The sequence below is a fragment of the Betta splendens genome, chromosome 12 (genome assembly GCF_900634795.4).
Source record: "Betta splendens chromosome 12, fBetSpl5.4, whole genome shotgun sequence".
NCBI classification, from domain to species: Eukaryota; Metazoa; Chordata; class Actinopteri; order Anabantiformes; family Osphronemidae; genus Betta; species Betta splendens.
Genome location: NC_040892.2, coordinates 8,483,559 through 8,586,676, shown reverse-complemented (window position 1 = coordinate 8,586,676; position 103,118 = coordinate 8,483,559). Strand labels below are relative to the sequence as shown.

The 103,118-nt window shown below is 46.0% G+C and overlaps 6 protein-coding genes and 2 long non-coding RNA genes across 37 annotated transcripts; 6 read left to right on the top strand and 2 right to left on the bottom strand.

Moving 5' to 3' along the window:
- Nucleotides 1-16,918: 16,918 nt before the first annotated feature.
- On the bottom strand, nt 16,919-55,947 carry LOC114866594 (formin-binding protein 1). Of its 30 annotated transcripts, XM_055513263.1 has the most exons (20): nt 48,262-48,626; nt 43,103-43,218; nt 40,021-40,077; nt 39,550-39,697; nt 34,610-34,672; nt 33,906-34,010; nt 32,059-32,073; nt 30,451-30,579; nt 29,995-30,141; nt 28,325-28,516; nt 26,882-27,070; nt 24,909-25,001; nt 23,226-23,240; nt 22,927-22,962; nt 21,745-21,854; nt 21,518-21,650; nt 21,122-21,242; nt 20,837-21,031; nt 20,602-20,760; nt 16,919-19,304 (listed from the first exon to the last, which is right to left on the bottom strand). In XM_055513263.1, exons 1-20 carry the CDS (start codon nt 48,412-48,414, stop codon nt 19,297-19,299), a joined length of 2,184 nt encoding a protein of 727 aa, XP_055369238.1. In that variant the 5' UTR covers nt 48,415-48,626; the 3' UTR covers nt 16,919-19,296. The 30 variants fall into 30 exon arrangements, with proteins under 30 accessions (XP_055369238.1, XP_055369251.1, XP_055369249.1 ...); XM_055513276.1 differs by lacking the exon at nt 48,262-48,626 and adding an exon at nt 55,653-55,947 and having other exon boundaries at nt 16,919-20,760; XM_055513274.1 differs by lacking the exon at nt 48,262-48,626 and adding an exon at nt 52,370-52,500 and having other exon boundaries at nt 16,919-20,760.
- On the top strand, nt 42,532-46,600 carry LOC129604913 (uncharacterized). The gene is made up of 3 exons (XR_008696248.1): nt 42,532-42,975; nt 45,437-45,528; nt 45,671-46,600. It is a non-coding gene; the product is annotated as an uncharacterized LOC129604913 (long non-coding RNA).
- Nucleotides 55,948-58,604: 2,657 nt separating the features above from the next.
- On the top strand, nt 58,605-69,200 carry agpat2 (1-acylglycerol-3-phosphate O-acyltransferase 2 (lysophosphatidic acid acyltransferase, beta)). Its single transcript, XM_029168856.3, has 6 exons — nt 58,605-59,374; nt 63,825-63,958; nt 64,869-65,044; nt 65,155-65,250; nt 66,279-66,351; nt 66,445-69,200. The coding sequence occupies exons 1-6, from the start codon at nt 58,995-58,997 to the stop codon at nt 66,600-66,602; spliced, it is 1,017 nt and encodes a 338-aa protein (XP_029024689.1). The 5' UTR covers nt 58,605-58,994; the 3' UTR covers nt 66,603-69,200.
- A 142-nt stretch (nt 69,201-69,342) lies between these two features.
- egfl7 (EGF-like-domain, multiple 7) lies at nt 69,343-75,996 on the bottom strand. The gene is made up of 9 exons (XM_029168857.3): nt 75,809-75,996; nt 73,549-73,783; nt 73,028-73,150; nt 72,467-72,579; nt 72,294-72,389; nt 72,009-72,194; nt 70,500-70,576; nt 70,099-70,261; nt 69,343-69,760 (listed from the first exon to the last, which is right to left on the bottom strand). The coding sequence occupies exons 2-9, from the start codon at nt 73,626-73,628 to the stop codon at nt 69,741-69,743; spliced, it is 858 nt and encodes a 285-aa protein (XP_029024690.1). The 5' UTR covers nt 73,629-73,783; nt 75,809-75,996; the 3' UTR covers nt 69,343-69,740.
- A 203-nt stretch (nt 75,997-76,199) lies between these two features.
- LOC129604952 (uncharacterized) lies at nt 76,200-78,768 on the top strand. The gene is made up of 3 exons (XR_008696342.1): nt 76,200-76,453; nt 76,612-76,743; nt 77,968-78,768. It is a non-coding gene; the product is annotated as an uncharacterized LOC129604952 (long non-coding RNA).
- A 5,442-nt stretch (nt 78,769-84,210) lies between these two features.
- mrps2 (mitochondrial ribosomal protein S2) lies at nt 84,211-85,881 on the top strand. Its single transcript, XM_029168858.3, has 4 exons — nt 84,211-84,367; nt 84,597-84,713; nt 84,796-84,916; nt 85,229-85,881. Exons 1-4 carry the CDS (start codon nt 84,343-84,345, stop codon nt 85,773-85,775), a joined length of 810 nt encoding a protein of 269 aa, XP_029024691.1. The 5' UTR covers nt 84,211-84,342; the 3' UTR covers nt 85,776-85,881.
- Nucleotides 85,882-87,994: 2,113 nt separating this feature from the next.
- dipk1b (divergent protein kinase domain 1B) lies at nt 87,995-91,995 on the top strand. Its single transcript, XM_029168853.3, has 5 exons — nt 87,995-88,754; nt 89,158-89,292; nt 90,159-90,266; nt 90,349-90,525; nt 90,638-91,995. The coding sequence occupies exons 1-5, from the start codon at nt 88,686-88,688 to the stop codon at nt 91,448-91,450; spliced, it is 1,302 nt and encodes a 433-aa protein (XP_029024686.1). The 5' UTR covers nt 87,995-88,685; the 3' UTR covers nt 91,451-91,995.
- Nucleotides 91,996-92,565: 570 nt separating this feature from the next.
- Nucleotides 92,566-102,881, top strand: ttll11 (tubulin tyrosine ligase-like family, member 11). The gene is made up of 10 exons (XM_029168852.3): nt 92,566-93,636; nt 95,569-95,668; nt 95,778-95,911; nt 96,242-96,532; nt 96,623-96,907; nt 96,985-97,080; nt 97,156-97,268; nt 100,312-100,557; nt 100,748-100,854; nt 101,358-102,881. The coding sequence occupies exons 1-10, from the start codon at nt 93,124-93,126 to the stop codon at nt 101,669-101,671; spliced, it is 2,199 nt and encodes a 732-aa protein (XP_029024685.1). The 5' UTR covers nt 92,566-93,123; the 3' UTR covers nt 101,672-102,881.
- The last annotated feature ends 237 nt before the right edge of the window (nt 102,882-103,118 follow it).

Here is a 103,118-nt window from a genome sequence, read left to right as displayed (position 1 = left end):
ACAGACTCTCACCTGCATCACATAAGCATTTATGAGCCTGGAACTTAGAGCTCTGGAGAAATGGGCCAACTCAAATGTAAAGACGGCAGTGATTCTGTGGAGCTCAGCTTGAACTTGGTGAACTGCATTTCTCCACTGTATTGTCTAACCACAGGCCCGTCACTAATAAAAGACACAGAATGGAAATGTGCTCGTGCGACCATGAGTCGCCGCGAGGCCCAGGAGCCTGCAGCATCTGGACGTCGGGTTCCTTCACAGGATGCAGCATCGTTGGCCATTTTATTAAGAGGAGCACAGACCTCTGGGTCCGGTAATACTTCAGCACTCCTGATCCGATAACACGGCTTCTTATGCTCTGCAGCCAAGGCAGACGGGAGCAGCAGGAAAGTCAATACAGGCATCAAGACAGTGTCTGCAAAGGCAGCAAGGAATTACAAAGCGAGGAATTACAAAGCAATGGCCAACTGGCCTAGTCCTCGCTTCACTATTTTACATAGAGAACCATCCATCAGCATTCTTTGCTTCGTCCCCTCACCCACCCTCTGAAACCAGATCATAGAAACATGTTTGACTGACAAAGCCTCTGGATTCACCTCGACGTGACCTTGAAGCCGTAACATCCCTGGAAGCTGTGTGTTCACTGTGATTGGTGAGCGTCACCTGTGCTCCTCCACCGAGGGACCGAACGGGACAGAGCGACCGACGAGTCAGCGCAGATGTATTTAAGGTTGCTCTGAATATATACACACACAAAGCTCTGGCTAAATTTAAAGGCTGTTGACATGGGACACACACAGAGCGCCCGCTCTGCCTTCACGGCCCGACTGTCACTTTATCTTCCTGCTGCCACACACACACACACACACACACACACACACACACACACAGTATGTGTGGTGTGTAGTAAATAGGCACAATGCCGCTTTTATTGTAGGCATATAAATTCACCAGAACTGGAATCATTTCTTTTTCACCACTCGTGTGTCTTTCATATAAATTAAGTCCCACACACAGTTTAACTGAATGTTTGTTTAACTGAGCCTCTAGGTGGACGGGTGGGATCCAGATGTGATGAGCGACAGCGGAGTCAGAGCTGCTGGAGTCCGACGTAGCAGAGAGGAGCGAATGCTGCGCTGGGTGGGGGCGGGGCTTACTACGAGGGGGCGGGGTTGACAGCCTCGCCCCGCCCACCGGTCCCGCCGCCCCCTCCCAGCGCACACACAGATACGGCTCTCCTATATTTCCCCCACAGCCTATCATGCAATAGTAGAAACATATGCGCACTGGCGCTGACATGTGCGCAGGCTCTGGGTCCGCAGGGAGGGCGAGGGATACACGGTGCACTCGAAAATATACTATTAACCCTTAACTCCTCCTCTGCCTTCTGCGCTTTGTGCGTAACGTCACTGACGGGACTTTCAGCTCGTCGCACGTGAGACCGAATTCATCAATCGGCCCCGTGCGCCTCTGTTCGCGTCGGCCCCGCTCTTTTTTTTTTCCGTGCCTGGTGGACGTTTCCTCCACTGTTTGAACAAGTCGCACAAAGAGCGAGTATGTTTTAAAGAGAACAAAAGTCCTTGACAGCTGCACATTTGCCTTGGCTCCTACTTTTGAGCAAATTCCATCCCGCCCTTTTGCATGACTCGCCTGCCTCGCGTTCCCACAGCTCCCAAGTATTCTCGCTCCGTCGCGTCTTTCGCCTCCCTCCGACCCCTCCCCTCCTTTCTCCTTCCCCCCTCGTTTCTGTCCCTCTGCTTCGTGACCCCCCCCCCCCCTCCTCCCAGATCCCTCCTTTCCCAGTTCTCACACCTCGCTTTTGCAGTGCCTCTGCTCTTTTTTTATCCTCCATTCCCACCACGCCGCATCCCGAGGGCTGGTTTTCGCTTCCATCTCGGTCCGGGATGGGACAAAAGTCATTTAAAGTGACCACGATCCAATATCGTACCGTCAGCGTGGTTTCAGCCAATCGGGGCCGAGTGTGGCAGGACTGCAAACCCCAGGAAAGCGAAATCAAGCACCAAAGCCGAGCGGCAGACAAACAAAACGAGATCTTCAGTCAATTAGTGTCTGTCACGTCTGACACAGTTCACTGGTGACTCATTTTCTTTGAGGTTTTGTCTCGTGAGTGTATACTTTGGCTGGGTGGGTGTGTGCGATGAAGAGGGAGGATGTCTCTGCTACACGGGATGAGAAACAGACATGTCCTCAACTTAGGGAATGTAAACAGCAACGTTTTACAAGACGATGGCAGAAGCTAAGGCTAAATGTTCAATTCTCGCTATTACTGTATATGAGCAACAGCGGTGGTCTGAGGAATAAGTGGAATAAGTGTGAAATGAATGAAACTGCAGTTTCTTCTTGGTGATTTAACGGTTGGGTCAAAGGTGAATCAGCCACTGATGATTCGATTCGAATGCATTTATCAGCCTCGATCAAACGGCCGCGTGGAAAATGGAGGATTCCACAGTGAAACCAAAAACCATCGTCGAGCGTATAAATTTTGCCCATCTGGTTTCAGATTTTGTGTTTGTCAAAGACCAGATGGAGAGCGTTCACAGATCAGTCGCGCTGGATCTTCTTATATTAACTTCTTTCTGTGGGGTCCAGTGTTTATTTCAAGTCATTGCGTCTCTGCTCTTTCATTAGCTAAAAACGTGATGCGATGCACAACTGGTAAAACTGTCTTTTGTCTTTTGCACCTTCAACTGAAGTTCTTCCAGTCCACTCATCAAAAGGTTATAAATACACCTCTTTCTGGGTCTAAATTAAAAAAAAACACCCTCACTTTATTTAGGAGGTATTTAAATTTAGCAAATAACAGGGGAACAGCGCAACCGTGTGAGGTCGAAGCTTCATTACTCCAACTACTTTTAGCTCCTGCGCTGTAAATCAGGCTCTTTGTGGATGCTCGGCCTTAACACTGCTGCGACGCTGTGGTCGCCGTGGATGGATGTGGCCGGGACGCTGCCTGTTTTGTTTCGAGCCACAGCTTTTGGTAGGTGACGCTCAATTTAGGTGTCAGGTGATATCCAATTAAAATTGACTTATGGAAGCGCTTGGCCCGCCGGCAGCATTTCTTTGTAGGTGGGTCTAACCACAGCTTTAAAAGAAAAAAAAAATCATGTGAAAGTCCTTTCACCCGTGAGAGAATAGATATCATTACAATGTGTCAAAGGACTCTCCCTTTTCTTTACTTTGACGGAGCTGTTTGGATTCCTGAGCTTGTCCCTGCTCTATCTGGTCTTGTTCCAGCTATGCCTCAAGTCAAGGCAGGGCACTGCAGGTCTTAAGTTATAGCCTCCCTGCACAGTCCTCTCTGCAGACCTGTATCATAACGCCTTATCTCCTTATTGTGCATTACAATAAAGCCAATGAGTCCATACAAAGCTAGTGCTGCACCAAAAACTGATCAGATCCTGTCAAAGTCAGAACCTGAGGTGCAGCTTTGTTCCAGACTCTGACGTAAGGCGATAAGCATCTTGCGGCTACATGGCTGCACTGTGTGATGTGTGTTGTTGCAGGCATGTTCTGCCCTGACTCTGAAGTTCACCCAAGCTCCAGGACATGGTATTTAGCACCACTTAATGAGCCCTGACTTTAGCTGCCTTTTACAGCTCGCCGTCAAGCCAAACAATACAGCATCGTTAGTGTGTTTTCTCATGAACCACAACACCCCCGACTCAGTTCAGCGCGTAACGAGAGGAGCGACGTCTCCCTGTCTGTGTGACGCGCTGAGGAGACTCCATCCATCCATGCATCCAATAATCCATCCATCCATCCATCCATTTGTCCTGTCTGATGGATTCAAATTGAGGGTCAGTGCTGCTTCTTATCAAAAGTAAGGGTTTGATTCCTGAGGTCGCCCAAGTTCCACGGTTCTTCTTCTTCTTGTGTTTGCATTGGTTCTCAAAAAAGTGTTAATGGTTGAGGTCCAGGTCCAGTTGGGACCACTCCAAACCAAATTCGAACGGCCATAGCAACAGTGGGTCCAATAGGAGTATGGGAACCTGGTAGCAGGGTTCTGTGTGGGTCAGGTCAGGGCTGAGGGGCCCTGGGTACAGAAGCCCCGGTCTGGTAAAGGCATCAGGCCCTCTATGTGACAGCCGCTGACTGAAGTATCAGTCACCATCATCATGTATTTGCAAATCAGACCACTCTGCCTGGACTCCAGGGAAGAGCCAGTGGGGTTAGTGCTGACGTGGATGTTTTGCCTGGACAGACATGTTTGGCAGTTGAGTCATTCCAGGCAGAAGCAGCCATATCCTGGGCAGGCTTAGCCCCCCTGACCCCCCCAAGGTGCGCTCCCCTCCGCTTCTTATTCACACCGTGCTTCCAGAGGGACCCGTGGACGAGACACTGAACGCCACCTCTCCTGGGAGGTCGCTCCAAATCCAAAACAGAGAGTTGCCCCTCGAGAGAAGCGGCGCTAGTGATGGAAACAACAGACAAACAAACAGGTGTGGGTCTGTTCTTCATGACATTCCTCTGACCAGGCCGGAGACCCCCAGAGGAGGCCTGACACCTACACATGTGTGAGTGGAGGTGCAGGCGAGGCCGGCTGGGTGGGCCAGCTGTTTGCTCACACAACAGGAAACATCACGACTGTCAGCGTTTCAGGACTTAGAATGTTGCTGTTTCAGTCTTTCTCGAATGTTTCTTCATTCACCTGATGCTTTGCTACAGTTGTATCTGCCTTCACCCAAACCAGCAATATTATCAAGGTTTACATTTGAAATGAGTCAACGACTTCTTCGAATCCTCGGTGCACATTGAAACCGTTGGCAGCCTGATGTTTTTCCATCTCCATTAGCCTTCGGAGTCTCTCCATGTGGAAGGTTCCCCCTCCCCCCACGTTTTCCAGTTTGATTTTGTAATAAACTCAGATTATTTACTCTTGTAAAGGGAGTCTGGAGTCTGTGCACGGACACAATTTGCACAGGCTGCAGGAAAAATCTGCTTTAACCAAGTCCAAGTGCGGTCACCTGGTTGGATTGTTTTGTTGTCCTGGTTCCATTTGCTTGTGTCTCTTCAGTCAGACATTCACCTTTTTGTTTCTCCCCACACCTTCTGCCCCCCCGCTGTGCCCTGGTATTGCCATTGAATACCTTTTCCATTTCTCTGCAGTTTGCGTTCATTCTCCTCCTCCCCACATGCCTTCCTCCTCCTCCTACCCCTCCTCCTCCTCCTCCTCCTCCTCCCTTCTTCTCTCTATGTGTAAATGCCGGATGAGGGGGTTTGGGGACGGTGGGAAAGCTGCTCGTAGGAAGTTTTTTCCCCCTTCAGTGTTAACGTGTTCACCGGCTGGACAGCGCATTCTTTCCACCTCTGTCGGCCTCATGAGTCAAGCAGAACCGTACGTCCTCTCCTCCTCTGCCTCTCCCCTGGTTAATACACTGATGTGAGTCTGCTAGGCTCGAGTGGAAGGCTCACATGTGTTTAGAGGGGGGGCGTGTGTGTGTGTGTGTGTGAGTGTGTGTGTGTGTGTGGGTGTGTGTGTGTGTGTGTGTGTGTGTGTGTGTGTGTGTGTGTGTGTGTGTGTGTGTGTGTGTGCGCGCACAGACGCTTTGAGTTGAATCACACTTTCCAGCGGTTTCCCCCTCCCGTGCATTTCAGGTGCTCTCTCTCTGTGAAAGAGTTAAAAAAGAGGAAAGGGCTTTAAATATAAACATGTGTGGCACACCAAGTAACGTGAGTGTTTCCATTCCAGACGGCTAATTTATGTCTGCCAACTAAAACACAAGACACGGGCTTAAGAAGAGGAGGGAGGGGGTGGAGGAGATAGATGTGGTAAGAATGGAAAGACTGAGGATGGAGGAGAAGATGGAGGATGCTCTTTGAGTTACATTATGTTCAATAGAACGTTCTTCCGTTTGTCACCAAGACCGATGCACAGATAACTCAAGTCCGGTCGCCATGACGATGTGTGGACTGTGTTGACTGACTGTTGTTAACATCTTTAAACATCTAGAGCCCGAGCAGCCCGTCTGTTTACTCCTTAAGACGTAGGATATCTCTGCTCAACTGGAGGAACTGCAGAAGCAGCTTGGGATCGAGACCAGAGGGCAGCGTGACTGAAGTGGGTGAGTGAGTCATACTGGAGTGTTCTTTGGGAGACGTTTCCTTCATTGTGGGTTTAAACACTCCATCACCCACACGATCACCAATACAGACTCGAGCACAGACACTGACTAATCCTGATGAGAGGCTTTCCAGCAGCTGCCGCGCACAAGGAATCAGGAGTAATAAGGGCAGTAAACGATACAGCATGGGGGAAAAAAACAAAACACGTGTTCTATGGTCAGCTCTCAAATTTTTCGGACACGGTTTAGATTAAAGTTTGAGCTGGTTGTGAATCTGTGATGTGGCAACACGATGAATTGATAAAACAACCATTCAGGAACCAATGCATCGGTCTGGAGGATTCTCTCATCGCAGTCAAGTGGAGGTGATGTAGAGTGGCTTCACCAGACTTTGAGGAGCCAGGAGGAAAAGCTGCAGGGGATGGACGTCTAAAAGGTGGTGGGGGTGGGGGGTAGAAAACATGCATCTCTATGTTCCACGAGAGTCAAGAATTCAGCATAACTCAGATCTTGTGGCCGATATGTGAGGAAACCTAGGCCTCTCTTTACACATACATCATAAATCTGAGACAATTAGGGAGGAGGAAAATGGGTGAGCTCATTTGTTTTTGTTCGGGGTCCTGGATGCTGAGGGGTCAGGGGCTCGCGCTGTCAAGTGAACTGTGGATGGCTGCTGTCGAAGGAGGTAAGGGGTAGATAGAAAGCAGTTAGTGGAAACAGTGGGTAGGACCCCCGGACAAAGACTTCCACTGTCGGCTCTTCTCTGTCACCTGTCACCAGAACCTCTGTGCACTAAACCTATGCTGAATGATAAAAACTGTTTAAAGCAAATGAAAAAGATTGCAGGCTGACACGAGAACTCAACTGCTAGTTCTCCTTTAAGAGCAGGTCTATTTGTTTTCAGAATAAATCAAATCCAACAGACAGGCCTCGACAAAAGTGCTATTTGAAAAGGCCCAAAACATTGGCTCGGATGTCTGCGAGCCGAGGGGTCCCGCGGATCTGCAGGGCAAAAGGTATAGAAAAGAAAAACAGAAGCCGCAGAGACACAGGAGAGGGGTCATTTTAGAAAACGGGGGCTGCGCACAGGATTGTGTTCCCTCCACACGTTTGGTGATTGGTAATTGCTGCCATCTGTACCAGTACTGTACACGTTCCTTCAGAAGCATCACCCCCTTTACTACCCCGACACACGCAGACAGGTTTATTAGACATTTCCATTAGGAAACACACATTGGGAATGATATCTACTCACATGCGAGGTTGTTATCACCAAAATACGTTTTAAAAAGGCCGTAACTGTTCTGTGCTTCCTCTCACCAGAATCAGAATCTGATGTGTCGCCTCTATGCTGATGACACCCACGTTTACAAGTCTATGTCTGGGACTAAAGTGTGAACAGGGGACACGTTCTCATCCTTTAGCACTGAACCCACGTCCTTTGGCGTCTCATACCAAAACACTGTCATGTTCGATGGACCCTGAGCTGGATGTCACACCAGACGAACATGAGCCGTCATAGTCGATGCGTTACAGTTGTAACTTTTGTTGCTTTTGTTGTAGCTGACATTGTTTATCTGCAATTATCTGGCACTTGGGGAACAAGCTGCAACCGTCCAGATTCTTCAGCGGCCAAACTGGACAATAAATCCCAATTTCATCACAAAACTCAACCATTGCTGTCGAAACTAGGAAAACCACTGTTTTCCATCCATATGAAAATCCCAAGTCCAAATCAATCCCCGATGCAACGCCTGTAATGAAAACCACGAAGGTTCTGGTCTGAGCTTGAAGTACTGCACCAGGATTTGTGTGGCTTGTGGTCCCTGATACAGATACTGGCTCGAAGAAATTGTCAACAACAATTGCACCAATTTCATTTGTTTTTACAGCGAACTAGACGCGTGTGCTTCCAAAGGACAGCATCTGTTTGAACTAGATGATTAAAGTTTAATGATCCTATAATTTAGGAGGAGGATGAGTCAGTCAACATGACAATAACATCTGTTAAGAACTGACAACAACTTAGCTTAATTGTTGTTATGTCTATTCTCTTAATGAAGACAAAAGCAGCGACTGGACACCATGTTGTGCTTTTAAACGTGTTCTCCTTTGGCTCCAAGCAGCAGTGACAGACCTCAGAGTCGCCTGTGTCGTACCTGATAACATCACCAGGTGAGTCTTAACAGGCCCCCGTCTCCTGAACACGATCCAGGCAGCTTCTGCACACATAACAAAATGCAGTTTTTCACAACTCACAATCACCCCAAATGAACGGAGGAGTGGAAAATAACCGCAAGGGGGGGGGCGTGGATTGTGTTGTTTGATTGAAAACAGCTTGTTGGTCTTCATTACCACAATGTTTTGAGGCTAGATGAAGGCTCAGTGACTTAGTACTGCAGCTGGGAACTATTTACTTTCTCTGTCTTTTCGGATATTCTCAGCAGTGATTTATAAACTCGCAGCTGCGCGGAGCTCACTCGTCATTGGACACGTTTCCTTTTGGACGAACGGAGAACTGTCATGTTCGAGATAGTCGCTTAAAAGACACGACAACTGCAAAACCACGCACACACGCACACGTTTGCTGCTCATAAAGAATGCAAGGTCTAGTTACTATTGTCAGATACCACAAAGAGCTTTGCCGACACAAGTGATGTCAAGCGTTCAGCACAAATTGAATAGTAATAAATCGACTAGAAGAATTAAATATTTATAAAATGAAATCCAACAAGAACAGGAGAAAAAATGCATGTGTAGCATCAGTACATCATTTACTGATGATTTAGTTAAATCAAAGAGTGACATGAAGGTTTCATTCATTTTAAATCCTCAGTTCTTCCAATGTGAAAACTTTGGAAATCCTACAATAACTGTAGGAAAGGCATTTATCGGCCAGTGAGTCAGAGCCTTTTCCACAGTTCTGGGATGAACGCAGGATAAACCCACGGGGGCACAGGCCTTGACTCCTGGATGGGGGGGTGCCTGCTTCACCACATCATTCATTACCGGAGGGGGGGGGCGACTGGAGATGTGGCTGGGCAGCGCCTGTGGCTGAGCCGGGTCGGGGTTCTGGAGCGCCCCGCCCGCGGTCTGCCGTGCTCTGCGGGCCCTGCTGGAGACGAGAGCGGAGTCTGGTGGCTGGAGGAGGGGGCCACACGTCTCAGCGCTGGAGGGGACACTAGTGTGTGTCATCCTGTGAGTTCAGTCCACGTGGGCTCCAGACGCTAAATACGTCCTCTCTCGCTCTCTATCTCTTTCTCTCTCTCTCTCTCTCTCTCTCTCTCTCTCTCTCTGTCGCTCTCCCTCTCCTTCTATTTCATGTTCTTGCGTAATTCAGTTAGACGTCCTCCTCCACTTTACAGCTTCCCCCTTTGTCTCTCTCTCTCTCACATGGACTCAGCCTTTTCTCCTCCTTCTCCTAATCTTCAGTAAATTCTCCCACCTCAGTCATTTCTAAACGCCGCCCTGCACTCGGCTCAGTGTGTCAACACCAGGCGGACATTTTGAAGTTTTGATTTTCTTCAAAGGAGGTTCGGCGTTAATCAGAACATCCCAAATGAGAGGCTGTGCTTCAGTTTGTATGTTGCGGCGTTGGAGGAAACATCTGGCAAACAGCTTTCTCCACATCCCTGCGTCCAATCAGCTCGTCCTCTCGCCTTTGAACATGTCACATTGTAGCTAAGCGCCGCGTGGAAGTGGAAATGGCGTTTGACTGTGTGTCTCTGGGGTCACTCCCTTCTCATTCGCCTCCATCCAACACATGTACTTGCTCCAATAAATGCACTCTCATGTCTGTGCCCAACATAAATCAGGATATCCGACTATGACTCTGTCTCTCTCTCTCTCTCTTTTATAACGGCCATAAAAGCCTCCACTTCTCATGATTTGACAGGCAGTCGCTTCCATGATTTCAGATCCCTGAGTGGAACACAGCCGTGAGCGTGACGTGTCCCCCCTAGTGGTGAGAATGACTGACTGAAGCCTGATGGAGCCAAATTTCCTTCACGTCCCTTTGACTATTGCAGAATTTCCACCAGCAAAACACGTCCACGTACAAAGAGAGAGAGCAACGAAATTAATATAAAAAGTCAAATACATTTTGTAACTTGGGAATAAATTACACAGTTCTGCATCAGTTTGGGAATAAATTAACTTGTGAAGCTGTTGCCATATTTTTTTTACAGTTTTTTTTACAGAACAATGAACCAATGAGCCAAAGTTTAGTTTTTTGCCTAAATGTCACATGTTTACTGGTTCTTCTGTGTTCCCATTCTCTTCTCTCCCACTTTTCTCCATCCTGCTGATGTGTCACCAGCCCCTCTGGTTCCCCCCTCCCTCCCCACACACACACACACACACACACACACACACACACACACACACACACACACACACACACACACACACACACACACACACAGCGTTTCCAGATGTGTGCGGGGATGATGTCATGGCCGACCAGAGGCATTGGCTGCTGATCCCCCTCGTTCGCTCCAGAAAACATTCACTGTAGACGAGGGAGACGAGGCGGAAGAGCGAAGCGGTAATAAGTTCCCATACAACACTGTGACTGTCCAACGCTTGAAACGCCGCTATCTCTCTCTGATTACTGGAGGGCCTCGGTTTTTCTGAGTCACAGCTTGTCACCGAACTCCCACCAGGACCAGCCAACATGTGTTGCTGCCTATCTCACACCCATGCACTACCAGCGGTACCTGCACATCCCAAAACATGAACCGCAGCCAGCAGCAGGAGTGAAGCAGGGAGCACAACAGCCAATGGCACGCGAGTAGTAGGGGAGGAGGAGCCGGCGTGTGTTGTGGTGGTTGCTAGACGACTGCAGCGCAAATAAATTGCAAGACAAAAAAGCAATTACCGTGTAAACTGTGCTCCACAGTGTGAGGCCGGAGCGGAGTCTGGGGGGACTGAAGAGAAGGGGGGATGAGTTGGGAGGCGCAGCGCGTGCTGTCCCCAGCCTTGTTACAGCCCAGCTGAACACCAGCTGTGAGGAACCCACCCTCACACACACACACACACACACACACACACACACACACACACACACACACACACACACACACACGCACACACACACACACACGCACACACACTGAAAAACTGGAGCAATTGTGTCAAAGAAAACAACTTTGGAACCTATTAACACACCGGCTTCACTGTGGCTCCGTCCTCGGACACAAACGTTCCCACGCTGTCCTCGTTCCACCAGGAGCCAATCAGCATCCGTTCAATTAGCCTGCAGCTACAAAGCGTCATCGCCGGGCAAAGCACCTGAACGAGCGGACTCGCACATGCAGCAGATCCATTCATCCTACTGTTCACTGCTCCGCGTTGTGACGCAGTGCACATCACTTGCACTGACGTTCTTTGAAGATGGTTCTGTTGGGTCGATGCACGAGACAGACTCCATTTTATCTCAAACTGTCGGCTACAGATGTTAATAATAGCGGTCATGACATCAGCAGTGCCCCCCCCTCACCCCCACCCCCGTCTCAGGGCCGTGCTAACGAGCCCAGTGACTCATTACTAGGACGCCTAATGGAACAGATGCATCATTAAGGTCATTGCTTCAACCTGTGCTTCAAGTCGACCCAAAGCAGCGAGCGGTGCTGGCGGCGCGTGACTCTCGGGTCGGTCGAACCGGCCCAGTGCGTTTGGAGCGGCCGGGCAGATCCATTCAGCAGCCAATCGGTGACTTTGATCAGGTTTGCTCTATAGGAGCTTTAAAGCCCACCCACATGCAACCTGACCCTGGATCAGCCTCCTCTTTCTGTGCTGTGATTATAAATAAAGCTACGTTTTGGCTTTAATCCACCCGAGTCCAAACCTCCCTCCGTTTCGGTTTGATTACAGAGTTTGGTGTCGGCTGAAGGGAATCTGTGCTGATCTGCGTGACACCTTCAGGCACCTTGTTATTCTGAGCTCCGGCTTAGAATCAAATATTGCTTTCGTATCGCAGCTGGAGTCTCTGAATCCAACTGACACCTGCTTGTTTCAGCCGCCAACGTTTCCGAGATAAAAAAAAAAAAAAAAAAAAGCGGAGGGGGTGGAAATCTCACACCTGGCTTCAGTTTCCTGGGATAGTAGATTCGAGCGCTGGGCCAAAGTCTGCCTTTGAAGTCGAAACCTCGGACGGAGAAATCCCTGTTATAGCAGCGACGCGTCACCGTGAGCTGCAGAACCACAGGGACTTCCTTTAGGCAAACACAATCACAGCAAGCTCCATATAAGTGATAGATTATCGCGAGGCCATCGGAAATCTAATCCAAACAGTCTCAAGTAGCCACGTTAAAAAAACGTTAAAAAAACATGTCACGTGCAGAACTAGAAGCCGGCTGTTTTAAATCCTGGTCCAGCATCAATAGTTCACTTGTTCATTTTTGTCTGGAATAAAAGTGAAAGTTGAACTCTTTTCTACTCTTTTCAACTCTTTTTCTGGACGTTGTGCGTTTCCAGTGCAGTGTGTTCCTGCCAGTGGGTTTATGGCAGTGGTTCCGTGCGATGCATTCAATCCAGCATTCGCCGATGGACCGAAGCGGCGCTGCCAAATATCCACATCAGAGACTTTGCAAAAGTTTAATGGGAACTAAAATTCATTCAACGTGTTCTTTAGACCTCAAGAGCTCCCACAATGCACTTGTGTATGTTTATGTGCAATGGATGCACATAAAAGTAACACAGATCCCTGTAAATTCCTATTATATTATATAACAGAGATGTTTTATATCAGCAGCACTATGTTAAAAAAAGACAGAGCTGATAAAGTCTCGTAGTCCTAAATCGTGATAAATAAATGAGAATTACCATAAATGAAGGGAGAGTTTTGGGGACTTTGCTTCCCTTCGGTACAAATATTATGTAAATATGAGGTCACCTGAAAGCGGTGGAGGTTTAGTGGAGACACGGGAAACAGCGAAACACTGCGGGACCAGATGCAGGAACCGTGTTGGCAGGTGAGCTGTGAAACAGAGGAAAATGAAAACGTGAAGCGGAGACAGCAGAGAAAGTGACCCGTCTTTCCAGCCGCGCCGGGTAAAATCACAGCGGCAGAATCTGACTGGACTCGACGTGGACGCAGGAGACGGCTCAGCGATGCAGCAGCTGATGAACCAGAACGTGAAGCAGCTTTTCTAGGTCACTGACACAGCAGAAGAGTGGCTCCTTTTGTGGTTCTGGGACAAAAACGCTGAAGATTACCTGCGTTATTAGCCACAAAGCCTTCATGCAATCTGGCTGTTTAACCGTAATGTTGTTCAGGGTTTTATTGCCTCACCCGCAGGAGGTTGCAAAGTAGCACGAGCGTCATCGATCCCGCTGCTCAGAGGCCGTGGCCTGTAAGAAGCCAGACAGAGAGCACAGGTGCAACTAATAACACAATGACAGCGTTGTTCCCCGGCTGCTGGGACGGGGAGCGAGCTGCACGCGTGTCCTTCCTGCTGGGACACGTCCAAACGCCTGACATCAACACGAACGGGGCCGATTGTGGGTGTTTCTGAAACCCGTCGTTGACGTGTGACTATTTTACACTAATTTATAGGTGCAACGTCTCCGGAACAGCGCCCCTTGTGGCCACACGTAGCAATTACAGCATACGATCACGTTTTTCCTACATTTACCAAGATACCTGCAGTAAACAGCGCCTTGTGTGATAGCATTTACACAACTGGCCTAATTAGAAGCAGCAGAGAGCTGAAACCCATTCATTTGGCCTCTGACTTCAGAGTTATCTTCCATTTGGTGACAGCAGCAGCAGCAGAAACCACCGCTGTCAAAGTATAGGTAGAGTTAAAGATCCAAAGATCAGATAAATACAGAGAAAGCGACTGCATCCTGCTGTAGCAGTGGACAGTATCTATACTGGTGACATTAAAGCAGCATTAACTCATTTTGTAAATAAAATAAAATATTACCACTCTTGCTGTATAAGTTAACGCCTAGACTCATTCTCGAGACAGAGCGCGATATAAAAGATGCAATCGTTCATTTAAATGCGTGCGCTCAGTCGCTTCCCAACACGTTTTCATTAGCGGAGCCCCGGGAATGCGTCCTGCGACTGGTAATCAGTTCAGGAATGACACGGGCCCACGGTGGGGCCTATCTCATGAATTAAAAGGAGAAGAAATGAGAGCGGCCCCCCCACAGGCACCCTGGGCTTTAACTGGTGACAGGGGCTCTTAATTAAAGCCTGTTTCTGGGGCCGTGAGTCCCTCAGACGGAGGGTTAGAAGATTCACAACGTTTCCCATGGTTCGTATCTGGCTCCGCCGGGAGCGCGGTCGGACCGGCTCTGCCTGGAGTCTGAGGTGGTCCCGAGCTGGACGCCCGCCGCAGCTGCAGTCACAGTGAAACGAAAGTGTCCAAAGATCACACGGAGGCCACAGCCTGTGTTTGTGCTGCGGTGGGGGCTTCCTCGCGCAGCCAAATGTGTCATTTTCCATAGGGTCGGATTTAAAGGGCAGCGCTCCGCATGAGAAATCCCCCGGCGCAGACCGGCCCCGTGGCTCCGAGCCACTGTTGAATCCAAACTACACCTCAGGGTGAAGAGGTCGGCGCAGGAATTTCATTGTTTGCTACTCTTGTTTTTGTGTTTTTTAATTGTGGGGGGGGTTTGTTCAAAGGTGACGACTGAAGCTTCCCATCGCCTCCTTTCACAAACAAATATTAAGAAAACTGCCCAAAGACAGGACTTAAACATGCAGTTAGCTGACACTGGGAAAGTGTAAGCGGTCGAGTCCTCCAGTGGCTCATGACGTCAGAGTCCTGGTTTCTTTCTGATCGTTTCCCCACTTCTTCCCCATCGTTATTTTGCTCACGCCACTGGAGAAAGCAGAAAATGAGCAAAGGATGGAGATGTTGAGATTCGCCGGCAGATTGCGAGGTGTGACCCGCGGCCGCGTCTTTAATTAGCAGTGGGGCCCTAATTAGAGAGATGAGAGACGACGCACCGGGGGAAAGTGGAGACACACACACACGCACACACACACACACACACACACACACACACACATACATAAACATATAGTACACATAAGCAGTGGCTTCAGAGCTCTGAGAAAGTTCTGACTGCCGCAACGTGCTCACGTGAGTCAACTCCAGAGAATGTTCAAACCGACCAGCGGCACGTTTTTCTGCTCCATCTGCGGCAGATTTGTCGCGCTACAGACATTTCTCGATGATGATGTGGATGAGTTGCGGCCAGATGGAGGCGTAACAAGGTCATAATGTTGTTGTTGTTGTTCTGGTGGAGGTTGGACAGTGCTGAGTTGTCATAAACGTGCAAAATACTATAGAAAAGTGAAGCCTGGGTCCAACTATTACCTCAGCTCAGGTCCTCCTGCTGACGCTGAATCTATTCCAGATGGAGGAACCGGCTTCTCTTTGACCCGTTTTTGTACATTTTTCATGTTTTTTCTGGAGACCTCCTCTGTTACACTGTTACAGCGCCTGTGCATGTCTTACAGTACTGTATGCGAGTGTCTCTTGTATTAACAGCATGTGTGTGTTGCTGTAACAAGGAGCCGGACTGACTTTACCAGGCGCCCTTAATGACAGGCCCGATCTCCTGAGGTGAGCTTTCAGGCTGCTCGATATCACACCGGGCGCGGCGGCACCAGGCCTGCAGGAGCAAACAGTGAAACCAGCAGCAGGAAAAGTCCATTCAGTAGAATTCAAACTCATTCACTGAAAACCCAGTATTTTGGGTGCTGCTTCCTTCTTCAGATGGACGCACACCCCGAGCGCTCTGAATGTGACTAAATGGTCAAACTGGCTGGAAAGCCAATGTTTAGTCCAGACTTTGTTACATGTCCGGGACTTGAACAATGATGTTTACACTCAACGGGACAGATTGAACCGAAAAATCCAGTCATTTTAATAAAATGAAGGATTGTCTTGATTATATCTCTGAGTTGACTGTGATTAAAACCACTGTGCTGCAAAAAAGCTCATCTATCAGTGGCTGAATGAACAGATTGTTCTGACTTCTTTGGACCAGATGGGCAATTTGTCTGAGGCCAATTTGAAAATGTATGATTATTTTAAATAATACATATAAGTAGTCATAGATAAACACCCATTTACTTCATGATCTGGGAATGCCTGCCATTGCTGGGAAGCTTGTGCAAATAATGGAAACGGATTCCTCTGCCAAAAAAAACAATTAAGAGCAAAGTGGAAATAACTCTGAATCATGTTGGAACAAAAAGCCTGCTCGCCCCACAGGATCCTCCGAAGCTACTAATTTTCTTTAGCCTTTTCGAGCCACAGTACGGCGCAGCTTTGTGTGTTCCAGGGTGCAAAGGCCAATTAGGCTGTTTGAGAGAGGTGAGCGGAGCATCTGGTACACAGCATGCGCCCGCATATTTGTGTGGGGCAACTGGGACTGGTCCCAGCTGCTGCAGCTGGGCGAGTCAAGCAGCACAGCCCATGTGTGCGTGTGGGTCAGATCAATACATCTGACTGCTGCAGTGCAACACGAAGGGGAAAACGCACACAGAACACCATGAGGGAGGAGTTCAAAAAAATTCAAAACACCTAAATCCTGGGTTGAGGCCAAACTTTTTTAAGTTTGAATCAAGTCACACATTTTCAAATCTATACATAAACTGACTCTGTCACTAACAGTGCAAGAAAAAAGCTCTGACTCATCTGAATCCAAGTGGAGTTCCCATGTTGATGGAACCCTTCTGCCACCTGGTGGCCACGATGGGGTACTGCATCGCAGGCGCTCCTTTTTTAGATACACACATGCTGTTAGAAATTATTAACGCAGAGGGATTGTGGGCTGTTGACTCAAAGAAAAGTCATTACACCGGAATCTTTATTTTCCAGGCATATTTAATTGGCACGGTAAACACAATACAATGTTTTCAGTGCTCCAGAACACAAGCATGGTCTACCACATGGAACACAAACAAAAAAAGTGCAAAACACACCATTTGGTAGACCTTACAAAGGAAAGAAGTCTCACTTAGCAAAGCAGATAAAGTGTAAGACTTTCAATAGTTAAAATAGATGTTTTCCTTTTTAAATTTCAATATTTATATATTCATATATATTCTCTCTGATTCCATCGCGCCATTTCCACTGTACAGGCAGGTTATTCAGGGGCATCGACTAAAAGGTTTGTGGCGGTTGTTGTTGCAGAGCAGCGGCAGGCGCCACCGTCTGTGTCTCATCTGATTCTTCTTATAGCTCAGAAAATGTAACAAGCAAAAAAGGTCTGTTTGATAAGTTGAGTGACGGGTGGAAAATCTCAATACAACAGGGATCTGATCATTGCTTCACTCAACAGTGCACATCATCGTTCAGTCCGTCATGTATCCGTTTCCAAGTGTTTGAATTCTCTCACAATGGTGTCACCCAAAAACATAAACAATGTAATTGTTACTCATAATCGCAGTTAAAGGACGTTTTTAAGTCCTGTCCAGGCAGAAAAGCTACAAGATTTCAGCTTAAAATAAAAACAGAAACACAATGTCGTCAAATAGAAAAGCAAAATGTTAACATGTACATTATGTGCCGCTGAGAGTGAAGCCAGTGCACATCCTTTGTGTTTAACCTCTGGGATCATCGCTTCCTCATCCTTTCGATCAGTTCACAGATACAGCATCACTCGTTCAGTCGAGAATGAGTAACAGGTGGCCCAAAATCTCACTCAAAATTCAGTCAAAATCCACAAAAAACTGTGAATCACAGTATGTTTTCATAAGCATTAGGCAGTAGGAAGACCTTAATAAAGCATCAGGTGACTCCCAACTTCATACTGTAGGTTTCATTTCTGAAACGACTGAGGAAGCACCTCCACACGGTGATTTAACTGTAAACTAACCACAACTTGCATTAGACGCTCTGATCAAAACATACAATACTAACAGTTCCACTGTACTGTGAACTTAGAGCAAAACAAATTCACAAGACATCCATGAGCTACCTACTTTATGCAAAAGACCATTCGGTAAACGACGGTTCCAACCCCCATTTCTGTCAGATTACACTGGGAACAATGAGGTTAAAGAAAGGGAAACATGCTTTTCTGAACTGAACAGAAAATAGAAGTGTATATAAAAAAAACCACAGGCACTGAACCCAAACAGTAGCTGTTAATTCAAACAGTATGACCAGGCAATGAGGGTTAACTGAATAGAAAGGCTGGAGGCTGCAGGCGGCCGCTCCGAGCTGCCAGCACAGGGGCGAGGAGGAAGACAGGGCAAGCATGCAGCCAGCGCACCACAGCGCCCGCCGAGGGGACCCCCGCCCCCCAGGCTGTGGCGACACAGTGAGGAAGCTCAAAGCAGCCGAGGGATATTAGCCCGAGCCGCCCGAGGAGGGAAAGGCCGTGAAGGGGGGAGGGGGGTGGAGGGGGAGGTGTGGTCAGAGAGAGGAACCGACGCGACTGGCAAGGCAAGAAGTGGTGGATGGAAAAATAAAGAGGGGGGGGGGGGGGGGGGGGGGTGACCGGCCCGGCGTCTGGCACCTTCACCCCTTCCAGGTGGTTCTGAAAGTGGGCGTGTAGAAAGCAGAACAATGACACAAACATCTACAGGCATTCACGTCCAACGGTACAGAGGTGCACGATCCAGTCGGTGACACCCGCAAATGCAGCTGATTTCAGACAGACGAGGTCTTCAGGCTCGTTTGTAGATGGATGAGCTCAGAGTGATTCTCTTGAGTCAATACTGGAGTTAGAGTTTAACGACTCACACACACATGCACACACACACACACAATGGACGTTCCTCCCTCCTCCCGCAGCTTTTTGTCCTGTCTCTGACCACACCAGTGCGTGTGTGTGTGTGTGTGTGTGTGTGTGTAGATTGGGGGGGATTCCAGATGCCAGCAGCCACGTTCTGGAGCGCGTGGTGCAAGCAGAGTTAGTTACACTGAGAAGCAAAGCTTTGCAACAAAACAGCAAATTGGATGTGGTTGAGACTCCTGGATGAGTGTTAGAAATGAAAATAGATGCTAAACGCTGTGTCTATAAATGATGAATTTCTCCTATTGTTGCTTGAAATCGCAGGTGTTTGTTGTTTGTTTCTACTAGGGTTTGGAAATTGAGACGCGTTTCCCAATTGTGTCTCTTTTTCAGATTCAGGTGCGGTTTGGCTCTGTCTCGGACGCTGTGTGTGACGTGTGAGGAGCGTGGTGGTTTTCTCCGAGGCTGCTTGCCCTGTCATTCCTCAGCCAGCCTCGCGAGTTTAGGAATCTGCAATTAAAAAAAAAAAAGAAAATACAAACACACAAAACAAATGACAAAAAGCAAAGTTAGATGGGTTTAAAAACTCTGATGAAAGTACAGAAACCCAGTTCTCAATGAGACAGATAAAACGATGAGGTCAGCAGAAAGCTGTCGGCTTTTGTGTGTGTGAAAAGCCTCCATTGTCTACAGCACTGATCTGATTCCACGTAATGTACGTAAAATGCTTTTCTCTTCCGAATGCACAATATGCGCACCTACGAATCCTCGCCGGACGGCAGAGTGTGTTAAGTTAAACGCAGGCTCATGCATGACTGATGTAAGAGCTGCAGGAAGCTGACCAGACTGTGAAGGACACAGACACCATGCTTTTAGTAAATGCACCCCTGGAGGAGGTGCAGCTCAGAGACCCATGCAGGAAACCACAAAGCTAAGTCAAGACCAGCTTCATTTGTCCTACCAGACATCTTTACTGCCTTAGCGCTGGTCTGAGAACAGCCGAAACTTATTAAAAGGTTCAAAAAAACAGCAGGAGATAACAATTAGTCACTAATGCGATTATTGAATAAATTTAACCCAAATCAAGGATCGCTCTTACAACTTGATCTTATGTTTCAACAGCACTATGATCAACTTACAGCATGCAACACTTGAGCGGGTGCAATAATATTTTCTATTGTTTAACCTACAAAAATATCTTTTCATATTTATTCACAATTTACAGCATGTTTAAATTACATTTGCACGATTGCACATGGAGCATGCTTTCCTTTGAGGAGCAGGAGGTGGACCGAATCAACCAGAACCGCGCCGTGATGGTTCTGCCCGACCGCCGTGATCGGCGTGTGATTAAAAGCGCGGTGAGTTGGAGGTGATACTGCAACGCTTACAAGCAAAACACAAATCAAGTACTGTGTGTTTGAAATGTACAGGAGACTGGTGATTTGCCCTGTTATGCTTTGAGAGGAGGTGGCTTCTTTAAACAACCACTAGGTGGCACTGCAGTGAGTGAGCGATGAGGAACTACAAGCTTCTAGCAAACAACATGTGGCCCAGCTGTGTTTTGCACAGAGCTCACAAACAGTGCAAAGTGACAAACGCCCACACAACTGTCACAACTGTCATGAGGCACAATGGACAAATCTGACAGGTCCTTCCCTCCGCAGGAGACATGAGGAGTGTGTGGGAGAATTTATCTTATCTCTATAACCTCCCCGACGTGTTTATGAGTGTTCATGAGTGGAAACGCACGGGCTCACGGTAACAAAACGCACTTGCTTGCTGATTTAGATGTATGTCATAGCACCTTTGGCATTAGTTTCCAAAAAGACCTCGACGTAGGATGTGGGGACGTATCCCTCCTCCTCCTCGTTCCTGCGAACCCGCGTCCAGCCGTCGCCTTTGTCTTCCTCTATCACGTACAGCAGCTCCCCCTCCACCAAGGAGATGGTGCCCTCGTTCTGACCTGCGGAATGGAGAGAAGAAGAGCGTGAGGAGGCCTCCTCCGAAGCGTGGCTGCGTGCGGGTTGCTTTGCTGCTACCTTCGAAGGGGTACAAGGCTTTGCAGGTGCCGATGGTGGGCAGGGTGTCGTCGTCGAACTCGTCGTCGAAGTCCGGCGTGATGGAGTGGGGGGCGGGGGCGGGGGCGGGGGCGGGGTTGGGGGCGGGGTTGACTTTGACCTGAGTCTCTGAGTTCTGCTCCTCCGTGTAGCTGCCGTCCGGGCTGCTCAAGGGCCAACACACACACAGAGTAAATACACCGTGAAAACGTAGTCCACCGTGGGAGGGCGGCTCCTGGGCTGCTGTTCGTCCGAGTGTACCATACCTCTCCCTGTCCTGCGCGCAGTTGTTGCTCACTGTCGTGCTGTTCTGAGTCTCGTAGATTCCACTCCTGCGGTGCGAGTCGCTCTTGGACGGCATCCTCTCCTCCACCTCCGCTAACCAGCCCTGAAAAGCAATGCAGTCGTTACGCACGTGCGGGTCTCGTCGCACTTCAAGCCCCGAGGCTTCTCCGTTTCACAGTAAATCTAGGCCATTGTTGTCCACGCGGCCAGGCCCTGCAGCTGCATCACGTCTTCTCCTAATATGGGCCAGCGTCAGGCTTCTTTGGAGCGACTCCAGCTGGAGCAGTGAGCCCCAACGCCTCATTATTTACTGTCCGAGACAAACCAAACACTGCAGCCTTGGAAAAAATAACGCTGGGCTCTCAAATTCGAGCTAACCTCGAATTTCTGCACTTCAAACTGGAGCTTCTCGATGTTCTGGCCTATTTCTGTTAGCCGGGGGTCCACGCTGGCCGGGTCTCCCATCTGAGGGTTCTTCACGTACACGTCTTTCATCTTAGTCAAAGCATCCCTGCAGGGGATCAAATTATTAGTGTTTTATTAGAAAACGGTGCACGCACAAATACCGCTCCTCGTGAATGGAAGACAGAACCTCATAATAATACCTCTGGTCCATTTCTTTTTGAATGTCTTTGTTTAATTCGTCTATCTTGCCCTGCAGCTTCTTTCTCCTCTGCTCTGGCGGCAGGTGGCTGAAGTCCTCTGGTCCAGAACCCTGACAGTGCAAAAGAGGAGACGAGAGGGCGAAGACGGAAAGAAGCAAAGATGAAAAACAGTAACTTTCACATTGTTTTGTGTGCTGTGTGGCTGTTTTCACGTTTCTCTGGCTATGTGCAGCAGTGTGAACCCTGACTCATGGGTGGATGGATGACAGCCCCACAAATGGAGCTCGTCTTGTGTTTTAAGTACATGATTTAGCTTGAAGGAGCGACTGCAGCCACATTAACGCAGAGCTGGTCTGTGTACAGGCTTGAGGCCTTTCACCTAATAAGCCGCTGGTTATATTAAGACCAGAATGTTTCCAGTGCTTAACTGGGTTAAACTCCATGCAGGCATGTCAGTATCAGCATCTTCGTGCTGTCTTTATTCAGCGCTCACACTCATTTTTATCAACTAAAACTAAATCTTGCACGGACTGAATAGTTCGAAGGTGGCGTCACAGTCACGGACTTGGGGCCAGGATTCGCTGCACATAAGCCACGTCAAACAGCGACAACCCCCACCCACCCCCATGCATCAGCATGCAACACTTACCAGGCATGCAACACAGCGACCTGTCCACCGCTATCCGGCATCATGCTACGATCTCATCACACATGCATCATGTATTAATTCTAGGTTTCCTCTATGGACCCTGAGTTAAATGCTAAAAGTCTACATGATTAACTTTAATCAAACAAACTAAAACTACTTGCAGGCATTGGCTAGAGTGTTCTTTGATGTTTGACCCATAGGTTATATTAGGTAAATATTAATCTCTTTGAAGGGAATCTGGCATAAATCTCCTCAGATAAAAACTAAATACAACTGAAAATATGTACATTTTTTTTCAAATGTCGGTCCATTTCTTCACAGCTTCAAGTGAATTGCTTTGAAAGCTTAATCAACAGCAGATCACAATGCACCCTACTGTACAGATGACATGAAACGCATGCAGTGTAAGGATGTGAGTGAGTGTCTATACCTGGGATTAGATTAGTATGTTACCAGGACATAGAATTTGTCGAGACAACAGGGACTACCAGACTACGAGACGGACGAGTAACACATAGAGTAAATATGATCACCTCAATGAGATTCCGGACTTGGGAATTGAGTGTGATCTGCACCACAGAGACCACAGACACAGTTTGGGAGAGACGCCACGACAACACAACCACAACATAAAACAACAAAACAACATTGAAATGAGACAACGACATGATTGCGGTCCATCGTTGTGCCACAGCAAAAACTGAAATTATTCACTTGGAAAACGGGAGGAGGTGGCGGTTCACAGAACATTAATGACAGCGTGTTACTGGGAGGACGTGACATGCGTGCTATGGGTCATGCCGCTACAGTGCGGTTACGCGGTCATGCTTACCAGCTTCAGAGAAAGCTTCATGGGGAGCGGGAGGAAAAAGAGACACACAGAAGTCAACATCAGTAGAAAATCAGGCATTTGTTTCATCTTCCTTGAATCAAACAAACTGTACATGTGTTCTATGGTTGAAGCTTTCCTTTGCCAAATTTCACCGTTGAGGAAAAGAGCGTACACTGAAGCGTTTTGGCTTTCTGTGCAGGCGGTGTCCAAGAAAAAGCCCCCGCTCTTTCCTAACGTGGTGAAGTTTAGCACGTCAAACATGATGGATTAATGCGAAAATGGGAACGAGGTCGGGAAAAAGTAACCCACACCCCGCACAAGCGTGAAGTAAAGGATGAAAAGAACAAATGGAGAGGAAGAAGTAGAGGGGGAGCGGCTGCAGCAGGGACAGATGTGTCCTTTACTTCTTGACCGCGCTCTGCTGCTGCGACAGCAACTAGAATGTGACAGCAGAGGGCGCCAAAAGCACGTGTGACAAACCAGGTGCTGTACGTTGGACATGGAGGCAGATACTGTGCACACAACGCAAGCTGGCAGGACGCCTTAAAACTTCAGCTATTAAAACCCTTATCCTAGACGAAACACTATGCCTTTAAATTAAAGCAGCAGAAAAAATGTAGCCAAGGGAACAAAAAGGTAGATGGAGTAAAAAGAGCAAAATAAATGCTTGTAACTGTGTTTATTTGGATTATTTGCTCAGCGATTCTTCAAAGGAAGTGGTTAAGTGTTGAATGCAAAGCACAGCGCACAGAGTAGATGACCTATAATCCAGTTAGAGGCTCGCAGGCTGGTGCACAAAGGAGCTCTCCTCATTTTGGCCCACTAATCGAGTCATCCACCTGTAATGGTCCGTTACCGTCTTCGCTAAGACGCCCTGGGAGCCTCAGCGCCGCTAAAGGATGCTTGGATTTCCTACGTGTGAAGCTTCACTTACAAATTGTCTTTCCGTGAGCAAATGAAGATGCTTCATAAGCCACTGGACGCAGTGGAAGCACATAATCTGAAGCAGTCAGTCGTCGGGAAGCTGCATTTGCATGTTGGCTTCAAACCACCCAGACAGACACAGATATACAGGTATAGTGTGATCCTCATAGACAGACAATGCAACGCCAGCACAAGGAAAGCGCTGGAGGGGTTAATTCTGGGTAGTGTGTGCCGAGCCACGGTCCAAAGTGTGACGAGCGGGTCATTGCTGGGTGGGATGAAGGGCCCCCTCCTCCTCCTCCTCACCCTCAGCACCGCACATCCCTCAGTGCTTGTTACACTTTGTGAATTGACCCCTAGTGGATGGCCGGCTCGGCCAGGAAGCCCCCACAGCTGCAGGACACGGCCGCATAACAAAAACGAACAGTGGAAGCAGGTGCCAGACATGCGGCCATTTGTCCCATTTCTACGGGTTTCAGTCACATGATCCACACGGAGCCAGGCGCACACAAAAGCCTCCTCTGTGGGGGAGATTTTGCCTCATCACTTACGACAAGCACTCCCCTCATAGAGGCTGGATGTCACACAGAAAAATGACCATTAAAGCTACTGCCCGTCGCCTACACGACTCGTACTCATCACAGACAAAACGCACATCATCTCCGTTCGCTCACGTCGCCGGACGCCACATCTGCACACGCCCACAGAAGCACACGCACCGGCCGCTGGTACTCACTGGCGCCCGTCACACACACTTACAACATATTGCCTGGCCTCGAAAGCATATGTGGGTCGGCCCAGAGTCCTCTTCATTAGCTCTTTGTGACAAATGAGCGAGCGCGGCGACTGTTGCTGCAGTGGTCGTCAGAGAGGACACAGCGTCGTCAATGAGAGCTCAGAAAAACAGCACTGATGTCTTAAAGCTCTTATAATGCATACGCTCCTTACCGGACTCCTTAAATACATACACCTTCTCTATTTCCTCCCAAGCAACACACATACTGTACACACACGCACACACACAAAGACTGTGGATGGATTACACAGCTGGTTGGCACCACATACTGGTTCTCCTGCAGGGATAGACCTCCCTCAACTGTGCAGGACGACACAGCACCTCACTCTCCTGCGACTAACATCCTAATCCCTAATGACACAAGTTCTCCCTGCAGGTGCTAGGACCAAAAAAATACAGTACAGCTGAATATAAGTAAATCTTATTAATATACTAATAGTGATCATCAGTACCAGCTAAGCCTTTGCTCCTCTGCTTCATGACTAAGACTCTTTTGAGAGAAGATGAGCCTTTTAAAGGCTTCGTAGGTCCTGGTATTAGCTGGAGTACTTTCTGTTGTAGTTTCTGCGTAGAATATATAATGTATTTATATAAACAACGTAATTATACGGTAAAATGTACCACATCTAAAAACATACAAACACATACAGGTGACTGCCATGAGACATGAAAAGGAGTGCGAATTCATTAAACACATTGTGATTCTGTTTGAAAATGAGAACAAGTTTAATTCACCGCTGGGATTTGTGACCTAGTTTCTAACCTCTAAACCTTCATTTAACCCTATATTTGTGTGGCAATGTCAAAATTTAATCTCTTCAATCTTTATAGCGGGCTAAGGGCAAATGCATCTGATTTAACACAGGTTTTCTCTGCTCTGCTTCAGAGCTGTTGCAGCACTTCCGCTTTGAGAAATGTGCACTTCCTGCCTGGAGTTAGAAAAAAAAAACCCTTCACACTTCCCTTTTTACATCTGACCTTCACTCGTTTCCTCTAACATAATCTCACACGCCGCACTGTACCGCGTATTGTTCTTTGGCCTTTTTAGACGTCGTGTTAGCACCAATTCATGCCTGTGTTTTTACTCGGAGCGAGGGCTGCCCTTTCAAAAATACCAGAATCGACTAAGCCTATTTGTGTGCGGCCCGGAAGGAACACGTGAGCTACCGCCCATTCCTGAGGTCAGGGAGGGATGAAGGTTGAAGTGCAGACGGGAAGGCGTGCTTTGACCTGCCCCGGCCTGTTGAGGCCTGACAGTGGCTAGATTTCAGAGCGGCAACTGGTGATGACACCCGCCAGGACTCTGGGCTGGTGCTGATAAGGCTTCTAAAATTACTCCCACCTCCCTCCACTCAGAGGGACTCTGGCCTGAAGCCCCGGGTTCATATTGTGATATAGAATCCTCTTCCTTACGTCTGGTTAATGTACCACATGCAATCTGCCCTCATCAGACTACAGGGGAGTGCAAACGGAGCAATTGCAGTCTCCATGCTGCTGCCGCCAAGAGCGCTGGGGTGCCACGCTAATTTCTGTCAACGGGAGAAGGGAGGGAGGGGTACAGTAGGTGAGAGGGACTCATTATGAGCACAGTTAATATGAAAGATGAAGGGACAGGATGGTGAGTCAGACAGTTACCATGGAGTCATAGTTACGCACTACACAAGCATGCTAGAGAGGCAGAAACCCCGAGCACTGTATGAGTTAATATACTACTTTAGTCATTTAAGCATTATGAGCCAAGATGCAGTTCTCAACATGTGAAAATGAAACTGTTATTTTTTAATCGAGGTGCCATCGTCTGTGCTCATTACTGGTAAATGTGATCAAGTTCTACTTCCTCTACTCATACAGTGCAGGGGGTGCAGAGCTCTGATACAGGTGTACACAAACACACACATGCACAAAGCTGGCTGGACACACACATACACACACTTACCCCTCGCCTCAGGCTCCGGAGGCAGTGCATTTTGGGTTTGGAGGTCATGAAGTCGTTGAGGCGGTGGGAGAGGGGCTCCTTGTGCTGCTTGGGAGACTGGGGGTCGTTGGGAACAGCAGAGGGTGAGGGCGGGGATGAGGCTGGGGGGGCAGGTGGGGGCTGGTGGGGGGACGTTAACAGGGACATAAGCTACCGGTAAGAGAGGGAGCCGTGACGGAGAGGAGGAGAAAAAAACATGGAAGAAGAAGAGAAGGGGGCGAGAAATCCAACGAAAAAACAAGACAAAGGAGGAAAAGGAGGAGGGAACACAAAACGAAATAAATAAGCCTCCAACAAATATTAAAAACAAACAGAACGCAAGAGACAACGGAACCAACATCAAACCTAGCGTATAAGTGGATTAAAAATGTCGAACACATAGAACATAAAAAAGAAGAGGACGACCGGCGTTTGCGGGGAATGTAAGAACGGGTCGAAGCAAGCGGCTGCAACAAACCCAACAGCAAGGAGCTTCAGTCAAAGCGCATGCAAGCGTTGGTTTCCCATCTATTTGTTGCTCCCACCCTCCCCAAACACCCCCCACCCCCCAGGACATCAGCAGCTGAATTTGAGGTCCTCATCAGAGAAATCTGACCCAAGATGTCAGACTGCGCGTTTCACTGACCAGTTCAGGGGTTAGAACAGGATACCACCACAGCACATGCAAATCTTCCATTACACATGAAAGAGAAGCCCATCATAATGTTGTACTTGCCTTGATTATGTATGTGAATGATCACTATAAATAACTCCCTCAAACTTGCTACAGGTAATGTAATCTATTGTTGTGTGTGAGGTGAAACACCAGTTTCCACAGCTACTTATACAGGAGTGGTGCTGGTGCTTCCCATCATCTGCACACACTCACTTCCAGGCTTTGTCTCCCACAGACACACACCCGTCTGCGGTACAGTAGGCTCTCATGCTCTGGTTTCACTTCAACACCAACAGCGCCACCAGCCCGTAAGTCAGCCAGAGAGGTCGGGACAAACCCACTGATTTACCGCTCGAAGGGGGGAAAAACAGCGGAGAGAGACGCGTTATTCCAGAACAAGTTAATATCTGCTACAGTAGGTGAGACCGTCCACGGGGCGAAGGTGGAAACGTGTTTAGTGTGTGTTAAAGTGAGGCTCCGGATCCCAGTGAGTGATTGCCAGGGAGGAGAAATCAGGTGGCAAAGAATAACAACAAAAGTGGCAGGAGTAACACAGAACTAGCAACTCATTCGTTGAACTTAAGAAAAAAAAATACCAAATAAAATTTCAGTGAGCTCTGTAACAAGGCAGAACCAATACAAGGTTATACAACCTGTAATGTGAGTGTGAAGTGACCCCAGTAGAGGGAAACTGTACTGTACTGTATGTTGCGACCATTTGCTACTGTAAGTATGAACGGATGTGTTACCTTGTTCTTGTTCTTAATGAACGGCCACAGTTTGCCCTTGCTCTTGCCAGCAGGCCTCTCCTTGGCCTCTCTGGTGTTGGACAGGCTGGTTTCAGACGCCGTCCTCTTCATGGCCTGGCCGTAGTCCTCGAACTCCACATCCCCCGGGGGCTCGAACCCAGACTTATAGGACTCCACCACCTGCTGTGAATCCTAGCGTGCGACAGTTTTGGCAGCGGTCAGTCACAAGTTCATTCTTCATAGAGTTTCATACACTTGTTTTAAACACAAAGTGGCGACTAAAAGTGGGAGCGGGGGTCTCTCTGTTTGGATTGTCCACCTCACCAGCAGGTCTGGAGATAAGACGCAGCACAATAGTGGCCTGGTGAGTCTGTGTTTACAGTGGGCTCTGTCTGATAAGAGTTCATGAGTGTGTCATGAAAGATGGGGGAGAGCGTCTGTCGTTACTCGCTTTGTGGGCCGCGTTGGAAAAGAGGAAAAGAGCTAAATCTGTCAAACAGGGGTTATGACAAAGCACACAGGTTGGGGACACAGCCGGGCTCGTCAGCCACAGGAAAGCATAGATTAATCATGTAGGCTGCATATCTGCACTGATAAGGCCGGAAGGTCTGGCTGCAGTTAGAATCGGGGGTCAAAGACGCTCACTACATGTATGGGAGAAGAATCAGAGACAAAGAGAAGGAAGAGACATGTGATACGTTATCCCCCCCCACTGTTGTTTACTGGAGCAGACAGTCACAGGCTGGAGTCATCTCCCTGGAGCTGGGCCACGCACACAAACATGCACACACACCCACACATACTACTACTTGGTCCCTAGGGAGAGTCTTGTTTTTGTCACATGTCAGAACGCGATATATCACAGCGAATCTGGCCTGTCGCGTTAGCATCCAAATAATAAATACTACCAAGTAACGCAGCAACTGCGAATCAACTCGGGGGAAGTTGTGTGTGAAAGTGTGTGACTGAAAACAGAGAGGCTCTTAGAAGGTTTGATCAACATGAGGCTGGGGAGAATAAGCATATTAGAGATCCCTGGATTACAGCTGCAGCTCAGAGCAGGACATTCCTTTGGAGCAGGGCCTGCATGGGGGATGAAGCATCACTCTGGCTGGTGTAGCTATGAGCTCACTGACAGGTAATAAAAGGGAGAACACACTCGAGCTGCCTGGATGGCATGTACTCGCTGAATAAGTCATGTGGAAATTAAGGGGGAATCCAGAGATTTAATACCGCTCCAACCCACAACAAGATTGAAAAGAAAATGCGTTTCGATATATGAATTTTTGTCCCTAAAATAGCTTTGCTCTTTTTTCCAGCCTGAATGAGTGTAGTAGTGGGTGAGTCCTGTGAAATGCCCCTTTAGGGGGGGACTGCTGTATTTCATGGGCGAGTGCTTGCGTTCATTCATCTTTCCTAGTATTAAAGGGAGGCCAGCACATAAATTGAATCATTTTGTTCAGACATAGAATCCTTCCTCAGCATTTCACTGTTCTCAGGTGGGCTGTTTTATTTTTAAAAGCCTCCTAAGAGTGCCAGTCAGCCACTATGCTTGTTGCCTAAATGTGAGATTGCGTGGAGCGACCGACACCCCAGATGAGTAACTGACATGGGCGTGTGTGTGTGTGTGTGTGTGCGCTCATACTGTGTCTCTTATCCTGTGTACTCACAGTCTTGGGGTCAATGGATTCAGCGCCTTTCGTCATGCCGTCTAAACATTTCCCCACAATGGGCAGCACTTGGCGATCTACGTCTGCAAAGGTCTTCATGCACACTCCGACCCTCTCGATTCTTCTCTCCTCCATGTCTTGAAGTTTCTGCGTTTAAAAAAACAGGCATTTTTCACACAGCGTCTCATTACAGACATGAGTGGGCAGGGTTCGCTTTGAATGTGACACACTGTTGGAATTTAACAGTCACAGGAGTAAGAAGGGTTTTTTTCCTACTGAATATCAAAGATGTGATACCCATCTGGTGAATCTGTTACATACTTTCCATTTTTCAAATGCTTCAAAGCATTACTGACTGAAGCCTGTTAAAATGTAACACACAAAATAATTCATACACCATGAATGCAAAATGATGACTTATAATGAACGCAAGGTTACGTGTGCTGTTGTATTCACCTGGAATATGCTGGGTATGACTGTGTAGTAATGTTCATTCTGTTCCTGGTTGAACTTCTGCAGGTAGGCGGAGTAGTCGCCCTTGCTGTCAGAAGCCATCTGGTGCCGCACCTGAGCTTGCTGTCGTGCCTGAGAGGAAGGAAACACAAAGATGCACATCACAGACGCGCTCCCTTCAATGAACCTCAGTGTCCCTGATTAACGCAGACATAAGGGTCACGCACACACTTAACCAGGGCATAGTGTGCGCTACATAGGCTGACACATTTGTGCATATGTGTGTGCATGCATGCACATGTACAGTAGAGACATAAACACACAGCTTGTCGACGCATGGTCACAGGTGCGAGTCTAAGTCGAGCAGCAGCAGCAGCAGCTTTCGGTGGTGCACCAGACGTAGGCCAGCACAAACACATAAAAAGGGACAACAATCAATGCACTGGGTGCACAACGAGGGATTTGGATTGCCCGCCCAGTCTGGCCTCTCGCGACTGTCAGTAATGTTGATTATTTTAAGCTAGATCAGTCTCGGGCAGGCAGTCACAAACACAGCAGGAGCAGCCTATTACGGTTCCTCAGCAAACAGATGGACATGAGATTATCTCAGCTATGCAGCATGTGTGTGTATCTATGTAGCTAAGTAGGCGCATGAGTTTCCCGTTTCATTCAGATCTGAGCCCTTTACACACATAGAGCTTTTTCAATAAGCCTTATATATGTTGAATGCAGAACAGAAAAAAGTGGACGTATACAGCAACTGTGTGATGCAGTAGTGAGAACACAACTCTCCTGGGAACATTTAAAGGACTTCATCCAGTTTCCACACACACACACACACACACACACACACACACACACACACACACACACACACACACACACACACACACCAATCAGAAGGTAGAGCTCAGCCTCACACACATAAGCAATAGATGACAAAATGGCAGAAAAGGTGGACTTTGGAGCCGAAAGCCTCGTCAGACGCAGACAGAATATTGCCAGCACGTCAGGGACGACGATACCCACACAGAAAATGAGCTAGAATAAAAAAGCACCTGTGAAAGTCCAGCTATCTAACATCTACATGAAACCTCCGTGAGCATGCATTATGTGTGTGCTGCAGAAATGCAAAGTGTGCTCAAATGTATTGAGTAAACAATGTCGCCATGGCAACCTGGAAACCTCAAAACGAGCTGCTGTGCCTGCAGCCACATCACATCCTGTTGTCATTTTCTGGAAATTACCGGCTTTGCTGCTATTCAAACCGTTGTGTGGTGCGTTTAGTTTACATCTATATGTAGATTTGACTGTCCAGCTGTAAAATATCACATAAATAGGCAGGACAAAGAAAAATGGCAACGAGGAACAGAAAGCTTGTGCCTTGTACTAACATATAACAACGTATTAACACCTTTCATTGAATGTTCCTACATCACAGGAAAAGGTGCTGATACAAGCCACTGATCACGTTCACACAGGACACGGCAGGTTCACAGTGACCTTGCTGAGGCCACGTATCAGACTCTACAGGAGAGTGTGTATCGCAATACAAGTGAAGACAGTGTGTGTTCCCACAGATACAACAGGCTCTCTGTTCCCTGAACCTACCTTGTGGGAACTTCGCTTCAAGGCATGGCATAAAATACACACACACACACAAACAAGAAAAGGTACGTTAGCTGTTTCCAGCTCAACAAAATGCAGATGCACTTCCTGGACCACCAGGTCAGTCCAAAGGAGGAAGTGGGTGTCAGGCTGAACAAGCACTAAACCACTAAAATACCAGTAATGTAAGAGTTGGACATATGATTATTTTTCTCCACAGCGATCGGAGAGTGAGCGTGTGTGAAAGGGGGGCTTTGTGGATATCTGGGCTGTGAATCCAAACCCCAAATTGAGGGATATACTTGCCAGAGGAGGACAGAGAACAGTTAGAGGTTTGCTACAGCTGCACAGAAAACCACAGCACCTCAGCTCAGCAAACAGCGACTCGCTTTGCATTAGAGGGAGACATCATTTCAGAGGCTGCTGCTCCTGCTTAACTTGTCGCAATGCATTTGAGTCAAGTACAGTAACAGTCAGTGACTGCCTGAGCGGTGACAAGTGACATTGTTGACAAAGTTCACGCTTAGTGATGTCGGTTTCAACCACCGCATTTATTAAACACCATATGCAAACACATCAGTGCAGCCATGTCTAAATATATGCTTGTGAGACATCAACTGCAGATAAAGGAAAAAAACTAAATAATAGTTGAAAGAAATAATCAAACACTCTTTTTGAAAAAACAAACTTTTTTTCCGAATCCCATTTTGTTTAGAATTAGGTTCAATACCTCCCTAAATTAAAGCTACTGTACTTCCAAAATCTCGACAAAACAGTAGGTGGGTGCAAAGTTAGATTGATTACGCCAAACCACCAGAATAGTGAAAGTGGCAGCGAACACATCCAGCATACTGACGATCTTCACGCCAGCAGTGATCCTAATTGAATAAGAGATCATCTTGTTCTCCTATTCTATATCTTTAAAAGGAGGATTATTTCACTTCCTCCTGCAGAACTCTGTCTAATGCATGGCTATCTTATGCTTCAATAAATGGAACAACTGTAATCAGACACAACGCGGCTCTTGTTCCAAGACTTTTTTTTCTCAAGCTGCTGTGCAGGGCCCGTCCAGTTGGGCTCCATGTTAACGTGAGCCCATTGTGGCTCCTCGGCTGTACGTCCACGGAGCAGAAAGGCTTTTTATTTCGGCCTTTATTTGCATAATAATTGGCGCTGAACTGTGTCAACTCTGTGAGTCTGAGCTCTGCTCCAACAGCTCATGAAGCAACAGGAGCACGCGCTGCTGACCCATTATGCCTTGCGGGCGTGGGACCCATGTGGGTTAAAGGCTGTGATTTTGAGGGCTCGTTTCATTGGATATGACAACAGGAAATGACATCAGCTGCCGGCCCAGGGGGCTCTGGGCTGCAATTCCTGAGAATCGGATGATGGCTGCATGTGATTGTGATGTCATTCAGGCCGCTTAGTCATACCAAAATTAGATTGATCAATAAAAAAATAAAAACTTGCATTGACTGTTTGTAATTCACTACACATATAAACACAACTAAGCACTGAACCTGTGTAACTGAGGCCCATCAGAACCATAGTGATTGTGGCTGCTGTGCAGCGATAATGAGAACTCCGCTTTGTTCAGCAGCAGCAGCTCACTGTGCTGCTAAGACAATGCCAGCCTTTACACACAGTCCCCGGCATGCTAAACAGTTATCACTCAATCTGTGCTGTCCTTTGAGCTCAGTGAAAAGGGGAGTCAGGTGTGAGAACACATGAGGGAGGAAAAAAAAAGGGAAGTTGTGTAGGGAGCGTGGGGAAAACCAGGCACTCGTGAGGGAAGCTACGCTTTAGAACCCGGTGGCGGCTGCACAGGAGAGGGATGATACTGTACATACCTTTTCCACGTCAGCCTTAGTCACGTTAATGTCAGCATCCATCTTCTCAAAGTATTGCTGTGCTCTGTCGGCCTCTTTGCAGTCCCTCTCAAATTTTCTTTTACACTAAAAACAGACAAAAAATCCAAATTTGACACGATCACAGACATCGAGTCGGTCATTTCCTGCCAAGAGCTGCAGCCAATACTGTATACAAGTTGACCTTTTAATAAGCTTAATAATGGACGTCATGAAATGTATATACGTCACATACATTTAAAGCCCAGCATTGTGTACAACAAGGTCATTTTATGTGACTGAAACAGCGATGGGGGCTGTCAAAGTCTGCAGGCTGCAGATTAAACAAATGTTCATAGTGGTCATTTGTGTTCAGAAAAACAAACCATTCATCCAAAGCTCTTCTGACCCCTCTAACCGAACAATTAGTGTTTGTTAGGCGAGCATGCACTCTGAACTATGCCTATCTGCCTGCCACACAATGGGATCATTGAACACACACAGACGAAGCAGGACAGGGCAGTTATGAATGTCTCTCACGGAAAAAGGAGCTGAGCAAAGCTTAGTGTTTGGTGCAAAATATCTGTCCTCACAGACAAATGAAACAGACACTAGTGAACCTGCTTTTATCTAGTTTATATGTGAAATGTAATCTAAAAATGTAAATTATAACCTTTTTTGGTACTGCATTTTTTTGGAAAACTTACAGATTCCAGCTGTTTCCACGAGCTCTCGATGTGCTGCTGTGCTTTACGGCCATCATGGAAGTGCTGTCAAGAGAAACGCCAAAATAATTAGTAATTATTATCATACTATTAATAAACCTAAAGGATTTTTTAAGAGGGTGAAACCGACCTTGACATAGTAGAACTAGGGAATCAGGCTAGGCTATACCATTAACCAGTACAAAAACTACTGTACACTTGCAAGCAAATACTAATATTACCTCAGAAAGTAGGACATCCCCTAATAGGTTTGATCCCTGCATACAAAATTATGACCATATAACCTAGTGACTCTGGAGCTTTGTACAAGCCTGAGCAGATGTGTACATGTCAACTTGATTAAAGAGCAAACCAGGTGCCCTAGAGTCTAACTGTGGTATAATTTACAACTCTAATAAACCCACGTTCCAGGTTATTGTATATAAACCAGCTTTACACTAAGCAGAGATTCCAATAAAATAAAAAAGGGTCAAACAGATTTCAGATCAAGTAACAGTGGCCACCGGGGGACCAATAACAGCGTGGTAATGCCAAACAGATGCTGTTTTTACGAAGCTGCAAAGTCACATGTTGTGAACAGAGAACACGGCCGAGGGCAAGGTTCTGTTTTTAAAATAGAAAAAAGTCATACAAACATTCAAGCCTTGATGATTTCATACGGTCAGTAGAAATCTGAGGACCTCTTTACAAAGGGAGATCTAAACAGAGATGGTAACACACTGCTTTGCATCAGTAAAATATGAATGGAGATTTTGGTATTCACTGACTTTTATGTTCTTACAATACGACTTACAACTCATTGTGGTTTGAGGAACTGCACGATAAACAACCTGGGAGATCTTTTACTAGAGACTGCAATGACGCTGACATGATAAAATTAGAAGGGCTGATTAGCATGATTAGCATAAACACTGCTCACAATAGTAATGTGGTCAGATAGAAAAATGGAAGGCTGTAAGAAGCCAGTTCTTTGTAATATGGGGGGAAATGGAGGTTGTGACTATGCCAAGTGGCAAATCCAGGGGGCAGCTGCTCATCGAAACTCCCATGGCACATATGCTGTGTTTTTGTGAAAGACTTTTTAACCCAATCTCGCTCCAGGAGACCACGGGACTTCGCCTGGAGGCAGAGCACATCTCACTGTGTGGACCGCAGCCAGAAAGCACAGAGCAACAAGTCTAAACCAGTGTTTTTTTTAACTCCCAATGCCTCAGTTGCAGGTCGACATGTTAATCTGCTAAAGAATCCACAAAGACTCAAATTAAAATGAATATAACGCAGGGACTATGAATGAGGTGTCCCTGGTTACGCAGCCTGCAGAATCCCCACTCCGTATCTGAGCTGAATATTGATGATGCTATTCAACAAACCCGGACCGTTATAAAGAACAGAAAGCTGCCGGTTTCATTCCGCCGGAATTTCTGTGAACACGAGGAAGTTCAGTACTCCGAACTAAGTCAAAGTCCCAAACAAGAGAGATGTGAAATTAAGCTGCAGGACACCTGGAGGTTAAGCACACCTACGTACTGGAGCATCACACACACACAAGCAGTCGGTCAGAACGTAACACAGTTTACCTCAGGTAGTCGCACTTCTCATTTCCCAAAGAGGGAAGCTGCGTAAAACAGGGAAGTGCTCCAGTGTTTTAGAGGAAGTACTTGACCTCTACCAAAGAACGGGAGCCTCTTAAGCCCTGTCCAACCAATCTACAGTGTAATCACGCTTTTGTTGTCACTCTGATGTTCAGATTCCTTTTTAAAAAACTACACTCTACATTTTAACTAAACATTGCTTTACTAAATAATGATGAGATGAACTGAAGGTACCATGAAGCTTTTCTCATTGCCCAGCAACAGCGTGCTGAGATTCTTGCAGCCAAATATTTGGCACCATAACAACATTTCTGAAAAACAGCCAGTATCTGATGCTGCCTGCATCAGCAAACCCTCCATCACTGAGAAGATAAACAAAGTGACACTCCTCCCCAAGCACCGCGATCACATTAAAAAATCCCGTCTGAGGTTGAAGAGCGAAGGCTGTCGGCTGGGATCCAGGTGTACATGCAAAGCTGCGGCCATTTACACAGGTGTTCATCGACCTTCGCAAGCTGTGAACACGTCCTGTCGCTCCTCTTCGCGTCCCGCTCAGTAACAGCATGCGCCCGGTGGGGCACTTCAACAGGTCAGCGACCTGAAGCTGCTGCTCTCGGTTACAGGACCAGGCTGGATCTGACGTGCCAACACATTCTTGACCAAACTTGGTCGAAGCACAACTACTCCGAATAAATAACTGTAATAAAAGTGGAGCTGGAAAAACGCTATATTTTCCATCCAAATGTGTCTGATCACAGAGAGCAGATTTAATATTTACTTAATACCATGAAGCAGGCCTGGTTTATACACTATGACGACATCGTCCAACAAAGGAATTCCTCCTGCTAACATCCTGGTACAGCTCACACCATCTGACTCCCTCCAGCTACCATAATTAGAAAAGCAGAAACGTGGCATTGACGACGTAGTATTGGGAGAAATTAGGTTTCTCATTCTTTAAACGGACAGACGTGCTCTGATGAGGCGATGAGTGTGTGAATCACAAGCTCTTCACTTTTAACACAAAAACACACACAGCCACCAACTGACCTGTTAGTCATCTATTAACCTGACAGTTCCGTGCAGTTGTCAACACACAGATACTCATTATGTACTAGAAATATCCACAGGTCATACAACACCTAGAGCCATTAGAGGAGATTTAACCTCATGAAAATCCCATTTCTCAGGATGTTTAGGACCATTAGGCAGCAATCCAGACAGCGTGACACTGCAGAAGTTGTTCATATAGTCCATGCAGTGGCTATGGAAAGCCCCACTAATCAATTCTCGCTCTCAGCTTCCAACCTGTTTTTTCTACTCAATGTAAGAGGAGACACTTTGCTCTTGTGGTTGCATTTCTCGCCTCGGCCTCCTGGAGATGAACAAGGGGAGGATCCTCTGCCAAATTCACCTTAATGTTATATAGCACATTGTGAATTTCAGCTGACTTTTCAGTAAATGTAATTCTCATATTCCTTAAATTGAAAATGGTTTGTCTAGCTGGTTGAGCACAAGTGTAAGACGAATAGGTCTTCCCCAGTCCCTAAATAATATAATACAGTGTAGGTGCTTCACTGTGGAGAGCAAACACAGGTTTTGGAAGTCTTTCAGAGTGGTACAGGTTCTTCATAAGTCCTCATTAGAGAGAACACCTTAGCATCGGTGGGGATGCCAGTGTGCTGACTCAACACCTTATTGCGATCCCTCAGCACAATCGAAGTCCTGTGAGACTTAGGCTCCTCATCCCATCTTAACCTTGCATACGCCTAATCATTACTTATTATAATATTAGGCCATAAACACACTGGTCAATGAGATTATATCATGATACAGTGTCTATCCATGTCACTTCATTTAATTAACTTGAAAACTGGACTAAAAGACAATGGCCAGGAAGCAGAGCTGGAACTTATACTAAAATACTGTCATCTGCCATGGTTGGAGTGAAAGAGAAGGAAAAAACAGGCAAGAGATCATTACATAATATGTCCTGTTTAGATCTAATAAGCGCTATACTGTGCACGTAGGTTTGCATAAAAAATTATAACAAGATCCACTTATCCTTTAAGACAACATTCTTGGCTTTACCTCGTATGTTCCCCCGAGCAGAGCTTAGCAAGAGGTCCGCTCAGGGAAACAGCACGGAAGGGTGTGGAAAGTTACCAAAGAGCCCCACGTGAGAAACTAATGGGGCGTTTTTATTTTGTTCTCCTACTGCGTTTGTAGTCTGGATTCGGCCTTTTCAAAGAGTGGCCTACGATAAACCCAAGAGCCCCTGACCCCCCTCTAATCCTACTGTCTGGACGGACACAAATCAAACTAGCTGCAGCGCAGAGAAGTGCTGCTTAAAAATTAATGCATGAAACCAGAGCAAAGACGAGTCACAGGGCACGACTTAGGATTTTAAAAACACTATCTGTTAAGGGAAACCATGAAAAACTTTCTGATTAAAAAGCTCAATTTAGATGTTTTTTGCAGCTTCTTTAACAAATGCATGTATGTTGAAAGTGAAACTGTGAAAAATGAGGCTTAATGAGGAGGCTCTTCAACTCCTCGATATGACTGAGAAACAGTTTGTTGAGCGCCTTTAAATGAAACAATCCTCTGTTCATCAAATACATTGTGAGCTATGGAGTCATGCTGTGCTGGGAAACCACCCCCCGCTTCATCAACTATAGAGAAACTGTTGTGAGACTCACATGACAGTTTATTCAAAATACCAGCGGAAAGATATATAATGGAAAAAGTGATAAAACATCACTAGCAAAGTCTGTTAAGAAGACGCTAAAGGAGAGACAACGGTCATCGATGATGTAACCTTCACTATCCCAATACTCTTGTCACCTGTTCTACAAATAGGCATGTCTAAAAGTACTGTGCCTTTGAGCACGGGGCTTTGGGGTTCTTGCACGTTCATGACACAGAGTCCACAGTGCTGCCATTCCAGCTGGGTAGCTGCTCCCCAGACAACTCTACAGATTTAATGGGGACCGCGCTGTTATCTGTGAATCATGTGCTACGGGGTCTAACCGCTCATCCCAATTACACTGTAATGGAGAGACATAAAGTCAGCAGAATCGCACCAATCATTAGTAGGCTTTAAAGAAGACAAATAAGGATGTAATGATACAGAGATGATGACTTCCATAAAAAGGATTCAGTCACATTCTGCGCTTCTGCTGAGCCTTTGGGTGTATCTATATTTACTCAGCAGTGACCTTGTACGCCAGCGTGCATGTTTTCCTTTAAAGAGCCCATATCCTACCATCTATAAAACATACTAAATATATTATTGGATTGACAGAAGAAAATGTAACGTCGCCTCACCGTTTTCCTCTCAGTCTTGAGTTCCTGCAGGAAGCGCGTAAGTTCGGTGATGATTTGAGACGTCAGGTTCTCCGATATCAGCTCGTGTTGACCCGCGTAGTCATTTAGCTCGTTGAGTGTCGTCACGAAGGCTCGACAGACGGTGTACCTGATGGAAAACAGGAAGCGGTGTTGGAGGAGAAATGGTAGAGACAGAGGCATGTGAGGATCAATACAGCTTCAATATCCATCAGTGAAACAGCTTGGCTTGTAACAAAGACTGGAAAATGGATAAAACTGCCTGTAAAATACCTTTAAATGGTGCTAATTACCACATCATCTATTCTGTTCTGCCCAGAGGCAAGAAACATCAAAGCTCATATGTGCACTACAAATAATTTAGAATATGTTAATTTAAGGGTTGTACAGGTGCTTAAATTATATAATTCTAGTTTTGTTCTGAGCTGAGTTAGTTCTGGTTGTTTAACTCACTTGCTTTCCTCATCTTCTCGCGAGTTCTTCTTGGGTTGATATTTCTTTGATAAATTCCTGAAAGGACAAATAGTTGAGCATTGTCAGATATTTCTCAGTCTGCACACACACCATTCCCATTATATTTCCCTGACACTGCCCTTATGGACCTGCCAAAGGATCATCCAGTACAACGTTCAATCCAGCAGAGTGCTTTCTACTCCTTCAGGTCATAAATCACTGCCCCCAGGGGTATGCATGCAGAGCCAGTGACCAGGAACAAGCGTGCTTTTCTTACGCCACCGTTGCCCTTGCTTTGACACTGACCGCACGCTAGTGGCGCCAGATAAGAGCAGCATAAGTGAAAGAAAACGAGGATGTAGGATGAATGAAAATATGCCATTGTGTGAGCTGCCTGGAAATGAAGCCCATTATTATGGTTACAACAGTCTTTCGACACACGTCTTCCTCAACCTAGCAACTGTTATGTTGTTTGCCAGGCCACAGTACATGGTGTCACATTGTGTTTCGTCATGACAACACCCTCACCACCCAACTGGTACTCTGTCAGCAAAACACAATAACATGATGCATGCTGGTTTATGTACACATGAAAAGACTGACCCAAAATAGAGAAAATTAGGTAACACACCAGGGACTGGCAAAATGATTATTATTCTGTTATGTATTAACTGATAACAGTCCGCTCATAATGGCCACTTAGGCCTCTACATGACTTGTGCATGTTGTAATAGGAAATGCTTAATCGCTGTGGAAATGAATATTACGTGTTAAAAATAATCTACACATTTTGTGTCTGTGCTCCATCCAGCTCTCTGCCCACATCCCCCACGCCTCTCCTCATCTCCCTGGTGGCGCTTGCACTGTTGCTAGGCAGATCGACTGTATCCGTCTGTCTGTCTGTCTGTCTGTCTGCGTCTGCTCTGATCCTTCCCAGATGTTGTGTCATTGCATTTGCACTTTAAAAACATGTTTAAGGAACTGACGAAACTAGTTTAGCGACTCATTCTGACAGGGAGGATTATGTAGTGCGTTAACGTGCTGCTACAGTGGTTATGAATATGAAAGATGACTCTGTCTTACTGGAAACTCACTGGGAGATAATACCTCCTCATACTGGTTGATTAAATACCCTCAGACTCTATTTTAGCCTCACCCAATCCCTTTTGTGAGCAGGACTTTACTCCTGCTTGTTATGGATTATGCCAGACGGGAATTTGGGGGAGGAGGGGGAGGACAGAAAGCATTAAAATATTGCCCTGCATTGACTTGACTGGAGCACTGTGCATGTTTACACCAACGCGATAAGGAATAAGATTCTTCATGGATCAGTGCATGGCATGGTTGGTATGGGGCATAGATGGCAGTCAGAGAACCAGAGAACACAATCATGATTTATTGTATAAATTCCACGCCAGTGTTCTTGCAGTGACATGTTAAAATGTCAACTAAACCACTAAATGGCAGGGAGGGAAGAGACAACAGCACATACGAGACGAACGAGGACTAGATCAAGGATTCAATTAGTTTAGGTCATTAGCTCAAACAGCTTTGCGTTTTTTGGGTTGAGCAGACACGTCAGATTAAACTTTCATGAGCTAATTAAAAAAATTAATTCTTAGGTATGTCCAATACGCACCACAAGAAGCACACAGAACAACCTATTACTCATGTACTCCTCCTGTCTGTGTTTTTATTTTTATCTTCATCTGACAAGTGTACTAATATAGACAGACGTGTATGTGTGTGTTTGCTTTACAATATCTAATGCATAACTAGTCCGGTTTGACAGTGGAACTCTCTGTATATGCAGAGTGTCTGCAAACATCCGCACCATCTGTGGAGCCTGAAGTTCATGCAGAGTCTACCCCGGTCCTGTCAAACACACTGGAGACAGATGCTGGCTAATTCTATTATGGGGCATCTACATGTGTTGCAACGCACGTGCAAATCTGAGACTGCTTATGTGTTTTGGACGACAGTATTTGTTTAAAAAAAGGGCAGAAACTGTGCACGTGGACACATGCAAACTGAAGTGCTGCAGTAAATGAGACGGTGCAAGTGAGTGTAAATGCCTGTTCATATTTATGAGTGTGTGTTCAAGAGTGAACGTTCGGGAGTGTAGGGCTACGTGAGTAATGCATGTAAACACAGACAGCTAGTCCTATTATCTCAAGCTGATTTAATTCTCAGAATGAGGCGTGGGATGGTCTGCAGAGGACGTGTTACAGGCTGGTTGCTAGGTGAATCCTGGATTGGCATTGGCTGGTCCCTATGAACTGGGGGGCTGTGGTCAATACTGGGAGCATTAGCCATATTGCCTGGCCTCTTTAAAGACGAGGCTTATGGATTTGTGGGGTATATCCCACTCTGTCGGGAAGCACAAGGCCTTAGGACTTAGGTCATCTCAGTGCAGGGTTGCTCATGCTCCCATCGCTGCCTTTTTAAATCACGGACTACACCAAAACACTGTGTATGCAAGAGTGGGGGGAGGTGGAGGGGGGCGGGGCCAACACTTGTGGTTGGATGGGAGAAAAAAAAAAATCTGGGTCAGACCTGGGGTTGATAAAGCTGAAAACTACTAGTCTCTATGGAAACGCAAGCTCCACCCCCTCCCCCTACGCCCCGGCTTCCTCTCGCCTGAAGCAGAAGCCAGCACCTACAACGGGCAGCATGCACTCAGGAGAGAGTGAGCCGGAGGTAGACAGAGAGACTCTCACATGCAGAAAAAGAAAAGGATGGAGGGTGAAGAGACATCCTCTGTGGTCTGTTTATCTAGATCTGCACGCGCACAAAGCAACTCTGCTTCCCTGCAGACAAACAACAGTGCTGCTATGAAAATATTAGGGCTTTAAAATGTAGTAGTAACATATCAGCCGTAATGTTCAACTTGTCCTATTTCAGCTTTCCCTCTGGAGGGAAGTCAGGGGTCACGGCCGGCTACATAACCAGCTGGTAAGGATTCAGTCTCTTGTTTCAAGGACAATTAGGTAGGTCAAATCCTGCTTCAGAGGAAGCTTTCTTGGATAAAAAACAGTCCAGCAACCCAAACTACAGAGCTCAGACCAGCTCGTGTACTCACCTAATTTGTTTTGCATAGTTGATCTCGATCTCGGATCTCTCTTTTACAAATTTGGTGTACTTCTCCACAAACTCGATCCCCCACTGTGTATGCTTCTCCAAGTTGTCAAACTGATCCTGCAGAATAGAAGAAGGATTACATCAATTATAGCGAGTCAGACACAAGTAAGTCATCATTTTCAATTCGAGACATTAGGCATTTAAATGCATGAACACAAAAACCGTCATCTTAACCCTTGTTAAATGAAATATGATTCTGTACTAATGCGATCGAATGGCTTCCCAGCCTACGAATAGCAGGAACAATTTTAGCATTACCTTAAAGCAACAACCACCACAGAGATGAAGAATCTTTCAAAGTAAAAACAAAAACAGACGCTGCAGCCTGCACTGATAACCAGACGCAGCTGCTCACACTGAACGCATTATTTGTTACATGCTTATGACTTACGAGGAAAAACTGAGCCTCTAGTTGGCTGAGGTCATGTCTTGAAATTTATCAGTCGAGAGAAATATTTCATATTTCGTCCGAGGTATCAGTTAACGCAGACTCATGCCACGCTGTAGCTGACGTGAGCCGAGCGATCTGATGTTACGAGAGGAATGGTATCATTGCTGAGACGAACCAAACAAACAAAGCAACAACCTTGGTGTGGCTCCAGCAGACCCCCATCCTCTCCTCCACCATGTCTGGGGTGCCCCTGAGTCCAGTTATAGCAGCTTCTCTGGCATGTGAAGTGTCAGGATGATATGGTTCCTCTGATTATCAGCAAACTGAGCAAGGTGCTCTATGACCACATTAGCATTTGCGCACTAGAAGCTTTGTCATGAGTACATGCAGGAAGCGGTTGTGGTGAAGACGCAGACCTGCAGGTGAATGTGAGTGAGTTCATGACTAAACCGGTCGAACGTTAATTGTTTTACAGCTTCAGTGCAACTCACTTGCGTAGCTTTAATGACACCAATCTTAAGTTGCCATTCAAAATTTAGACCCTGAAGCACTCAAGCAAACAATAGTGCTCAGAGCCGAGAGGGGCAGTCTGCATTGTTTCTGGGAGTTTCAATCACTCATCAAGCCACTCAAGAGAAGCATGACGAGATAAAACAAACACTTAGAGGTTTTACTGACACAATGAGGAAACTCCTCAGCCTCACCATCACTGTGACCTTGTTTATGCTCCCAGTGGCTCTGCCTTCAGACACTGCCATTGTTATTCTCCTTTTTAGCCATGCATGTTTCGCTCTCAGATGTCAATCACAATAATTAAACCAGAATCTAATTTGAAACCCAAAAACCCAAACAATCTGCACACGTCCCCGCGCGCACACTAAACCCTCCTTTCGCTGACACACTCCTCCACAAACACACACACACACACACACATTACCCTCTTTTGCAGGGGCACCATGTTTCCTAGTGTGTCTCAGCTTGGAATGCGAATTCAAATCCAGAAAGTGTTCATCCAACTGGCTTCCTGTCTCCAAAACACCTCAACAAAAGGCTGGGTTTAGGCTGGAGAAGGCATCCACAGCACCATTTCCCAGGTATCCGAAACAAGAGCTAGTGGGAGTGCGCCTGGGTCGGGAACAATGTCCGCTGACCCCACTCCCCCAAAGAACAACAAAGAAACTGCACAGTTGCAGCAAGTGATTCCCGGTTGTCTGGAGGTAGCAGGAGTCCAGGGAGCGGGCGAGGAGCCGATGCAGCACTTCCTCCCTCCAACACACAAAGTGAATCTGGGGCCACGGCTGCCCACAGCATTCAGGCTTAATGCTCCATCAGGCGTAAGGTGGAATAAGTGGGATGGGAGAGGAGGACAGTGGGAGGGAGAGAGAGAGCAGAAAAACAGAGGGAGGGGTCTTAAAAGGAGCAGAAATGACAGAAGAGGCAGGATTACATGGGAGGGATTACATTTGGGGGGGGGGGGGGGGGGGGGGTATCTGAAGCTGCCCGCTTCATGAAAACAACAGCATAAAAGCTGTGGTAAACAATATGATGAGTCATTCTGAGCTCATGAATCTGCGTTAATATCCCGACAAGATAGAAGAAACAGCTGCTGGAGTAAAATGGAAAATTCCTCAACAAATCTATTTCCCAGAAACCAAAGGAAAATGCAGGAAGCAGAGTGAGACATATAAAAAAACAGCACATTACGTGAAACTGTGTCGGACACAGGGATGCACTTTGGTTGTTTGCTATTGTTTTTGTTTCCGTATAGCGTTTTATTTTGTAGATGCAGCTGCTTCTCTCAATAATTCAATAAACATTCCCAGGAAGTAGGAAAGGATGAGAAGTGTGTGCTATGTGCAAATTATACCATGCTTTCTGTCACAGTCAGCTGAAGACTTAACAAACATGGCTCCTGATATTGACTCCTACCATGTGCGGCCTCTGACATCTGACCTTCCTACAGGAGGGGACGAGAGGTGGGTCTCTTCAAGGTGAACCAGCTCTACTGTGCCTGTTATTGCAGGACACAATCCAAGACGCCGAGATGCACGGTCTATTGTAGGAGCATGTGAAGATAAATAAATCGAACTGTGTGGCTAAATATTTTTTGTTCTGCAGGCAACGGGAAACCAGTTCAAAGGGAGAACAAAGCCGAGCCTCGGTTGTCTGTGTGCAGTAAGAAAACAAAATCACACTTGGATAAGGATCAGCGTCCTGACCTCCAGCTCCTCCCAGGTGGTTGGGGATTAGGGTGCAGTTTAATGTATTAGACTTCCAGTTGAGCTAATGCACGGTACTTAACTACCATTCCAAATCAGAGCTCTTGATCTCGACTATATTGGTTCCTCATTGACCTGCATCGCTGCCTCACGGGGGGCGGGGCAACACAAGGACACGGGGGCCTGGAGCAGGGCAGGCAGATGTAGCCTCATGAATTCAGTGTCGTGGTTGTCTCTTTACATTTAATGACCTGACTTTTCCTCAAATGAAATACGTGTGTGTGATGGACCTGCTCCTCCAGCCTGATGAACAACTGAAACCTGAAGGATTGCAGCTTTGGTTTTGAAATTATTAGCCGGGATTAGTCTGATTAAGGAGTTGGGAAATTGTCCTGCCCTCACAATAGCAACGATGCATTCATTTGTTATTTTACATTCTTATATATTAACTTAACAATGACAGGTTGACGACATAATTTAATTAACTTAATTAATTAATTTCTTTAGCCCTTCAGGCTATTATCAGGACCTCTTTTATCAAAGGAGGAGATGAAGGCAGGATAATAGGATAATAGCTCAAGACCGACCCCTGGTTAAAGGTTGCTGAGAATAAAGACTGAACACAGAGAACAGAACAACTTTGAAACAAGGTTATTAGTGTGTTTTTTTAAACCACTTAACACTCTGAAACACTTCTCACAGCCTGAGCACCTCTGCAGTGGTTGGTTTGTGAAGATCAACACGTCTTTCATTGGTCTACGGGGAATGAACAGACGCATGCAAAAAACTGCCGACTAATATGTTAAAAAGATCTAGATGTGGGTTGTTCTTTGCACCTAAATAAAAACAACAACTAATATATTTATAATGAGTCAATTATTTTCATTTATAAAATAAATATTGGTTTAAATAATAATAATCCTTCGCTCTTAACTCAGTTTCAAGCTTACGCATCACGTTTGCTGAGAATGAAGTGTGGCCTCTGACAGGAAACCTGTTCAGACAAAGAAGCCCAGAGTAGGGGATAATCCACAGAGGCTGAGGAGACAGATGTTCTACTGCAGGAAGAACAAAAGGACAAGAGGTCTATAGCTGCTTTTGTCTTTTTGTTTAGTTTGTTTGACAGATGAGCAAAGACAGTGGGTTTGGGATGGGGATGTGTGGGCTAGAAACTCCTCAGTTCACTTCTATTAGTCGACTGCTTGCAGGCAGCAGTATCTATGATCCCATGTGCTGACCAGACTCACAGCCATGAATTGTTTTAGAGTGAAGAAGTGGCGTGTCATAAGCCCCGGTCTTTGCCTGTTCAGTCACATCTTGTCGCTTCAGTCTGACAGAAGGTGGTTTCAGTGTGGTTTTCACGCTTGTCTAGTACAATGCTTACGGTTAATGACAATGAGTTATTTTAGGCATCTCGTTAGTTAAATGCTGCAGAGAATGAATGGGGCAGAAACGGCATCCAGAACTGTTCATTAGCCTATGAGGGTCCTTCCAATTCAGAGCCTGAACAGAACCCTAATTGTTCAAGCAAAGCCGTGCGTCACTGAATCATATGGTCTAGAGTTGTTCTATAGGTGATTATCCAAAGTCTGAAACACAGCTTCCTACTAAACACGGCAGACATGACTCACAGCGAGGCAGAACCCCTGATGTCTACAGTCATGTGCGGCGCTTCGGTGTGTCTCGCGACAGTGGGCGTCCAGCAGCAAGAACAAATATTTGGCGGAGATGCCAAACCCTCTCCAGGACACACACCAGGCTTTGTCTGAGAAACCGGAGGGGGACAAAGCCGCCACAGCTATGTGTAACCCGTGTGTCAGAGAGTAGCCACAGGAAAAGGGACAGCAGCCTCCTACATACACAAATGAAGGCTAATGATCATGTGCTGCACCACTGAATAGCTGCTCTCAGCTATTTGCATTTGGGAGGTTGAGAAAGGACATCATCTATTTCCATACAGGCCTTTACTATCGCTGTCATGCTTTAGCGGCATGGAAAAGAAACAATCAACACCAGGGCAATACCCACACACATACAGTACATGCTCTCGGTGAAACAGGACCAGCTGTTTGGGCCAGTGGCTGACCTTATGTGTAAAAGCTCTTGTTTGCATGCCGTGTAGATATTTATAGGAGTAACACTACAGCCAGGCTGAAATTCAAGAATGCGTGTTGGTGTACGCACACGCTTCTGTGCTCAGCCCCCCCCCCCCGGGCGCTTTTAAGTCACTCCCTCCGTTAACGTCACACAAGACTCACGGGCATAAGACACGGCCTAGCAGAAACTTTCGGAAGTGTTAAGTGTAAAGCAGCAGGAAGGTGCTTGTCTGTTCTGAGTCACGGTGACTTGACGGGCGGTCAGCTCATTCACAGACGTGAAGAAACGTTTACTGCTTCGGAGGCTATTCTTGTGTTACCACATGCCGCAGATGTTCTATTAGCGACACACAGCTCTGAGAATGTGTCATTTCCCTTCACTGTGCTCACTTACAGCAATGGTCATCTTCATCTGCAGGAGCACCTGTAGATACTCTTCGTACGGGCTCAGCTGACGCTCCTCCTTCTGCTCGTCCTTTTCTGATGTCACGGAGCGAACGCTGTCCAAAAAGACGAAAAACTCGCTCTTCCTGCGCAACATGGTCATGGTTCTCCCGCAACGAGTCGTAGAAATCCAGCTGAAAATGGCGTCAATCCATTTATTTGATAGAAACTACAAAATGTGACGCCTGAGACAGTCGTGGTCAGGTTTGCATCTTAGGACTCAATGCAATGGTTGAATCCAAGCACGTCCTATATCCTCATGAAGCCGAATCCAAGGACATATGAAACACACCACAGCAACGCACAACGGGAGGCAACTGAAATGTTGCAAGCAGTACACAACTTGATTAGAAGCTGTTTGTTGCTATTAATCTGATTACCACGGCGCCCTTCCAGCTAGCTTCGCCACCCAATAGGCTGCTCTGTGGATTAATCCTGCCGGGACAGCAGCCACACATTACCCTTTGTTCCTGTTGAGCTGTTTTTGTTCTCCTTGGAGGATAAAGTTCTTTATTTCTTATATAACACGTTCTCTGGAATTTAGGAAAAGTTTAACCATAAGCCAAATATGAGAAATACGCCGACACGTTACACGACACGTTCACTATGTGTTTGCTGATTAAAAAGCATCAGGTTGGGATATACCACTGGGTCCAAAGGTAACACATGGTTGGATATGAGCTATGGAGCAACACCAACTTCAGGGTTACTGTAATTGACACCTCCACTCAGCTGTCCACTCGTCGTATAGATGCTATACATGGTTCAGGTGAATCTCTTGCTATGTGGAGTCATGTAGATTATTTGCTTCTGACAAACATAGTAAGTACATGTTCCTCTGCATTTTTTTCAAAATAGCACCTCTGTGATTACTATGTTTGCCAATAGGTGTCAGTCTTTAAGTTCAATCATAGATTTTCGGAATGTGAAAAACCAACACACAAACAAACAGCACTAGCTTTTAATTAAGTCTGCTGGTGAACTTGGTGGAAGTAAATGAGAGAGAACATGACACATATTTGTATTTTATATGTTTCTCACTCACACATGATGGTAGTAAATGAAAAACTACATGAAGCTCGGGTGTGTAAGTGTTTTAGCCTTACACCAAACTCTGTGTACAGCTTATTGCTGCAATTCATAAATAGATCCGTCTGATGCTCTTGTACCTCAGCGTTACGTAAAGCTTCCCTTCTTGCTCACTATAGTTACATCCTAAGACGCAGCTCAGCTTCTTAAGCTGTTGGGTTTTGGCGGGGAGGTGTCGTTCACCTCAACAGCCACTGCCAAAATAAATTAGGACTAGCCCTAACACTATCAGGATGATGAGCCTAATCTTGACATCTATGGAGAGGTACGGCCGCTGTTACCGATATCGTTAACCTATCCTCATATTAGATTGTGATGCCATTTCTAAGGTCTAATCAGTGTTGTTTTAACAACTTTATCTTGTTGTCAGTCTACTATTGCCCTCTTTAGCAACGGGTGATCGTTTAAATGGATTAAAAACTCAACCTACTAACGGCCCACAAGGACTTGGAGACGCTCTCTTGCAGGTGTCTTGCTGATTCTAGAATCTACAGATTCATTTTTGGGCAGCTAAACCTCGAAATACAAAATGAACACGAGAACGATTCCTACTCAAAGTTTTTTTGCAGCCAGTTGTTTCTGTTTCTAATTTACAATATGCTGATGAGTAGGACAGATTTAGAGAGACATGCAAGGTTGATACCAGACCTTGGTGGAGAGATTGATAAAGTGAGTATCATTAAATCATATAATCATGGTCCTTCATGGACCTTCTCCGCCTGGCAAGAGAAACATTAATGCATTTCCATACGCCTACAAACTGTAATACGATGATGCACTGGTTTCCCAGGAGCCATCTTCAAGTTTGCACCGTCTCTCTGTGATTACAAAACTATGAGACTAATTTCTAAGTCTAAGCTGAGAAACATTATAAACGACCACTTTCATCGCAAATGCCAACACATGTAATTAAACTATATGCAACAGCATCACTCTGGGAGCCAGAGAACGGGAGCAAACAGTCAGCAAACATGATCAAAACAGAGAGGCGAATGAGAAAACGTGAAGAAATGCATGTGTGGGTTGGCGTAAATGCTGGACCTATCTTTGGCAGTTAAAATATTTCAAGCAGTGGGAGACAAATGTGTGGTAGCTGCAAGGCTGCATGGGCTCGTTTTCATTAGTTTTTAAACTAAGCGGCCATAAAGGAACTGCTTAAAGCGTTCCACATGGTTCTGACAGTATCACATCTGCTATTCTTTTTAGGAAGCAAAATAATAAACCCCTACTGTCACACAAGCAGCCGCCTCACAAAGATGCCCTGACGTCATGACCGTCAACGACCGGCCGAGCCGTAGTTTTGTACAGAAACATAAAATTTACAATCAAGACGTTCGTCTTTAGCACGTCAGCGCATGCACAGCGCGCTAACAGCAAAGAACCGTGCTGCAACATCCAATTGCTCCTTGGGGACACTAAACACAGACTGCAGAAACTCCAGATGACAACCTGTAACGGCAAAGCAAATAAAAATTCCCTTTGCACTCAGCCTGAACACACACATTTGATCATTTCCTTTTGCACACTGGGATGTTTCCTGTACAATCAGTGTGAAGTATAACCAAAGCCAGATACTTGCATGCATATACTGTCTGCTATCAGCACCGGTACAGACATTTTTTGAAAGTCTGCAAACAAAAAAGACCCTGCTGAAGAAATTACTTGGATAGATGACAGATATAGAGCCTTGACCTGACCCATCCCTGACCACGCAGTCCTGTGGTTAGACTTTCACTAAGTTAAGGGATTTTACAGTAAAAGAGGTTGCAGACGCTTCCCATCATTGTCTACCTTCAATATTTACAACAGCGAACAGTGCAGTAACATAATAAACTGTTACCCCATCGCTTTGTCAAAGGAAACCCAATGCTGCCACAGACTGAAGAACAAATGGCGCTTACAGTAAGACAATACAGCTGTAATTAAGGTAACATGGACGGTGGTTAGGGCAACAGCAACAGCAAGTCAGCATGTGTGTGACTATGGCCTAACAGAGATACAAACTCTGCTCTGCTGTTGCAACTGTGATTAGAGGCTGACTTTGCAAATAACAGAAGGAGCAATGACTAAAGATTAGAGGCAGCAACAGTCTGTGCTGGGAAGGATTGAGACACCTTTTCTTGAGGACAGGAAGAAATAGCCTCTCAATATCAAATTGGAAAGAATAAAGTAGAGGTCAGAAAAGTACTACTACTTTGTAAGAATGCTTTTATTCCTCTCCCCCTGAAGTGCAACCAGCAGCCTTCAGATCAGATGTGGATCCATTCATCACTACTTCACCCTCGCAGGAATGCAAAGAAAGTAAGATGAGAAACAGGCGTGGGGTAGTTTCACTGGGTCAACAGGTGGGTGGTGATGAGAATAAGGTTTAATGAGGGGGGTGACGAGATGTCTGCGTTCTCTGCTGAAGGTTTCAGCCCCTGACCCCCCGCTGCCTCCAACCCACAGAAACAAAGCACTCCTGGAAGTTCCCCGAATGTCAAGTGAGCAGCAGGGGATCAGGCTGGACCTTGGGGGGAGTCTGAGTAAAGATGAGACACTGAGGAATCACAGTCTAACACCAGCCCGTTTCAAGCTCCAAACAACACTACCAGAAGGTCAGGCTCGATATAATGAAGGCATGACTGAAATCCACTCAAACAGGACCATGAGGTTTTGATTGCACTTCTTCGCTTGTGCCCCTCAGGCAAAGTCTGGGACACCACTTCACAGCGGGAGAAACAAAGGACGTTTAAAAGCTCTCTTCTCCCTGCTCAATTAGATTTGAGCCCATGGCTAACATGTAGGCATGTTACTCCTAGAAGAAGGACCTTTTGTTCCTAAACTTGAAAACGATGCATATTCACACCTTGACTGACACTGAATAAACACAATTAATGCACCACTTGAATATCTTACAGCTCAGTCACCGACCACCCACAGACCATTTTTTATAAAGGCCAAAAGCCGGTGAATCATGTTCAACTCACCCTTAACTGCTGCTCCTTAAACAGAGTCTCAGCTTTGTCCATGTCGCCTCACAAAACAGGTGATTGGAAAAGAAAATCACACCATCCGAAGAGTGAACTCCTAAATGCAACTGTGAGAGAATCAGCGTACATCCAGTTCCCAGATTCACCATATGGCAGAACTGAAACACTGCAGCTCAGTCATACTGCAAAGGTGTAGTGGTTGCGAAGCAGAAGATTCGTACTGTGTTTCATGCATACATACAATGCTTATATATTAACATCCTTTGTACTCGAGTCACTACCTGTTTGAGGTTCCTTGACAAAACCCTAGCACCCTAGGTTCTTAAAATAAATGCTCAGAGGCCTCGCTTCAGCATTTACGTATATGGTAGTTTCACCTTTAAAATGCTTATTAGGGGCTTCTTTATAAGTTGTTGTGAGTTTTCTCTTGCAATGAAAAGCAAGAATATTAACCAAATCTTCACTTCCTGCTTTCAAGGGTTAGTTCTTACACTATTGTGCGCGCATGTGATGCTGAGCCAATAACTTCACATTTTCTGCTAGCACAAACAGGCATTTTACAGATCTGACCAACACCTTGCTGTCTTCCAGTGCTTTGGAGACACAGCTCTGTCCAATGAGACATGGACAATGTTGTAATTTCTGTCTGTCAAAGCTTGAACAACAAAATTGAGCCACAATCATTTCAGGTTGTTTATGTATTCATGTTAGTTTTTCTGAGCACAAATTTCTAGAAAAAAAGTGACTGGAGAGTTCCAACATCCAATCTGGGACTTGTTCAATATACTGTACATAACTGCTCTCAGAGAAGAGTGGTTGAGCTCAAGCCATTCATGCCTTCTCTTGCAATCAAGTTTCAAATCCATGCCGTTTACTACAGGGTTTGTCACACTGTCGTAAAGGAGGAACATTGCGGCACGGCCTGGTTGCACTACCCCCTCACAGCGGTTGCGTTCGTGAACGGTTGAGAAACCCTCCAAACTGTGACTTAACTTCTTGAGTTAGTGTTCGATTTCCTGGTAACAGGAACAACAGGATGTGATGCATGGGATGCTTTTCTGTCACATTGCATGAGACAGGGGCCACATTTAGAGCTTTGATGTACTGTTCCTTGACACAAATGGGTAATTTTGAACCTCTATTAGGCATTTTAGACCATGCATATCTGCCTTTAATCAAATTACTCGAAGGATTAATTAATATCAAAACTAGAGCCAACCCACAACATCCTGCTCATGCTCTGCATTAAATGAAGCGAGGTGTCAGAGAACTGCTGTTCCTGTTGTAACTGCTTTACAACAACAAGAAAAAACCCTCCAGTGGCCACAGGCACCTGTACAGTCTTGCTGAGCGCTGTCTGCCACACTGTTGCAGAAACAAGTGTCTGGAATCCATTCAACCCACCAAGGGGAAACGGGCATCTGGTTGTGATACTCTATTCTCTGAATAAACTCAGTCTCTATTTAACTTCCAGACGTTCTCCACATTTAAGGTGTCTGTACAACACCTTCAGGTTTCTTCACTTGAATCCACCAGTGTCTAAGCAGTCAAGCACGACAGTAGCAAAGTAAAACGGCACTGGCATCGCTGGGGAAACACAAAGAATGTGAGGCACTGGTGGATTTTGTATGTGAACTTTGGGGCAGGTAAATTAGTGGAGAATTCAGGGCAGTGCCTCCCTTTTTTCTTAGAAAGGAAACCACATGCCTAATGTAACGATCCCCTGCTGCTTGGTCTGCTAATGTTGACTTTAGACTACAGATTTATCAGACAAAGGTACCTACAAGAAAAAGTTCAAAAGGCCAATGGACAAATCTGAGTTTATACAATAGAACAATTCACACAATTGATCTCTGTACACATTCTAAGACCAGCTTCATGTCGTAACATAAAATACACTAATGTATGACTGCGCTGACACGCAAACACACATGTTCGTACAGCGGCAAGGTCGTGAAAATTGCACTGATTCGTGCAGCAACCCGCCGGCACTTCCTCCAGCCGGTGTGTGAGCCAGGACGGCAGAACGGCTGCTTTTCCTGTAGATTTCCACAACAAAATAACAACATGAGCCACCGACACAAAGGCTGCAAACAGCAGGAATTCCACCCGGCACAACTGCTCATTATCAAGCGGCAACAAAAGCGTGACGGCGCCCTGTAATCTTCCCCTTTGCCATGCGGCAGAGTGCAGCACGCTGCCCTCAATGTGTGAGGGTGCATGTGAATTTGGGGAAATACCGCTCACGGGGCGGGGGCGGCTCATGGTAATAAGGTCACTGTCCTTAAAAGTGAGTTTACGTGGGACGAAAAGTGACATCGCGGAATCCTCTACTAAAGTTACTGGGCTCCTATATTGTCTGTTTTAGCTCACAAAGAAAGACTTGAGAACGTGGATAAGACACATGGTTCTATATACGGACGCTGATCTTTCACAGCAACCCCAGATCTGGAATAAAAGCCAAAGGATGACATCATTTTTCTGGGCTCATGTCCTATCTGGCGGGCACAATCGAGCATCACCTGGAGGAGTCTTTCAGCTCCGGTGATGTCATCGGGTTGCTCATGCTAAGGAGATTGTAACCTGCTCCCGAACCCCTCCAGATCACATTATATGAAATAAAACCCCCCAGTGATGTCATTGAGGGGAGTCTTTTCAGCAAGGACTGATATTAACACACAATGAAGTGCACACATTTTACTTCCCAAACTAGAGCCATAGGGTAAAAAACTGAAGTAGTGAGCTATTAATGCTGTAATTCAACCAGCTGTTTATAAAATATATAATTCGTTAGCCTTTTATGTGCATAGCAGAACTCAACCTCGTCCACTTCCTCTTCGGACAGTGAAGTGCACGTTATTTACCATGTTGTTACACATTTATCAAGCGTCAGACGCGCGACACTCCAACGCGAACCTACAGAGTCTGCGTTGTGTAGCGAGGGGGTGTGTGCAAAGCGTGTTTTGTGCTAAAATGGATGTGGAGGGAACAGACGGCACGGCGCACACGGTGACAGCGAGGGGGGATAAAAATGCAGAAATACGAGGCGACGCGAACGAAGCTCGGGCGGTTAACGCCGCAAATTAGCCCCCCGTCGGCTAGCGTCACCGGAGCGAAGCGGCGCGCGGGCGCGCGCGCCACAAAACGTCGTGTTTTTTTAATACAAAGATGGAGACTCTGCGCCTCATGACGCGCGTGTCGGTTTCACCCGCGAACCGTTAAGTCAACACAGGCTCATTATGGACCGGGTCCACGAGCCGTACAAGTGCACGAGACTCACCCATAGCTCTGTCCCCCAGCTCATGGTTTCAGCACTGCGTCCTCGGAATAATCCACAACTCGTATGAGGTGTTTTCAGCGCACTCACACACCGTGGCAGACGTGATTTGCGCCCTTGTAGTGGTCAAAATAATAATAATAGTAACGCTCCTCCGCTCGCAGTTGGTTTTCCTCAGAGTCTCATCCTGTCTGATACAAGATGGCCAGAAGCTGCAGCGTAATCTTCAAACAGGATAGTCTCGCTATATGCAGCGCTCGGGCACCCGCTTCAACTCAATGACAGCTGCTCATGCGCGCGCACAGGGCAGAGGAAAAAAAACGAGAAAGAGAGATAGAGGCAGAGCGAGAGAGAGAGGGGGGGGGGGGGGGGTATTGGTGGCGGCGCGTGCTGGAGGGGGTGTCACTGCAGGCCAATGAAGCCTTTACTAATATCTGGGCTCATTCTGTGGTCTGATTGCGGGGAGAAGCCAGGGTGGTGGTGGGAGGGTCAGGGAGGTCACCACCCATGGCAGATGTTTCATTCAACGCCCTTGAACGGTTTAACACTAACTTCAGTTTCTCTTTCTTCGTGTTTTCTTTTCATGTGTGTGTCTTTTTGTCCGACGGAACCTCTGTTAACCAGCACATAGCGCCCACAAGACACGCGTTTCCACGTTGCACATTGGCTGCCGATGCTGAGTTTAGAAACTTGTGAAACTTCCAGACTCTGTTAAGCTGAGCTGATGGTTGGGAGCATCTTAACATCCTATATACACGGGTCAAACCTTGGAGTCCCTCATGAGTAACATTTTGACAATGCCTTATGTCATTATCTTCTGTATTATAATAATAATTTTCCAAATATTTCACAAAAAAAGCCCAGTGCATTCGAAAGACATATAATAATCACCACATCACTAAACAGTGACCATTGAGCCCGAAATCATGAAGTTTGTTTAATTTTTAAGCCCTTACCCAGTGTTGCTATGACAGCTCTGCCATCTAGTGGTTAAATGTTTACATACAAAGACACTTCACTGGAGGCAATAATATGTGCGCATGCGCAGTATGGTCGAACGTTGTGTTCCACCATCTATCTATCTAACTATACTATAATTTTGTCGCACAACCTGTATGAATGGGAATAAGCTACACATAACTTTGTGATCCAAGTCTTTCAAAATTACTACACCAAAAAGAAATTCAATCTGAATCAACATAGGTCACATTACACACTCATGTCACAATTACTCAAATCATTCACCGTATGTGTGCAGCTACTTCAAAGTGTTTTTCTGAAATTGATCTGCTTGGTCCAAATATGTTTGACGAGGGGATTAATATGTCTTGGCACGTTTGAGATCATTTAAAAAGTGAGTTACCCAACATTCCTGTTCACCACCAACCGACGTAGACTATAGATTTTTCAGATTTCTTCTAATGTGGATCCAAGCAGTCCTTTGTTTCAAGATATCAAGTTAATGCCTGTTATTTGCCCAATTAATTACAATAAAAAAGTTTTATTAGTCACATATCCTTTATGCAGTGATGCAGAACAGACTGTTTAACTTTCAACTTTATTGCTGTTGTAACTCTACTACAATGAGTTTAAAATACTCCTGGATAACCTCACATAAGTGTGAAAGGAGACAACAAAGTTTGCGAAAAGCCTAGTGTGGGTATGACTTTCATTTAGTAATGAAATTCATTTTCTGCCTGGCATTTCTCCATGTATAGCAAGGTTGAGCAATCAACTTGAGAGTCACATCTGCTTCCAGTTCAGCGTTTGATTACATTAAATGGAAGGTAACGTAATACTACAACCATCCTTAAAACACACGTCCACCTACAGGGGGCGCACGAGCACCTTCCAAGTCTCTGTCAAAGACTAATTCTGATGTAGCGCAGTCACGAACTCTTAAAATCAAGGACCTTGAGATCAAGAACACTAATTTAGTAAGATGTGACTCCATTCTGAACTTTCTGTGGCTTAATTCTATAAGAAGAGATGAAATACATTGTGTCATATCAACGGACTTTACCACCTGCTTACAGTTTAAAGATTAGATCACACTTCTTCTGTTCCAACGCACCTCCTGACAGCGACATGTCAGCCTTAAGGGCACACGCCTGCTAAAACGGCTCCAAATTCAACATCATCCTTTGGCTTCACATTCATATACATCCAGGCCAGTGTTTTGACATGATGTTTCTCTTAAGAGCTTCATGAATCACACAGACCCAATCGCAACACATGCTCAGACGGAGGAGCTTTATTCTGAAGGGTGACCCCAGCCAAGAAGGTAATTCTCCCCTGGAAGGGGACCGGTCAGAACGTAAAGAGAGGTGCATATGAAGGAACATGTGAAACAATATCATTTGAAACGAACTTCAGTCATTATTCATTTAATTAACGGTGGCCAAAGGACCTTACAGTAGCCTGGTGAGTAATGAACCTCATTGCCTGGGTTGCAACGTTTCAACACATGACTCCACTTTGTGGACACAAGGTGCACCTTACACACTGGCATGCAACACCAGTTCAAAGGCAAACTTTCCCAACGTGATGTTGACCCACTCCCGATTACAGGAAGATCATTTGAGGGTTTAATAGCTATGACTCACTCCAAGCTGTGGAAACGCTTGTACGGATATAACCTCTGCAGTTTGCACCTGTGCCACACAGATATCACACAGGTTTTCATCTCGATTATTCTATTAATATATTATGCATGTTGAATCTGTGTGAACATATCAATACTTTTCTTGCCTGCAGAGAGAAAGGTTCCTGGTTCCTCCTCTTCTCACCACCTCGCTGCTCTCAATATTCACTGTGAATTTAACGATTATTCTTTGCAAAGTGCGGCTGCCGTCTCATTACTTCTCCTGCTTCCTCATGCCAAGTTTAAGATCAGTCAATAATTAGGATCAGGGCACATATTAAATCAGGATTAATGACTCATTGATCCTAATCTTCCAAATCATGTCAAGCAGAGCTCTTCAAAATGGCTGAAAGCTCACAGTCAAGGCTACTGGACAGCGTCAGATTATGGCTAAGAACCGGATTACCACTGCTAATCCAATTACGCATCCTGTGTTGGAATCGTCTGTCAAACTGGACTGATCCTGAGGTTAACCTTTTGAGGTGTGGGAATCGCCACGAAATCAAATGAAAATTAAGCTTTTACATATTTGTGCGTATTTGATTTAATCTCACATTAGCCCTAGAATAAAAGAAATTGCCAATCTCCGGTTAGTAACATAAAGTAGAGTAGTGAAGCAACCGGAAATGGAAAAAAAACACAATTGATGACGACTTGACTCCACCTCACGATGCCATTTAGCAACAGATGAGCAGCGTTTCATGTGCATTCGGAGCAGCCGGAGCTCAGCGCTTCCATCGCCGGGGTGTCCTACAGGAAAGCTCCCCGCTGTCCGTGAGGGTGTCCGGGCTGCAGTTGGTCCCCCTGCGCCGTGGCTGACGGCAGCTGTGCGCGTTAGCGGCGTCCTCGTCCACACCGCGTGTTGTCGCTGGCCGCGGAGACTTTCTGGAAACGGCGGGTTCGCTATGGATGCGCTCTGGATGGTACCGCTGCTGCTGCTGCCGCTCCTGATGTGGGGCAGCAGCGCGTTTGTGTTTTATTTCAAGAAGTTCTTCTACGTCGCCTGGATGATGGTGCTGGCCCTGGTTTCCATACCGCTGTGCATACTGAAAAGCGGCGGCAGGGATGTCGAGAACATGAGGCGAGTTTGGGTTTTGCGTAATTACACAGTGCGCTAGCCGCCGTTAGCTTGTTAGCTCGCTAGCACCGTTAGCTTGAGAAACTCTCCGATAAAGCTCGCCGCCTCTCCTAGCATCACACAGTTGCGTTACCATCACCGTGACCCCCACGAGTACTTGCTCTGTCAACTATAACGAATAACAAAACAACACTAAATAAATACTTTCTGCTATTTTAATTATACACGCGCTAACATCGCGTTAGCCTTCTTGACATATTGACAGTAGGAGCGTGTTTGTAACGTGTTAGCAAGCAGGTTAGCTAATGCAGGACTACGGTGATGTTTATCTGAATCGCAGCACCACTAAGACCAACGTGGGTGCAAACAAAACCAGTCTATTCTTAGCGACCCCGGTCCCTAATTCTTGCCTTCAACCTGACTCTTAGCGTTAGCGAAGTGACATGAGGTGAGCGCCCAAGTTTGCCCACCGAAGGCACAAGGCTGTCATTGTTTTTCCCATTACGGTACAATAGCTCCTCTGTTGGCGCGGCTAAATCACTTCCAGCCCGGATGATGCAGCTGATGCGTGCCCTGCGATCGTGGTGGCAGCCTGGGTTACAGCTGTGCGCCCTACATGTGCACATCTGCACAGCATCCCCGCCGCGAGCCGCGTCTTCGTGGAGCTTTTAATGAGCAGGTGCGGTTGGAAAGTGTGTCAACGAACGACTCGCTTGTTGTTTGAATAATCCATTAAAATCCGCATATCTCGTCGACATGGATCGGTATTAATTTCCACAGGATGCTTTTCCTTTCTAGGAACCTATTCTGGGGTAAACATACTTTTAAGGGGCCAACCCTGTCGACGTTAAGAGGGTATGTGTTTAAACTTGCCAGGCCCGCGTGCCAAATGCTTCATGAAATCTGACGAGCCAGAGAAGTTGAACACTGCAGGCCTCACCCCTGTAGATCACAGACCTCCTGAAACCAGTACCACCTTGAGACTTGTATAGTATGTAGACCTGTGGCCCCAGGAATAGTTTTATGCCCTGCATTCTTCAGGCGTAACAAAGCGGACCTGGGGCCACGTGTTGGTTCCCAGTGCACTGTAACCTCTGTGTTCATTCCCATGCTGTAGATCCATAACCAGATTATAGGGCAGTAAATGCCATCGTCTTCTTGGGGACAGGATGAATGTTTCTCGTTGTAGCTGAAGGAGGTGGTGAGAATTGATTCCTGGACACAAGTGAGTGCATTCGGGTAATTACGCTGGCAGGTTCAACCCGATTAGAGAGGGGTTAGTGACTCGTTATGAAGCCCATCGTCGATTTGGCCTTTAGCTGCCCTGTCCGTTCCATAACAACCTCACCGCTGTAGTAATAAGTGTTTAGGAGTCGTGTTAACCACATTGGTGGTGTCATGTTACACTAGTGTAGTGTAATGTCAGTTTAAAGGTTACCTAGACCTGTTGGCTGCAACAAAGTGACTTAATAGGGGTCAGACTTTGCACGGAGAATGTTTTTGTACAGGCAAGTCGCCTAGTCAACTCTGACTGAAGGAGCTCAGTGATTCATCAAGGGCAGAGCTGTCTGTTACAGACACTCACTGTCATAATGGCTGCACAAAGGTCTAATTTCAAGGACTCTGCTTCCTTCAGAGTACTCTGTGTTGCACAGTAATCTGTGCCCTCATTCACAAGTTTACTTAGACTCAGAGTTGATTTCCGCTATGTTTCCAGACTGTTTTTACTGTTTTGTTGTCAATGTAAAAACCTAATGACCCTTAGTTATGTGACGGCTACTTTTGAATTATGACTTCAGCATTGCTCATCTAGGCGGATGTCATGACAAGAGATGAAGAACGGAGACTTAGTTTCCTTCCTTACATTAGGTTGAGCTCAGGCTCCATACTGTAATGGCTTCCAACACAGCTGGGGGGCTTTCACAGGGCGGTGTTGTCACTCAGACTGCTGCACGACAGCTCTTTGAAAACCTACAGAGTTTGACCCACTCCAGAATTAGCTTTGGCGCTGGTTTCTCTGGTTGTTGACACATTGGTTTTGATTCTAACAGGTCAGACCCCCCTTTTTTATCTGTTGCCAGCAAAGTTACATTGGCACATTGCTCATTTTAGATTAGCTTTGCTGGTATCAGGCTCTGTGGGTACAAAAGGAACTTATTTGGATTCAGATAATGACAAGAACCAGAGAAAGGGTCAATGGACTGACCATAAAACGCCCAACTGAGGCTGTGCCATCATGCCATTCCCCTAGAGCAGTCTTGAAAGTCCTGCAACTCAGGCTGAGTTGTTGCATAACGAATGCCTTTTGCACCACACCAAGTGTGTTATCACTGTATCGCTGTGTTGAAAGATAACCCTAAGACTGTTCTGTGGTACAAAGGTTATACTTTTACAACTGCAAACACATCAAATATATATGCAGCAGTTTTAGAATGTATTTATTTTTTTCGCTTATTGCAAACGCAGTTCTGTTCATTTCTCCCATTAGTCTGCTCTTAAATTATATCAAAGTAAAATCATTTTAAAAGCATTACAATTCTTAAAATTAAAAAAGCGTATGGACCAATGGTTTGTATTACTTGAAGAAACCCTTGAGGAGTAAGTAATAAAGCAGTCAGCTTTATTTCATCTTGAGTAAATGTGGCACGTGTCTTGCAATGGTTCATCTCTTGCCCTGTGCTCTGTAAACTGGATTCTTTAAAGGGGAAACCACAGAGTGCTATGCTAGCATAAAAGATTCTACCACTGGGCTTTGTGCATGGGATGAATGTGATGTTTGAGTTTTGTGAACATCAGTGTGTCAGCTAAGCTTCCAGCGCAGCAGAAGTGAGGATTGACAGCTTTAGGGCAAATCACATGATTAAATACTAGCGATGAGTCAAAAACCTTCCTATGTTGTTTTGAATTATAAATCAATACTGAGGTTTTTCCCCTAAATAGATCTGATTGGAATACTGACATTTGACCAGAACCATTTCTACAGTAGACACATCTTTTTCAGATGTGCACTGCTTGACTCCATCAGCTGGCCTATATTAGATGTTGGAGGAAATGTCAGTGTTAAATAGATAAATGGCATATACACACATTGTTGTATTTCACGTGATAATAAGGTACGAGAAGAGAAGTACGTTTTTAGATTGTATTTGTGAAATTGTGTATGAGTGTACAATCCATAATATTGCTGTTCATCCTTAAGCGTCTCCTACAGTACATAAGCCCATTGTAAACTTTTATTTAATACCGTAACCCTACTCCTCCTGCTAAACATGTATATTTAAAAAAAATGCAAACATCCTACAGAGTGGTAGAAGTCGTATTCTAAACGAGGCCAAATGTGATTCACTGATGAGGAAGGGACTGGACGTTTCTGTTTTTGTTTTGTTTTTTTGTGTTTTTTTGAGTGGTTATTTCTTCAGCTGAGGCAGGAGATGGGAGTGACTCTGCTGTTTTCCCTCAGAGGGAAGGTCATTCAACTTGGTGCTGTAACAGAAGCCAGTTTTGGGAGAACAACTAGTTTGTCACGATGCTACATTTATAGCTCGGTTGTGCAGTTCTTGCCTGCACATTTGGACACTGTTATAACTTTCTCATCTCTCAACTGTGCTCTAGTCACTCCACCATTTTATTATGTTATTTTGTATTGTCTCCTGTACTTGAACATGTTTTGTTCCTGACTTTGGAGCTAGTAGGGCAAAGTGTCATCTATGTAAGTGTTTAAGTTTGCAGCTGTACTTGAGGAAGGCAGTGTATCTTGGGCCAAGGGGGGGAGAGGTCATCGGAACCTGCACATGTTGACACAGAAAGGTATTTAATGTTGAAAGAGAGACACGATGCTTGATAAGAAGTGATCTCATTCAAAGGAGTCGCAGCATGTAAACCTTATCTGCGTGACGCGCGTTTTGGCAGCTGGTTGTTTTGTATCGCAGCAGAGAGATGAGTGAGTAACAGCAGATGTCAGAGCTGTTATCTTATTTGTCGCTACATAGGTCACATTTTCCAAGTCCTAAAAGATGAACATGGGGCATCTCTGTAGAAAACAAGAAGCCGTATGATGAACTTCATCTCACGTTTACAGATAAAGTTCTGATTTATTGAGAACTAATAACAGCCTTTCGTTGCCTGTGTGACTTTAACCGTGCTATAAAACAGAAATTATGAACTTGAGTTATTGTTCTTTATGATGAAAGATATGGTTTGTCTTTCTAAAAGCTGACTAGGCGATAGTTTACTCGAACAGGAAACGAGCTAAGAGGTGTTGCTACCAGATGTCTTGCAATTTTAGCAATGTGTTTGTGATCAGTCATGTTTAGCATTTGTATACTACTTTAGGATTTAACTGGCTTAATGCATTCTACTGTCCTGTCCAGTCTTTGGGTCCTGTTTCCTACGACACTCTTATGAACACAAACCTGTACTTATTCACAGCAGTACTTAACCTCTTCCCCCTCAGGATTATTCGCTTCATGGTTCGTCATGTGAAGTATTTTCTGGGCCTCCGATTCGAGGTGAGCGGGTGGGAGCATCTGCAGACGGAGGGGCCCTATGTCATCATCTCCAACCACCAGAGCTCCCTGGATGTTTTAGGTACGTATTTCATGTCATTTGATTATTTTGGCAACAACTTGATGATGAAATGACCCTTTTGTAGTTATAACCTAACCAAGTAACATGAGACTGAATTAAACTGTACACATGATGGACAAGTAGTGATTCTTTCAATACTCTCGCATGTCTCTTGATCCACTTCATTCTTCAACCCTGCAGCTCATTGTGGGGACTGTTAATTTCACAGAGCTGTGTTTTCTCTGGGAGGGAGCGCTTTAGTGATTGCGAGTGATGAGGGCAGCCTCGAGACCGGGGTAGTGACAGGAGGGAGAGAGCAAGACACCTAATTAGCGTTGAAAACTCAGCGTGATTCTGATGTTGCATCCAAGTTGCTATGCCAACCGCTACACCCAGCCATTAATAGCTGCTCCTCCCCAGAGCTGTTGTGATGAGATCATTCGAAACAAATCCCCCCCTGAACACGCATGCACCCCCGCGATTTAATTTTGTTTCTGTCCGTCTTCTCACCTTTTCTGCGCTGTGACACACTTTAAGGGCTCTGCTGCTTTCAGACTTTCTCTAATATAGTTTAACATTTTACGCTGCTATCTTCTGCACCTGCTGCCTTTGCTTAAAAGGTTAATCATACATGTCGGATTTTCATAATGAAAGCAGTGTTCAGAGAACTTTCACCAGTGGAATTTAATTACTGTTCCCACATCACTGCAGACGTTATACCTGGTCAAGGGTTTAGATATATCTATGCCAGAAAGACCAAGGTGCAGCCCACCTTGACGGGTTTTGCTATATTCCCTTTAAGAATGTGATGATGTTCATTTTCCATTTAATGTTGCTAAGGAAGCTCTTAAAATTAATAATGCACTTTAGTTCAAACAGCGTGTGAAATTGAATATCGTAACACATGAGCTCCACTTGGTCCGATTCACAGGCCTAATGGAGATCTTGCCAGACCGCTGCACCATGATTGCCAAAAAGGAGCTGATCTACGCTGGCACCGTGGGCCTCATCTGCTGGCTGGGAGGCATCGTCTTCATCAACCGCAAGAAAACCAGCGACGCCAAGAGCGTCATGGCCGACGCTGCCAAGACCATGTTGGACGAACAGGTAGACTGCCCCTCGTTAACCCAGAGACGCTTGTGGGTTTCACTCGAGCCGCTCGAGTTTTACAGAGTTCTGTTTTTGTATGATGACGCATTTACTGTACATCTCTACAGATTCGTCTTTGGGTGTTCCCGGAAGGAACGCGGAACCAGAAAGGTGACCTGCTGCCCTTCAAAAAAGGCGCCTTCCACCTGGCGGTGCAGGCACAAGTAGGCACCTTTTAATTTCACATCTCCTGAGTGTTTCTCTGCACTACCAGGAAAATGAACTCTACCTTTGTGTGCTGTTTTGGACACAAGGGGGAGCTAGCAGCCTTTAACTCACTGAATCAGCCAGACCTTTCAGCAAGGAATCTGGGGATTGTTTACTTAAAGTCTCTGCTATTCTGATGTTCAAAAGTTTCTCTGAAATTGTGAAATTTGTATGATGCAACTCATCCAGTGCAGATGAAGCTCCTAAAACTCTTAACTGGTGCGTTTTGAGCTTATTCTTTCCATGCATGCAGGTGGGAGGTCTCCGTTCTTCAGCTGACGTTCTCCTAACCGAAACTCAAGCAGGTGGAACGAATTATAAAACAAAGATGTGGCCAGAAACCTCAGCTCTGTTCGCTCGAGGCGATAATGTTGTGGTGCTCGTGTTGTGCCCGTTTTGACTTACTGCTAAAGATTAATATCAGGGTGGTTCAGATATGCACTGGAGCTGAGAGGCTACAAAAATAAAGGCCTGCTGTACCTCATTAGTAAACACATTAGCATTTTCTGTGTCGGCCCCACAGCTCAGAGGCTGAATGTGATGGACAACTAGTGTTTGGATCTTAGCAGCAGTACCTGTTCTGGATTTGTGTGTGGTGGTAAGTAACGTCTCCTGGAGAATACAGCTGTATAGGTTTCCTCCTGGCCTTAATTTGAACTTGAGGCTGGTTCTGCGTGAAATAGACTGGTTCTATGTCTCCGTGTATGCGTTTGCTGAGTTATAGCGTAGCCGAGCCAGCCAGATTGAGTGGAAGCGGGACAGCCCCCCGGGGGGGAGCCGCGTTTGGCTATTGAAGGACAGCTTGGGGCCTTGAGAGAGCAACTCTGCCTGTGTTAGCAGCAGTGGATGAGACAGGGATTGCATGGCACAAAGTGAAGTTAGACGCGCACGATGAACATTAAGACATGATATTTTGCGAATGAGTGTAATTTTTATTTTCATTTTTATTTTTATTTTTTCAAATGTCTCCTTTCTTGTTTTCCAGGTGCCCATCATTCCTGTTGTTTTCTCCTCCTACAGCAATTTCTACCTACGGAAAGAAAAGCAGTTTAAATCAGGTAAGTGTCCTAAGGACTTGCTTGTGTTGCATGTGACCACGGCTACTTGCAGTCCTGGGGGATTTGTGACAGCTGAGTTTTGTGCCTCCACAGGAACCATCAGATTAAAGATACTTCCAAAGATTGAGACAAAGGGGATGACATGCAACGACGTGTCCTCCCTCTCTGAAAAATCCTTCAACCTGATGCGCTCGGTCTTCCTGGACATGTCTGACTCTGTAACCCAGAGCAACGGGCCCATGAGGCACTGAACATTTCCCATACTCGCCTCCCTCTTTCTCCTACAGTATGTCCCATCTGAGACCCATTCGTCCCCTAGACCTCCCCGCCGCCCACAGGTTGTCCTATTACGGCCAGGAAACATGACATCGGTCTCTTGTCATGACGTCTCTTCTTCGTCTATTTGACACCTGGTCCAGTCCACCTTTGGCCTGACCATATACAGCACAGTTAGTCCTGACCCTCACTGTGTCTGCAGCAGCGGAGCTGCTCTGCACGCCGTGAGCGGAGTGACGGACGGCGAACCGAACAGTACGGATGTGTTTGGTTGCTCATGCATGCCTTTTGGATGGCTCTGTCCGCCTTCATCCTTGCTTTGTTTCTGGCTACGGAAGCCTGGCTTTGTCTTTATCGGCATTTTGTACTTTGGTTTGGCTTTCTTCCTCCTTCTGCTTTCTGTTTCACAGATGAACCTTGGCATTTTCACTATTCTGATCATAAATGTCAGATATTTATATAAATCTTTCATGCTGCCTTAGTTCTAGTTATCTTTGGATGATCATGCACAGACGCACAGACATTCAAAGTACCCGATCTCCTTCCTGCTTCTCTTTTCAGCGTATGTGCCCCCCCCCCCCCCCCCCCCATTTGCATTCCACTCTTGCCTAATAACAAATGGAGCAGGGTTTCCAAGCAATGGTGTGTGTGGAGGTTAGAAGTTGATATGGGTCGACCATGGAGTTCTTTACTGCTGTTGCTGTGAGTTCGACTCCATGTTGGCTTTTCAACTCCATGACCAATAGCTTCATGACAAACCTTATGATGTCAGAAAGCAAGGAATTTAAGGTTAGGAGATACAGTGTGTAACAGCACCCACCTGTACTGAATTAATGGACTTAAATGGACTAATCAGTTTTCAGTGTTGTCTGTGTATCATTGTGCATTTTATTTTATTATAGTCTTTTTTTCCCCAAAAATATTAGAAACACCCCACATGCAGCTTTATGCAGCCAAATGTTATTTGGCTCTATTTATTTTTTACATTTAGATGCTTTTTTTTTTTTTTTTTTCCCTTGAAGAACCCACACGTGAACCAATTGAAAATGTGTCAAAAGAAAGAAGTGCAATGTTCAGTTTTGCAGTTTTTCGAATGACTGTTCCAAAGTGCGAGCTACCTGATGTGCCATGACAAAGTGTTTTTCCTGATCCCTGCAGTCGTCCTCCGACTGAATGCCCTGCTGTAATGTTCTTTTACTAACACTGCAAGGTTGTGGTGATCTCTAATGTTGGGGCGAGACCTTGGCGAGCGTGTGTGCGCTTGCGGATGGGTTTTACTTCTGTACTAATTACTTGCAGTCCTCATATTCTGAAGTCTCCATCTCACAGCGTCCTTATTTACATGCATTTCATTAACTCCTAATGTGAATGGTTACCCCCCCTACATTTTTTTTTTTTTTTTTTGTATTAGTGACTGAAGTTGAATAATAGCATCGTAGTCGTGGTGTTCTGATTCACTAATTACTTAAGGTCATAGGAAAGTATTAGATTTTTTTTTAAAAGGTTATGGAAATTTCAGCTTTACTTTTGATTGGTTGTTAGTTTGCATATATTTTTGTAACCTGTACTCGCAATGACTTCTCATCAGTTAGGACTGACCGACATTTCCTTTTAGTTTACATCCAGGTTTTAAATTTCACCTCCGCTTACTGCCTTTTTGTTTTGCTGCTTTTGTCCATCAAACACGATCTGTGAATGTATGTTTTGCATTCAGGATATTTGTGCAAATGCGTCTTTTTTTTCATTGTTCTGAATTATTGCCTCAAATTTAGGGAAATGTATTTATTTGAGCATTAAATGTCAATTTAAGACTGGCTTAACTTGCGCACAGACCTTCTGAAATCATTTGTGAATGGATGCATCGGTATCCTGGTACTGAGCCTGTACACTTCTGTTCATGAAGTGCAGCGGTGGTTAGTGATGACCTGCTGGACAAATTTAAGAGTTTAATTTGTTTGAAATATACACCCCCACTTAGAACGGATGGTTTTCAAAATTTAATATATTTATTGAGCCTTTTTGTACCTGAGGATTTTACCTTTTCAGCAAGTGGTCTGAATGTTAAAGTACTTTAGTACTGGTTGCTTCCAAAATGACTGAAACTAAACCATACAGATTTGAAATGAGTGTTTTTTCAGTTATTCCCTGTTAATTTGATGCTTCTTCTGTAACATATGGCTTGTGCACGTTGTGCCAAGAACAGGCTTTACAAAAGTCCTGCTGTTTGATTTCTTTTTTTTAGGACCGTTGTTTATGAGCCAATATACAAGATCTTGGAAAAGATCCAAAGTATTGAACCTTCAAAAAGCACTTTTCCTGCTGCGCTTAGGTGGAAAAATAAAAACCCTTCACAGGTTTGTCTCAGCTTTTACACCAAAGCTATTAAAATGTAATTGGTGGTAGCTTTAGATGGACATGAGAAACAACTGACATCCAACGGAGTCTCGTATGCGTGTGGTCCCTGAATGTATGCGTGTGTGACTGATTCATATTTGACGCTGTAGTGTTCTTGATCCCATCGATTCCTGGGTAAACGTGAATGCCTTGCACAAGAATAAATTCAAAGTAATTTCTTTTGGTTTGTTTTTTTCTCGAGTTGTGTTCACTGACATGCCTGTTTTGCCTTCTGTTGTCATTTATATTAAAATCAGTGATGTAAAGGAGCAAAGTGTATTTTCCTCCATCTATTTTCCAGTGATTATTACACATTTAAGACACGTTTTGATTATGACTTTTATTACAAAATGGTACAAAACTAGGTAAACACGTCCTCATTATGGCACTTCCATATGACTAAGCTAAATCTTAATTTAAATCCATAAATACAGGTGTCTGCGGCCCCGGCTCAGTGGAGGGCTCAGACAGAGGTTACGGCTGCACTGATGCAAAGCAAACACTGAACAACAAACTGGCCAGTTTGACTTTTCACCTTTTGAGGCTTCGATTTAAATGTTACAGGGATGATGTCATGGTTCAAGCGACCCGCCACAGGTTTTTCTTAGCGAATCCAGAATTTGACGGTGATTCAAGGGGATAAGTAAATAAACCTGGAAGTAGAGAGCTGTCGCGCTTGATGGGCTGTTGCTGCTTTCCGTCGTGGCCGACTCTTCTGGTTAGTTCTCCTGGCACGAACCTACAGCACAGACGAGTGGAGAGTTAATTTTTAAATCCCATTTTTATTAGCTAGATGATTATTGTTTCACTATTGTACTATTTACCTTATGTCGTCACACACTATTATGTAACTGTATTTTTGTTAACATTGACCTAAATACCTTTTGGTTTTATTACAGTTTGCACACTTGTTACGTTTAAATATGGGATCTTGCAAAAATCTCTTAGGAAAATACAAAACCCTGTTTTCCTGGGACGAACAGTTCCAGTTGTGTCCGACTAAATATAGATTTGCCCTCCCTTTAAGTGCTACGTTCCTGGCTACGAACAATTAAAGGTCGGCCTGTGGCCACTCACATGTGCCGAGGCGCTCCTCCAAGAAGCCGATCTGCTCACTGAGGGAGTCGATGCGGTCCAGTTGCTGGAACGAGTGGGAGAGCAAGGTGGTTTTCTCTGACGCGCCGTCGTCCAGTGACAGCGGGAAGAGGCTGCTGAAGGGGGCCAGCACCAGCTGCAGCTTCTAGACGGAGACAGGGGGGAAGCCGCTTTAAAAACACTATCGCTGATGTCGTAAACGCACATAATTGACAACTCATTTTCATGTAGCCTTTATGCTTTTTCCACTAAACGCAGGCAGGGGATTAATGAAATCAGGTCTGGCATTTCAAAGAAAATTGGGTCTGTTCATAAAACACTAATTGGAGCGTCGCGCAGGATCCAGACGTGATGATGGGAGGTGTGTGTGAGTCGACGCGTACCTTTTCCAGGAGCTCCACTCTGTTCCTCAGGCTCTGAACCTCCTCCGTCACGTTCTGGGCCAGGCTGGAGCCTCCACCTGCAGGAACCACACACAAACAGACGCACAATGATTCATGGCCACTGCAGCGTCTCCTAATTACAAACCAGGAAGAGGAACCTGGAGCAGTCGGGGGGGGGGGGGGGGGTTAGGGCACAGTGGGAACAGTGATATGAGAACAAGCACCGGTTATGGAGAAGCGTCTGTCTGCCTCCGACGGACCGAGGGGAATGAATCGCTCTCTGGCTGTGCGTCGGCAGACAGAGCGAGAAGCGGCTCAATCTTTCCCAGATGTGGTCCATTACCGAGACTAGAGCGGGTTGAGAAACGGGGTAAGGAGGAGGGAGAGGGGAGTCTGGCGATGACCCCCAGCAGACAGGGCTGATGGAGCTGGAATGAGAACACGACTATTGGCCAAAAGTGAGAAACGGGGGATGAAAGAGTAAAAGACAGACGTAGAGGCCGTCCAACACTCCTCCACAGCAGCTTGGCAGAGTCACACACTCTGTTCTTTATAAACCTGTGTTTATATATGTGATCTCCATCAACACACGAACAGACCTCAGCCTCCAGTCTGCATCCGAGGGCCGAGCTGTGAAACTCAACACGTTCCAACTAAATAACCCTCCGTCACGTTCATGAAGCGCACAGATCTGTCTTGTTTTGCTTTTTTCTTTCTTTCTCCCCACGTTTTCAGTCTTTCTGATGAATCAGCAACGCTCCCAAGACTCTCAACAGTCCAGAGCAGGAGTCGGTGGGGTGAACTCTCAGTTTGGCTGAAGCTTCACAGAAATACTGATAAACAGTTGGAAGCACAGCCTGAGAAGTGCAGACGTGTAACATTAACACAGGCATATTTCTCATTTTTTAATAGTGTAATATCACCTTTAGAATTCCATTGTACCATTTTTTTAAAAGTCTGCAAAAGTATAAGGATGTTAAATTATCAGAGTGCGTTTATGTCCATTATGGATTCAGGTTGCATTAAATCCCAAAAGAGAAATAACACTGATTCACATTATGAAGAACAGTCTGGGGTCAAGTGCTAATTTGTAGAGATTCTGTATTTTTTAGTTACTAGGAGACAACATTGCAACATTTGCAGGGGAACTAATGAAGCGTGTGGGTAAAAGATATGTGGGTATTATCACGGGAGCTCTATTAAAGTCAGATGTTTGCTTCAACTGAGTCACTGTGCAACGGTTCCAACGGGTCCCGGTCTCACCGCATGACGTCGGACCGCAAGACTTCCGCCTGGAGTCGGCACCAGTCGCAGTGCATTATTACTCACGGTACGAGTTGAGAGTGGCATAGCGCGTACCAAAAGTAATAATGGACCGCGATGCTGGCTAAGGTCCTCTGGTCTGCGCTGCAAGACACAAAACACACACACACACACACACACACACACACACACACACACACACACACACACACACACACACACACACACTCTGTGCTGCTCATTTACCCGTGTCAGCGCGTCCACCCGCTGTCGACTGGGTGGGAGATGGAGGAGGAGGAGGAGGAGGAAGGCTTTGACAGGACCGGCCGTCTCCGGCGAGCGAGAACCCGCCTCCGCAGCCGCACCGGTAGCTGCCGGCTGAGTTCACGCACTCCTGGGCGCACGGGCGCCGCTCGCCGCACTCGTCCACGTCTGGTGGGCGAGAAAGGCGTGATGGAGGTCACGGTGCGTTGGAACGCGTGTGTGTGTGTGTGTGGGGGGGGGGGTTCTGCCGGCGCGGGCCGGGCTTACCTGTCTGGCACCGGGGGCCCGTCCAGCCGGGCGGACAGGAGCACCGGTTGGGCCTCAGGCAGGTGCCTCCGTTCACACAGGCCGGCTGACACACAGCTGTGGGACACATTTAAAGGAGAGACGTGGGGCACGTGCTACAGAGCCACAGCTGAGTGAGAGAGAATGAGCGTTACCTTGATTGCAGTTGTGAGAGTGACGTCTCGTCCAGCCGGGGCAGCAGTCCGGGTAGAAGTAGGACGAAGACGCCACCCGGCTCACCTGCCGGTACGCCAGCGAGTAAACGGTCCTGAGGAGCACGACACAGCGTCAGTCAGAGATGAGACGATGGGATGAGATAGAAGAATTATCACAGCGAGGGAAGAGTTAAAAGTAAGATTCAAATGGAGGGAATGTTAAGGGGGGGTGAAGCATCAGAGCTGCAGAGAGCAGAGATCCAGGGTGCTGTCGTGTCCAAAATAAACAGGGCCGCGGTCTCTGTGGGCAGGCGGTTCATTTCCCGTAGTTACACAAAGTACTTGATATTTAGACTCCTTCCAAATATGTGCCACCGTGACCCAGTTCTGCGCAAAGCCCGTCTGTGTGTGCGCACGTGTGGGAGAAACTCTAAATCTATTTATGACCTCGCTTCTGGCCCAAAACATGTCACGGCATTGTTCCGCATGGGACCGGATCGACATCTGGATGTGGACGGATCGGAGCGGGTCGGGCTCTGACTGTGTGCGAGCGGGTCTTACTTGTAGGTGCTGCAGAGGCGATGCCCCTGACACAGGGTGATGAGGGGCTTGTGCACGGGCTGGATGTAGGACTCCGTTGCCGTGACGACGTTGTGACGGAGGTCTCGGCCGCACGCCCTCCTCCTGCGAAGAAACGACAAAACCCGGGCCTGAAAAAGCAGAACTTCCGGCCTCTGGTGTCACCGGCCGCGGAGCTGCTTTGTTTGGAGCCTGACTTGCATCCATGTGATTCACAGAAAGTCAGATTAGAGCCTCAGGGGCTTTTGCCAAAGTTGTCAAGTGCGGCCTAATTAGCCCTGACGAGCAGTCAAATCACCCCTGAATGCGTCAGAGTCAAGAGTCGACCTTTGACCCCTTCGCTCCACTTGACATCTTGTTTGGTTTGCGCTTTCTTTTGGGGTCATGGTGCGAATCAGGTGAACGTGACAACATGAACCTGAACCTCGGTCCTGGGAGAGTGCACTTTTTCAACGTGTCAATGTTAAACGCTCGCTAAAACAAGCGGGCGAGCGAGCCGTTACCCGTGGTGAGCGATGAACTGGGAGGTGCCCATCGCATGAAGGATGAAGAGGGACGAGGCGAGGAGCAGCGTTCCGTACATCGTCTTCCTGTTTCCCACGTTCCCTTGCTCTCGGCCTCTCGCACTCGTCTCCGTGCCAGTCGGGGGGAGGAGGGGTGAGGGAGGGAGGGAGGGGGGGGTCGTGGGTCCTCACGCCGAATGCGCGCGTTTTCCCCCCGGGAGGACGACACCGCTACCTGCGAGGAGACAGAAAGGGGAGATTCAAGGTTTCCACCAAAATAAAAGAACATGAATGGGTGCGGATCATTCCTCAAACATGCGCTTCCTCTGAAGGGACCGCCCTCCACAGGGATGCGCTCTGCTCTTTAGCCGCTGCTGTCAGCGTCAGCTGCGTCGCGTCTGTGAGAAGCGGCCCCCGACAAGCATTAGTGGAGGAGACCGTCGCTTAGCGTCGGAGGCTGAACACGTCAGGTAAAATGAGGGAGGGTGAGAAAAAGCAGACGTCTGCGAAAATGAAGTCGCACTGAGAGACGACAAACTGGGTGAAAACTGCACAGGGGTCAGTTTTGTGCGCCAGGAATGAATCTATGTCCTTAAAACAAAAGGATGGAAGGAAGGAGTCCTTTTCCTTTAACTGTTGGTTATAGGTTCAGCTGTTATGGTTAGTTTTAAATCATAACAATCAGCCTCTCCATTCATCTCACTAAGGAAGAAGTGCTGGTTCTGGTAGGGAGATGTTTGGATGCACCCTTTGGCCTCACAACTGACCCAAAGCTCACAAGTATGGCAGAAATGTGGTTCTGGATTGGTTTCAGAGATCATGGGCTTTAAAGTCTAACCTCCCTGAATCCAAGGAGAAGCTGCACAAGCACCGAAAAAGCCGCGCTTACAGGCAAAAAGTGTGATGTGCTCTGCGTTCATTTACATATAAGCTGATGAGGATTAAAAAGCGCGGCACCGTCAGTGTGTAAGGAATAATGTTCACAGTGCATGTGCCGCTTGGACCTGCTCCTGCTTGTGCTCCGACTCCGCTTTCACTCTGGGGAAATCTCAGCAGCCGGGTGTGATTGCAGATTACGGCGCGTAGAGGAGTGCCCCGTTCTCCCTGAGCTGGTACCAGAACCTCGGCCGACAGCTTGCGTGTCTCTCTGGTCCCCCGCCGACTCGACAACGCACGCACAACTAAAACTCGTCTTCATTCACAAATCACAGCGGCAAAGCGTGACTCTTGGGGAAGGACAAAAAGCTAATACTGTTTGGGTGTGAATGTTTTGTATTGGTAAAACATTAAAATTAATTATTTCTATGGGACAAAATGGGTTAGTTGTGAAGGCTACAAATGCAGCATCCTGTGTAAAGAACAGCTACAGACACAATTCTATGTCTATAAAGTTATTTCTGCACCGCTGTCTGCTGACTAAAACTGTGTCTCATTTTCACCGTTAGAGGGCGCTGTTTCACAGCGCCGCACATAAAGATCCAGATTTGAGCCAGATTATCCTTCAGTCACTACGTTTGTAACGCGGCCACGCAAAGCAACGCGCGCACACGCATTAACTCCACAGTTAAACAACACACACACGCGCGTACACACGAACACAAAGCCGCAGAGCCACACGCGTGGATGCTGTGCGTGCGCGACACCAGCGCATCCAGGGCGCACGCGTGGACACGACAAACAGTCACGAACCGTTCACGGAGCAGTCAGTTCCTGAGGCGTAATCCCCACGGAGCGCCGTCCCACAGCCCGCTGGAAGTGGACACACGGCCGCGGCTCGCTGAGTCCCGCCGGTGCTCGGAGCCCTAAAGTCCAGTGATAAACTCCGCTACTGGCCAGGTTGGTCCTGGAGCTCAGACTGTCAGAGCGCATGGGGGGTGATGGTAGGACCTCCTCCCACTCCTCCATCTGGGTGTCCCGCAGCCTAGACTGCCTGCACCGGGGGGAACCGCAAGTGACGTCACGCAGAACACACTATGGACTTTTCTCAGTCTTAATGTTCAGAATTTACGCAAACATTCGTGATCAAGGGGGCACGTGTCGTTTCCCAACATTATTTGGTAACGTGTGTGTGTGTGTGTGTGTGTGTGTGTGTGTGTGTGTGTGTGTGTGTGTGTGTGTGTGTGTGTGTGTGTGTGTGTGTGTGAGACACGGCATCACTCCTAATCACCGCAATAAAAAAAATTAAATGAAATATCCCGATTCCACACATTTTGCGAACCTCGTCGCTCGGTCGTGAACGCGCCTGCGGTTAAAAACTCACCTTCGCAGCCTGGGGTCATCGGGAGCGTGCGCGCGCGCCCGGTCGCGGTCGGCCACGGGCTGGAGGCGCCGCAGCAGCGGCTCGGAGGACTCGTCCATGGCGCCGGCTCCCGTCTAAAAGCGCTCGCTCTTGGTGCTTTCCCCACTCGAAAGCTCGCGGTTCATCCGAGGCGCTCCCCGCGAGTCGACGGGCGACAAATGAAATGTCTTTGGGCGTTTTTCACTTGCTTTTTATGCAGGGCTTCCTGTGGAACGCAGGAATTGGATGGACAATCCCAAACCGGAATTCCTGTGAGTGTTCGCCGCTGATAAAACCCTTAGCCTGCACAAACACTCTCCATCCTGCTCAAACCGCTTGGCGAATCTGATTTTGAAGCGTTTTCTGACCCTCCATTGTGCGGCAGATCATCTCGGAGGCGGCACTGACTTGGTGCCTTCCCGCCTCGAGGCCCCGCGCCGCGTTCAGGGAACCGCTGTGACGCGTCCGAACGTTACACCTGTTTTAATGGAAGCCCATTTTTGCTCGTGTTTACACTGGCCAAGGTTCAGTGCGAGATGCAATCTGTTAAATTGCAGCTTGTTGAAGTCAGAAGATAAGAAAGATGTTTAAATTCTCTGCGTCTTCCTGCCCCTGCTGCGACTCACGGTGAGACATATTAAGATAAAACGTCAGAATTGGAAAGTGTGCAGGAAAACTATTTATTAATTAAAATAGTTTCACCTGTTAAAAGTTGCAACAAAGAATTCAAAAATATGTCAATCACATTCCTTGGCCTCATGTTGTGGGTGTTTGGACTTTTTAAGGGATCCCAGCCAATAATTTAAGAGAATGGACTGAGCAATGATGGGACAGTTAATACAAAGAAGTATTTTTATGTGTGATAAGAGGAGCTACGTGCTGTGGCACCATGGAAAAAGCACAATTTGGGGTCACAGGTGAGTACACACACACACACACACACACACACACACACACACACACACACACAGACACAGACCCTGGTGGGAGGGAATCTCTTTTTAAGGAACTCTTTTCATTCTTTGAAATCAAGACTCGGGCCCCACGCAGGCCAAGTTTCGCAGTCAGGCTTCCAGATTTGTCCCGGACAAGATGCGGGAAAGGGGAAAAAAAAAAACTAAAGCCGCACTTCCTCTTTAAAGGGAAGCAGGAAAAGGCTGAGGCAGTGAGATTGTGCAGCCCGCTCCCTTAAAACAATAAAAATCTCACTTTGACAGGAAACGGATTTGCGTCAACGAGGACCTGACAGATTTTGCTAAAGGGCAGTAGCAGTGACCCTGGATGGGGCATGAGCAAGAGGGCAGCTGTGCCCAACAATAACACCAAAACAGTACAGAGCTGAAGCTCAGGCAGTGCATTTAAAGCCGGGGTTCTGTGGCTGTTGGTGCACGGGACACAGCATGAATGCACAGACGAGGTCCTTAGGAAAATAAACTGTACGGAGGCGTGATGGCTGCAGAAATAATGATTATTCCTAAAACAATATAGAGCACTTTCAGCTGTGACGCCTGTTAAGCATCCAGTCATTAACGTCAAAAGCTCCACAAACCAGCGACTGTGCAAAATCAGCCCCTCTCACATAAAAGGTGCTTTAATGAGTGGAGGATTTGCTGGTGAGATGCTGTAGGTGCAGGCAGGTACAAATAACTACAACGGTCTAACTCTGTGTACGATCTGGACACAGTGAACGTTGCGGAGTCAGAGTTGTCAGAGTCGCTGATTCACAGGTGGCCCTGGAACCAGATTGGGAGCGAAGCGTGTGTCTCCAGGATTTCCACGCTGAGGAGCCAAACAGGACGTCCCCATTGTCCTGCTGTCCCTCCACCGTCACATCGCTCTCCTGGAGCACTATATAAAAATATATATATATAAATGTGTGCAAGTAGTGTCACTTATCAGAATCTCCTGCACTGAGCCCAGTGTTCAGGTCAAGTGTCAAGTCATCTGCTTATTTAAATGGTAAATGCCCCCCCTAAATATTTTCTCTAGTCTTTTCCATGAACGATTGAATGCTCTGTTGAATATTTACTGCTGAGACACTGCTCTGTCGCAGCGAGGAGCGGTGTAGTGTTTCCAACCTCCACGGCGACTTCCCAGCAGCGGTGATGGACATTGTGCTGCTGTGTGTTGTTTTCATGCAGGGGCATCCTCAGATTTCCCCTGCGCATTATCATTCACGTTTGGCAGAAATAGACTGAACAGGAAGGGGAACCTGGCATGTGAACGCCGTTCAGATGCCAGTCAATGATGAAAAAGACATCATACATGTGAAAGTCACAAGGTAAAGAACATCACGCTTAACTCAAGACAAAGACTGGGTTGAGGTGAGAACATCCATAGACAATGGACCTAACCATCCTTTACGTCTGCACCTCAGCTCCTTCCTGTCAGTGAAATGTCTTATTGTTTCAAATGCAATAAGTAAAGGTTGTTTATAGTATAATTATCTTTATGCATCCTACAACCAATCCAGGAGCTGGTGCTAAGTCTAAACAGTTTCAGTGGTCATAGTGGCCTCTCTCTCCCGGTGAAGCTTGATACACTTCCTTTATTAAGCAGCCGATCGTTCTCCGCTTCATCCGAAATCATTGTGGGGAAAAGGGGGACACAGTCAGTGGCACCGCTGGAGGTGGAGCAGCACGCGTCCGTCCCCACCCTGCTCCTTCTGACACAATCAAGGGCATAATCGAAGAGGCCGAGCTCCGTAACGCAGCACGGTGCCGTTGGAATACGCGCTCCCCTCACGTCCTAACGATGGCTGCATTAAAAAGGTATCCAGCTCCCGAACCGACGCAGGCGGCCAAGGAGCTGCTACGGCAAATCAGACAGATTTATGTCAAACCACAGCTGAACCCGTGAGTTCTGAGCAGCACTGGAGCCGTGTGATGTCTCGTCTGTCTGCTCTCACACGAGAGGCGACACACACACACACACACACACGAGAGGCGACACACGCACACACACACACACACACACACACACGAGAGGCGACACATACACACACACACACACGAGAGGCGACACACACACACACACGAGAGGCGACACACGCACACACACACACACGAGAGGCGACACAGGCACACACACACACACGAGAGGCGACACAGGCACACACACACACACACACACACGAGAGGCCACACACGCACACACACACACACACGAGAGGCGACACACACACACGAGAGGCGACACGCACACATGCACACACACACGAGAGGCGACACACACACATGCACACACACATGAGAGGCCACGCACGCACACACACACACACGAGAGGCGACACACACACACACACACACGAGAGGCGACACACGCACACACACACGAGAGGCGACACACACACACGAGAGGCGACACACGCACACACACACACAAGAGGCGACAGACACACATGAGAGGCCACGCACGCACGCACACACACACACACACACACACAAGAGGCGACACACACACACGAGAGGCCACGCACACACACACACACACACGGGAGCGACACATGCGCACACATACACACCTAACCCTAACTATCACAAATAAAGGCAGACGTCTAACCTTTGCTGTAATCAGAACCAAACCTCAATTCTAACCTCAGCCCGAAAATCACATCTTGACCCTCAAAAAGGCCTTTAAAGTTGTGGGGCCCAGCCAAAGGGCCCCACTTTGACTGGGCCCCACTTTCGTAGGAAAAAAAAAAGATTTTGGGCCACACTCTGATGTAGCCGCAAGGACACACACACACGCACAGAGCAAATCAATGTTTATTTATTGTTGTGTCATTTTGACAGTTACTGACATGTACTGTACATTCAGGCGCTATAGTTAGCTTAGCACAACGCTAAGGGAACGTTTTTAAAAACACAAACCACACTGTTTGCGTGATTGTGCTGGGACCTTGAGGATCTTTGGTGTCTGGACGTGGCCTGTCACACACACACACACACACACACACACACACACACACACACACACACACATGCAGGATGTGAGGAGGGTGTGGTGCAGGAGATCTCATTCTCCCACAGACCCTGCGACGCGTACAGGACGTTCACCAACACACTGGGAAGTTACCAGTAGCTGCCGCGCGTCACGTTTCAACACAAGACGCACATAAAACACTGCAGAGATAGCGTTTTCACTCCCGATGGCCTCTCCTCAGCCTGTTCATTCACAAATGCAACCTTTCCCACCTCAGCGCTCCCCAATGAAGGGGTTAACGAACTTGTTTTGAATTCCTTCACCCCTCGACAGGAACTACATTCCAAGCCTTGAAAATAGCGACTAAAACAAAGCAGGGAAGTGATGTGAGACCACTTCCCATCGACTCCCCTCTGAATTTATCTCAGTCCTGCAGACTCGCTCACCCGCGCCTCCCGCTCGGCCCCACCCATGATGTCCAATCAGAAAAAAAGAAAGCGGCAGGTTCTTCATTCACACACATCAGCTCCACGAACCCTGTGGATAAACGTGCAGCGTAACCTACAGTATAATACCATAATAACCATGATCCTCCGCTTCTGCCCCGTCTGCAGGTCCAAGCGGCCCGCTGGTGATTATTAGCAGACGCTCCGGTGGTGTGAAGTGGAGGATACATCTGTAACATGTGTCAGGGTTTGTTTTGCACTTGATTTAATGCAAGCCTGCTGTGACCTTTGACCCCGGGTTCATATATCGCTCTGCCGCGGGAGCTCTGGCTGACGGCAGTAAGCAAAATGTTTTTGGCAGAGCTGCGGGCGTCGTCCAGCGCGAGCGGATCACCGGCGCGTCTAGACTTTCACCAGGACTGTTTACTTTGTCAGGATTCGTTTAAAAGTGACAAGCGGGGATCACTGAAATATATTCGGGGGTAAAGTGTGCAAGACTTGGCAGCTGCCTGACTGCATCACTTATTTACTACAGAATGATGGACGTGATTGTTTTTTAGGTCTAATCTAATGCTCAAATGGACAGAAATCATCTGACAAGGCTGTAGCATGCGACTTGAAATGTTGATGTAATGATTCTCCAGGCAACATTAGACCATTAGGGGAGGCGGAGGGGGGTGGGAGACAGGAAGCGTCATTTAGCTACTGGCTCAATCTCCAGGAGCAGATCATCCGGTCGACGGCTGCTTCCCTGCGTTAGCCTTACAATAATACGTGAGCCCCAACACAGGCTGATAGATGAGGAGAAGAGCACGAGGGACGCCAGGGATCAAAGTGATACGAAGCCACGCGATGTAGGTGGAATTAGAAATGTTTGACGTCCTCAGGGCTATCAGCATGGGAAGGTGAAGATAATGTGACTATTGAGTTTCAATAGGATTCAATGTTATTAGGACCGTGCTGCTAGGACTTAATTCAAAGTGTTGCATTCAAGGACACCAAACAGGCCTGATGGCTGTGTTTACGGATGCTGCTGTTTGTGTTTCTGTCTTTCTAGTCCCTCTGGCTCAATCACGCTCACACACGCACACACATTAGTGTGAGTTTAGGTTTCCGCCTCAGGAATTGTAGAAATGCGGGTTGCACTTTGTGACTGGTGGAAGGGTTTAAAGGCCAATAATGTGGGGGATGATGACCCCGTGCTTGACCAAGAGAGGGCAAGAAAGATGGGTTCCCCCCATTAAACAAGCCCCCGCATGTCCACCCGCACCGGGCTGAAAGATGAAGCAGCGGCTTCAGAGGCCGCAGAGCCAGAGCTGCTGCTCAGCTGTCAATCAGCTGTGCCTTTGTGTCTGTTTAATGTTGCTAATTTGTCCTAAAAGGTTCCAGGTTTGGTGAGTTGCACATGTGGTGTCTGACGCGTGATCACAGCTCACCAGCGAGACTCCTCCTCCGTGTAGCAGCATCTATTATCTGAGCCATGAAGGGAGGGTCAAAGAGCAGGGGAGCGAGAGTAAATGAACAGTATTCCCAGAGCCGCGAGATAAAAAGGCTGCGGATGCCTTCAGCGACCCCTCGCTCCTTGTCTTCACCGGGAAACTTGAAGTAATTAAAGTCTTATCTCGCAGCTGAGTGTTGAATCCCTCTGTGTCACTTCACAGGCTTTAGTCAGTGAGAGTCAGAGTATTTCATTCACAAAATGCAAGATGACTGAATTCAATTTAAATCTGCAAAATAAATAAACGAATAATGAAGAGCAGTAAAGGATAATATTCAAAAACTGGCTCATTGGAACAAAATGAATAATAATCTGGCATGTTCTAATCAATAGGACACGAACCGATCCCCTTAATGTTACTGTTGCATGTTACACAATCGCCGCCCAGGAGCTGGAGACGACAACGAACGAGCGAGCAGGTGGGTGTAAAACTAGCCCTGTGCTTGTTTCTCACCACCACCTGCTGCTTCTTCCTCCGCTCATTTGTTTGGTCTTCCCTCGTTCCTTCCCTCGCTGCTCTCCCAGCAGGGGGGCACAGATGGCAGAGTCCCCTCACAGGTCCCACCACTGCTTCTGACCCACTCGATGGAACATGTCTCAGTGTGACGCGACCGCATCGCTCACGACGACGTGATCCCGGCCGCGTATTGCTGCTAGGTGGTTGGTTTAGTTGCCATGCCGACGCTTTGGGTGGGAGGCTGGTTGAGGTTGAGGCTAGGATGCTCCAGGACACCTGTTTTAGAAATCTTTGACCCCAATTCAGTGTGTGTTTATTTAGCTTTTAGTGCAGAAGTGCCCTCACTCACACGTGCTCAGCCAGGCGAGCACGGCTAAAGGGGCCGGTTTGAGGTCGGAGGTGCGTTTAATCCTTCCAGGGCTTTCACTGTGTCTGTTCTTTTGGTCTCAGCTGTCACCTTAAACCTCAGTAGTCTGTTTGCGTGGTGAAGCTCCACGGGGTTAAGACTAGCGTCACAGAATGCCATAAATGCGCCATTAATCACGTTTGACATGCTTGTAAATTCCCTATGTTTAGCTTTTTTCATAATATCACTGTTCAGAATAGGTACATTTGCGAATCCTGCAAATGATGATGATGTCATGCTCAGCTCTGACTTTTAATCCTCTAGTCATACAGTAATGTCACAATTGTTGTGTTGTCGTTGTTGTTGGTAGAACTAAAATCGCACACTAAACCTAAGCCACCATTGTTTTTTGATCTTGCTGTTAAATTAAAATTGCTGTGTGTGTGTGTGTGTGTGTGTGTGTGTGTGTGTGTGTGTGTGTGTGTGTGTGTGTGTGTGTGTGTGTGTGTGTGTGTTGTCAGTTCTACGGCCCTGCAGACTGTTTTCCTTGGTCTGGAAGCTTGTCTGTCGGAAATGCTCACCACCTGAGAGAGGAAGACTGAGGCGGATGCTGGATATGAAATCACTTCCTCGGTGTCTGAATATAGCCATGATGGGGTACAGGGGGATGTTTACATATCGGACTACGGGGGCTCCTGACACAATAGGAACAGCTCACATGTTTGTTGATGACGGCAAGCATTGTACTGTAGTATCGTAATTTCCCACATTCTGTGGGTGTTTTTAAGTGGACCTCAAGCTCCTTGTTGTTTTTATTGTTTTTATTCACATTGCATGCTGGGATATCTGTGTTCCTATTGACCTTAAGTACATTTAGTTTTATGTAGGGTGCTGCAGGAAACCAGTGCAACGACAAGCCTCAAGTGTGAATTATCGTCTGTCTTCATACACTTCTAGCAGAATTAGGCCCCTTGGTCTTGAATGGAGAGGGACTATCTTCACTCTCGTATTTTCAAGCGCACTCTTTTCGAGTTAATCTCCAGCAGGTGTTTCAGGTTATCTGTGTCAAATGGACTCTTCCTTCCTCTCTGAGCTGCATTCATGGACTCACTCACTTTCCCTGTGGCCAAAAGATACTGAAAATATGTTTCCAGGTCCAACTTTATGTGCATGTGATGGCAACAGTGAGAGATGAACACAAATGCAGAGTTTTTGCAGCAAACATAAATGTTTTTGGAGGATTTATGCATTTATGTTAAATGGAGACAGTCCCTGTAGTGAAAATCCACTGACAGATAAAAACAATCCGCATCTATGACAGGTTTGTCACAATCGTAGTTCGTATGATTTGAATTCTGAACCACTTAGACTTTGTGTAAAATACTTGAAATTGCATTAACTAACTTTGGCCACTAGGACGTGCTGTTGCATACTGTAAATATATTTATGTGATCCCTGCATGAAGTTGAAAACGACTTTAATTCAGATGAATGCTAATTAAATGTGGTTTCATTGTTTTATGACCTTTTGATTGACCTGTTTGATTGTCATACAACACCGGGGGGGGGGTCATTTTCAGTAATTATTTGTTTTAGCAATCCTTATTCTTCTATTGAGTCAGAAAACAGATGAAGGTGTTACGGAAGACATTTACATGACAGAGCTGGTTATGCCTATTATTACAGTAGCTCAAAGTAAGCCTGATTTATTCCCACTTTACCAAACAAACAATTTTTACATCACATTTGACCAGTAGGTGGCGGAGCGCGACTATTTTGTGCCTCAATTCAACACGTAGAAGAAGTACAACGCGCATGCGCAGTTTGTTGACCTTCTGTGGCAAGCATGGCAGCCCGGGCGCTGACGAGAGGTACATTTGCAGAACTGTTAAAATTGTGTTGGATAATTTTTAGTGTTTAGGTAAACTTGTAGCTTTTTGTAGCAGCTGTTGTGACATTGTTTGGTTTTATGCTGGCGGTCCTAATCTGATGACGTAAGATCTTAGCTATCTTAGGCGAGCAGCTAGCAAGGCGGCTAGTAAAACGTATATCCTCTTAACTTAATGTACTGTTTTATTGATGTCGAACTCTTTTGTTTAGGACTTTTGGGTTTAAGACACTGCCAAGCGGTCTCGGGTGTATCTTACTGTGGTGGGCATCAGTATGTTACCGCAGCATCCGCCAATTCTCCGCAACTGCACATTGATGAAGTTACAGGTGAGATGGCGTAGCGGGATGTCTGTGATAAACGACACTGTTTTGGTTCACATTGTGACTAATAATATTTATTTTTGTGCAGAAAAAATATTAAACGCACCACTTGACAAGCCGGACTTTTTTCGTGTCTCAGAGCTCTTCTCATTGAAAGATCTTTTCGAGGCCAGAGTGCACCTCGGTCATAAAAAAGGGTGCAGACACAGGTTGGTTTGTATTTAAAGAACTTTAATGTTTACTGTTAAATGCAAGGTTACATTTATTACTGTCGATCTGAGCGTTGTGGGTGACACATACTATGTTAAGATAATTATCATTTACACTCAATATCTACTTGTACTATTCTGTGATTCAGTTATTGCCCTGCAGCCATTTTATTTTTGCAATAAAGGCTATTTACGGCTTGTATGTTTCATTACTGTAGTGAAACAGTTTAGACTCCTGTGCCATGACAACTTCTGTAAAACTATGTACAACAAGGCGGCATCAGTTTTCCATAAATTGTTTTTACTCCTTAGGCTTATGGAACCTTACATCTATGGCTGTCGTTTGGACCACGACATAATTGATCTGGACCAGACTGTGGAACACCTTCAGCAAGCTCTGAATTTCACTGCCCATATAGCATATCGTGGCGGGGTCATACTATTTGTTTCTCGCAGACGTCAATACAGCCACTTGGTGGAGACTACGGCTAAGGATTGTGGGGAATACGCCCATACACGATACTGGCAGGGCGGCATCCTTACCAATGCCTCTATCCAGTATGGCCAAGGAGTCCGCTTACCAGACCTCATTATCTTCCTGTCCACACTTAACAACGTATTTCAGCAACATGTTGCAATCAGAGATGCAGCCAAGATGAACATCCCCACTGTTGGCGTGGTGGACTCAAACTGCAATCCCAGCTTGATTACATACCCTGTGCCTGGGAATGATGACACTCCAGTTGCCGTGGAGCTGTACTGTCACTTATTCAAGATGACCATCAACCGTGCCAAGAACAACAGGAAACAGATGGATATGATTCACGGCCTGTCAGCACCATCCCCTCAAAGCTCATGATATTGTTTACCTTTGAAATAAGAGACATTAAATACATCCAAAGGCTTTCTTTTGCTCGCCCCTATCATATATCTTCAAAGTTAAATAAACTTAAAGTGTAAATATACATATGGTATGTCCATTTGTACTATTAGATGAGCGACATTGTTGTTCTTGTGTCTTTGCAACTACTTTTTTACTTAATATAGTATTAAAATCTCCACATTTCTGACTTTTTGCAAACTTAAATCCCTAAAGCTTAATGAGACTTTGACTGCCCATCAGTAGTTGGGCTGTGAATGTGTGTGGTGCTCATTACAGTTGTATAAAAAATGCTCCTTTTTTTATTTAACAGGCTTCTGCCAGTAAACCTGTCATCCTTAACTTGCGTCAGAGTCTGACCATCTGTCTTGGGATATTTTCAAGATGAACAAAAACCTACTGAGACTATACGGCAGAGGTAATATATTCTCCATAGTCTCCCCGCTAATTAGCTTGATTGGATAAACACACCTGGTCAAGGTAATCAGTATTAACTGGTACAGGGACAGTTGGAACACCAGCAGGACACCCGTGCTGAATAGCTGTTAAAACGTTTATTAGGTTACTATTCAACCGTGGTTTCGCGGAGGACAAATTTGTCCGCTCTCGGCTTCCGTAGCTGTTTCGTACACTGACCTCTGACTTAAGAGAACACGCTGCAAGGACGAAATGGTGAGTGACAGTGTGCGACTTTATAAACAAGAAACAGCTTCAAAACTGTAACGACTTTATGAGCAAGAAACATCCCGATGACGTAGCATTTTACCGTGTGACGCCACACGTGCTTCTCAAACATTAACCTTGCGCGTAATGTTAATATTGAAAATTTTGCCTCTTGTTGACAAATCGCGATTTTAAACAACGTTATGTTTGTTACACTACTTGATTTATGCATTTTAACTGCGTTTGTGCGTTTTTGGGACATAGATTTCCGTGCTAAGGGATCCTGGTTTTTACGTGCTGAGCAACAGGCTATAACGCGTCATGTTCAACAACGCGCTCCCGATAGAAGATTTAGCTTTTACTTCATTTACCTTCTTAACCCACAAACAGCCTGATTAGACCTGATTGCCCTGCTTGACGTAAACTAGATCGGCAAATATTTATATTGTCAATATTCACATTTATTATGTTGTCAATATTTATTTATTTTATTTATAGTTTTGGTAAAATTCGGGTAAACGTGAGTAAACGTCAAAATAGAAGATGAACTATATTTTTGCTGGTGTTTCCAGGAGGAGGGCGTCAAATTATAATTATATAGCTGATCTATTTTTCATCCATAGCTGGTCTAAGGGGGTACGTGTTGTGTGTATGCGTTAGAATAATTAAATTATTTGTTAATCAACTTTATTTAAATTACACAGATATCAAATGGCACAGGGCTGGTGGAGCAAGTATTAAATCCAAATATTGATGTTAATGAAACTTATCCTCAGGCGTCTGACCTGTTGCTTCTGTCATTATTTGCTCCCAGGACGATAACGGCTCTCACCTACTGAGATGACAGCGATCCAGAAGGAGGTAACATGGTCGTTTTGAAAACACATATTTTTGCCCCCTGAGACGCAACCCTGGCTGCCGTGTCTCTGTTGCGCAGTAGGTGGGCAGAAAGTAGCTGGCTCACGATAGCTCAATTTCCACTGTCTACTGGACTTTGGGTATGGAACCGGGCCAAACAAATGCATAGATTTAAACTGTTTTTACATGGTAATTAATTTAATACATGGCTTTCTCTATAATGAAGGTACATAAATGCTCAGGGCACTGGCAGTTAAAGATACATCCACCCATCTCTCTTCCCCTTGATGATTTGTGTCTTTGTGTACTTTATCCTCTGTCCAGGTCTTCATGGTGGAGAAGAGTTCATGCTGTTTGGCATAACCAGAAATGTGTCCTGCAGGATCATAATCCTACAATGTATAGTTCTTTACTATAGATGAACAATTATATACATTTAAAATTTAATAATAATAAATATAAGCATGTACTGTATATATACAGTATATAGAGAGGTGTGTGTGTGTGTGTGTGTGGGTGTGTGTGGGTGTGTGTGGGTGTGTGAAAATAATAAAAGCACCTGTCAAAAGAACACAACTCGGGTCTTGTTATGCTTTTTGTATTTGTGATATTTGATCTCCCATCATGTCAGATAGATTGAAAGGCAATAATTTAGTCCAGTACTTTAGAGGCCTGTAGTATTTGTAGAGTTTGTATTGTACAGTGTGTGTGTCACGTGTTTTCCTTCTGACACTAGATAAAGCGGAGTGGGCTGTTTTGTCATCACAGGGAGAAGCCACAGGAAGCCCTGAGATTTGTGTCGGCGAAATGAAAAAAAAAACAGCTGCGCTCCCGACTCTTTCCCTTTAAACGCGCAGGGATGAGACGCTGGCTGTCAGGCTCGGTGCGGTGCTCGTCGGCGGTTTCGGGTCCACGGTGATGCCTCGGTGGCTCTGATGGCACAATAGCGGCGGAGCATCCGCGTGGATCGGTTCGGCGGGAGACCACACGTGGACTCCGAGGACGGAGGCTTTCGGCGGAGATTTCCTTTGTCATTTGGAGCCGAGATCCACATTTGCGCTTCAAGGACGCTCTTTAGCTTTTCTTCCCCGACGAGTGATTTGTGTGTGTGTGTGTGTGTGTGTGTGTGTGTGTGTGTGTGTGTGCGGGGGGGTAAAAACGACAGATTGCGAACAGATTGAAATCCCGTGTTGCGTCTGCGTCTCCGCAGTGAAAGGACACGCACGGCATTATGGCTTATCATGGAGTCTTGTAGCATCGGAGCCGCGTTGCGGTTGTGTTGCGACGCATGGCGCAGCGCTGCTGGAAAGATGTGATCGGTCAGGGCTCCGTGGTTTCTCGCTCCGCTGCCTCCCAACACAGTCGCTCATGATGCCCCGGGCTCTGCGGAGACTGGTCCATTTGGTGCTGTTCTGCCCTCTGTCGAAAGGCCTGCAGGTTTGTACAGCGTGACGACAGCCTGCTCGTGTTGGTCCAGCAGATGTGCCACTAGGTTCAGTGCCAGTGAGGCTGTAATAAAAGATATTTGCGTTTTATCCTCCTGCATTAGAAGCACTGTAAAATCTGACTTGGTCACGTTTAATTAACCCACATTTAAATGCTGGTGACTTTTTGTAACTGAGCATTTGCACACCCCTGTGAGTGCCCTCCTTCCACTTCTTGTTAACTGTCTCCAGTTTTGTTCAATACACTAATAAATAATGTAACGCGTTATGGTATGGGAGCCATTTTTTCTGCAGCAGCATTAGTGTAGATTCATTTAAATCGTGCTTTTCTGCTTATTCTGTGAAGCCTCCTGTATTCAGATATCATCTTTTTTGCTTCCCTCCATCACCTGAAGAGCCGCCTCCCCGCTATCAAAGTGAAGTACCTTCTCCTGGCGTGGCTGGGCGTCCTCATTGCCAGCTGGGTCATCTACATGCAGTACGCCTCCTACTCAGAACTCTGCCGAGGGCACGTCTGCCATATGGTCATTGTGAGTATGGTCTCTGAAAACTAACTTTATAAGCATGATGGTCACAATGGGGGTAGCGATCATATCGGGAAGCTGCAGAAGGGCCAGAGGTTAGATTGAGCTCATTCACTCAGTGCTTCTATATTGTTCAAACGTTATGTTACTGTGGTGTTGTTTATCCTGGCGACTAAACCCACATTAGGATCACATTTCACTTTACAGACGACCTTTAACCATGTTGTGGTTCAGTATTTGATGCATCATAACAAGTGCATTAGAGGTGGGAAAACCACAAAAGGCAGCAGAGATATGATGTTTATACAATATACAATTTTATACAATTATACAATGTTTATACAATGTTTATACAATGTTTTATAATACAACTGTATTCACTCTCCACCATCACTCCTTTCATCACCATGCAGCCTGTGGCTCAGCTTCTCCCCCGCTGTGCCCAGTGGTTCCCAAAGCACTCAGCTGTTGACGGAACGGAACAGTCACTGACATTTCACTCGCACAGGCAAACACGGCGAATAATAAATCAGATAAAAGAAGGATCAATGATGCAATCTCGCGCGGATCTTCGCTTTGGGCGCAGTTATTGTTGTGGAAGCTGTAATTAGCGGACGCATGTGATTTTAGGGAAGCATATACTGTGTGCCTGTGCTGAACAGAGACGATATTGGAGGTTGGGTGACATTCAGGGAGCAGCTGTGCCAGCAGGTGATGGTTCTGGCACTAAGCAGTTTCTGCAAAGGGTTGGAGGAATATATGCAGTACAGTCTGCGGAGGTGGGAGGAACAGGACGCCATCAAACGCTTAACCTTCCTGATTGATTTCTGCTGTTGACGCGACGCATGCATTTCCTGTTTTCTCCCTCGCAGTGTGATCACTATCGACGGGGGATCATATCAGGCTCGTCCTGCAAAGCACTGTGTGAGCAGAAAACCCTCACCCTGCAGCGCTGCATGTCCACCTCCTCTACACATCAGGTTAGATTCACACGCATGCACCGATCGCTCTGTTTCACTATCCACTATGATGTCACCCCCTAGAGCTTCTCCTCTTATTTAGGTGTATGGTGCACTGTGGAAGGATAGACCTGTTATTATCAAGTGTGGTATTGAGGATCCAGTGAAGACTGATGGGGCTCCAGACTCTGAACTGCGACAGGAGATGACCTTATTTGATAAACCTACTCGAGGAACCTCAATGGATGAATTTAAAGAGATGCTCCACAGTTTCCTCAAGGTCGTTTTTTTATTTCCTAGCAACAGTCTGCCTGTGTAGCATAAAGGATAAAAGAATGCTGGGAATGAAATTATTTTTCATACAAAACTAAATTGTCACATCCTCCTTGCAGGCTAATCTTGGTGAACAGCCATCTTTGAGCACTTTGGTGGACAGGATCATCACTCTGGCTGATGTCAACGAGGACGGCAAAGTGTCTCTAGCAGAGGCCAAGTCTATCTGGGCGCTCCTCCAGATCAACGAGTTCCTCCTGATGGTGGCGCTGCAGGAGAAGGAGCACACCCCCAAGCTGCTCGGCTTCTGTGGAGACCTGTATGTGACCGAACGCGTGGGCCACAGCTCCCTCTACAGGCTGCAGGTGCCTCAGCACCTACAGGCTGTGGTTCCCGAGGCCTTAAGCTCCAGCCTGAACCACTGGCTCGCGCCAGCCTGGCCCCGCAGGGCTCGCATCACCATCGGCCTGCTGGAGTTTGTGGAGGAGGTCTTCCACGGCTCCTACGGGAGCTTCCTAATATGCGACGCCAGCCCGTACCACGTGGGCTACAATTCCAAGTACGACTGCAAGATGGCCAACCTGCGCAGCGTGACATCCGAGGCAGTTGTGCGGGGGTTTCTGAGGGGACGGCGATGCGAGACCAACGCCGACTGCACGTACGGCAGGGACTGCACGGCCACCTGCGACCGGCTGGTGAAGCAGTGCAACACTGAGGTCGTCCAGCCAAATCTGGCCAAAGTGTGCGTGCTTTTGCAGGACTTCCTGCTCTTTGGAGCTCCTTCAGACCTCCACGGGGACCTGGAGAAGCAGCTACGCACCTGCGTCACCCTCAGCGGCCTGGCAAGTCAGATGGAGGTGCATCACTCGCTAGTCCTGAACAACCTGAAGACGCTACTGTGGAAGAAGATTTCCAACACTCAGTACTCTTAGAATGCAGGATGTAAAAATCCAACTTGTGAATATTGATCATATGAACACATATAAGTCTTGTTTATGACAATTTGCCAAATGTTTTAGAGCGTTTGTGCTTTCACTATACATTGACTGTGAATTACAGAAAACTGTGAATTAATGACAGCAGCTGAAACAGAGTACAGTATTAGTCCTATTTTTGTTTGTGTTGTTTTGAAGTACATTCATCAGAAATAATATCCTCAGGGCGTTGCCTTATCTTTTATTTGTAATATAAACTCTATATGTACATTAGTTTTTAAAATCAACCACCCAACAAGTGGGATGAGTTAAACGATGGAGAAGTTCAGATTGCAGCAGGATATGAACTGTACATATTAGCGATACATGAATTGGACTCCTAATATAAAAATGTATTGAATGACAGATAGAGAATTAGCGGTGATCTGGTGATGATTTGGAATGCTTCAAACAAAATGAATTTGTAAAGGACAATCAGACACGCTTCTACTTGCAACAAGTTTATATTGACAAATAAACTTACAGGAAGTTGGTTCACACGATTTTTTGTCAGTATATTTATAAATGTAAATTGGACACAGTTGTTTAGTGTGTGTTACATCAAATCAAGCACTGATGATGGCAAACCTTCGAGAAGACCTCCTTGTTTAATCTTGAACAAATATCTGAAAACAAAACAAAATCAAACCCAAGGGGCTATTTAAATTGTCTACTTGAAGGCAGTGTGCTGTGCTAGCTGTCCCATTTAGCTGTTACCTAGTTTTAATGCCTTAATGTCTTAAAGCTCTTTTAAGGGGCCTCGTAGTTTTGAGTAAAAGTATATTTTTTTGTACATTAACCTGACTTTTAAGACTCTCAAATAGAGGTTTGCTTTAACCCCCCTAAAACATGGCATCCTTTGATTGCCTTCACGTACTGTCGGAAATCTTTCGGAGATACGTTTTAAATGCGGATTTACATTCTTTGAGTGTAAAAAAATCACTTCTAAAATAAAAAAGCAATTAATATTTATCAAATTGGTCAGCTTCAAGAATTTGGTGTACGTAGTTTAGTTTCTGAGATTGGCGTTTTATCTTTTCAGCGACAGTGAAGGAAGTAAGCCGGCGTTGTGATCTGGATATTTCCGAGGCGCCCCGAAGGCAGCATCAGCTGGGCTGAAAGCAGATGGAGGCTGGGCTGTGGGTGTGATGGGCTGGTCTGCCTTCTGCTGCTGGGCTACTGCTGCTTACACAACACACACCTCCGAGGACTGCGTGCAGCTAGGAAAGTAGTTAACGGTACCCGTAAGTTAAAGTCTGTCATGAGTTGAAGAGAACTTTTACCAACGGTCGGAAACATACGTTTGCTGAATGAGGCTAACGGGAGGCTAGCTAGCGTTAGCTCGAGTCTGTCGCTAGCAGCTAGGTTGTGTCAACGCCAGCTTGGGAAAGCCGCTAGCCTTTTGAGATTGCTCATTGAACGATTTCGAGCAGCCGAGGAACAGCGTTAGCTAGCGACATGTCAGCGTTGAGGTCCGCGCACTCACTCTTTTGCGGGAGCACGACAATTAATGGTTATTTAGCCATTTACGCGAGCAATGCGTGCTAGGTTGTTTCGGGCGACCGTTAGCTTATAGGAGCCTGCGGGACGTCTGTGCCCAGTCCAGCATCGCCAGTCATAGCGGTAACATAATGAGTGATCATTATGTTAAAGCCACGGTTCAACTCGAGCAAATGAAATCGCTGGACGAGAATGCAGAGAAGGAAGGCGAACACCCCGAGGAGCAGATGCCAGTATCTCCTCCGCCCGCTTCTTTGTCACCAGACCCTTCCAGCATCACCATAGCCGACACGTCCAGCACTTGCAAGCAGGGGTCAAACAGGGGTAAGAATCGCAATAAGTCAGGCAAAGATGACAAGAACTCTTGTGGCAAACACATCACCGATAATGTCGGGAAGAACTTGAATAGATTGGGACATGAGCAGGCGCTTCACATCAAGGGAGCCGGGAGGATACTGCAGGGCAAGTTGGAGACAAACGGGAACTATGTGACTCTCCATTCATCCAAGAACACCCAAGACACGCGTCGGGAGGACGGATTCAAGCAGGCAAAGAAGAGAAGACCCGTGGCGGTGGACAGCTCAAAGGCCAAAACCTCCCTGGAGGCACTCAAGCAAAGCATCAAGCAGCTAAAGTGGAAAGAGGTGAGTACTTTGAGAGTTGATCTCATGATGTTTTGCTGTTTGCCTTGGAGAGGGAGGTTTCAATTATTTCAAACACTAGAAAGCTGCTTTCACTAAGTTGCTGCTCAGTGCTTGATCCAGTGAGGATGCCTCAGGATGACATCAGCTGCTTAGTGTTTGAATGACAGGAGTCCTAGATGTATATAATGAGAATGTGTGAATAGACATCTATAGAAAATAACAGCAGAGATCTTTAGTGTTGTGTCCTCTTTACTTACATCTACATCATCTACATGTACTTAGTACATAGCAACTTATTATCATGCATGTTTTTATTTAGATCACACAGTCACAGCCATGTAAAATGACAGACACCAGTCATTGATGATCCTAAAGAGAACGTATTAATAATTAATAAGACTGCAAATTGATTCTTCAAACACCATCTGCTCCGTTTGAATGTGATATGGGTAATATTTTTTTTTGTTGGCCATTATTAAGACACTCTAAATTATGCATGAAAAGTAAAGACTGCCAATGGCTGTGACTCCGCAGTGACACTTGAACCCTGCCAGGTCTTGTATCAGAAATGATAGACTGAAGGCATATACATTACCGCGTTTTGAACTCATGGTCCACCCCCAGCACTGTCAAGGATGTTACAGATCCTGCCCACAGTCAGGCACATAGTCAGGGTTTGACATTTTTTTTGTTCCACGTTTGATTTACAAAGCAGAATTTAAGTCTGGGGACATTTCAGTGGCTTTGTTTGAAAGTACTACATCATCACTTCTACAAATCTCTGGAAAGGGAGATAGCTGTCAGCTGACTTACAACATATGGCATTCTCTTAAACAGTGGTAAATGATTAGCTATAAGCTTGTTTAATCCAATAAACATTTAGTCCTCCTTGAAGCAGGGAGAGAATGGGAAGCTTCTCATTGACCTTTGTGACAATATCTGAAAATCTGACTTCATAAAAATGAGGTTATGCATTTAATTGTCTCCTACCTACACTGAGTTAATGCACATTTATTTTGAAAGCTCTGCTATGCAGCTGCTTCCTTGGACAATTCTGTGTGTTGGTGGCAGTGAGTGAAGAGTTTACACTATTTTACTAGTAGTCAAGTGAACTACCCCAGGTTTGTCTATACGTGTACATAAGATAGCTCTCTTATTTGGCTCCATCCCCAGAAACTACTCAAATTAATTTGACCTCCTTCCCTGATGTGATTAGGCAGTTATACCCTGGCAACTCCTGGGCAGTATTTATAGCAGCTCTTGGCTGTTGAGCAGGGGTTCCCTGTTTCACACGCTCCCATGCTAACTCATTAATGAGATGCAGCCCTGTCACACGGCCGTCTTGTCACTGGGTATTGGTGCAGGTTATATGAGGGTAGAATTTAGCAGCGGAGATGATTTACTGTTGACCTAGTGCAGCCGAGTTTATCTGTATTAATCATGAGCTGGTGGGAAATTCGGGAGGTTTTGTTGTTATGGTGGCCGATAATACACCGAACATAAAAATCATACAGTTCTGCCTGTAACACACGTAAGATATTACTCAGACAAGTAGATGTAGCACATGTGCAGAAAACCTGCCCTGCTGTATTTAACTGAGATTCAAACTACGGTTAGGAAGCGTGCAAGTGTGTCTAGGAATGCAGGGCTGTGACAGAGGGGCAGTGCTTTGTGCCAGTAGGATTTCCTAGCTTTCTAAATCCTTTTATAGTATCACCTCCTTTGCTCTTTCTCACTCAGCACAACGGAGCACGCAGTGCCTACCTTCTTTAGGCAAGATTATCCCTCCATTCTAGGACCATTAAAGGGCAGGCACCCCGCAGATGTCCTGAGTCACACTACATTAATCCTGCCTCATTTACACACAAAGTGTCATTTTTTTTCTGTTCAACTTATTCTTAATGTGTCTCTTGTCTGCCGCCTTGTCTTTAGTTTCCTCTGGGAAGACGAACGGCCTGTGATATCTACTGGCACGGCGTTTCCTTCCACGACAATGAACATATTGTCTCAGGACAGGTCAACAAGTTCCCAGGTACTTCTCCAAGTTTTCACTTTCCACTACAACTCGTTATGTTTCCAACTGTAGAACCAACAATTCCGTTTGAGATTTTTTTTTAAACCTTGTGTCTTGTATGTTACAGGGATGATTGAAATGCTGAGAAAGATCAACCTGAGCCGGGCAATGCGGACTATGCAGGAGCTGTTTCCAGAGGAGTATGACTTCTATCCCCGGTCGTGGATCCTGCCCGAGGAGTACCAGCAGTTTTCCACACAGGTATAATCGTAATAATACTGTGTTAACACACACACACTTGTTGTTTTTCTTGACCATTTTGGGAGGTTTTAGTTTCTTTTAACAGGTCAACCAAGAATAATAATAATATTATTAGCCAGTTAATAGTTAAAGGGTAAATGTTAGTAATTCTAATAAAAAAAGCAATATATTGCAGTTACATATTTTGGCCAGCAAGGGGCACCATAATATTGCTATTTTTTATTTTGTTCAGGAAAAATCATCCCTCTAGAAAGGGACTATGTATTTTACATTTACATAATAATTACATGAATGAAGTATCTGAATTCTTACTTTTATTTGTACGCTTAGATTCGCATGGTGAAGGAGAATGACGCCACAGTGACCACCACCTTCATTGTCAAGCCAGATGGCGGCTCTCAGGGGGACGGCATCTACCTCATCCGTGACCCCAGCGACCTGAAGCTCATGACGGCGACACAAGCAAAACAGGCTGTGGTCCAAGAGTACATTCAGAAGCCGTTACTTATAGACAAGCTGAAATTTGACATCCGCCTTTACGTGCTGATCAAGTCCATGGAGCCTCTGGAGATCTACATAGCCAAGGAAGGCCTCACACGCTTTTGCACTGAGCCCTACCAGGTAGTCATGACCGTGCTCGTGGTGCCCATAGTTTTACTTTGAAGCTGTGTATCGTGTATATAAATAACATCTCTCTCTATGACTGTGCAGGAGCCAAGCCAGAAGAATCTGAGTCATGTCTTCATGCACCTAACAAACTACTCCCTCAATGTTCACAGTGGCAACTTCATCCACTCAGACAGCCAGAACACAGGCAGCAAGCGCACTCTCTCCAGTGTGTTGTACAGGCTGGCAGCTAAAGGTGTAGATATCAAGAAGGTGTGGTCAGACATCATTGCTCTGGTCATTAAGACTGTCATCGCTGTGGTGCCTGAACTCAAAGTCTACTATCAGGCTGATATCCCACCTGGAAAACCAGGGCCTACGTGTTTCCAGGTGAGTGGTCAACCTTAGTATAAACACTGCGTGCTATATTCAACTGCTAAATGCATCTTTATATGTTTGTGTCACAGATATTAGGCTTTGACATTCTGCTGATGAAGAACCTGAAGCCAGTTCTACTAGAGGTCAACTCCAATCCCAGCATGAGAATAGAGCATGAGCAGGAGGTGAGTGTCCGTTTCAGTGTTATCATATTGTTGTTGTCATTATTATTCACTGTGCTGTAATTATCTCCACTCCAGGTGGCACCAGGAGTGTTTGAGTATGTTCCCAGTCCAGTAGATGAAGAGGTGAAAGTGGGCGTGATTAGGGACACGCTTCGCCTTATGGACCCCGGCCACAAGATGCCTTCAATGTAAACACACACACACACACACACACACACACACACACACACACACACACACACACACACACACACACACACACACGGTAAACATATTGAAGCTTTTTCATATTGCACTTTTTGGATGCTAGTATTTAGGGACGTCGTACTTTACTCTGCCCATCCCTCATAGAGCTCATATCTGCATGTTAAATGGAAACATTTAATTCAGCTGAACCAGGGTAGAATTTCACACATTAATTCACGTCTGGTGGCTCAGTGTGTCTGGCTGATTGGCCCTGGAGGTGCTTGAGAATAAATCTTGTTTTCTATTAGTTTTTTTTCTTCCATTACGGGAGGATTTACTGTTTCTGGTCTACCACCATCTCCAGTTTTTTGCATTTCTCTCTCACACTTTTCCGTCTGTGTTTTCTCACTTCCTCCCCAGTTGATCAGATATTTAATATTCATTGTTATGGAAGTGAAGCTGAGATTGTGCCTGGTATAATACCCACTTAACTATTATATTAATCAACAGTAATATACTGCTATAATCCGCCTATAATATGGTTAATCCTCCTTCCTCCTGTATTGCTATATTTATATTTCTTATCCAAATGTTCTATCCCATAAACATGGTATGACTGAACTAAGGTTGTCTGTCTATAGCTGACCCTCCAGGCTGCATATTACCAATAAAACCATGTTATTGGGCAATAAAAGGCCAAAGCATCTCAAAAGGTCATTTCAAATATTAATTTAGTTGTGGTGTAGTCCAATCTGAAAATGAACACATTGCAATCATGAGGGTTAGTGTTCACGTCAGGCTATAATCACAGTGAAGCAGATATGAACTGTTGTGGTTAAGAGGAAGATATGCTAATTATTTTAGTCTGAGTAGTGCTCAGGGTTATTAAATTAGCCGTTAGATTGGCTGGGCTGCAGCAACGGCAACAAAATGGGAACTCATCAATCATTCAGTTCCCCAGTTTGTTCTTTGAGCGTTTGCAGGCACGGGCTTTGTACATGCACGTCTGTCTGATTCTCAGTGTTCTTGCTGTGGGGAATGAAGCCATTTGTTTAGAAACGTGCCACTGCACATGGAAACCGGAATTTCTGAAAACAACTTCCCTGACAAGTCTTTTTTTACAAACATATTTAAAGCCAATTTCCATATGTTTATTCAGATCTAGCTTCGTGAATTAGGAGCAGTTGTTTTCTGTAGACTTTCGAAACCAAGAAGTGACTGCGTTGCAGAGCAGAAATAAATTTTTGCTAACATCGTTTTGGGAGGTTAAGTAATTTGTTTACTGCACAGATGGTCTCCTAGCGAGTAAATATATCAATGTTGTGGTTGGTAACAGCTGTTTTGCAGCAGGCTGGTAGAGTTACAGTCGTTGAGAATACAGGGTTCAGACTGGATCCACTCCGTATAAATTTGACTTGCCAAGCCAAATAAAAAGGGTGATAAAAACCGACTAGACACAATAAAAAAAGTGAAACAAAGTGCTATTTGAAAGAGATGAGTGAGCGCCTCAATAAGAGAGATAACAAAGTAAGAAAGGGAAAGGCAGAGTGGCAGTTTGGAGAAAAGGGACTGCAGAGGAATAGGAGATTATAAGAGGGGGGTGATGGTATCAGTGACTCTCAGACATGTACTTCTTGCACCCAGCTCATTAATCCTGTGTAAGGACCTTCAGTAGGTGATTTATGAGCCACCATGGGAGATGAGTGTGGGTAAGAACAAAAACAGCTAATGTCCTTTAAAATAGGGCGCCAGTGACATAATTAAATGAGTCTGTCTGCATAAAAAGAAATACTGTAAGGAGAAGTGAATGCAGTGGAGGTTTCACATTCTCTCGGTTGCGTGTGGCTGGAAACCGGTGAGGAATAAGGGCTAAAATTGTCCATGCTCTTTGAACACTGATTGGCAACTGTGGGGGAACTATTTCTCCTGCACATGTTTGACATGACTCATGCTCTGAGAAAAGCTTAAATGCAATTCATTCTGATGTCGAAGCTGGTGATGAGTGGACAGACGCTTTGATTTCTTTTCATTGAGACCTTTTGAGTGTGTAGTGGCTCTACTGATTCATTCACCAGAAGGAACATTGATGCAGGTTAATGGCAGATGAATTGGTTCCTGCCCTCCTCGTGCTCTGAAGTAACATTTAACAGTGGGCATCAGTCTTTTACCCTCTTACTTCACCTCCATCATTTTATTCTCCCCCTCCGCTGGGGATGTTTATAGACGTCCTCTTCATTGTCAGTCTGGCTGTCAGCTTCTGTTGAAGACGTGTCCGTTTTTAGCTGAGCCTGTCCTGTTTAAATAGACGTAGGCTGTGTCCTTCTGGCTGCTGAAGGATGAGTTATTCTATAAAGCATTCAGTATTGCTCCCTCAGTGCCCATCACACTGCTTACTAATTTGTGAAGAAAGAAACTACCTCAGACATTTCCTGTACATTTCCCTATTGGTGTGCATGTGGGGAATTGTCTTCAGTGATTCTGTTTGATGAGTTCTTTGCCTTTACAAATCCCATCATGGCAACCTGAGCAGAGTGTGAAGGCTTAACTTAATATATGCTTTCTGTTTCCTGAAAAGTTGTCGAATCATAGTGTGGTACACCCAAACAAATGCGCTGGTACCGTACCTAGGGGGGAAAACCCTCAGGAGTCAAAATGGTTGCTGATTAATTTAGCAATTTATTATTTTATGCCTGAGAAAGCATCCTAGTTGAAAGCTGTAATCAAGGGATTCTGAGAGATGTTATATTGTAATAATTAATCTGTAGGTTTTACACGCCTGAAAAAGCACTAAGGTTTGGTAATATGTCTTTACAGATGCACACTTTCACCTTCTATTGCCTCAAACAGACTGAAACAACAGCAGAGGTGTTTTACAAATTCCTTCTATTTCAGATTTGACTATTCATATTCCACATATGCTGCTGATGCGTCTGAATATCGTGGCTGTTGACACAGACATTGTAAAGGCTGAGAAGAGGTGGGAAAAGCTATTAAAAAGGGAGTTGTTTTATTTTAATTAGTTTTTCTTTCCTTCCCCCATAAAAGCTCCCATCTGAGGGCAGGTGGCTTTGAACATGGCGAGGAGATTCCTATCGAGGCCGAGACGCAAGATAAGACCCAGGACCAGGGAGGAGCTTTGCCCTCGATGTGTCTGAAGCAGGTCTACCCCAAATACACCAAACAGTTCAACTACCTGAGGCTGGTGGAGCGAATCGCAGCTCTGTTCATCCGTTTTCTCGGCGTCAAGGGTAACATGCGCCTGGGCCCCACTGCCTTCCGCACCTTCATCAGGTACAAATTGGTACTGGGAAAGAGTAAATGTATCATTAATGCCCACATACTAAAGAAATGTATCTTGTGCCTGAAGTTATTAATATTCTGTCTCAAAGTGATGCTGAAAAATGTATTCTTACTTCCCTGGACTGGGCTGCTGTAAATAATTACAGAGAACATCCCAGTAAGATTCTCTCCTCTTGTGTAGGACCTGTAAACTGAGCAACAGTAACTTCACCATGGCTTCTGTAGACATCCTCTACATAGACATCACGCGTCGCTGGTCAGGAGCCATGTCTGATTCTAAAGAAGCAGGTAAGTGCATACATGCTAAAACAACACCCGCATGAAGAGACGGCACGCGGAATACAAAGAGCTGGGGAAAGTTGAGAATCGGAGCAAACGATGTGCTTGGAGATAATTGCTTGTCATTCTTTGTCAGATCCCCCCTGACACGGTGTCTCAGTAATTGAAATGAGCTGAGATCACAGTGTGTGTGTGCTATAGAGACGCTATCCGACATGAATTATTCAGACGATGCAAGGAAGGTTTGTGAAGTAGACTGCATGGATGGAAATTTACAGTTCAGGATGGAAGAGGTCTGAATAGACATTATGGGCTGAGAAAAGAATGCTAGTTCTGTAGAAGTTATGCGCTCTATGCAGGAGACATATAATATTCATATTCAACTAAACACTATCCATAGTAAGTGGCTAATATGTTGGTTCCACAAAGACAAAATCCTTTTAAATGCTTTCTTTTAGCTCTATCTGTTCCTATTTTTATGTAATGACATTTGTTCTAACTCCCTTTTCCAGGTATGGGGCTACAAGCATTTGTGGAAGCTTTCTTCTACCTGGCAGGTCGTCGGTTCAAATCCCTGGTGCTGAAGGAACAGGTTCTGTCTCTGCTGGAGCTGTGCGAGGCTCAGCTGGAATCACAGTTGGGCGTCGAGGACAGGCGCTCTGCGAGCTGCAGCCGAGCGCTGCCGCGAGCCGTCAAGCCTCAGACCGTGGGCGTCACCAACCCCCTGCTGGGCTCGCCGGCCCCCCTGCGACGGGCGTCCAGCCAGGACTACCGACTGCATCAAAGACTCAAGCCTCGCACACTCAGGTCTAATGTGGAGAACTGACGAGACGGGGCCTCGACTAGTCATCCACGTCCCAAACTGCCTTTAGCCTTCTCCACAGGAGCAGGACAATTAGGTGTCCATCGCTCCTTGGAAGCTCGTGCAAAAGGTGGAGTTTGGGGGAATGATGGGAGCGGAGAGTAGGACTAGCTTGACCCCCGCTGGCTGACTTGAAGGAGAACTGTTCTCAGTCTGATTGCTTTTTCTTCAGAGGAGGAAGAAGTCCACAGGGGGCATTGAAGTGGAAATAGAACAAGATTGGTGCATTTCTTCTTCCCTTCCTGGTGTGATCATACGAAACCAGTGTGGTCCAGGCAGGAGGAGGAGATGGCGGCTTTAAATGTTCTTACTAATTCTACAGGGCAGCTATTTGCTTCCCTTTACCTTTGTCTGCTAACACGCACACATTAAAACAGTTCTTTTCAGGGATAACTTCAGATGCCCCACTTGAATAGATTGACACATCACAAAACCACACATAAATGGGTTTAAGGGAGCGTCCTTAGTATGTTAATTATGCTCTTGAATTTGCACAACAACAATCACATTTGCACAGAAATGGATGTGAGGTTGACTGACTTACCCTTGTGGGCACATCGTGTATGTTTGAGTGTGTGTGTGTTTGTACTGTACTGTATTTATTTGCGTTTAGCCCGATATTGAAAGCCTATTTACAACCAGAGGCTCAGCTGTGCATTGTAGCTCCATGAGCCCATTAGTGAAGAGTTAAGTGAGGAGGTATTCAAAGGGAAAAGGCCACACGGCCACTTATCCTCTTAGTTCTGCAGCTCCACCGCTCCTTCTGCAGCTCAGTTTCTAAGATGTTTGTAGGCACCTAACTGCCATGTGGCGTTTCTACACGACGACTAAATGCATGGCGCACGACTTCAGAAGTGAGAGAAACGCATCGACTCTGAAATGTGATTTAGATGTAGCTTTTGCAATAATAACCTTATCCGATGGTTGTCCGTTAAAATGCAAAACGACGGCCGCGTGCGGATGCCAACTACAGCGTCACTAAGTTCAGAATGACTCTATTCACTGGACATGTTTGCATCATATGCTTCTTTTCTCCTAGTAACAGTCAAGTCAATATGTAAATGGATTCTTCTATAAATAGGACTAACATGTAGTGCAGGATGTATCAACATGAAGTAAAGACAACTGTAATATTAGCACTGCAAAAAATAAACCTTTGGCTCTTGAAACTACAGGTGTGGTGATGCTTTGACATCCACTCCATATCTGACTGTAGGGGAAATGTTTAGGTTGGTGTTGATGATTTGGCTGCAACATTCTATAATTGAAGGGAGCCAAACATAGGCACTACATACTACTGTGTGTGCCATACTACAGTATAGTGTAAGAGCATCTTTCTGCTAGTTTTATTCCTCTGATGTCCTAGATGCATGTCTTTGCCCCAGGGAGTCCGTTCCACTTGGCCAGAGAG

Coding starts and splice junctions, on each gene's coding strand:
- ttll11 (XM_029168852.3), top strand. CDS start 93,124: ATGAGTGATCATTATGTTAAAGCCACGGTTCAACTCGAGCAAATGAAA. Junction 97,081..97,155: donor GAATAGAGCATGAGCAGGAG/GTGAGTGTCCGT, acceptor TCTCCACTCCAG/GTGGCACCAGGAGTGTTTGA. Junction 100,558..100,747: donor GCCTTCCGCACCTTCATCAG/GTACAAATTGGT, acceptor CCTCTTGTGTAG/GACCTGTAAACTGAGCAACA.
- dipk1b (XM_029168853.3), top strand. CDS start 88,686: ATGATGCCCCGGGCTCTGCGGAGACTGGTCCATTTGGTGCTGTTCTGC. Junction 88,755..89,157: donor CTCTGTCGAAAGGCCTGCAG/GTTTGTACAGCG, acceptor CATCACCTGAAG/AGCCGCCTCCCCGCTATCAA. Junction 90,526..90,637: donor TGCTCCACAGTTTCCTCAAG/GTCGTTTTTTTA, acceptor TCCTCCTTGCAG/GCTAATCTTGGTGAACAGCC.
- mrps2 (XM_029168858.3), top strand. CDS start 84,343: ATGGCAGCCCGGGCGCTGACGAGAG. Junction 84,368..84,596: donor AGCCCGGGCGCTGACGAGAG/GTACATTTGCAG, acceptor TCTTTTGTTTAG/GACTTTTGGGTTTAAGACAC. Junction 84,714..84,795: donor GCACATTGATGAAGTTACAG/GTGAGATGGCGT, acceptor ATTTTTGTGCAG/AAAAAATATTAAACGCACCA.
- egfl7 (XM_029168857.3), bottom strand. CDS start 73,628: ATGTACGGAACGCTGCTCCTCGCCTCGTCCCTCTTCATCCTTCATGCG. Junction 73,151..73,548: donor CAGTTCATCGCTCACCACGG/GTAACGGCTCGC, acceptor GTTTCTTCGCAG/GAGGAGGGCGTGCGGCCGAG. Junction 72,580..73,027: donor CGCCTCTGCAGCACCTACAA/GTAAGACCCGCT, acceptor CGTGCTCCTCAG/GACCGTTTACTCGCTGGCGT.
- LOC114866594 (XM_055513262.1), bottom strand. CDS start 48,414: ATGACCATGTTGCGCAGGAAGAGCGAGTTTTTCGTCTTTTTGGACAGC. Junction 27,071..28,324: donor TCATTAAGAACAAGAACAAG/GTAACACATCCG, acceptor TCTTACCGGTAG/CTTATGTCCCTGTTAACGTC. Junction 20,761..20,836: donor AGCCTTGTACCCCTTCGAAG/GTAGCAGCAAAG, acceptor TCCATTCCGCAG/GTCAGAACGAGGGCACCATC.
- agpat2 (XM_029168856.3), top strand. CDS start 58,995: ATGTGCATTCGGAGCAGCCGGAGCTCAGCGCTTCCATCGCCGGGGTGT. Junction 65,045..65,154: donor AGACCATGTTGGACGAACAG/GTAGACTGCCCC, acceptor ACATCTCTACAG/ATTCGTCTTTGGGTGTTCCC. Junction 65,251..66,278: donor ACCTGGCGGTGCAGGCACAA/GTAGGCACCTTT, acceptor CTTGTTTTCCAG/GTGCCCATCATTCCTGTTGT.